The following is a 144,179-nucleotide window of genomic DNA, read 5'->3' on the forward strand; positions in this document are numbered from 1 at the left end:
TCTCCGTCCGTTCCCGGAGCGGACTTGGCGCCGTCCCTGGCTCCTGGAACCTGTGAGGTGCCTTGTAGGGAGTGAGCACCGACCTGTGGAACACCGGATGCATTCTGGAACCCTCCGGCAGCGCCAGTCGGAAGGCTACCGGGTTGATCTGCGCTTCGACTTGGTACGGACCGATCTGCTTGTGCCCCAACTTCTTCTTGGCAAGTGACCTGGTCGGCACTGCGTGGGCTGCCAACCAGACCCAATCTCCCACTTGGATCACTTCGCCAACCCGCCTGTGCTTGTCAGCTTGCACCTTGTAGGCGTGCTTAGCTAGCTCCAGCTGCCGTCTGAGTTGATCGTGGACCGCCTGCAGCTCTGACGCGAACGCGTCCGCCGTCTGTGGTTCTCCTTCCCCCACTCTCTCCAGTCCCGGGAAGGTTCCGGGATTCCTCCCATTGTTGGCAAAGAACGGCGTCACTCCTGTGGACACGTGCTTCGTGTTGTTGTAAGCGAACTCGGCTAGCGGCAGGTAATCCACCCACGTCGCAGGCTGTTGATTGGCATAGCATCTCAGGTACTGCTGCATGATGGCATTGACCCTCTCTGCTTGCCCGTTGGTCTGCGGGTGTCTTGCTGATGCCAGATTGACCTTGACATTTAGAAAACCCATCAGCTTCTGCCAGAAAGACGAGATGAACTGGCGTCCGCGGTCGGACAGGATAGACCGTGGCAGGCCATGCACTTTGAACACGTGATCTATGAACAGTTTGGCGGTTTGTTCCGCCGTGGCCACCTTCGCACACGGAATGAAATGTGCCATCTTGGTGAACAAGTCCACCACCACTAGCACAGCTGTCTTGCCTCTCGAGCTGGGTAAATCCGTCACAAAGTCCAGGGCCACCCTCTCCCACGGTTCAAACGGTGTTTGCAGCGGTTCTAACAGTCCCGCCGGTGGTCTGTGTACCGGCTTGGCCCTCTGGCAGGTGTCGCACCTCGCGACGTAGTCCGCGACCTCCCCTCTCAGCCTGGGCCACCAGAAGTCTCTCGCGACTAATTCCATCGTTTTCTCTGTGCCAAAGTGACCGGCCGTGGGTGCGTCGTGCAACTGTTGCAGTACCTTGGCGCGAAGGTCGTCTCCTGGTACATAGACAGCCCCTTTGCGTAGGAGCAAGCCGTCCCGCACCTGGAACTCGTCCGTGGTAGCCGTGCCTCTGAGCAGTTCCGCCATCTTGTCTTGCGCGAATGAGTCGTCCCGCAATGCACGTCGCACCGCATCCAGGTCTACTGTAGCTGAGGCACACGCCCACGCCGTCGGTGCGAAGATGTGCATGGCCGCCGCTGGCGTCACCTCTTCTAGGTATTGCGGTTTTCGGGACAGTGCATCCGCCATGATGTTGGTGTCGCCTGGGACGTACTCTATTCGGAAATTGAAGTCAGCAAAGAACTCCGCCCAACGTATCTGCCTCTGGTTCAGGAACTGAGCCGTGCGCCAGTGCTCCAGATTCTTGTGGTCCGTGCAGACCTGCACCGTGTGCTTGGCGCCGATTAGGAAGTGCCTCCACGCCTTGAAAGCTGCATGAATGGCCAGCAACTCCCTGTCCCAGATGGTGTAGTTCTGCTCCGACTTGCTGAGCTTTCTGGAGTAGAACGCTCCCGGCCGCCACACCCCCTGCGGGTCTCGCTGCAGCAGGACAGCTCCCACGGCTCTGTCTGACGCGTCTGTCTCTACCCTCAACGGTTTACTGGGGTCGATATGCAGCAGTTGCTTCTCCGATGCGAAGAGATGCTTGAGCGCTTGAAAGGACTGTTCCGCCTGCTCCGTCCAGATGAATTTCTTTTTGTTGGAGCTGAGCGTGTCCGTAATTGCTGCCGTCTGCATCGCGAACCCCTTGATAAACTTGCGATAGAAGTTGGCGAAGCCGACAAACCGCTGGACCTCCTTCCGGTTGCGCGGGCTCTTCCAATCCAATACCGCACGAACCTTGGTGCTGTCCATGGCTATCCCCTTGTCCGACAACTTGTATCCCAGGAAATCCACCTCCGTCGTGTCGAACTGGCACTTCTCCAGCTTGGCGTACAGTCTATGTTGTTGCAACCTGCTGAGCACCTCCCTCACGTCTCGGTCGTGAGCTTGCTGCGAGTCAGAGAAAATCAGGATGTCATCCAGGAAGCAGACGCATGTCTTGTAGAGGAGTCCCTCCAACACGTGATGCATAAAAGCTTGAAAACAGTGAGAGCCATTTTGTAATCCAAAGGGCATAACTCTGTATTCGTAGGTGCCCAGCGGTGTGAACATGGCCGTCTTCCACTCATCGCCCTCCCGCATGCGGATGAGATTGTACGCCCCTCGCAGGTCCAACTTGGTGAACACGCGTCCCTTGCGCACCGTCGCGAGGAGGTCGTCAATCCTGGGCATGGGGTAATCAGACGGTTTGGTCATCTGGTTCAAAAGGCGGTAGTCCACAACGAGTCTTTTTTGGGGCGTGTCTTTCTTTTTCACGAAGAAAACGGGACTGCCCCCCACTGCCTTGGACTCTCTGATGAAGCCACGCTCCAGATTATGCTCGATGAACTGTTTGAGTTCCTGCATTTCATCTTCAGACATGGAGTATAGCCGCCCCTTCGGCAGCGTCGCCCCCGGTAGGAGGTCAATCTTGCAGTCATATGGCCGGTGAGGGGGTAGCTTGTCCGCCTCCTTCTCGCAGAAGACCTCCAAAAAGCTCGCGTATTTGTGGGGGACCGCTTGCAACGTTCCCAACTGCAGTTGTGATTCCTCCTCCTCTCCCTCCCGTCGGGGCAGGATGCAGTGTTCTGCGCAATAAGAGGAGCCGAAGATCAGTTGTCTCTGGTACCAAGCCAGTGTCGGACTGTGCCTGTCCAGCCAACTCATGCCCAACACAATGGGCGTGTCCGACAGTTGGGTGACATTAAAACTGATGACTTCCCTGTGGTTGCCAAGGCGCATCACCATCGGTGGCGTCTGCTTCACCACCTGCCCCCCTAGCAACTCTCTGCCATCCACTGTGACGACTTGCAGGGGCAGAGTGGCAGGCAATAGCTGTATAGCGTGCTGCTCCACAAAGCTCTGCGCTATAAAGTCTGCGTTGCTTCCAGAATCCACAGAAAGCGGCACTCCGATAGTGACGCCGTCGGGTAGCTGGAGAGATGCTGTGAGCTGCACTACTGGTTTGGGTGGGAGGGGATCCGTGGGTTGCAATATCGCTGGGGACTGCTTCACAGATGCGTCTGGCTGGGCCCCAGTGCCTCCGTCTCCAGCCAGACATCGTCGTTTCCCTGCTGTGGTTCTCCTTGCTGCGTTGCTGCAGTCACCATTGCTGAGGCTGCAGTGTGCTTGTGGAGCCTCCGGGGACACTCCTTCGCCAAATGGCCTGGATCCTCGCAGATGTAACACTTCCTGTTCCCTCTAGGAGGCTTCGCTTTCACTGCTGCCGGTGCTAGGGCTCTGGCTGCTGACTGAGCCCTTGCACCTCCAACCTCCATCGGTTCCCCTCCCCCTCCTGGCGGAGGTGTGGATTGCGCACGCGCTGCTTCCCTCGGAACGAAAGAGAAACTTCTCGCTGCTTCGCGCCCTCCACGTCCTTCATCTCTGCACCATGGACGTTCTTCCAGCCTCACCCCCACAGTCAGCGCCCTTTGGACCACCTCCTGCGTGCTTCGGGGCCTCTCCCCCCTTGCAATTTCATCCTTAACCGCAGAACTTAGACCCTCCCAGAAGAGGTCTCTGACAGGGGGCGAATCCCGATCCCATTCTAAAGCACTGACCAGCGCAAAAAATCGGGCGTGATACTGCCGGACGCTCGCCCTCCCTTGTTTTAGTCCATGAATCTCCCGTCTGGCAAGATCCACATCAATAGTAGACAAAAAACACGCATCCATCGCTTTGATAAAGGCATCTGCATTCTGAAGCGCCGGATCTTTATCCCTCCACAAATTGCGCAGCCAGGCTTTGGCATCCCCATGCAAATGGGACAATATGAACCCCACCTTCTCTTCCTCATCTCTAAAGTCTTTTGCCAGCAGTTGCAGTGCGCACATTACGTCTGCTCTAAAATTAGGGTACTGTTGCAAAGTCCCATCGAAGTGAGCCACAAGCCCTCCTGCTCTCCGTGCCAATCCCACGCCCTCCGGTCTGGGTCCCGGTTGCCCTTGCTTAACAAGCATTTCAAACCTGGCGTGTAGGTCTCTGTAGGCGGCTGTAGTCTCCTCCTCCCGTTTCTTGGAAGCCAATACCTCTGAGGACAACTGGGTCACTGCCTCTTGCAGCGCGGAGATCCTCTGTTCTTCCGTCATCTTGCTAACCTTTGTGAGCTTGCTTACAGACACCCCTCTTCCTCCCCTAGCGGCTTCTGCTCCCGCTGCGAGGTTTCAGGTTTCTGAAGCTTTGAAGAGATGGGTCTTACTGTCAGAGCTGCTACCAGGTCCCAGCTCACATAGGACCACGCCACACAGCGTCCACTTTAAAAGAGTCTTTATTGAGTTACAGGTTTCATTTCCGAACTGCAGCGTGCAGCTCTACACCTTCTGCCCTAGGTCGGCGAAGACCCATCTGAGTCCCCGCCTCTTGCACACCAGCTTAATACCCTAGCCTTGCTCCACCTCCTTCGCCTCTCCCTACGTCTCTGGGTCCTTCTGCCCCCCTGGGACTCCTCCCTTCTACTCTCCTCTGACGCTGACCCCCCTGATCCTTCCGCTTCCTTTCGGCGGGCTTTGGGACCTGGCTCACTCTCCGGGCTGCTTACTGCTCCAGCTTCCGCTGCATTTGAACTTGGCGCGCGCGCCCAACTCTCTACTTTCCTCTTGACCGTTGCCTCGCTCTCTGAGGAGGGCGTGACCACCCCTGACTCGTGCCCTCCCTCCTGCTGACGGCCTCCGGAACCCGATGCCTGGCTGCCTTCCTCCCTGCTGCTCTCAGTCTTGAGCGTGGGTCCCGACTTCCAGCTGCTGCTCTCTGAATCTCCTCTGTTCCCTTCCTCCTGGGGTGTCCCCCCGGATCCCCCCCTTGCTCTGCTCACTGGGGCTCCCTTTTGGGAGTCCTCTGACTCACTGCTTAGGCTTGGAGATCTCGGGTCGTCATCATCACTCATTCTCCCTTCGGCTTCCTCCCCCTCGCTCTCTGTTTCCACCCTTCTCTGCGTCTCTGCTTCTGAACCCCTGACAATTGCCTATAAAGCAATCATAATGAGATGTAGAGAAATCCATCTCTCTCTCTCTCTCTCTCCTTAATGGATTTAATCAAGATCTGCAGTTGAGTGAGATCAGCTTTGGCAGAAGCCTACTCAGGTGCAGACGTCTATTGTTCCCTCAAACTATGTAACAGGAGTTCTCCTGTAGGCTAAGCTCAAATAACTTCGGCCTTTCTTTTCCAGCTCTTTAAAGAGCCAGCCATATACCTTCCTAGTCACAATATTGCACCAAGTGTATACAAAGAGAAGCAAAATGAGAATCAGCCTGGCGTTTTCTTTGAGAGAAGTAAGTCTGTAGTCCCAGCCCTATCAGCGTGATCTTTGCACAAAAGATCCTGCAAAGACAAGCAGCTGCTACCCTGTGAAGCGCAGAGTCACACATTCATTGATGAAAGTAACATGCCCAGAAGCACCTGCTTGACTTCAGTCCAACGCTCATGGTCATGTGCCAGAGAGGTATAGTGCAAAAACACTCTGCTAGAGTGCTGTAACACTATATTACAACAATGCTATTTAAAAAAGAAAGAAAAACCTTTCCAATCAGTGCCCTGTTTAATAGTGTGGGATCCCCCAAGCAGAGTGAAAGGTACATTATAGTATTATAATGATTGTGTTTCAATCCCAGTTTGTCATCTTGGAATCCCTGAAATACAATTCTGCTGTGTATGTTTTTTGTGTGGGTTTTTTTAAATGCATATGAGTTTCACATTGAATTGTGACCCACTCCAGAATTGCTTTTTTGCAATGAAGAATTAAATAGGTAAAGGTAAAGGGTTAAAGGGACCCCTGACCTTTAGGTCCAGTCATGACCGACTCTGGGGTTGCGGCACTCATCTCGCTTTATTGGCCAGGGGAGCCGGCGTACAGCTTCCGAGTCATGTGGCCAGCATGACTAAGCCGCTTCTAGCAAACCAGAGAAGCGCTCGGAAACGCCGTTTACCTTCCCGCCGGAGTGGTACCTATTTATCTACTTGCACTTTGAGGTGCTTTCGAACTGCTAGGTTGACAGGAGCAGGGACTTAGCAACGGGAGCTCACCCCATCGCGGGGATTCGAACCGCTGACCTTCTGATCGGCACGCCCTAGGCTCTGTGGTTTAACCCACAGCGCCACCTGCGTCCCTGAAGAATTGCATAGAAGTGTTTAAAATAAATGAATAAGTTTCGAGTGAAGGATTCCCACTTTAATATTTACAATAACGGTATTGTACATTTCACATACTGTGGTCACTTACAACTTAAGTTCCACATAAGCACACCTTTTCCTTGTATTTAAGTCCCAGTCCTCTTCCTTTTTCAAACTGGGGGCAGCTTCCTCTCCCCACCCTGATTCTGCCTCCACTAATGCCTTGGAATGAGTAAGTAGCTTAACCACAATTCAGACATACATAATGGCCTTGTCATCTAGGCTGAGCCTCCTAGTCCTCTGGGTTGGGATGAAATATCCTCATCCCTTCCCTTGCCCCATGTTTGGGCCCTGATTTTCTGTTCATTGTGAGGCCGCTGCCCTGGAAGGCCCCATGAGGTCTAGGTGAGGGTGCAAACCAATTACGGACCAGGAAACATACATGTATCAAAAACCAGCCACAACTTTACTGGCTAGCAGAACCAGGTGGGGCTGGGGCTGGCAAGACATTGGGTGAGGATCTGTTGACCAAAGGGCTTCCGATATAAAATGTGCCCTCAGCCTCCCACACCTGCTGGGACTTATCCAGAATCAAGGACGCAGCATGGAGCAAAACCTTACAAGTGGGACCACTGGTAACTTGAGGTGGCTATTGACTTATCCAGCCCACCCAAGCTAGTCATTTCTAGCAAGTTGTAACAATGAAGGTAAAACACCAAACAGTTGCTTGCTAACCACCAACCAAGGGCCAGTTGCGGTTGGGAGTAAAATTCCTTTTCAGCCCTGTAAGCCAGCCACTAATAGCCTCAGTAGGAGCCTCTAACCAGCCTTTCCCAAACTTGGGTCCCCATATGTTCTTGAACTACAATTCTCATCATCCTTCACCATTAGCCCTGCTGCCTAGGAATGATGGGAGTTGTAGTCCAACAACATCTGGGGACCCAAGGTTGAGAAAACCAAGGGAGGGAAGGCTGGAAAAATTTGCCTAGGGAAGAGGGAGGAAGGAGGCTGGGCAGGATAGTGGCCACACACCTGTTGCATCACACCACAAGTTGGCTGATGGCTTCAACCGGCTGTAAATGTGTGTTTTATAAAATTATTTCTATGCCACCTTCTACAATACATCTCAAGGCAGTATACATAAAAAACAATAAAATCATAATACGAGAACTAAAATGCAGCTGGTGGCACAAATAGAGCCCAGTTAACAAACCCACCAGACCAAACACTGGAAAAAACCTGAGTACAAAAATTCATTTTTATTGAATCACCAAAATGTCAGTGCTGGCACATATCAGAGCTCAGACAGGAAGTAGTTCTACAAATTTCATATATGTCGTTTCATAATCATGTTTCATATAATCTGCTAACATTTCATTTAAAGCATTTGGAATTGGGATTTTGATTTGCTGCAACTGGTTATACACACTACAGTGTTTACTGATGCACAAACAGCAGAAAAAAATCTACCTTAAAAAAACAAACACAATACCTTTGTTTCTCTGAGCATCTTATGATTTTCAGAAACTGCCTGTGCCCATTTCACTGTTTTTGGTTTTAAGTTCATGGCATGTTGAAAAGGCTTTTTCTTGCCTTTTGAACGTTTACATCCAAAGTGAAATCAAATTGCACATTGACTTACAAGAGCCACTGACAATTTGAACTTCCTTGTGATCGCTTCTATATAAAAATATGTATCTGCTGCACTTTCACTGCCCCAGACAGACATCTGGTTAGTAACCCTCTCCTGACAATGACCTGCAGCAGCTAACATTTTTTTGGCTCAACATCATCACTCTGTACTTTTGCTGAGGTTCAGGAGCTCACGCATGTCAATTTATTGCTTGTTTTTCTTGGGAATGCAAACCCATAATTACATGAATGACAGCATCTTCTAATTTAAGCTGTCTGTACCCACATCCTGTTGTGCATTGGTTATTTACCAATGTGGACATTTGAAACAGAGGCTTATTTCACCAGTCAATGAATGACCAGAATGGGCCATGTTATCACTCCAGCCTTGCAACACGCTACACTGGGTGGTGCAAGCAGATGAGCTGGAATGAAGCCTGAGATACATGGTGCCTGGCTGGGATCCACCACTAATGATATGAGGAGATACTATTGTGCTGATGATCCTTAGACTGACCCTCTGTTGCTTCTGCTGCTGCAGTTTCATGAAGACAAACAGGCACTCATGCTGCCCACTGACGATTTCTCAAAGTCCAAACAACCAAATACTATCCCCTTGGCAAGTTGACTCACCATCTGAAGGTCTGTTGGATCAATCCTGCTTTGTGGCACGAGACTGACCTCCAGTAGGGAGAACCTGTTTATGAAGAAGACGAAAAAGAGTTTGAATTTGATATCCCGCTTTATCACTACCCGAAGGAGTCTCAAAGCGGCTAACAATCTCCTTTCCCTTCCTCCCCCACAACAAACACTCTGTGAGGTGAGTGAGGCTGAGAGACTTCAGAGAAGTGTGACTAGCCCAAGGTCACCCAGCAGCTGCATGTGGAGGAGCGGGGACGCGAACCCGGTTCCCCAGATTACGAGTCTACCGCTCTTAACCACTACACCACACTGGCTCTCTCAGCATTCATACTGATTTCCTTGTGCAAAGCTTATGCAGTGGTTAGACCATGTCCAGTCTTTTTCAAGCATTTGTTTTGATTGATTTACGGAGCAGTTATAAGACAATGGGCATTCAACCTGCCTTCATTCTGATTGGTTTGTGGGGTTATTTACATGTTTTCCTGCTGGTCATTCACCTTTCCTAAACTTTCCCCCCATCTCTTTCCAAACTGCAAAAAGTCATAGAATCACAGAACTGCTTATAATTACCGTATTTTTCGCTCTATAACACACACCTGACCATAACACGCACATAGTTTTTAGAGGAGGAAAACAAGAAAAAAAATATTCTAGACAAAACAGTGGATGTATGATTTTTGTGGTTCATGCTGTGGCCACAGACATGTGATCTGACAGTGAGTTTGGAGTAGCCCAATGCAAAAATCCTGAGGATCCATGTGGATCCGTGCTTTGTAACCACGTTTTAAGTGGGGAGGGAATGAAAATCACTCAAAGGACAAGGAGCACGCGTGGGGTGGGTGGAGAAGGATGCTGCTGATAATGCAGAAGAGGGGCTTAAGGGGAGACGGAACGCGCGTGGGGTGGGTGGAGAAGGATGCTGCTAATAATGAAGAAGAGGGGTATAAGGGGAGAAGGCTCCTCTCCTCTCCCACTTTGCTCCTTTAAAGCAAGCAGGCTCTGCTTTTCTTCCTCCTCCCCGCTCATCCCCAGCTTAGCGAGCTGAAAAACTTTGCTGCTATGTAGCGAGCTGAGTGGGGAGGAGAGAGGGACAGAGAGCCTGCTTGCTTTAAAGGAACCAACTGGACAGGAGCCGCTTACACTCGTGTAAGCGGCTCCTCTCCCGCTTTGCTCCTTTAAAGAAGCAGGCTCTCTGTCCCTCTCTCCTCCCCACTTAGCAGCTCTTCTCCTGCTTTGCTGTTTCAAAGTGAACCACGGAGGAGGGAAGGAAGGGGAACCATGGATCCTCTGCTCACGACTGCAGCAGATCCCCCGCCGCCACCCGTATGCATTCCCTCCATAACACGCACAGACATTTCCCCTTACTTTCTAGGAGGAAAAAAGTGAGTGTTATGGTGCAAAAAATACGGTATTTTATTTGTACCCTGGCCGATCTGACTGGGTTGCCTCAGTTACTCTGGACAGCTTCCAGCATAAAATAATAATAATAATAATAAAACATTAAACATTAAAAACTTCCCTATACAGGGCTGCCTTCAGATGTCTTCTAAAGGTTGTATGGCATTGCTTTGTAAGCGAAGCTTGCAAAATATTTGTGTGTGGGTTTCCTCTGCCCTTTATGCTCACAAAGTCAGTCCAATTCTCCTATGGGTAACCTTGTGGGAATTAGAATTCTTTGCTTTTTAATTCTTTTTAGTCTGCTTCAAAGTAAGGTCGACATTTGCAGATAAAAAGCAAAGAGATTCCATGTAAGAGCCAGGCTAGGAACTTGCCCCCTCCCCCAACACTCCCACCACCAAGTAAATGATAAATATCCTGGCATGCAAAAACACACATCCATGGGAAGAAACTCAGTCATAATTGAAACCTTTGTTTACACATATATGAACTAAAAGATCTGTCCTCGCATTGAAAATTATTCTGGGTCAACTGACTGGCTACCACCACTTGCTAACATCCTGTGACTGAACAAAGACTTGCTCCGAGTTTTGATCCTACTACAGCTACGTAGCTCAGTGGCAACCAAGTTCAGCCAAGCCATCTATCAGAAAGAGCTGGAATGTTCCCTGAGTGAATGCCCCCACATTCTGCCCGCGAAGAAGAAAAGCTGGGTCATTGACTCTTCACAGAAAGACAAGCATTCTCCCACATCAAAAAGGCACCAGCAGGCATCATCATACAGGTCTGCTCTGCGTAATGAGGCAAATTTTCAGCAAGTGTTCCAAAAGACAAATGGTGCTTTTTATCTTCCTCCAAGTTTCTTGCAAGAGGAGTTTACGTTAAAGCCACTTAAACTGTCCGAAGAATAGCCCTCTGGATTACCTGTTTGGCAAATCAAGTGCATTACCCACTCACATGATCTCTGATGGGATCTCAGCTGATTTCCATACATTTGGTCAAGTGAGGCAGCTAATAATAATAATAATAATAATAATAATAATAATAATAATAATAATAAATCTTTTAGGTTGGAAACAATTTGGTTTCTGTTTCAGAAAGGCTGCTTCATTTAGCCATGTTTACTTGATTTAGTTCCATATTTGCATGCAGAACAAAATTTTAATGGGACTTAAGGCTGTTCACCTCCTTCCTAACCTTTGGGGCAGAGGATGGTATCAAAAATATCTAAAGTAAATCAGACAAAGGGATCTTCTAAAAGCTGAAATTCAGTGACAAAAGGCTATTTTATATAGTATCACCTTGTAGTTTGCAAAATACCAAAAACACATAATTTCGATAAAGCAGTCCCCTTTAATGAAACATTAGAAATAACTTCTACAAAACTATGGGGTTTTTGTTTTTTTTAAGAAAACGCCTTTTTAAATCACACTTTTTGGATTAAGAGCGCTTACGTTATGTATTTTAACCATAGCCTGTGCTTTCTTCCTCCCTAATTATATTATATTAGAATTATATTCATTATATTGGGTAATGTTTCTTATAGAGCACTGCTTCACCTCTATCCTATTCTCAGAGATGCACAGCTTTGCATCAATTTCATTGGCCTGGCAGCCATACAGGGCCAACCCTCTCATTAGGCAAAGGGATGTAGCTGCCTCATGCAACTGATGTTGGATGTCACGAAAGGGCAGCAAATGGTTAGCTATTTTTGTATATGGGTCTACTCTGGTTAAAGCTTAGTCGACTACCCTCCATAGTCATTAGATTTGCTGTGCGTATGTGAAAATTGCAACTCTCAGCGTTCCGTCTTCCTTCTGGGGCCTCGCTTTACGAAGCTCCTTGACTCTCAGTGTCAACTAAAAGCTAAAAAAGAATGTGTGCAGACAAAACATAGATTAGATCTGTAGATATATCCCCTCCTTGCTACAAAGAAAGCCCTGTAGACCCTCGCAGTAAATTTTGTAGCGTTACAATGCTTTCGGCCTCCCACAGTATGTCTGAAAGCTGCCTTCTCTCAGACCACACAAACACATATGTGGCCTCTAGTTGTCATGGGAGAAGTATCCCCTTTAGTCTGGGTGACAGCGTGTCAACATCCTCTTTGAAGGCTTGAATAATGTACAATGGGGTTGAGCGGCAGTGTTCCCTCCCCACCCCCTTAAATGGTCCTTTTGCTCATAAAAAGAAGTGTGTTCCTAATGCAGAACTGGCGTACGCAAACACTTGTCCACTCCTATACGCAGGGTAATCGCAGAGCAAGTCAAGCTCAGAGTAGCCACCTTGAAATCATTGGGCATAATCCAATGTTGCTTGAGCAGACGTCCATACACAGTGGGACTTCACCTCTACATCCTTGAAATCTACTCCAGGGGGTCCCCAAAACCTCTGGGGCAGGTCTGATAGTGTATTGAGGGCCCAGGGGAGGTGGGGAGAGGAAGGTAAAGCCCCACTGTGCAAGCAGCAGTCCCGCATTGGTCCTGTGGGTCTTAGGGCAGTTCATAGGAATAGATGACACATGTACACCGCATTCCCCCTGTACTCAGAAGCAACTGGCATTATTTTATAGCTGAATATGAACCTAAATGTGTTTAACATGTCCCTTGAGAATTTCTTACGTCACCCTTGATTATACGCGTTTCTTCATTTCGATTCGCATTTTTGAAAATGCAGAGGGATTTGAAAATCCCCAACTGGTGTAAATCCATTTTATGCATTGGACCTAGAGGATTTACATCACTCAGGTTTGGATGCAACCTGACAAGCGCTGGATACAACCCAGTGGATTTAAGTTATTTGTTATTAACTTCAGTAACGCAACTTACTTAAGTCCATTGCTTTCAATGGGTTGACTCTGAGTACAGTATGCCTTTGCTGGGTACAATCCATGCAGTTTACCAATGTGTCACCTTGTGTGTCCTTTGAAAAGGCGACCCATGCAATAGATCAAAGTTTCCCACTCAGGCACCCTTCAGCTACTATAATCCCTGACTATTGACCATGTTGCCTGGGGCTGATATGAGTTGTTGTAGTTCAGAACATCTGAAAGGTGTTGGGGGAGGCTGGATTGGGAAGTCAGGTATAAATCAATTTTAATGCTTCCAAATTCTCTTCTCTCCCCCCCCCCCCAGTCTTTGCTGCCTTACAATCCTAGAACTGTAGAGTTGGAAGGGACCATGAAGGTCATTTAGGCCAACCCCCTGCAAGGTAGGATTTTTTTGCCCAACTTAGGGCTCAAACTCATAATAAAAACTTGAGCAAATGGGATGTGTGCAAGGCATCTACAATGGCACAAGGCTTCAGCTCCCATACCACATTCCCCACCCCCCTCACAACAATATTAGAAAAGAGAATTATTTCATTTTCGCAAATCTTTCAGGAGAGCTATTGACATTTGGGATATATCCTTTCACACAAACCCAGTGTAAGTGGGGGAAAATAAGTTACTGGAGATCCAGAACAAGAAATATGATTTCTGTTAATGTTTACTGTTGAAAAGTGAGTCCGGTGTGTTCCGTTTTGATCTTGTGAGCTAGAGACTATGCTATTTTGAACTCTGTTTAAAGCATCTTTATTTTAAGGTGGAGTGGAACACAGCTTAATATTGTTTGCTTCTCAAATGTCCATATTTATCTAGAAGCAATTGTAGCTTTTAAAAAATAATAAAAATTGTACATTTGTGTATGGCTTTCACTATTGAGATGATGACTTTTGGATGCAAAGGAATAATAGACGCACGAGTGGATGGATGAGATTATGGAATGAGGCTCAAATACAAATTAGTGTGGTTATGCAGCCCCCCTGTGGTTTCTTCTGTATTGAAGAAACAAAATTTGACTTCATCACCACCAGAGAGCACCAGTGTTCTATTTCAACATCCAAATATTTTCAGCATATTTAAAACATCTAAACTATTCCTCCTATACTGTATCTTTCCTGGGTGGAAGATACTTCAAAAGACTGGTGATAATGACATTCAGCCCAACAGCTGTGTGTGCTCTTTTTTTCAAGAGAAATGAATACAGAATGGGGGGGGAGGACTTATTAAAAGCAAACTTCATTCGCCACTGAATGCTTTCAACAGAGAATGATTTTATCAGCGCCTTCGTCATACTCTTCTAGGCCCCTGCTTAAAAGATTTTGGTTTAGGCAAATCTATCTAGACAGGTGGATGTTGACATATCTTAATCTCTTTTTAGTCTATACTACTAATGTTAATTACCTTTTAAGTTTTAATGACTGTTTGCAGCTTCCAAAGCCTTTCTGACGAATGAGTATAGCTGTGAGGCAGTGGTGGTTTAGGGTCAGAGTTTTACTTCTCCTAGATGGGCTAAATTCCCAGGTGGACAAGCCCCACCCACCCATCATCTCCCTCTACAGCAACTGTGCAGTAACCACCTTCTTGACCAGGCATAGGCAAACTCTGCCCTCCAGATGTTTTGGGACTACAACTCCCATCATCCCTAACTAACAGGACCAGTGGTCAGGGATGATGGGAGTTGTAGTCCCAAAACATCTGGAGGGCAGGGTTTGCCTATGCCTATTCTTGACCATATTTAAGACCCATTGGCTACCTTCACCTGGTTCAACCAGCCTGTTGAAGCCAGTCAGAAGTAAACCTCACTGATCCGGTGAGGGAATGGCAGAAGGAGTTGAGGGTGGGGAGGGTTTGCGCATGGCAGAGTTTAAAAGCTCACAGTGCAAACCTAACTTTGAAGCAAATCTCACTGGGTTCAGTGACATTTACTGCCAGGTAAGCACTTTTAGGATTCCATGGAAACAGAGGAAACAGCTCTTACTTTGAAATAAATCCCACTGAGTTTAATGGAGCTTGCTCCTGAGTAAGGATGGAATAGTATAGCTAAAATACATAAATTGATTCCCTCCCATTAATGATTAGAAATTTTATCAATAAATACTATGATAACTATAATAAACTTATTAAGTGTTTGATGTGTCGTGGGGTGTGTTTTTTCATTGTTGTTTTCTGCTACAGCGTAACAGCACTACCCTCGGGAATAATAAAATGATAGCAGTAATAAGGCTTAAATCCAAGGATGGGTGCTTTTAGCCGTAAATTGCACACTGCAGTAAATCTATAAATCATGGCTGTGATTCTTGCATTGCAGCTTAACAATTCTGTGAGGAGGCAAAACCTAGTTCTTATATCACTTCTTGTAGGATATTCCTTTCAGTTGTTTTTGTTATTTCAGTTGTTGTTGTTCTACAAGAGACTACCGGTCTCTCTAACTAATGGAGAATTGGCATGTTTAATATAAGGAAGGTTTTCTGGGGGGGGCGTTGTGCGCATACCAGACTATTCTCCAGATCTGAATGCAACTGCTAAATTACTTCTGACAGCAATCATAATAAAAGCTAGTGGGAATGGGTTGATATAGGTAATGGTGGACTGCTGAATTAACTAAAGGCCAGAAAATGTTCAAAATGGAAGGGATAGTGATCACTGCATATTTCTGTAAATGTCAGGGTAAGCCATGGCTGTGAAGCAACTAATAGGTTACAACAGAGTTGAGCAGAAATTGGTATTCTCGTCCTTTCTTTCCATTTTAGATATTAAAAAGAGAGGCACATTTTCTTTCCTTCCCTTTTCATTTGTAAGAATACCACATTATGTTAACCTTAAACAGTGTGCCATTAAACTCAAAAGGGCAGCATTAGGCCTCATCTTCACTATACGTTAAAAGCAATAACATACCGCTTTTAACAGCTATGCAAACTGTCATTTGTTAAGGGGTCTGAGAGTTATTAGAAGACCCATTCCCAGAGTTACCTGAGAAGAGGATTTGATGGTTACACCACACAGGGGACTGTAGCTCTGTGAGGGAAACAGGAGTCTCATAGCAATAACCCACTTGCTTTTTCTGTTCCCATAGTCTTTTTAGCACCATCCATGGCTGGTTTGTTGAACATCAGAAGACTGGTTAAAGATGCTTGATACCTCCTCTTTAACTTGCTTGTGAAAGACCTTGTCGCAAGGGACTGAAAAGAAAGACGCTTGCCTATTTACATCTGCTGTTGTGTCATTTGCCAAGGCATTATCGGCTCCAGAAATCACGGCTGTGAACAAAACCGCTGAAGCTGAAAGGCATTGTTGTTTTTAATTAGTAGCAGCCAATTACATCCAACACCTCTGTCGAAAATAAACATCCATTTGATCCTTCCTTTGCCAGCTACCTTTTTAAAACTGCATGGTGGCCTTTGTTCAGAAAACGGTCTATATTTTTTGATATCAAGCAATAGAGAAACAACCCAGGCACCCTCATTCGTAGTGATTATTTCAGAGTCCAACCAGGTTTGGATATTGCTCTAGTCAGCGTTCACAGCAGGCTTTGAACTGCTGAGGTAAATATTACTCCATGCTTCTGGCAAGGAAATGGCCCCCTGCCTACAAGATTTTAGAATGTACATGGTCAACAGTGTCCTAGCAATATCCAACTGGTGTGTGTGTGTGTGTGTGTGTGTGTGTGTGTGTGTTTAAAGCTTTCCCACTTAACTAAGTTTCAAAACTTTTAATCTTTAAAACTTAGACCGGCCACGAAAATTCAGCCAAGGACAGAGGTGCCAGGTTGCTCCCAAAATTTAGGGGGCCTAGCCCCCTTCCAACAAATCTTGAGGGGGCCAAAGACACCTCAGCCTAATAGAGTTGGCGCACCGGGCCAAGGAGCATTCTAGTAAATCCAAAGGCTGAGATGGAAATTCTAGAGACCATCCGCCATGTTTTTAGCAAATTATCCATGGATTTAAACTAGACCAGGAAGCTTCATTGCTGTTCACCATTTACACTGATGACAATTATGCATTCTTGTGACACGTGCATTCTCACAATAGCTTATCCTTTTCACATCAAGGCATGCACGCCACTGCAAGATGTTAACCATTTCACACAAAGTCCTGTATATCATCCCGCCCAGAGTGGCTGGGGATGGACGGCAGAGCAATCCTATAGTGGTGGTGGGAGATTCTATGGCAGAGCTTACTGAAGCTTCTTAAGCCCTGACAGCCCCCCAAAATATACTCCAGAGGGTTTGGGGAGCCACCAGAGGAGATTGGAGGCATGGAGAATACAAGGGGGAGGTGAGGATGGGAAGTAGCATTGCATCTGATGATGTGATGTTGGATCTCACCCTAAATAAATATTATAGAGACAAAAATTGCATGGATATTGTGGAAAAAAGCATTAAGACATGGTGGAAAGTCCTTAGGTGCAATAATGATTTCTAGTACTGGAGCAACCAGACAATTCTACCATGACTTTTGATATAATCAGCGAAGGAGGACACTTATAACACAACATTTCCCTGTACTGAGATCCACCGTGTTTCACTGATAGAATATTTTCTCTTCTAATGAGTGAAAATGAACAGATGTGTTTATCTTTCATGGTTAATTATGGCTTTGTTTGCTGTTTTAACCCCCGACTATTAGACTAATCGATTCAAATTACCACAGTGTTCAGGAACCCATTAGGATACTTTATTGGGGAACAGGATACTAATGGAATGTCATTTCAATATATTGGATCCTTTACTGAAATATTTTTCAGCACGAAACACTGGAAGAACTCATATTTCAAAACACAAACATGACAATCTAATCGCCATCCCTGCATCCCAATTATCTATTTAATTAATTCACAGAAATATTATGATTTATGCAAACGTATAATCTCTGTACACTGTCTGCCACAGCAGGCTAACATTCAAACAGAAATTGAGCTAAGACTGGGACCACTGCCCAGTCAATTTCCTAAGATAAAGTGGAGCAAAAACACTGCCTTCATCATAACATATGTTTATTGCCCAAAACTGAGCAGCTTGAAAAACTGGGAGATGACAGCCCAACGCTTTGAAGGCAATTACAGCTGTGCAAACCCAGAATAAATCAATTAAGGGCCACTGCACATGGAATTATTTGCCACTGAGAGGCCAGTATTCCAAAAGGTCACAGACAAATTCATTACAGAATGTCATATTATCGTTTGTTTCTTAGTGAAAATAATTAAAGCGTTAAACCCTCAGATTCCCAGCCTGAACTCCAGAGTGGGACCAGCAGGTTCATTCTTCTTCCTCCTCCATGAATTTTGTGTAGACGCAAATGTTATTTGGAAAAAAGAAAAGAAAAACCTACTTTTGGCTTGGGTAGTTCAGATGCTAGGCAGCCAATGAGGCAACTGCTTCTGTATTGCATAGGTGGGGGGGAAACACATGCACACATAAAGACACCTATGAATGTGTCTCCTTTGAAATTAAATTAAAAAAATGTTCTGACATATACAGCAACAGGGGGAGGATTAACTTCCAGACTTTTATTTGGAATTGCTGTCTGTTTTTAACTCTTTTCTTTCAATGAAGCATACAGACAACAGCATTGTCAGCCCACTGCATTGTAATGTTTTATGTATTATCTATGGGTAAGGCCAATGGGGATGGGACATGCTTGGTGGGTATGGGATTCTGACAGAGTCCAAGCTGTTAGATAAATTCAGCTCCGGTCCTCCGAGCTGATACGGCTCATCTTGGCTTGAGCCCAGCAGAGTAACACCCAGAGTCCGCAACGAAAGGATGAGGCAGGTATGGCTACAATGCTAAGCTTTATTACTAAGCTATGCAGAGAGCATACAAATACACATCTTGTCTCTGTGAGAAGCAGAGAGCAATTCCAACAAAGAAACAACAGTACAAAGGAAACAGGAAACCAGTAACGTCACATCCCTTCTCCCTTTCCCGTGGGAATCCAACAGTATCTGGACTGTGGAATGAAAACATGCACTGTGACTTGCAGCAGCTGCTCAGTGAGGGAAACAGAAACCAACACAAGCCTCTCCCCACCCCCACCCCGCAGAAGGGTGCCTCGCTTTTCTCATTGTCTTTGTGGGTGCTCGTCCCCCACTATTATATTATCGGGGGTGCCCAAGCACCCACATCCCCCTGGAGTTTGCTCATATGCAACCATATGACAAAGAAGGCATTGCCAAAATGGAAATAACCAATGCTGAACTATTCCATTTCACTACAAATATATGTATACCGAAAAGAATCTGGATATAACATTGTATTCCCACTCCTTTTTATTTGAACATCCGTAACTGAAAACATTTGCAATGCTATGGCTCCTCTTTCTTATCTCGTCCCAACAGTGAAAGCAGAATGAATCATTTGTTTATAATATTTGAGAATCATTGCACTGATTTGCTTTCCTGTCCTTTGCCTGATGCATTCTTAAATCGCAATGTCGCTCAAAAGAACCAATTAGAAGGCAACAATCCCACAAATTGCACTCCGTCACTGTAGCTTAGTTTGTGCAGCCGTAGATTGCTAGTGCTGTCAATCAGCATTCCTAAAGGGTTGTTTGGTTCCATATTGCCCATCGTAGCATGTCTTGAGGTGAATTGCTATTTTCAGAATAAGCCCAAGCGGCTAAGTTTAGTCCTTACGTTTTAAGGTGGGCTGGATGGTGCAAATCCTGAAATGAAAAGGACATTTTCAGAATTTTGAACCAGTACAATGGGGTATCCTGACAGGGGGCGTGTTGGCTGGCAGGGCTGGTGAACATGGGCACATTGCAACTTTAAACAAACAAACAGGTCTTACTTCTGTGTACTTACAGCAAACAATTCAACATGTCCAAAATGGAATGAACTTCAGTTCACGCCCATCCATTTCCAAAATAAATGAGTTCATTTCATGTTCAACTCAAGTTCACCCAAATGAGCTTTGGTAACTGAACATGTGAAAGAGTGGGTGGTTTATGAGGAAGGGGACTGCTGGATTGAGTAGTCTGGGTCTGAGTGCTGAATTCTAAGTTAAAGAATGGCTGAGTCGGCAGGTATCCCCCAAGTGACTGTAAATGTGTGAAGTGCACAGGTGAGTTCCCAGAGATGTGTGCAACAAGCTGGTAGTCAAAGTCCATTTTAAAGATAAAGACCCATAAGAAGGGAGAGTCGGAAGGGGTCTTGAAGTTGCCCATCAACAGTTAGCACCTAGACATCAGACTAAGCAGGCACACAGGTTGCTTGGTTACTGCCTGTCCCACTGTGGTATCGTATTTCCATTAAAATTACGATTATTGTGGGATTAAGGATTATGGGAGTTGTAGTCCAGCAGCATCTGCACAGCCACAGCTTCCCCATCCCTGCCATAAATAAATAAATAAATAAATATTAAGTTGCAGTTGTCTCTTATTATTACTACAGCAAAACCCATCCTCCCAGCTTTCTGAAGAGGTGAGGTCAGTTTTCGTCAAGAGTTCACATCCCTTAAATTATCATGTTACAGTTGTGTGGCTGTTCCTGTTAACCATGTGCAATCATAGCAAATAATAATAATAATAATAATAATAATAATAATAATAATAATAATAATAATAATAAACCTCCTTCTTTGCACTATGCTAATCCACAGAAAATGTGTCTTTTTTGTTTCACCTCCCTTGCTATTTTTAATTTTTAGTAGTTAAGTTTTCTATCAATGCTAATTGCCACACTTGTCACTGTCACATGCTCTAAGAATTTCCAATATTTAGTTATTACTAGCCTGGCTGCTAATAAGATCTGGGCGATAAAATGCTTAAAACACATGTTCATATATGATTAGGTAAAATTTAGTTTTGAATTGTTGTCATTTCAAAATTTCATCTTGGGCTTTCTATCCAAAACCATTTTATTTCTCACATTTATCCATCCCACCATTTATCCTCAAAGCAACTTGATGTTTGCAACATGATGTTTAGACAGAGACATGGAGACTGGTCCAAGGTCACCCAGTGAGTTGTTCTGGCTGGCCAGGCACAAACTGGAACCCAGATATTTTCCAGTGATGGATCCAATTTCTGTAGACAGAAAGTGCCTTTTAATAAAGTTCCATTCTCCTCACTCAAATCCCAGGGGGCGTGGAGGGTTTCCTTGCTTTATTTTAACACACAAAAATATTCACAGAGTTCCATTGTTTTCCTTCCCCCTAATATTTTCCCATTCTAGTACATTGAAATCTCTATGCTGTCATTTCGAACAACGCTTTTAAGAGGGACTTTATGTGCCTCTCTGTGTATTTAATATAATTTATCCCCCTAATTCTGTATCCTAACAATCTGTGGTTATTCCCTTGTTTTCCACTTTGCTATGTGAAACAGTTTATTTTACTCACTCACTCTCTGCTTGTTTTATATGGTTATAAACCATATAAGCACACAATGTTCTATCCAAACCAGGCATCTCTATTTTATCGTTTGCCTGCAAATAGGCTTCTATTATTTTACTTTATGCACACTTAAAGATACAGATCCCCCCCCCACTTAATGTTCCACAGTTCTTTTTTTATATCTCTGCATATTCATTTTACATCAGTTACTATACTATATATGTCTCAGTTGATTTTCAAAAGAGGTCTGAAAGCTACAAAGGTAGTTAAAGAACAAATCCATTAACAGATGCAGGATTATTGCATTAACCATGAAAAAGGGGTAATATAAAATTGTTAATGTGAACAGGGTAGGGATATATATATATATATATATATATATATATGCTTTCGTAGATTTTCACGGGTACAGGAATGCAGGTTTTGGTGTCTACGGGTGTCTTCCCGTGTAAGAGTCGGGGTGTCTGTGCGACGTTTCGACGAGGTCTCACTCGTCATCTTCAGGCTGGTGCTTTCGGCTTCTTGTTACTGGAACAAGAAGCCGAAAGCACCAGCCTGAAGATGACGAGTGAGACCTCGTCGAAACGTCGCACAGACACCCCGACTCTTACACGGGAAGACACCCGAAGACACCAAAACCTGCATATATATATATATATATATATATATATATATATATATATATATCCTGAAATGGAAATGTTACAGGTGCCACAAAATGCCATAATGCAGACACCTTCACCGTCATCTTTTGAGCACCTGCTAATAACTTCTTTGTTTGGTCAAGCTGAACCAGAACATTGGCATGTGTTTTGAACAGGTTTTTAGCTTATTGGTGATTTTAATTGTTTGTGAATGTTCTCAGTCAATGGTTCCCAATTAGCTAAGTACCACAGAACCCCTGTTTTTCAAAAGCCATGCTGCCCCCAACTTTTGAAAATGTGGATATCTCTAGAGTAGTTTTTGTGATGTGTATGGTGCTGCGGACCCCCTGTGGTCAGTGGCGAAGCTGTATGCTCTGGCATCGGGGGGGGTGGAGAGCAGGTGGGGGCATGGCTGGTGTGCGTCCCGGGGGTGTGGCGCACCACCTGTGGGGGTGTGGTGCCCAGCATGGTGGGGGATACGCGGCGCATGTCCGGGCAGCAGCATTGATTGTACCCTCCCCTCCCCGATGGTGCCAGGGGCGGTGCGCTCCTCTCCCCCCCCCCCCGTTCCTCCACCAGTGTCTGTGGTAGTTGTTTTTACTGATAATTTCATTATTCTTTTCGTAAACCACTTTGTGGTTTGTTTATAATCAAGCAGTACATAAATGCTGTAAATAAATCATTGACTCCAGTAGTGGATGGATGGAGGAAATGTATGGACACAATTTAGCTGTTAATATTAGCCATGCGATAATGGTAGTCAATACGACAAGGGTTTTTACTCTGCCCAAGCCACACATGTCTCTGCCACTGAACTCACACCCTCCTGGATCACTTTTGCCTGGTTGTGATGTGTCCACACACTTAAGAGGCCATGGGATGATGGTGATCAACCTGGGACTGTCTTCCTCAAACCAGTCACACCCACGCCCAAAAGACCTGTCTCACTAGGGTCCTAGCACAAAGAAGGTAGCTTAATGGTTTCAGTAATTTTTTTGCAGCTCCTATGGAAGGACAGGAAAAGATCTCATTGGGAGTAAGGTGGACTGGCTGGACAGTAAGCCATCTCCTTCCTCCAGTTTCTGCTTCACCAACTTTCTCATGCAGCTGCTGAAGTTATGGGCAACCCAGAGGAAGCAAGGTGGTGGAAAGGTCAGAGAGCTTGGCTGCCTAGAGAATACTGAGATGGGAGATGTGGTAGAGTATCTGTAGAAACAGGGACACAGGTGGCACTGTGGGTTAAACCACAGAGCCTAGGACTTGTCAATCAGAAGGTCAGTGGTTCGAATCCCCGCAACAGGGTGAGCTTACATTGCTCGGTCCCTGCTCCTGCCAACCTAGCAGTTCAAAAGCACGTCAAAGTGTAAGTAGATAAATAGGTACCGCTCTGGCGTTTCTGTGTGCTGCTCTGGTTTCTCAGAAGTGGCTTAGTCATGTTGGCCACATGACCCGGAAGCTGTACTTGGCTCCCTCGGTCAATAAAGCGAGATGAGTGCCGCAACCCCAGAGTCGGCCTACTGGACCTAATGGTCAGGGGTCCCTTTACTTTTACCTTTATCTGTAGAAACGGTCGTTTAAGTGGCCCAGGAAAGGTGGAAGAGCTTGTTCATTATGTATTCAGAAGTTGTTGGCTGGGCAGGGCAATGGCACTTCCCTGACCTCCTGTCACTGGCACCACTGCAGTTTGCCAGGAAGAGGAAAGCGGAGTTAATAAACAGGGCTGGTCGGTGAGGAAACAGGAGCACACAGATCAAGGATTGTCTTCTCACACTTGTCTCCAACCTTCACAGGTGCCCCGTGCAAGAGAGAATATTGGTGATGAGTCTGTGGAACTCCTGCAGAGGTTCATCCTAGTCCCCCTCTGGAGCCAGCCATGATTCCAAATATATCACACCCAATTCTCAGATCAGTATGCTGCATTTGATGCCTGGCTGCCTCTGAAAGCAGCAGCCCAGGTCTCCTCCTCCCATGGGTCGGTTTCTCTGCCCGCTGCTCAAGTGCAGCTAATGAAATGGGGCAGGAGCAGGGAATGCGATGACACACTGAGTGCTCTTAAAGGAAGCAGAAGAGACACACAGCTGCTGTTTTCAATAGCAGACCTGTGTCCAACGTAACATCTAATCCTGGCTCAGAATGATTGCATTGCTCGCTGTGACATTCCTGTTAACCAGTTCTGTTTCCTTTTCTTTTTCTCCCTATTGACAAATCTTTGTTCACTTTCAAAAGAACCAGCATTTCAGGTCAAGGAAGAAATGTCATTTATCTCACGACCTTGTTCTGCTCTTGCTCCCTCTCCTACAATCATAAGGAAACTGATGTCAAACTGTGAAAGAGCCTTTTCCTTAAATTGTGTTTAGTTCTACATAATCCTGCTTCTACTACTGGGGTCACCTACATTTTTGTCACTTAAAAACTGGGTTTTATTTTACTTTTGTCTCCTTGGACATCAGCATGCATAAGATTGTGTGGGTGCGTTTAGCTTTGCAAAGGGCTGTTCATTCTTTTTGTAAATTCTGGGCTGGCTGTTTTATATTATAATGGATTGTTTCCCAATGCAGTGCAAATTTGAGTCATAAATCTGTAAGATGATGTGTATCAGCTTCCTTGTTCTTCTGGTGGGGGGGAGGAAATGGAGTGCATCTATGAGAGATATCTACTAGCAACTGTGCTACACAGTCAATCAACTAATGAAGTATTTTCCTGAGAAAGCTATTAAGCGAATGACTGCATGACTGGACACAATACTGTGTCAATCCTAGCATCAAAGACAGATGAGAGTTGAAGCTAAGAGGGAAAGTGTAGGTAATCTTCTGCACTGTATTTTGGGTTTTATAGTGAATGTGTTTAAAGAAATCAGTTGCCGTATTTCACCGCATAATCGTCGCCACCACATTTTTCCAGCCCTAAAATTGGTTCCATAGCTTTCATGGCATAATAGTTGCAGAGTATAATTCAATAGCAGGAGGATCCGCAGAGCCGGGCTAGCAGTAGCCTTGATTCAAACCTATTACACTTCTTAGGTGTGTATATATCTTTGGACGTGGGTCTCTTGGACTTGCCAATCAGAAGGTTGGTGGTAGGTAGGTAAGTAGGTAGATTATAGATAGTTAGTTATTGGTGTGTGTTTTTCTTTTTGTAAATCTACCAAATAATAAAATAAAATTGGGATTAATGGGTTTTCTCAGGACGGTGGAGGGTGTGTGTTCTTTGGACCCTCGGTTAAGTGGTGGTGACACTCACCTTTCTTCTGATAGGAAATGTTTTGCGGGGGAGATGGCAAAAATGGAGGGTTAGTTGGGGAGGGGAGTGAGATCCATCTGAGGAATGTTGGGGGGAATATGGGCTGTATGCCTATGAGTGGCTGAACACAACCACTGCTGGTATGTGGCTCCCAGAGGGTTGGCTAACAGGGAATGCGACCCTTGAACCTAGAGATTAGTCACCCTTGCGCTACACCATGGTTGAAGCAAACAAATGGAGATACGAAATGTCCTGGGCGAGGGAGGATGGAGGGACAGGGATGTGTACTAGAACACTGGGGGGAAATCCCTGTTTCCTAACCATGTTCTGCCTGCACTGACTCTGTGGCTATGATGAGCTTGTTGGCATCCGTCTGCCTCGAGAGACAATGAAGTGCACCACGGGGGTCAAACTCTGTTGTTTTTGCTGCATTAGCAGCACCAAAGTGACCTCTCCGGGGACAAAACCTGGGCAGTGTGTGTGGAGGTCCTGGGCTGCCCAGATGACAAGATGCCCCTCCTGGCCTCACTGATGGTGGTCCAAAGGAAAGAAGAGGAATATGTTTGGCACCAGCCTGGCTTCAGGCATTGCTGAAAGAAGGCAGGCAAGGTGCCATAATTGTCTTAGGGACGCCACTCTGGATTTGTGTAGGGTTTCTTTTTTACTCCTTAGCCGTTTCTTCTCCCGAAGATGTCCCACAAGACAGCAGAGGTTTGGGATCAGATATTTCCTTCTCCTGGGTGGGCTGCCTTCCCATCTGCACCCCACTTTCCTCTACAGCACGTGCAGAAACTGCCATTGAACTCACTGTTGGTCTCACCGGAGCCTCACTGAGGGTTTGTGACCCATTGGCTACCCTCAGCTGGTTTATCCAGCCACCAAAAGCCGCTTCCCAGCAGTGGCGTCGCAAGGGAGGGTGGGGGCAGTGCCCCCCGGGTGCCATGTCTGGGGGGTGACAAGAAGGCACCCCGCAGGGACTCGCAGTGGCATGAGCAGCCATCGCGTTGCCACAGATGCATGTGGGGAATCCTCCGCAGCTGCAGCCACGAGCAGAGGATCCCGGAGTTGGCAGTAAACCGCTATGTACAGCGCATGTGCAGCATCGCACGCATGTGCTGTACGTAACGGTGCTGCACGTGCGTTGTACATAGCGGTTTGCCGCCAGCGCTGTATGGACGGCATTGTGATCCCTCTGTTGCTGCTACAGCTGCACGTAGAGGATCCTCTGTTCGCAGCTGTAGTGGCAACAGAGGGATCCTGGAACCGTCCATACGGCGCTGGAGTGGCGGCAGCGGCAAACCAGTATGTATAGTGCATGTGCGGCATTGCTATGTACGGCGCATATGTCATACATAGTGACGCCACATATGTACCCTATGTAGCGACTCCCCACCCCTGTGTCAGGAGTTCAGCCTACACCAGGGGTCTGTAACCTTTAAGACAAAAAGAGCCACTTGGACCCGTTTCTGAAGGGGGAAAAAACTGGGAGCCGCAAAACTCGTCATTATAAAAATAACTTTTTTGTCACTTTTTTATTATTTCTTTGTTTGACCCCTCAGAATTAATCCTCCTCATAGAAATAAATGTTAAATTAACAAGTTACCTTTTTGTGTGTGTGTATGTGTTCTCCACTCCCCTTTCAAAACAGTGACCAGCGTACATGCCCCCTTTCAATGCAGTGACCAGCGTACATGCCCCTTACAATGTGGCGGGCGGGAAGGTGACGTCAGGACGTTGCGTGACTAACGCACGCACCGCCCCCATGCGATGTCACAGCCAGTACAGCGCCTGCCACAGTGGGGAGTGTTGGGGCGCACAATGTGCCTCCTCCTCTCGTTAGTATCCGCCCCGGAGCCGCGCCAAAGGTGTAAAAGAGCCACATGCGGCTCCGGAGCCGCGGGTTGCAGACCCCTGGCCTACACTCAAGTAGGACCCTGGCAGAGACACATGCCCGACTGACATGTTCCCTCCCTCCTGGTCGATCATTCGGGAGCTTCATAAGCTTTCTTCAGCCCGAACATCACAGCGACCGACGCCAACCAACACTGGCACACTTAGGGATCCGCAGAGTTTGCACACCATGCACGTGACAGAACCCCAGCAACTCAGCATTTTGACTAATCTACTTTATTTACATATAAACACAGAGAGAGCACTGCAACATGGCTCCCTCTCTCTCTAGCATCAGACAGCAAAGAGAGAAAGAACAAAGGACAATAGTCCCACTTCACGGAACACAGTAACATAAACATCCTGTCTCCGTCCCTTCCCACTCCGTAGAGTCAAAACATATACCGTCATATGATAGACAAAAACCCCATGACTGCAATCATGGATCAGGAATTCTAACACCCTGCTGTCACAAAGCCTTTGTTTTCCCCTGCTTCCCAGTGTGTGGCTGCTGTTGCATACAGACAGCTTCTAGGAGCCAAAGATGAGAGCTGAGTGCAAGTGGGGACAAAGGTGGACAAACTACCCCAGAAGAAGCCCGACATGTCCGCCACCAGAGGTACTATCTCTACCCTAACACTCAAACCATAGCTTCTTTTTTTCAGGGGCTTTTTGGCTTAGCATTGAAAGAGAGCAGCAGAGTTATGACCTAGGTAATTCCCCCTTAGAAGTGCTGGCTGCCTTCTGGGCTCTATCTAATTGCTAACGAGCCACCACAGGGAAACTAAGGTAATAAGACTCTGTTGCCAGTCACCTTGGCCAGTGGAGCAATTTGAAGTTATAGCTGTGCGAAGATATAAGGGGGTTTTTTTTCAGTGTGTGCTATGAAGCTATTGGATATTGCAAGGACTGCCCTACAGAGAAGACGTGCTTATTCCACAGTGCCTCCCAAACTTTCGAAAAACATGCCCTCCTTGATTCCTTTGAAGACAATAGTAATGACATGGCAAGTCAGAATATTGCTATGATTTTGTTAGATTTGCCAGTTTGGGGCTAATAGCTTAGCAGGTTGCTGTCTGACAGGTGCTAACAAGAGTATGCAAATCCTTCCATTCCTCACTCGCTTAGCTATTATCAGAGTAAGAGGAAATCGAGCTTCTGAAATACCTATAAACTTTGATTGAACTAAATTATTTAAATACTAGAATTTTATAGGCTATTTTTTTTATATAATAATTTTTATTACATTTTTTCCAATTACAGATAAAACAGAAAAAAGAAAGAACATAGAAAATAGAAAAAAATAAAAAACAGAAAATCAAAACCATTTCAGCAACTTATTTCAGATTTCTATCGGACTTCCCCGCATCTCCCGCATAGTGCGTTCTTAACAATAAAATTATCAGCAAATTATACCCTTGTTTCATGTGTTTCTTTGTACTTTCAATTGCAGTTTAAGTTTAAATCCCTTATTTTCCATTTACTCTAAAAATATAGCATATTGTCGTTTTTACCCATTTAAACTTTGATTCTTTCATAAATATTATCCAATTTCATATATAATCCACTCTCGTTGCTGGGGCTAACCTTCCAAGTCATACGGCATCTTAAAGTTCATATAACTTATAATACTTTTGCAAATAGTCCTTAAATTTTTTCCAGTCCTCCTCCATTGCTTCTTCTCCCAAATCTCGGATCCTGGCAGTCATCTCGGCTAGTTCCATGTAGTTCATCAATTGCGTCTGCCAGTCCTCCAGTGTGGGCAAATCTTGAGTCTTCCAATGCTTAGCAATAAGGATTCTTGCTGCTGTGGTAGCATACATGAAGAAAGTTCTATCCTTCTTTAACACCTTCTGGCCGACAATGCCCAGAAGGAAGGCCTCCGGTTTCTTAGGGAAGGTGTACTTAAACACCTTTTTTAACTCGTTATAAATCATTTCCCAGAAGGCCTTCACTCTTGGACAAGTTCACCAAAGGTGAAAGAATGTCCCCTCAGCTTCCTTACACTTCCAACATTTATTATCGGACAAATGGTATATCTTAGCCTAGAATTTTATAGGCTATTTTTAGCCTAGGACTTGTTGAATTTTCTGAGCGGCCTCCTCATGTCTGTAGCAGCAGCGATCAAGGCACCAGTTTAGCCAAATCCATATGTAACCCAAGTATATAATGCAGATATGGTTCAAAGAAGCACTTTGCAGAGGGCGAACCCATCTGCCCATCAAGCTGATCTTAACACAGCCACCCAGGTGCTCTGGTGTGGAATGCAAGACTTCCATTTTGAGTACAGTAGAGCTACTCTAGTACTTCCTGGTTTATACAGAGCAACCCAAAGCAGCAGAGGAGGGGCCAGCTCCTAGGGGCCAAGGAATCTTCAAGAGCCAGTGTGGTGTAGTGGTTAAGAGCGGGAGACTCGTAATCTGGTGAACCGGGTTCGCGTCTCCGCTCCTCCACATGCAGCTGCTGGGTGACCTTGGGCCAGTCACACTTCTCTGAAGTCTCTCAGCCTCACTCACCTCACAGTGTTTGTTATGGGGGAGGAAGGGAAAGGAGATTGTTAGCCGCTTTGAGACTCCTTCGGGTAATGATAAAGCGGGATAACAAATCCAAACTACTCTTCTTCTTCTTCTTCTTCTTCTTCAACACATATACCCTAAAGTTGATGGGCTTTGCCATTCAAATGGTCAGTGTGACCATGTCATGTGATCAATTATGCAGAGCAGGGCTTATCTGGGCCCCACGGTATTTTATTCAAGTTGGCACCCCTGCAAAGCAGGATGGGTAGGGAAGCGATGGAGGAGTGACTACTTCCAAATCCCTGATGTCTTGCGCCAGCCATGATAGGGGAGGAGCGTTTATTTTTGTAACCAGTGCTCCAGAATTCCATGGGTAAAATGTCTCTAAGGGAAATGGAGTGGTTTTTAATCTGGTGGATCCAAGGCTGCGTATGCCCTGTCCCCAAAATGCCCCATTTGGACAAAATGAACTGGACTTCTTGGCAGGTTTTGAATAAACATTCACAAACTTTGTATTGATAACAGCTAGTTAGATAAATTAAGGATCCGTACAATTTTGTAACATGCAGAGAATAACATTTGTTGATAAACCAGAGAGAGAATAGCTGAGGGATGTCGGGGGGGAGGGGGTTACATTTTGGGGAGGGGGAGGGGGAATTAAGGATGATCTGTATTTTGATAAAATGTTTTGTTGAAATTCCTAATAAAAAAAATATTTTTAAAAAACACATTTGGGGCCTCACACTGGCTACCAATTGCCTAACCCCCACCAGAAGTAGAACTGCACCCACAGCCCCATCCACAGGCACGGTCAGGGCTTCTACAATGGACTTGGCTCCTCTGCCCCAACTTAAATCCCACCAAATGCTGCAAAGGATGGACGAAGCTGCATCTAGCTCGTGGGTAGGATAAGGCCCGGGGGCCAGATCTGGCCCAATTGCCTTCTAAATCTGGCCCACCGACGGTCCGGGAATCAGCGTGTTTTTACATGAGTAGAATGTGTGCTTTTATTTAAAATGCATCTCTGGGTTATTTGTGGGGCAGAGGAATTCTTTCATTATTTCTTCAAAATATAGTCCAGCCCCCCACAGGGTCTGAGGGACAGTGGACCGGCCCCCTGCTGAAAAAGTTTGTTGACCCCTGGCTAGCTACAGCTATACATTATTTTCAAGACCTAGTAGAATGCACAGTAATGGTGGATTAGTAGTGGATTTATTCTGCTTTATTCTCCAATGCTTCCCCAAGTTATTGCCATCTGGAGGGGTATAGCACAAGAAAAGCGAGACAAAAAAAAGAAAAGAAAAAAAGACCAGAACATTTGTGGTGTAGAAAGTCATGGGATTTCATCAGGAAGTTATAGGATGTGCACTGATTGGAAATGAAGCAGTAGGACTGCCCCAAAACCTTTGCTGGTGCAAACAGTATTAAAAATGGGGTTTGCTTATGACCACCCCAATAGCATCACGAGCACAAATTATCATGCATGCACAATAAAAAAAGGATGCCTGAAGGATCTCTATATTGAGAAACGCAGTCTGCAAAACAGAGGAATGCAACTATTTGGCTAATACTGAATTCTGTGTTCATATTGGCTAGATATTTGAGGAGAGATGATAGGCAAATCCATTAGCGTCCATGAATCATAATCGAGTGAAGCAGAAGCCCTGCAAGGGAGCACTCAAGAGAAACTTTAATATTGCCTGAAATCAAAATTGAAGCTATTGTGCCCAATCATGGATCATTTATATCAAGGCAAAAAAAAATTAAAAATCTGCATTTTTTGTATTCCTGTTCCTTTCTGCTGGTTTCCCCTGTGAAATACTAATTTATTTTGCAGATAACAGAATTTAGCTCACAGTTCTTCAGCTGAATAGCATATACAGTGATCTGAGATTCAGGCACTAGAGAAAGGACTTGCATCTAAGCTTCATGAAAATACTAGTTAGGACAACTGGAGAGAAGGAGTCAGGTTTTGACAGAAAAAAAGCAGAGTGAAACTATTTGACCAACTGTAATGATTTTTAGACAGCAAAAGTTGCTGACTTACACCTCAGGGTGCTGAAGGAACCAGCAGTGAAAATATCTATTAGCATTTGGAAATCTGTGCAAACAGTACTGTATAAAAATCTCCAGTGAAGGTGAAATAATGAACTTTTTATTTTTTCAAGAAAAAAGATGTGAGGATTTACAAATCAATGCCCACAACTCATTTAGAAAGTAATTTGATTTTTTAAAAGACAAAATCTAATAGCATCTAGAAGAAAAACAGGCAATCACTAGAAACTCAGGGAGGTTTGAAATACAGTTAGGAGATCAGCGCAGAAAGCATTGACTACTCATTTACACATTGATCTTTCTCCAGGACTTATATCTTAAAAGTGTATTGATGACTAGCCCCTGGGCATGGTCTGAAAGTACATGCAACAAGCTGAACTGAAGCTTAAGTCTGGGACAATATTGTTGCATGCCACCCCAATCTCTGAACAGTGCAAGATTCCAGGGGGCTAACCAGGGTTCGGTTTCCTGGGAACGAGGGACAGCAGTGACTGCGGTGTCTTTAGGATATATGGTTTATTTACATACATGTATACAACCTGAGCCTAAGATGGAGGGGCTCACAGCATTAACACCCCAGAAGGTATTGCTTCTCCCATAGACCCAGCCTTGGATTCAAGCAGAAATCAAGCATGCCACCCACACTCAGGTTGCTGCCTGCTTCTAGCCCAGCCCAAACACACACTCTGTAGCTATTGTCCTCACTACCAGCCAGGTGAGAGAGGGAGCACAGAGCCACTTCATTTCTTACACTAAGAACCCATAATCAGGGGCCATTAAAAGTGGAACGATCCATTAGGTTTTAACTCTTGCTGGATCCAAGAATTAGAAAAGACTCACAGTGGCGTAGCGTGGGTTCTCAGCACCCGGGGCAAGGCAAGTAATTTGTGCCCCCTAACCCGTGGATTTTAGCACTCGAGTCTCTTCCGCGCCCCCCCCCAGATGTTGTGCCAGGTGCGGCAGGCGCCCCTGCACCCCCCACGCTACACCACTGCTCCCACCACAAGTCTTCAGGACAGCCATCCGAAGGCTGGCGCGGGGAGAAGGTCTCTCCGCTCCACCGCCAGGCTTCGGAGCAGCCTTCCGAAGCCTGGCGGTGGGGAGGAGAGCCCTCCTCCCGCCGCCAGCCTTCGGAGCAGCCTTCCGAAGCCTGGCGGTGGGGCGGAGAGCCCTCCTCCCGCCGCCAGGCTTCGGAAGGATGCTCCGAAGGCTGGCGGCAGGAGGAGGTCTCTCTGCCCCACCGCCAGGCTTCGGAGGAGGTCCAAGGACAGTGGGGAAGACGCGCTGCGCTTCCCCGCTGTCCCGGAGATTTCCCTATGGACTTTTGTCTTGCGAAGGGCCGGCCAAACGCCCCCCCCAATGTTGCGCCCGGTGCGGCCGGCACCCCTGGCACCCCCCACGCTACGCCACTGAGGACTCAGGCACATGGACATAGCCAGAATTTTTTGTTGGGGGGTGGGGAATAACCTCAGTTTGCTATGTATTTTTATCGAATTTTATTTAGGGGAAGGCAGCTGCCCCCCCCCCTTGGCTACGCCCTTGCTCAGGCATCATTCAGCCTAGCTCCCACCCAAACTTACAACACTATGATGTATATAATCAGCAGTGCAGATTCATGCATCCTATTGATTTCAATTACATACATAATAGGAATAAGGGGAGAGCGCTGATTGAAACATTTCTAATACTGTACTTACTTTTGTCCATATCTAAATCATGCAAAGCTACATATCAGGTCAGAGACTCTGTTTAAAAACAGTGGGTTCAAACTCCCAATACAGTGGTACCTTGGTTCCCAAATGCCTTGGTACTCAGACAACTTGGAACCCAAATCTTATTGGTTTCAGGGGTTATACAGTTTATATCAACAGTAGACAATAAACAGAGAGCGAGTTATCCAAATATTTTGTTAACTCTTTACCTTGGCTGGTGGTCTCCCACAAAGGTCTATTGGAGCTTTATAAAATATCATGGACACTTTGAGTGCAATTTTCAGTTGCATTCTTCTGGAAATCCTGGTATGGCAACAACAGAGTGAATCAATCTTGTAGCCCTGCAGGTTTTGTATGTATTTCACATATGAAAAGTGTTTCTTATCATATATTTGTTATAATATACAGTATGTAATGGTGCATGCATTTTACAAACGTGAAGCATTGCTTATTACATATATGTATATATTAAACTTTCTTCTTCTTCTTTGGCAATCACTCGTAGCCGAGTAAGATTGTCTTCCATAAACATGGTTTTAACAGTGAGTCCATAAGTGACTGTGGAGGCCAATTCTGGATCCACACGTCCTTCCACAGTGGGGACATTGGTTCCCTGGTGGGAGTTGATCGCAGTGTGGATTTGCCAAGCTTGCCTTCCTCTTAGCACGTTAACATACCTATTGTGTGTCCATTGTTAATCATCCTCAGGTGGACCAACTGAAATCAATGGATGAAGTTTCAAGTTTTAAAACACCTGCTGAAAAAGTTTCTATTTCGTCAGGCTGATGCAGTCCATCTTTCCATAACAGTTAGCTGGTTTTAGTTGTTTAGTTCGTTCCCTAATAGTTAGTTGATTAGTTCTGATTTAAACGCTTTCATGTGTGTGTGTGTTTTAACTGTACAATTGATGTGAACCACTCTGATCGTGCTGCAGTATATAAATCTCTTTTTTAATAATAAAACAAACTTGCATCGATTAATTTTAATGTGCCTGTGCCCATTAGGACTTAGTTAACTTATCACCGTGTAATGTAATATCCATTGAACACACCCACAAACACACCCCTCCTGGTTAAAAATCCCACCCTCGTTATCAACACAGGTTAAGTTTATTGAAACTTGGGTTTTACAGCTCTGCGACCAAAGAATAGGACCCTTCGTCTTCCCCCCCCCCCAACTCCCCTTCGGCTTATGGAACTGGCGGCGAGGGAGCGAGCAAATGCGCGCGCTCCTCCTCGGCGCCCCCACAGGCCGGCGGAGGCTGCGCGGGGTTCGCTCTCCTGAAAAGCAGAGGCGCGCGCGCCGGGGCGCAGCCGGGAGGGGAGCAGCCGCCAGCTCGGTCTCCCAGCCGCCGCGCGAGGGACGCTGCGTGTCTGCCCGGTCGCCTGGCCCTGCTCCGAAGTGGCGGGAAGGCGCCGCGGCGGGCGGAAGAGACGCTGCCTGTGGGGTTGCTGCGTTGCTGTTTTTTGGCGCGCGTTTTGGGAAGGCGCCGCTTCCGACGGGGAGACGGGATAAAAGGAGGAGGCTGGTGTCCCCGGGTCGCCCTTGTGCCAGCCTCCCAGAGAAGGAAGGAAGGGACTCTTCGCAGGAAGGCTTCAGGAGGAGCGGCAGGTAACGACACTCTCCTCTTCTTGTTCTCCTTATAACAGGGCAGTCCCAAGCACGGAGTACGAGAGAGAAAGCCCCGCTGGGTTAAGAGGACGCCTACTTCTGAGTAAACGTGTTTATAGGGTTGCACCGCACGCGTGTTGCATGCATCCTGACGATGTCTTGTCTTCTCTGCACCCTCCCTCTCGTTCAACCCTTCACACACACACACGCATCTCAGCTGCATACACAGCTGTCCCTGGTTATTCAGCAGTCCCACAGATGGCTTGTTTTATATTACAGAGCCGTAGCTACGGGGGTGGGGGGCTAGCTGTGTTTTATGCCCCATGTGACGCTTCCAGAGGGGCACCATTGAGGCTCCCAGCTATATATATATATATAATCTATTCTAAACATTCAGATGATGCTCCTTGGGCATACTATACAGTGGTACCTCCGGTTAAGTACTTAATTCGTTCTGGAGGTCCGTTCTTAACCTGAAACTGTTCTTAACCTGAAGACCACTTTAGCTAATGGGGCCTCCTGCTGCTGCCGCGCCGCCGGAGCACAATTTCTGTTCTTATCCTGAATCAAAGTTCTTAACCTGAAGCACTATTTCTGGGTTAGCGGAGTGTGAAGCATATGTAACCTGAAGCGTATGTAACCTGAGGTACCACTGTAAGTCGAGTTTTCCCCACTCCACTTCCCAGTATCCCTTGACCATTCACATTGATCACTGCAGAAGTATCGTTTTCCCCATGGCTTAGAATCTAAACATTCATCTTTCCTTTGGAAGCATCATGCCTTAAGTGTGCAGTGTTTCTACACCATGTCTGGAATATGAGGAGACACAGAATTTGAATGCCTGATTCCGTTGATTGAAATAATTTGACAGAAGAGCATCTTGAGCTTAGCAGATCGCTTGGCACAAGTATTGTGTGGCCCCCATCCTCATATTTGTTGCACCCAACAACAAAAACTCAAGCTGATTCCCACAACACGCATTCTGCCATTTGTTACATGCATGCATGTTTCCCTTGACTCATCAACTGAATATGATTTGGGTGTTTTATAACATGCATTTTAGTGAATTTAGTAATTTTCTTTGCTGCTGTTGTTTTTTTAAGTGTCATCCATTTTGCCCAACAGAGTTGGGTGATATGAAATTTGTGCCCATGGTATTTGAATCATGAATGTAATGGTTAGAAGTAATCACTGGACGTTGCAGCCTTTGAGTAATGACATGTGGGAATTCACCCATACTGCCAGAGCAAGACGGAATCAAATGTCATTGGGGCAGTAGCTGAAATCAGCACTGGTATGTCTGTTCTGAGGCAGTGGCAAAGAGCTCTTGCAGAATTTTTGAATTTAGGGAATGCTATTTTTAAGCACTACTTTTATAAGCATCTGAACATTTTCATATTCATATCTGGAGCATTTTCATATTCTCACAGCTCTCATATATTAGAATGTTAAGATTTATTGCTATGCAAGCATGTCATAAAGATTTAATCCTATCAGGTGATCTGGATATATTTCAATGGTGTTGCTTTGAATGAACTACTTTACATATCCTAATAAGCATCTCTTTCATCTTTTTAGGGCTGAGTCTTCAATCAAATATTTGTTTGCCTGGTTCAAGATGTGAACTGTTCACCCATCCACAATGCTCACAGATTACGATTTAATTCCAGCTCTAGCATTTTCTCGGACAGACTAGGTATATTCAGCTGCAAATATCTTGCATTCAAAAATGCTTTTCCAGCTTTGTCTCATATCCATCACTTCTTTCTAAATCATGTTTTCAAACTCACGTTGCCTATGTCTTATGCGTAGGGCTGAATATCGGGTCGCATACCATGAGCAAAGAGATCATGGTGGGGAGATAGACTTGCCTTGATAAAACTAGCCTAAAATAGTCAAGCCGTGCCAGAAAATAATGTGGGGTCCTATTGAACTCACATCCGCATTCAAACAGTCATGGAGTTAGCATGTGTCCTAGCCTTAATTTAGTTTCGCCACAATGTCTTCTACTGAACATGCTTCAAATAGTAATTTAAAGATTATCTACCATAGGTAGGTGGCACAAACTGGCATGGTTTCTCTTCGTAGGTGATATTTAGCCAGAATATAACCTCAAGCCATTCAAAAGAAAAACAGGAATTGCCCAGAAATTCCTTTTTTCCTAAACTTACTGTTGCATTTTTCAATGCTTCGTAACAATGTATAATCACTCCATTGTTACCTGAATTGCAGGGGAGCAATTATCCTCATATTTTTAGCAATCTACAATGAAACATTTAATTGTATCAGAAAAAGCTGGCTATTCTACAGCACGTAGATGCATTGTCATATTAAAGGCCTGAAACACTCACTGAAAGGCAGTTTTAATCAGCAACAGCAAACTGGTGCATTCTTATTAATTTATCTTTCATATCCATTTTTTGTGAGCACTTCATGAAATCATCAAACTAAGGAAATATGGGTGTAAAATTAACTCTTCTGTTCAAAACAGTGGGATTTACAGTGTGCCTATTCAGAAGTTGAGTTCAGTGGTGCTTGCTCCCAGGTAAGAAGGTATAGGACTGCAGCTTCCAATGCTCTTAATGGTGGTTTCATTGAACATTATCATAGAACAGTTGGATTTAGAACTATGCCCAGTGACAATAAAATCATTCCATATGATTCAAACTTTTAATCCAGTAGAGGTCACTGTAGCTCAAGAGGCAAAAATTCAGCTTATTAAAAAAACAAACCAACCTCAGACTTTATATCTGTTGTACTTATATCAATCTAATATTTCACTTCTGTCACCGTTTATTTTAATCAGGTTATTTAAACTGCAGGGGGGGGTGTCTGCTTCAGAGCCACACCTCCCTGTCATTTCACTCTCCCTCTAGGTTAGGCTGCCAGTGCTGCTTCTGCTAAGGAAATCTGGATGCTAAGGGGCCAATTGCAGGTGGGCACAGCTTTCTATAATGTGCCAGAGGACTTCACCCCAGCTGGTGTGTAGCAGGGACTATTTGTGAATCCCCAACATAGTACATCACTTCTGTAAAATGTAATAATATTTTGTTGTTGTTTAGTCGTGTCCGACTCTTCGTGACCCCATGGACCAGAGCACACCAGGCACTTCTGTCTTCCACTGCCTCCCGCAGTTTGGTCACAGTCATGCTGGTAGCTTCGAGAACATTGTCCAACCATCTCGTTCTCTGTCCTCCCCTTCTCCTTGTGCCCTCCATCTTTCCCATCATCAGGGTCTTTTCCAGGGAGTCTTCTCTTCTCATGAGGTGGCCAAAGTATTGGAGCCTCAGCTTCACGATCTGTCCTTCCAGTGAGCACTCAGGGCTGATTTCCTTAAGAATGGAGTGGTTTGATCTTCTTGCAGTCCATGGGATTCTCAAGAGTCTCCTCCAACACCATAATTCAAAAGCATCAATTCTTCGACGATCAGCCTTCTTTATGGTCCAGCTCTCACTTCCAATAATATTTTAAGTACTGTATATATGTTAAGTTTAACCACTTAATCCTGTCTCCCTGATTATTTACTGGGTTGCAAAAAAATATTAATTTAACATATATGTTAAAGTGGATAAAGGATCAGTGGCAGTGAAAGCAAAGAAGTACCTCAGATTTTCATATTTAATTGGGAATGTGCCAGTCCTCAATTTATGATCTAAAACTGTAAGCAAGAAGCCTCATCTCATCCTACTAGTCTTGTAATTCCAGGCTTCAGCAAAAGAAGCACAGAATATTTTTTTGGGGGGGGGGTTATTAGGGAGAAGTGAGCAATGCTTGGTAGTGTTCGCACGCCAAGTTTATGTTGTCGTTCCCCACTTACACACACACATTTAAACATAAGCAGTTTTCATCATCAAATGTGTAACGTTAATGAAAAACAAAATTTACGGCTACTGTGGAGTAAGATAATGTGCTCCCGAGCTGTTCAGTGTATGGATGAGTGTACAGTGTGCAGAATGGGGAGCGCATGGCTAGTGTCCACTGTATGTAGAGCATTAACCGTTCCAGCCTCTAGGCATGTTACTTCATGCACAGAGAGCCAGCCTGGTTGGAAGCAGCACTCAGATCTCTATTGTGCTGCGTGTGTTCTGGGCAGTGCTATACTCTGAGCAAATTATACTCAGAGTGATGCTGGCGAACCCCATACCAGACAATTGATACTGCTGATCTCCAAGAGAGGCAGTCCATTTTAGCGCTGTGGATATAAAGCCACTGGAAGCTGCCACCAGGAATAATGGAGTGAAGTGTCACCAATATGCGGAAGACACACAGCTCGTGTATGTGTTCTATCTGAATCGGGAGAGGCAGCCCAGATTCTATACAGGCGTTTGTAGACAGTGAAGGACTGGATGTGCCCCAGCAAACAAATCCTGAATCTTGAAAACAATTGTGAAAAGACAGCGGTGTCATGTGTTCAAAGTTCTGGCATTCAGGAGGTGAGAAGGTGGCCTGTTTTGCCTCCTAAAATCTTCTTTTATTTATCAACAAATAAATATTTGTATAGTTCAGAATGTAGCATAGAATCTGAAGCTCCAGCCCTAATGTGCAAGATATTTAACAACACACCCACCTTCAAATTTGCCTCTTTCTCTGCACCAAATCTTAATTTCTGCAAGTAGCTTATTATGGCTGTCACACAGCGTCCCTCCTACTTCCAAGTCTGCATAATGAAACCATGTGCACAGACATTCTCAGAGAGGAATGTTATGCTTGACATAAGGCTGCTGCTAAAAATAATGGCATATCTGTACTGAGTTGTCCTTTTCTTCTATATTTATTTGAGAGATTTTCTGTAACACTCCAGCACTGCCAATCCTGGGTGGGCATTTCCATATTGATTACATCATATAAAAGCTTGGAAATCTAGATAAATTTCAATATGTAAGCTCACTTGCCACATTTTTTGATATAATCCCATAGGCTCCACAAACAGCAGCCAATGACGTGGTGCAAGGGAATGCCTGGTATTACGATGTCATCACACGGGATTACTCATCCTGTATATTACCAGGGGAGAGGCAAGAAATGAACATGGGGGGTCCCATTTTAGGTTGCAGCCATATGTTGTATATAAGGCAGTTCTTTCTGCCTTTGCGGATTCCCAGACTTTGAAACACTCTCCTCCCAAGGATAGGGAAAAAAGCATGCATATTTTTATCGAAGCAAGCAAGAGATAGACAGGGGGTTCTTAGAGGTTCCTGTACAGTCATACCTCAGGTTGTGAATGTGATCCGTGCGGGAGGCACGTTTGCAACCCGCAGCATTTGCAGCCTGAAGCGTCGCATCTGCGCATGCGTGTGACGCAATTCGGCACTTCTGCGCATGCGTGTGACATCATTTTGCACTTCTGCGCATGTGTGAGCGCCAAAACCCGGAAGTAACCCATTCCAGTACTTCCGGGTTCGGTGCTGTCCGCAACCTGAAAATGAGTAACCCGCAGCGTTCATAACCCGAGGTAATGACTGTAGTTAACTGCTAGATTCCCTTCAGTGTAGTGCTAATGGATCTGCTCATGTTCTATCTACATGTCCACATGTATGTTTATGGAAGTACAGTACCACTTTGGGAGTCTTTAATCTGGGCGCAGTTCATGCCACAGAGGCTCTTGTGTTATGCTGCTCCTAATTTAATATTGCCAACACAAGTCTTGTTGATATGGGGAAAATAGCAAGAGCCACGCACATTATTCTACTTGAATACTGTATTTACATCAAATTTTGGGCCATAAGTAAAATGGCTTTGTGGCTTAAAGTGCCAAGACAAAAATGCAAAATAGCAAGATGATTAGTTTTTACCCAAAATCCACATTGCCTGGACCTTAAGCTTAGTTACTGATGTAGAGATACAAATAGATGGAGAGGAGAGATTTGCCTTTAAGGGGCTGGGAGGGCACTGGGGAACAGAAAGGGCTGCAGTGGAGGCTTAAATGCATAAGAAGAATATGCTCCAGTGCAAATAACTGGAATTGGGATAACACAGTGGTTGAAAAACAGTGAGGCTGGGGAAATGAGAGATAGAGGTCAGAAAGAGATGGTAATAATAACTTACCTGAAGGAAGAGGGTGCAGAGATAAGTTATTTCCTGGGTTTCAGCATGCAGGTGCACAGTCATGACTTGAGTCTTGATAAAAATTTATCTGGTGATTTGAGTCTTTCAAAGAGTCAGCCAGCTGCCTCTGTTTTCTGAAACTTTTGGTTCAGTTGTGGATGGGGTGGCCAATAAAGGTGGATGAGGTGGCCAATAAAGGCCAATAAAGCCAGATCTGTCCCCCAGTGTTTCTGGACAAGGACATAGCTATTTTCTTTTATCCACTGGAGGAATTCACCCTGCTTTCTATAAATGCTTCTAACAATGCTCCAAAAACAAAATAAATTCTGGCTTATGCATCTCACAAGGATCCTGAATAAACCCAAAGAAAGCAGCAAACATGACTAAGAGAAGGAAATGGGAAAGATGGGGAAAGGATCTAGCTAAAGCTGAAGAGAAGTTCAGCTCCTTGGGGAAAAGAGAAGCATGGAGAAGCCTAGCAAGCCTTATACTCATGAAACCCAAGAGGTTGGGGATTTGAGGAATGCCCAGTTATAGGCGAGGGACTTCCTGTCAGGCATCTGCTCTAATGCAAAGGGTGATCTTGTTAAGGACAGGGCTAAACAAAGGACACAGGTCTATCTGCTGGCATCACAATACAGTGGTACCTCGGGTTACAGACGCTTCAGGTTACAGACTCCGCCAGTGGCGTAGCGTGGGGGGTGCATGGGGGGCCGGCCGGACCGGGCGCAACATCTGGGGGTTAGGGTTAGGGGGCGCAAATTACTTGCCCCGGGTGCTGACAACCCACGCTACGCCACTGGACTCCGCTAACCCAGAAATAGTACCTCAGGTTAAGAACTTTGCTTCAGGGTGAGAACAGAAATGGTGCGGTGGCGGTGGGAGGCCCCATTAGCTAAAGTGGTACCTCAAGTTAAGAACAGTTTCAGGTTAAGAACGGACCTTCAGAACAAATTTAGTTCTTAACCCGAGGTACCACTGTACAGTTTTCCCACTGCAGAATTTCTGCATGGTCATGAAAAAATTCCTGGGCCACTTGCAGCATCCTTCTCAAGTGACTACTCAGGAAAGAGTGGAATGCAAAAAGGGTGTTTAATCTAATTACCAGCTCGCTGGAGGAAACAATTAGAGAAAACTAATGGCCAAATAAGAGTGTATACTTGCATTAGATATAGCAAAAAATCTGGAGATGCGCCTAGCCACCATATGCATGATGACACACCTATTTTAACCTAGCATTTGACACCTGGACTTGTCCTGTTCTTCTGAATAATAATAATAATAATGCTTGCAACTATGTTGTCCGTGTGACTGCTCGCTCCCATGCACCGCTTGCTGCTCTGAGTTGTGATCACACCAATATAGCTTTGTTACTTTGCAATTGCACTGCACTCACTGCTCATAGCAAAGCTAGAATAGACACACAATTTCAGGGCACCTGCAGGGTTCCAGCTGATCTGAGCTTCTCAGTAACAGTGAGATGAACAGAAGTCAAAGAAACCTGTGTAAATTCCCCTGCAAATAATAATTATTTTAAGTTTTTCACCCCTCGTTGAAGCACTAGTGCAGCACTAGCTAGTTTGTCATAGATTAAAATTAGCCTTGCCTGTGTTGCCAGTGAAAGGCAGTGGAATGTGATATCTGGCCAACCATGTAAACAAGCCCAGCCACGCCTCGAATATCTTCCACTCTAGATTCAAGTGGAGAAAATCATTCTATAAGGCAGAGAGAGTCTGACCCTAGTTAGTTCAGCAAATCGTACTGCTTTAAAATCTTCTAAGGTAAGTCTTTTACATATGCTTGGATCTATAAATGTTATGAACCGTAACTAAATTGTATGTGTCCTTTTCTTGTTACACTGCTTGCACTTCTGTTAATCTTCGCTTTGGGCCTGTTATCTTAACTTCAAGCACCAAACGTTTAATGTTTTGTATATCATTACTGATTTAAACATTGGTAGAGCTTCAGCTTAGCAAAGCAAGCTTTCTTCATTGCATTCAATTGCATAACAGATTAGCAATATATTATTATTTTTTTTAAATGTTACTCTTTTCTTTTGGGGACAGTCTGATTTACACAGGATGAATGGCCTCTGCACTCTCCAAGAAAACTCTTGGCTTATTTTGCCTGATAGTTTTCTGTCTCCCCTGCCACCTCCTCCCCACCCCTAAAACAAATGGCTGCAACTACATGGAGAATTTTCTTACTGAGAAAAATATTATCATTTTTATTTAATAACAGAATTTCACTCGTTCTTGTCACATATGGATGTGAATATAAAATCTTGTGCTTCGGTTATATGCTCTTTTAATCCAGTGGTATTATATACACATATATATCAGTAAGGCTCATTCTGTTGTATGTGATGCATCAGCCACAGTTGAGCTCCACTGATCTAAACTGTTTCCACAAATGACATACAAATTCTCCCAGGCATTTAAGCAAGGAGCCTTTTGTATTCATGCGGGATTTTTGTGACTCTGGAGGTGGGGCTAAACATGCTTCTGCAGCCAGACAGGATCATGTTCTCCCTTAGTTCAGTACAGTGGTACCTTGGGTTACATACGCTTCAGGTTACATACGCTTCAGGTTACAGACTCTACTAACCCAGAAATAGTACCTCGGGTTAAGAACTTTGCTTCAGGATGAGAACAGAAATCGTGCTCTGGCGGCGCAACGGCAGCAGGAGGCCCCATTAGCTAAAGTGGTGCTTCAGGTTAGGAACAGTTTCGGGTTAAGAACGGACCTCCGGAACGAATTAAGTACTTAACCCGAGGTACCACTGTAATTCCTGAATAGTATGGTCAAGATTCAGCTTCAGTTTACTTCTCTGCATGCTAGCTTTTGTGCATTGAGCTATTTGCAGGAGATCGGGTGAGCACAGACCCGGGCTCTTTGGTAGGGTTAAGCTTATTACATTATGTCCAGCAGTTGGACAATGGAACGTCTCTCTCCATTTGCTTCCCCCCAAATCTGCGCCAGAGGGTTCCCCAACCCTGTGGAGCAGATTTTGAGGAGGGCTGCAAGGGCCTGGAGAGGAGGAGGAGGAAGTTCCATTGCACAAGCAAAAGTTTTGCACCACTGTATCAGTAAGCTAAGTCCTAGAATTGTGCTCTAGAAAATGAAAAAATCCTGACAAATTAAAGTACTTAATCTTTACTTAGGGTGCAATTCTTTATTTTTGGTAATGTTTGTCTTCCCGGCTTTTAAATAATTAAAATAGCCCTATCTTGCTTAAACAGAGAACAGCATGCTCCAGTAATATATTGTAGTTTGTAGCCTCTTATTTCAAAGTAGCCTGTGAGAGGCATTTAATAATCACATCCCACTCTTTTGTGGAACACTGATAAAGGTAGAAATGCATTTCCAATGTAGTGAAACGCCGTGAGACATTATTAATGCAGTGTCACTGCAAAACTGATATTTAGCAAACTCCTCACCCCCATATGCTTAACTGGAATTTATTGTTGATTAGTCGGTAACAGTGCAATCATATAATGCCTATTCCTAAGGATGCCTACTCAGAATTAAGTCACATCGAGTTCAATGGGGCCTGCTCGCAGATAAACAAGTATAGGATTGCAAACTCAGGTGCGCTCCGTGGCACGGAGTGCCTTCCATCAGCTTCAGCTGGTGGCCCAGCTGTGCCCCATTTGGCCAGGGATAGTGTAAATACTGTTCATCTATGCTCTGGTAAACTGTAGGTTAGATTTCTGCAATGTGTTGTACATAGGGCTGCCTCTGAAGATGGTTTGGAAGCTTCAGCTGGTGGAGAATTCAGCAGCCAGGTTGCTCACCAAGACCAAACAAGATCTGATGTGCATCCCCTGTTGTCTCTCTCTCTCCCCCCCCACCCTTTGCTAAAAGGAGCCACAGGTAGAAAGGGGCTTTGGATTGGGGCAGTGGCACAATGAAATCCTTTGCAAAAGCATGCCTCTGCCAGGATATAAGAGCTTTTTTCGGAGAAGGGGCATGTCCCAAGTGCTTATGAATATCTCCACAGTTATGGCTGGGGGTAGGCCCTGAAATTGGGCATTCTGTAGGTGGAGCAGGGTTGGGACAGAGGACTTGGTGGATCCATGACCCCTTTATTCCTTGAAGAAGAAGTCTCAGGATCAGACCTTCCCTCTGTGGCAGCCTGAAGCTGGTATAACAGTTCTCCGCATTATTGGAATGGAAGAGAAGAAAAGGAAAAAGAGATGCACGGCAACCCGCAAACCCCTGCTATGCTAACCTCCTGCTCTGACTAGCCAGGAGCCAGCAGGGCTTTGAAAGCGGCTATTTACCGCTTCGTCCCCCTCCACATCCCACTTAGGATTGCACTCGTACTCACTTTGTTGCTGAGCCTCATAAATATTTACTAGAAATTCAAATATGGGTTTGGAAGACTCAGCGCTTGTTTGCTGATGAGTTTCTCTCGGGGGAAATTCACACAAGGATTACATCCAGTCCATATTGATTGAGTTCTGTAGTGGTGAAAAGTTGTTTCTTCTTCTTCTGAGTGACACCACAAATAACATTGTGGTGGTGATGTTAACTGATTGCAACACTCCTTGCGCTAAATCCTTAGCTCGGGAGCCTTGGAAAGCCCTTTCATGTCTCGCGCGATCCCTGCGGTGAGCAGTCTGCAGCTGTTTTCAGCTTACGTATATTAACACAAGGAGTTGCTTGTCTGTATTTAGGGCTTCTCAAGGCTCCTACTGTAGATGACAATAGGTTAGTTTGCATGATATGTGCCTGCCTGTCTGACAGCCCTGATGCATGGATGGGAGTGAGCAGACACATCTCTCCACCCACCCACCTAGCGTGTTGTTCCCTTCTTATGCACACTGGGACGGATTGCCCTGCTTCTATCTATACAAACATAGGGGGGGGGACATCCCCACAATCCATGCACTTTGTACGTGCATAGCTAGAAACTGAACTGGTGCCACAAGTACAGATGGAGATGGTGCACCAGAGGGATCAGAAACAGCTGTGGGCACTTGATCCCCTCCAAAAGGTGGGCCATTATGCAAAGTGGCTAGGGCTCCAAAGCCTGGCTTTCTTTTAGATGACTGAAAAGAGTAGCATCTCAACGAGTACTATGAAACAGCATGGTTGTGCGTAAATATTTCACATTAAATTGGCAGTGTTCTGAAAGCAAATATTCTTCTTCCTTTATTGTTGTGCTAGCAGCAGAGGCAGTGCAAACTTACACTGCTAACTTTTAACAGCAGGTAGTACACAGTAGGAATCATCTTTATGTTGTAAAATTGGTTGGTGATTGTTATTTGAATAGTTGGGCATGAGACTGAGAGCGTGGGGAAAGCTGGGATTTCTGTACCTTCTATATGGGTGGGTTTTTTTGTAAACTGTTCAGAGGTTCTCTTGCAATCCAGTGGTATACAGTGGTACCTTGGGTTACATACACTTCAGGTTACAGACTCCGCTAACCCAGAAATAGTACCTCGGGTTAAGAACTTTGCTTCAGGATGAGAACAGCAATCGTGCTCTGGTGGCGCGGCAGCAACAGGAGGCCCCATTAGCTAAAGTGGTGCTTCAGGTTAAGAACAGTTTCAGGTTAAGATCGGACCTCCGGAACAAATTAAGTACTTAACCTGAGGTACCACTGTATACATTTTCTAAAAAAAAATACAAGGTGTGACCAGAAAATTCGGTGAATGGTCACAGAAATCGGACAGTGAGAAATATTCGAACTTACATACCTTACAGGCCTTCAAAGTAGGCCCTCTCTGATACAACGCACTGTTGACAACGTTCATAGAACTGTTGGAAACTTCTGGAGAAGTCCTCTCTTCATACTGCTTTCAGTTCCCTCATCACAGCAGCTTGGACGTGTGAAAAGTTGGAAAATCTTTGTCTTTTCAGTGCAGATTTCAATTTTGGAAAAAGAAAGAAATCCGGTGGGGCCAGTTCGGGAGAATATGGAGGATGGGACAACTCAGTAACCTCAGTAACGATTGCACATGGAATATGCAATTCTTCCGCCATCATTCGTACAGACAAATGCCAATCCTGCATCAATAACTCACAAACTCTGTTGACATTTGAAATCTATATAAAAAATTGTCCAGTAGCAATTTTTTTATATATTTCGGCTGCGTCAGACCAACATGGCTACCTACCTGAATCTGTTGACATTTGCCGCCATTCTGCTCATTGACGGTCTGCCAGACCAAGGGTCATTTTTGATGGTTTGCCGCCCTTCACGGAAATGCTTAAACCACTCATACACTGTCTTATGAGTTACAGCTTCGGCTCCGTACACAATTGTGAGCATTTCGTGGGTTTCCAATGCCGATTGTATGTTCAAATATTTCTCACTGTCCGATTTCTGCGACCATTCACCAAACTTTCCGGTCACACCTTGTAAACAAAGTAAATGTGATGGAATCACTTTGCTGACTTGCTCATCTTTCCTTCTCTCCAGCATCCTATTTGTGTTTTTTAGAAAGAAAGAACAATTCAAGCTCTCCTTATTCAGTTCTGAAGTGCTGTCAAATGTACATTCAAATGGAGTTTTCATTTAAGCGAGAGAAGAAGTGAGAGGAACATGGGCTGAGATAAGTCAGCACTAGATCTTGTTCGGTGGGTAGTCTCATCATATGGTTGGCACTGGACTTGGTTGCATATGATAGGAGTACTTCTTGTTGCTCTTTTCCTTTTAAAGAGAGAGTGAAGTTCTTGCCTAGATTCCTGACTGCTGGGTCCTTTTATGCTTTCCATGCCGGTTGTGATGGCTGAATGGCTACAGGTTAATGAACGAACAGTAATCTACAGGTTAATGAATGGAAAACGAAAGGGAGAATCTTCTTAATGAGCAATGAAAAGAAGCTGGAAGTAGTGGTTTTCTTTATTAGCCACCAAATTGAATTACCTCTTCCTCCCCCTGCCCCCAAAACTTTTGAACATTTGCTTTAAAAAGCCTATTTCCTTGCTCTCTGGACACACTGTAAGTAGTGAAGTTCTACTCTTGTCAATTCAAACTGTGTAGCAGCTGCTGTGGCTATTATTAACCAGCAATGTGCCTGGCTATTTTCTCAGTGTGTCATTAAATAAACACGTTGTCAAGTCTACTGACTTCGCAGACTCTAGAAATTTACTTTTAATCATTAGTTGTTCAATTTCCAAGTTTTAAACTACGCAAACTTAGCTTCCTTGGGGAGTTTTAAGCGGAGGTTGGATGGCCATCTGCCATTCATGATCTGGTTGAGATTCCTGCATTGCTGGGGATTGGACTTGATGACCCTCAATGGGTCCCTTCCAACTCTACAATTCTATGAGTCTCGTTCATTTTGAATATAATCCAAGAAAGCCCATGCTTTCAAAGCATGTGGGTTAAGCAAAATTCATGCTGGAATGTAAATGTCTAAAGATAGGAGTTCTACATGCCTCTAGACTGCCATTAATTTTCAACCCAGTTTTTTATAGCGGCATGGTTGTAAAATAAAGGTTCAGCCATAGGAGTTGTTGAATCTTTGAGCTAACAATAGTTGTTGCAGCCATATTCTTCTACCATTCCTATTCACTTTAAATAGGATGTGCATGATAGCATCAATATATCCATAAATAAAACCCAAACCCTATAAATTACATATTTCTTAACGTATAAAGAATCACAGAAGGAATTCATCTTTTATGGATTGCATCCATCTAAGTTCTACTAAGAGTACAGTGGTACCTCGGGTTAAGTACTTAATTCATTCCGGAGGCCCGTTCTTAACCTGAAACTGTTCTTAACCTGAAACTGTTCTTAACCTGAAACACCACTTTAGCTAATGGGGCCTCCTGCTGCCGCCACACTGCCGGAGCACGATTTCTGTTCTCATCCTGAAGCAAAGTTCTTAACCCTAGGTACTATTTCTGGGTTAGCGGAGTCTGTAACCTGAAGCATATGTAACCTGACACGTATGTAACCCGAGGTACACTGTAAAGTTAAAGGTAAAAGGACCCCTGACCGTTAGGTCCAGTCATGGACGACTCTGGGGTTGCAGCGCTCATCTCGCTTTACTGGCCGAGGGAGCAGGCGTACAGCTTCCGGGTCATGTGGCCAGCATGACTAAGCCACTTCTGGCAAACCAGAGCAGCGCATGGAAACTAAGAATAGGCAAATTGATATTAGTGGGTCCAAATCAGTCATAATTCATTAATTTCAATTGGTCTCCTAGTGAACCAGATATGTATCTCTCCCCACCCCACAGGTCAGCTTCTGACAGGGAATGAGGTCACCCACCTGTCAGTCATCTGACATCATGATATCAGGAGACTGAAAGTTGGGCGTTCCCTCCTTCATGTAAACATTGACCTGAGGGGTAGGAACGTGCTGACAAAACAGCACCCAACAGGATTGACCACCACTCCGCTATCCACCCAGCTAATGGGCAGGTATGTGTGGTTTGGCATTCCAGCCCAAATTTGACCTCCTGGTGGGCCAATATTGGCCCCTGGGTCAGAGGTTCCCACACCTGCCTTCAGCTGTCAGCATTTCGGGCAGGGCCAGCCCACCCATTAGGCAGATTGAGTAAGCAGCAGGGAGAGACTAGAGGCCAGAGCTGTGTACCTCATGCAACCTGCTATGTACCCCTAAAAGCTAGCCTGCTTCCCTCAAGTGTGGTGGAGAATGTTGTCCCATTGCCATTGCTGAAGTAAGGTTCAGCTGTCAGCCTGGTCAGCTTCTGTACACAGTATAGGGCTGTGTCATCTTGTCCTTTGCCTCAGGTCACAAAATTTATTGGATCAGCCCCGAGTTTGAACAGTACAGAGTTGAGGATATGTGCAATTTAGATCTAGACTCTCTTATTCAAACCATAGGCAATAGCTCATAATCTAGAAAAAAGACCAAAGGCCGTCATTTCTAAAATTTACAGCCAGCAGTTAAAGCATTTTACCAGGGGACGGGGGACGGGACGGACAAAGCAAGCATAATTTTAGAGCTGTTAAGGAAATCTTAATCATGTCATTCTAGATTATTCCATCAATTAACTTTTTGTATTTTTTAATGATGCTTGCATTGTCATAGCAGACATCATCTCAGAAGAGGTATTTTCTCCTAAAAGGCAGAGTGCTTCTTTTAAAAGATGCTTGCCATCTGCAAATAATGTTGTGGGTTTTTCCTTCTTAATTGCTTTCCAGTTCATTAGGGGCAATTTTTAAAATCAATTAATGTAGCTAAGTAACTGGTTATGCATTGCAGTCCAAAACATTTTAATGATTTTCTAATGATTATTTTTCTTCTCTAGCAGATGGTACGTGAACAGTATACTACAACAACACCAGGTACTAACCTACAGAGACCAGAAACACAATATGTCTACAACATTGGCATCTACGGTTGGAGGAAGCGCTGCCTTTATCTCTTCGTCCTCCTCCTAATCATCATCCTAGTTGTAGATCTTGCTCTGACCATTTGGATTCTTAAAGTGATGTGGTTTTCTCCAGTAAGAGTCCTTCATCATCTTTTTTTGCATGTGTAACTATTGTCTTAATAAACTGCACTTTTAAACTGATTATTTCATGGCAAACCAAATTGTACATAATGCAATTGATGTCCCTAAGGTAATAAAGCGACTTCTGATCCGTTAAGGGTGCTAACAAAAGAAGTATTGAAGATTTTCTCATTTCCACAGAAATGTCTGTTTCCTCCCCACAAAAAAGAAATTAGGGGGTCGAACTTATTTTTCATGGCTTCAGAATGTCTGGAAAGTTTACATCTCTACTGAACACCACTATAAGGAAGTGCCTATTGTGGTTGTTCCCACACCCCCACACCCCTGATGCTGTCTTGTGATAATGTTGTCATAATCTTTCCCCTCTTTTCTCATCTGGTCAGGGTTCCTCTTGTGCATTTTTATCCACTGTTTGAAGAAGGTGGGCATGATACTCTGGTGAGAATTTTAAAATCACTTGAGTAAGAAATGCAGTGCATCTAAAAGCTTGGAGTCTTTTGTCGTTACAGATTGGAATGGGATACCTTTATGTTCAAAGCGAAGGACTTCGGCTAGAACGGGAGTCAGAATTTTTATATCCTTTATATGCCAAAGAAGTTCACTCTAGAAAGGTAAGCAAGTCTGCAATATTCTGCTTGCACACACATTCGGGCTTAAACCCCACTAAGTTGAGCGAGGCTTTCTAAGTAAATACGCTTAGATTTGGGCTGTAAGTCAGGTCATCAACAGGTCGTCTGAAAATTCGCAATGGGTACATGTCATAAATTATCATCTACAAGACTTATGTAGGTTAAAGTCAGCAATGCATTGTGGGTCTAGAGAGGGAGCTGTTGTCAGTCTGGATTCATTTTTCAATACACCCAGTCACATCAGAAGGTGCTGAAACCAGAGACAAGGTCAAGAGTGACCCTGTCTTGGACCATAGGATGAAGGAAGTGATAGCTCATTATTGTGTTTGGCTTTTCTAAGAGGCTGTGTACATTTAAAGTGCACCCCCTCAAAGAATCCTGGGATCCGTAGTTTGTTAAGGGCTCTAGGAATTGTTGTTCTGTGAGAAGTAAACTACACTTTCTATGATTCTTGGGGGCGGGGGGTGTCAGAAGTGAAGGACTGGGGAAATGGAGGAAAATAAAAAGAGACAGGTATCATAGGAGCCAACTCCTAGGGAGCATTGACCCCCCCCCAACAATAAAATATTTGAGGACGCTGGGCTCCTGCAAAGTTGATGAGCATTCCCATTCAAATGGTGTGTCATGTGATTGATTATGTGGGGCGGGGCTTACCCGGGCCCCCACAATATTTTATTCAAGTTGGCACTCCTGACAGGTATATTCAGGAATGGTTTGAATGCTTTTGAACAGGGCTGAGGCAAGCAGGGCCTGCTCAGTTACCCATGAGTAAGAAGTTACTCATTTACCAAGGCTATCGTAGGCTACTTGAGAGCATTGGAGGTATTAAGATGTTTAGCTTTTCCTGTGGTGAATATCTGAAAGTTTTCTAAATTTGCATGTCTTTCCCCTCACCCCTTACACTAGGACTCATCTCTGCTTTTGCAATCCACTCATAACGTGACTCTAAATGCACGCAATCCTGATGGGAACGTCACAGGCAGATTAAGTGTGGGTAGGTTTAAGCTACGTTTCTTCAGTTTGCATTTTGAAGGTTTTGAATATGCACATTCATTGTGGTGATCCCATGTCTATCCAGAGGCCATACAAATGGTCTTGGATAGTCAACTCAAGTAGGGCTGCTGTCCAAAAGGAGCAGGAGTGAGAGAGCACCAAATGCAATTGAATAGCCACATCCAGATATAAGGGGTAGAGCATGAGGTTTCCCACACCCCTTACAAAATGGGAGGGGGGATTCATGAACTGACATAAATTCTTTCCTGGTTGGGGTGTATTGGCATCCAACATCAGGCCTCTGTCTTCCCCCTTGGAAGGAGATCTGACGCTTCCTATCAGGGAACACAAAACTGCAGGACCTGCAAATACTGGAAAAGAAAACCTGAGCTGATTGCTTTAATCTTTGTCTCCTCCTTTGCAGATCTTCCCCAAGCTGTTTAGCCCTAGAGAGGATACCAGTGTCCAATTTGTACAACAATTTACGTGATAAGCATGCTACACTGATGTGGATTAGATATGGACTAGTTAGAAATTAAGCATGCAGTTTTATACACAGGGAATAGGAAAAATTGAACACAGTGGGATTTTCTTCTGAGAAAAGATGCATAGGATCATATGCAACCTGTAATTCTAAGGGGTGATTCATGTGCACATTTTTGCATAGTGTGTTCCATCTAGCTCAACCCCAAAGTATTTTTCCTTTTTATTTGATTAGGAAAATTCTACTTTTTCTCCTAATGAAAGCTGGGAACTGGGACCATAATCTACAGTGCAATCTTATACATCTCTATTCAGACATAAGTCCCACTGTGTTTAGTAGGGCTTATACCCAGGTAAGAAGGAATAGGATTGCAGTCCCAATGCCCTAAACTTTATAAACATATTGTTATAGATCTATGTCTGTTCAATGTTTAGATTTAATAAATGTTAGAATTTAATTAGAATTGGTACATTATAACCGGGAAGAGTGGTAGACCCAATTATAAGCCTCTGTTATTAGCATATATGAAAACTAATTAAGTCAGGCAGATATCTTAAATTGTGACCCTTCCTTAATCTTGGGGTATCAACATGAATCGGGTGTTTATTGAACTCAGCCTAATTTATTTTGGGGTAATGAGCTGTTAGCAAGTCAAAGGATGAGAGTGCAAATCCCATTTGCAAATGGGTTGGCTTCCTCCCTCCCTGAACACAGGATTTCATTTAAAAGACAATACCAGTGTTCTTGCGGTAGGAATGCTGTGGACCCCTGCATTGTAGGCTTCAAGTTACATATGTGTGTAAATAACCATATATCATAAAGACACCACAGTCTCTGTTGTGCCTTATTGTTCCACAGGAAACAGATCCTGGGTTAAAGTGCTCCTGGTACCCCTGGAATTTATAACACCTGCTCAGAGATAGAGGTGGTGTGTCACAATATATTGTATCATTGGCAGCTCATAAATGCAACTTAAGAAAAAGCAAATGATAATGGTTCTGTTAAAAATACTAATAATGCTTGTGTGCTTCTTAGGTCCGGACATAGTACAATTTGATGGTCAGGAATTTCAGATCAAGTCCATGAATCTGGATGGAAAGCCTCTGTTTACAGTGGATGAAGATGAAGTTGCAATTGGTACAGACAGACTTCGAGTCACAGGTTTGCATGCAAGTGTAAGGAACAGCTCAAAAACATCCTTTAAGAAGACATTCTTCTAAAAGCAAAACAAGCTCACAGCTGCAGAAAATAGTCATTCATTGACCATAGGTTTCACTTTCTATCTTATTTTGTTTACTGCTGGCCCCAACTTTAGTTGATGGAGACAAAATATCATCTTCAAAATTTCACCCACACTGTTAAATGAAAGCACTTATTTCAGTTTTATTAATTTGTTGGTAGAATAAAGATGACAGTCTCTTAATTAAATTTCAATAAGCTGACGCTCATAGGAAAATGATGCAAGTTGACTAACAATCTTGTTCTAGCAAAAACAAGAAAGAGTATTGTGGCAGCTAACAAATAGCACAAGCTTTTCTGGATGAGAGTCCATCAGATGCATGTAGTTTCAGGTGTATATATACAAAGGGAGGGGAGGCAGGAGGAACGGTAAGCACTGAGGTCAGAGGAAAATGAAATGCAAAAAAATGTAAACAGTAACCATTTAACTAGAGGTAGAATCAACGTGAAATAAGCAAAATGATTGTATTAGCATATATCCTTATGACATAAACACCACATCATCCTATGTTAACAACCCACCCTCAGGCCACATCAGCTTCAACATAACATGACATCCGTGTAAGATCCTAACATCTCACAATCCTGCAGACGAGTTTTTGATTGCTTGGAACTTTCCCTCAATGCAACACAGAATGGGATTTCCCCATCCTCCTCCTTATCTCTGCAGCATCCCCCCACAAAGATAAACTACCTGGCGGTTGGAGGTCCCTTGGAAATTGTTTATGGGTTATGTTGTGGGGCTGCAAATAAAGAGGGAGTTGTTCCCCTTGCACTTTTCGCAGATGGGCCATAGCTTTGCATGCAAAAGGTCTCAAGTTCAGTCACTTGGGTCTGTAAAAATGGTATAAGATAACTTCCTCTGTTGCTCATATACTCAGAAGCTCCACATACGGTCAAGGAACCAGTAGGTAGAAGCTTCCAACACATGTTTAGGTAGGTAAAGGAAAAGAATCCCTGGATGGTTAAGTCCAGTCAAAGGTGACTATGGGGTGCGGCGCTCATCTTGCTTCAGGCCGAGGGAGCCGGCGTTTGTCCACAGACAGTTTTTTGGGTCATGTGGCCAGCATAACTAAACCCCTTCTGGCACACAGAGGACCGTGACTGAAGCCAGAGCGCACAGAAACACTTTTTACCTGTATACCAAATCTACATAGGACAAAGGATCATAGGATCATCACAATTTACAACCTGTAAACACTTTGAACAGACATGTGAAGCAAGTATCAGAGGTTTCCAAGACCATATGCAGTCTGAAAATGCCTTCCCTTAAGGCTTGAATTTGTACACACATTCCACGAAGGGCAGTGAACCTGGTGTTTTGTGAGACCATTATGAGGATCTCCTACCGTAGTTTGTTTTCCCCCTTGTAACGGGAAAGGGGAGCTGTCTCTTCCCTCTGACACCTAACAGCCACAACTGGTTTGTTTCCTCTCTTCCAGGGCCAGAAGGAGCTCTTTGTGAACATTCTATAGAAACACCACTCATTAAAGGTGTTAGAGGTCTTGACAACGCTAAAGAGCTGAGGTAAGGATTTGTCTCAAAAGCAAATTATGTACAGTGGTGCCCCGCAAGACGAATGCCTCGCAAGACGGAAAACTCGCTAGACGAAAGAGTTTTCCGTTTTGGAGGTGCTTCGCAAAACGAATTTCCTATGGGCTTGCTTCGCAAGACGACAATGTCTTGCAAGTTCCTGCGGGGTTTTTTTCCTTCCCCCCCTTTTTCTAAGCCGCTAAGCCGCTTAGCAGCTGATCCGATCAGCAGATAAGCCGCTAAAAGCGCTAATCTGCTAATCTGTCAATGGGCTTGCTTCGCAAGACGAAAAAACCGCTAGACGAAGAGAATCACAGAACGGATTATTTTCGTCTTGCAAGGCACCACTGTATTATGTATTATCAGGCCCTGCATGGCCATATACACAGTATGTTAAAATGACAAATAAAAAGAATTGATCTGTATAGATGTATTAACTACAGCTTCATGTAACAGAGGGGGAATCTGATGTGATAGCTCTGTCCATGGAATGGAATTAGTTTTATGCGAGAGCCACAAACATGACCATATTAAGCTGCTCTTCCAGAGTTAAAATCGGGATTTCTCTGAAGCTAGCAACCCAAGTACCTAAAGGAGCAATTCCCTGAATATCAGCCATCACTGGCCCTACATTCTTCTTGGAGTCAACTCTGGGTTCTCCCCAGTTAGTGTTGTCCCAAAAAGGCCTTTTCAGTGGCTGTTTCCTATCCATGAGGGATGACAGACACTGGTTTAGAATTGAGACAGTTGCTTTGGATTTAGGTAGGAAAGAGAAATAGTACTGGATGTCATCAGCATCCAAACCCAGAAACTCTGGACAACTCTCCCGGTAAAGGTACCCCTGCCCATACGGGCCAGTCTTGACAGACTCTAGGGTTGTGCGCTCATCTCACTCTAGAGGCCAGGAGCTGGCGCCGTCCGCAGACACTTCCGGGTCACATGGCCAGTGTGACACCGCTGCTCTGGCGAGCCGGCACCAGAGCAGCACACGGAACGCCGTTTACCTTCCCGCTATAAAGCGGTACCTATTTATCTACTTGCACTTAAGGGTGCTTTCGAACTGCTAGGTGGGCAGGAGCAGGGACCGAAAGACAGGAGCTCACCCCGCCGCAGGGATTCGAACCGCCGACCATACGATCGGCAAGTCCTAGGCACTGTGGTTTAACCCACAGCGCCACCCGCGTCCCAGTGGTTTCATGTAAATGTTCATTAGCACAGGAGACAGAACAGAATCCCAAGGGACCCCGCAGGCCAATTACCCAAGTGTCAAGCAGGAGTCGTTCCCCACCTCCAGCACCACTTTCTGGGTTCATCCTTCCAGGAAGGATCAGACCCACTCTGTAAAACAGTGCCTCCAAGTCCTGTCTTAGCAAGATGGCCCAGAAGGATACTATGGTTGATTGCATCAAAAGCCACAGAGATGTTCAACAGCACCAACAAGGACACCCAATCCAAATCCTGGTGTAAGTCATCCACCAAGGCAAACCAAAGCCATCTTTGTTCCACAACCAGGCCTGAGGGCAGCTTGAAATGGATCTAGATCAGGCATAGGCAAACTCGGCCCTCCAGATGTTTTGAGACTACAATTCCCATCATCTCTGACCATTGGTCCTGTTAGCTAGGGATGATGGGAGTTGTAGTCCCAAAACATCTGGAGGGCCGAGTTTGCCTATGCCTGATCTAGATAATACATCTCCTCCAGAAACCCCTGGAGCTGAGATGCCTGCTTAAAGGTGCATAATGCACTTCTTCAGCAAAAACATGTTGTCTCAAAAAGTAGAAGCTGTAAAACAATTTCAAAGCATGGAAAGTAAGCTCATGTAAGAGCTGCCCAGTTTGAAGAGGCCTGAAATGCAAACCAACTTCTTAGACACCCACCCACAGGCTGGTCATGCTAGCCAGAAACACAATGGAATGTGTGTCTCAGAGCTGCAGGCTGCCCACACAATGTCCAGATCCAGATCTGAACTGGGCTGGGCTGTTACATAAATTCCCTATGGCAAGAAGCAGCAGCTTGAAGAAGCAAGTTTGCTTCTGTCCTTCTCAATTGCCGTGTCTGCCCTGCAGTTTTGTTTGCTGGTGAGGAAATGCACCCGGTTACATTCCACCACATGTTTAGGCAAATGGCTTTTGGTAGCTACCAGAATCCAACTACTCACCACATCTAGAGAAGGATTTTTCTCATGTTTAAAGCAGCAGAGATTCTGGGGTTTCCCTCCTCCCCCTTTCTCTTTCCAGGGGTGGCTTGGCTCACTTGCATGAGCCACCTCAAGCTGTTTGCCTTATAAATTAGGTTCCAGGTTCCAGAAGTAGTAGCTGTGCTAAGACTCTCAAAGAAAGGCTCTCAAAGAAATGAACAAGGTGAATGGGGGCACAGGTACAATGATGAAAATTTAGTGCGAAACAAAACAAATACACTGGTTATAATGAAAGAGACAAAAATTAGAGGAAAGGATGTCAAATGTTTTGACTAGATAAGGGGTCAGCAAACTTTTTCAGCAGGGGGACAGTCCACTGTCCCTCGGACCTTGTGGGGGGCTGGACTATATTTTGGGGGGAAAATATGAACAAATTCCTATGCCCTACAAATAACCCAGAGATGCATTTTAAATGAAAGGGCACACTCTACTCATGTAAAAACATGCTGATTCCCGGACCGTCTGCGGGCCGGATTTAGAAGGCGATTGGGCCGGATCTGGCCCCTGGGCCTTAGTTTGAGTACCCGTGGACTAGATGAATCACAGAACAATTTTGCCTACAGGCATAGCTTTTGCCCTAAAAAACCAGAAGCAGAGTGCCAAACAAAATAAGTTTATTTCTTGCCTTTCTTCCAGTATGGGGCTCAGTGTGACATACGTAACAGTCTTCCAAACACTCTCCCATCGTGGTACTGACCAAACACATGCATTTTTAGTTTTGCTGCTTCCTTTGCTTTCGGGCTACATTCCAGTACTAGTGGTGCCTCTATTTGGCTGGATTGTGAATACTTGTTTGCATTCAGAAGTGATGCACTTCCTATTGATTCCTGCATTGCAGAAAGTTGGGCTAGTTGACCCTTTGTGTCCCTTCCAGCTCCACAATTCTATGACTCTAAGTTGACGTCAAAGTGACTGCTGTCCTTTGCTGCCACCTTGTGGCACTACAGTGGTACCTCGGGTTAAGTACTTAATTCATTCCGGAGGTCCGTTCTTAAACTGAAACTGTTCTTAACCTGAAGCCCCACTTTAGCTAATGGGGCCTCCTGTTGCCGCTGTGCTGCCAGAGCACAATTTCTGTTCTCATCCTGAAGCAAAGTATTTAACCTGAAGCACTATTTCTGGGTTAGCAGAGTCTGTAACCTGAAGCGTATGTAACCCGAGGTACTACTGTACTGGTTTTCAAGGCTCTTGTGTATCATAATTTGTTTCTTGGCTTCACTTGAGTTTAAGGTTTACAAAGTGAGAATTAATTTTGTGGCTTCTCTTTACAGAAGTTTTAATTCTCAAAGCTTATTCAATCTGTACAATGTGTTTTACAGCGGAACCAGCACTCCCCCTATCCAATTCCTGACATAAGTCATCCACCGGCAACCAAAGCCAAATAGATGCACCTTGAGCACCAGTTTTGGCTCCTAGGCCTGAGGTTTGCTAGCCCTCATTTGAGGGAGTAGCTTCTTTAGTCTGTCTGTCTGTAAGGGAGCTCCCTGAAAGACACTGTGTGCCTCCATCTCTCACAGCTTCTCCAGGGTTAGCTGCCTTGGCCTTAATGGAACAAGCTCATTGCAGCAAGCCCACACTTTTGCTGCAATACTGCAAAACTTCAGGGGACTCCCACCCACTCATTGCCTTTCCACTTTTCTATCCTTGCATTGCTTCATGTCAAACATAATGTATTGGATTAATGTGGTGTGGGAAATAGGCTTTTGTCTGGAACTTCAGTAAGCTGATTTGAACCTTTTAAAGATGGTTGTATGTTCACTCCCCTAAGCTCTGTTCCTTATTGTCAAACCCTTTTTTACCTTGTGAACATACTCAGTAGTGCGGGGCAATCTGCTCACAGAGGAACAACTTTCTAAATATATCCAGGTAGCTAGCTACTCTACAGAGCCTGTGACCCAGGTCGTTGAGTTATGCTACTCAAGTTTAGCTTCTTAAAAAAGGCATGTCACACACACACACACACACACACACACACACACACACTGCTACAGTCCTAGGACTATTCAGGCAGTAGAGATGATTCGGCTGCCATAACTACACCAGGAATCTGACACCAGCCACCACCACCACATCATGGGACATTGTCTTGCTGGCTAACAGTAACTTCTAGGAAGAATCAACTGCCAGCCTAGAATTCTAAACTCTCACTTGGAAGTCAATACCATTAAATCAGTATCCCTTGCACTAAAATAGCCGTCATCAACATCTCTTTTTAACTTAGGCTTTTGGATAATGTGAAGCTATTGTGGCCTGTTGCTGGTTGTTTCATCTGCTGCATTCTGTTTGAAATTTATATTTGAAGTTTATATTTAAAATTGTGTTTGAAGTTTATATTTAAAATTGCCTTATGGTAATTGATTTTACAATACGGTGTTGACCTGTTTGGCATCATGTTGTTGTTGTTATATTATGATGGACAGGCTTATAAATTATAAATAAATGCAATAAATAAAACCACAATTTATTAAGATGCTAAGATCTTCCTTCTGGTTTCTTTCAGGCTTGAATCGCCAACTCGGTCTCTCACCATGGATGCTCCACGAGGGATTAATATTAAAGCTGAAAGTGGGACTATTACGGCTCTTTCTCATCTGGATATCAAGTTGCAGAGCAGCGATAGCATGGTGAGATTTTAATTATTTCTTAATCTACCATCAACAAATGATCCATTTACAATTGGTATTCAGAGCGACAGCATTGACATTTCAGACATTGGGCTGTCTTCCTACCAGTTTCCTGCTGGTTTTAGTTTCAGCAAAATATGAGAACTATGCTGGCCCTAAGTAGTTGGTGATTTTCACAAAGAGCCAACTAATCCCTTGCAGTGCCTGTGACTCCATTTTATCTAAATGTATAGTCACGATATATTGATGGTGAAATTACCAATCGACACATTCAGAACTATCTAATATTCCATTCAGCTGTTATCAAGTTCCCATTTTTAAATATGAACATTTTCATTTGTTTCATTTCCCGGCAATCATAGAGCATTTTGCACTCTGTTATCTTGCCCTCCATGAAGGAGCTTGCTGCTGTGGGAATAAAGTCCACTGACACAAAGCCCTATTGAAATTTGTCTTTTGCATTGAGGTCTCAGCCATGTTTCACGTCTGGGCTGTTTGTTAAGGTGCCAGCAACCACAAAAAAATTAAGTGTTTCCCCAACTTTGGGGAATCGCCAATCATAGATTCAAATGTTCTGTTTAAATTTGCAATGTGGCTGTAGTAGAAATTAGTTTTAAAAGGGAAGCTCTGATGTACATTTAATCACCACAATTGAGTCAACGTTTAATTTACTGGGCCCAGCACATGTCAACAGTTCTGTGTAGGGCTGGCTCCAGTGAGCTCTCAGGTCCACAAAACTTGCACCGTAATAAATTAACCTTTAAGGTGCCACCACACTTTTTGTTCCTAAGTTACTGCTACACAAACAAATCCATTTGTGTCTGTCTTTCTTCCATGCAGCTTATGCTTAATGCTGGACTGCGGCTGCCCAAATTGCCTCAAGGAACAAGCGGAGATTCTGAGATATCCTTTGGGCTCTATGAAGTCTGTGTTTGCACAGATGGAAAGTTGTACTTGGCAGTGGCTGATGTCGTTTCCACTTGCCTGTATTATAGTCAGGCTTGCGAGATGAGCAGCTAACGCCCCATGCTGCGTGCTGCCAGCCTGCTGCTATTTTCAGGTGGGATTCAGTCACATATAGGCAAGCTCAGGTTTTGCAGTTAAAGTTGATCTGCTGCCCTTCCACACATACCCATTTCCCCAAAACTATCAGACTTCTTGTGACAAGGAAAGCAATGGGAAAATGCATTGGAAAGTGTGAGATAACGCTTGCCGTAGCTTCGTATAATATCCCCGCAAACAAATCAGAATGAATGTCAATAAACAGCTTGTCTGGACTACTTTCTTTGGCTGTTTTTAGTCAGGTTTTGTAGTAGCGTCTAGAGTCACTGATGCTACTACACAGCACAGAAATGCAACTTAACATTTACATTTAAAATCGAAATGCATCAAATTGAGTTCAGCATAGAACTAAGGAGAACATTCCTCCAACCTTCCAGAGCAGATGTGGGGCAGTGCAGGTCACACAGGAGAGAGTGACAAAGTCCCATTGGAACAGCATTAATGCAATGCAAATGTTTAGCTGAACACCACCCAAAATATATGGAAGCAGGTATACCAAAAGTGTGCAGGGGGAGCTCTACAGCAGAAATAGAGAACCCCAGGCCCAAGAAACAAATACAGTGCCCCAGGCACTTTTTCTGGCCCCACTCCATGTTCTTGAGATCTTTTGCCTGGCTGAAATGTGTCCTTGAACTGTGATCATGCCTTTTGCTTGTCTGTCTGGATGGAGGGATGTATGGATGGCTGAAATGTAATCTACTATACAAAGGCCTGGACGGAGAGGAGTGGGTGGGTGGATGCAGAGACCACTGTCGCATGCATAGTGGAATGTACTGTAGCTTACTATGCAAAGGATGGGAGTCAGGCCCATTGTTCTGCCCCGTTTCGCCTCTGACCCCATCCACCACTGGCATGCAACCCTTGGAAGACTGCCCACAAAGCAATATGGCTCTCAGATTGAAAAAGGTTCTCTAACCCTGTTGTAAATGCAGAAAGGGAAAGGCAGAGGAGCTGGGCAGTTCTTCCCTGCACAATTCCCCTTCTCTGTTATGGTACTCCATATGGTATGGCCATCTGAGGTCCCCTGCTCTGGCTTGCTTCATGGACCACAAAGGAAGAGAAGGTTAGCCCTGAGTACTCTTTCTATCCGTTAGTCCCCAAAAATAACTTCTACTCATCCTTGTGAGGCAGTGCTCTCCGCAGCATATAAAATGAAACACAGTCAAAATGGATTTATCACAGCACACATGGAATAAGTTTCTTTCATACTTCAGATTTTGCATCGACCCTGGATTTGTGAACTTTAGAGGTTAATAAACATGCATTTTTAATACTGCTGGTTTTTTATATTAAAAAAACACAAAGTAAATTTACTATGAACGTCCTATGATGAAATTATTTGTTTTTGTTTTTTTTTTAAAGATGTGGGCAGAAAAATATGAATATACTGGAATAGTTAGTTTGAGATCATGATAGCATTAGAATGAAATAGCCTCTGCGTGAAAAGGTAAATCTGCAATGGTTCGCCAAAAGCAATTGGGGTAGTAAATCAATGAATACACATTTTATCATCACAAAAAGAGCAGCAGGGATGGGAGAAAGGCCTGGTTGATTCACCAAAGTGAGTTCTCCCCCTCTGCTAAAGGTCCTGGTGAAAGAAGTCTCAAATAAATATACATAAATATTCAACACACCAATTTGAAGAATCTTCAAGTTTATTATTAAAATCATTTTATGGCACTTAACAACAGAAATAATCATACGGCTTTGCAACCAGAAGGTTCAAAGCCTAGATTTTCTTGAGATATTTTCTACACTGAAAGCCCTTTTATTATTTACACATTTTCTTGAAGAGCTTCTGTCAACTATTTTGTCCTTCTGTATTGCAATAATTTTGGTTGTAATTTATCTAACCTCATCTTACCCCTATTTTATTTTACATTCTTTACATAAAATTATAGTTTCAGTGTACTAATCAAGTAAATAATTGTGACAGTTAGGTAATAATGGAACATAAATACTATCCACAGCAGCTTTATTTTACATGTTGTCATTATTTTCTTTACAAATACTGAATAATTTACATGGCATTATCAAAAGTATTACAATTTATAAAAGAAAAATTATGAACTAAAAATCAGACATCTCATGTGCCACAGTGTGAGACAAAATCAAAAAGCGTAACATTGCAGCACCATTTAATATGTAATAAAAAATTATCCCACTGTATACCAAAATATTTTATGACATTATACTATTTCCAGGGATGGCTCATGAGAAAAATATATAAACAAAACAAAAAGCTGAAGTAAGACTACTTAAAAAAAAAAAGTTTTGGTGTGCAGTTTCCGTTTCAAAAACCCTAAAGAAAATCAAGTATTTTACTAGGTAATGCACATGCAATTCTCATTCAACAAAAGATGTAACAATGTCAAAAACACATAAAGTAGGTTATAAGAAAATAAGTCTTGTGTTTAAGTCATCAAACATTAAGGAATAAAATACTGTGCTGTGTCAAAGGTCCCTTGGCAACCTCTGATGTAATGTTTGATGTAAAACTGCAGCAAATCTATAAATCAGATCCTGCAGATCGTATTACTGTGAGTGAAATGAATGTCCATAGCAAACAAATGAATACAGAATGCTTCAAAGTGACTTTTCTCCAAACATTTCAATTTCATAAAAGAGAGTAACATACTCAGTCTTATATTAGTACACTGAAAAATGACACCACCTCATACCATAAAACTGAATGGATGCAATCTGGGGATACATACATATATATCTCTGCACATACAAACCGATTTTACCGACATAGTCCTAGGCTTTGGTTACATAAAGTGCAGTTCAGCCCTGTGAATTTTACCGTTGTACTGTGTACATAACTATATTTTACAGCTCAGTCTCCCTGCAAATCTTTAAATACATGTTCTACAGTTTTGCTAATAAGAAGCTGTTGCTTAAAACAAGATTATGTAACATTTAAATCCTGTGTACCTTGGGCTGAACAAGATGTTCACTACCAGATCCAGGGATGTCATCAAACTGTTGCAAAGCAGCAGTGGGAAAGCACAGTTTACAATGGAGAAATGTCCGAGAGCAAGGAGCCAATTAATCCTTCTGCCTATCACTTTCCCTTTGCAACATGCCCTCATGTTCCCCAGTCAGGTCCCAGGCGCTCATTTGCTTTGTTATAGGAGAAAATGGGAGGTCACAAGAAACAAGTATTGGGCCAAGGAAGGATTAAAAACTCCTCTCCCATCAAACACTTTTCTACTGTAAATCATGCCATTCTCTGGCTGCTTTTGCAGCAAAGCATGTTCAGTGATAGTCGAGTTTCCCAAATCCAGGTTTGCCATGGAACATCTAATTTGGCCCTCATTGCCACAGAAATATATGCATTTTATTTATAAGCTGCTAGGAACTGCATAGCTTCCAAAGTACAGTAACTGCATAAGTCACATTTTATTCCATCACATTAGTATATAGCTTTTGCTAGCAAAAGTGAATTCAGATCTTACCGCATCTGTGACCGTGATTTCCTCCCCCCACCCCCACTGCGTAAGAGGATGACTCCCACCCCTGTCACACAAAGCTGTATGGTTGCCTGCATGACACATCAAACAGTAGCATGCCACCAAAAAACGATAGCTTGGAGAAAACTGGCTGGAAACATGGCATGTCTATATGAAACCACCATGTCTTTAACCTCATACCTTTTGCTGTATAAAATTTTCAAGTTTTATTATAATACATGCTGTACACTCCATCACTCTCATAGCAACTTCAGAAGTGAACCTGTCATTTGGAATCTGTGGAAAAGGAAGGAGGTCTGGATAGCGAGTTTTTAAGCTATCGACTCCATATGCTTCCAGTGTGTGAACATCGTTTGTAAGGCCTTCAAGCTGTTGGCTATATTCCTCAATCTTTTGTGCCAGTGCAGTGGGTTTCACATCTTTATCAGACTTGCCCCTTACGGCATAATCGGCAGCAATCAAAGCAAGCTTGGTAGACAGGTAACATTTAAAGCAAACCCATTCATTGGCATTTTTATGAAGGTCATTTCTTGCTGCTGAAAAGTTTGCTCTAGCTTGCCGTAACCACCTACGAGCCTCAACGGGATTTCCAACTGACTTGAATGTAGGTGGCATAAAAAACCGCTGGGAATATGAAGGACCTGTAGAAGATGGACATTTTTCTTTAGACTGTTGTCTTTCAGATTTGTGACTCGTTGCTTCCTGGTTCCATGAAGTATAAAACCTTTGAAATGAAAATTTGTCTGATTGAAATCGAGAAGCTGATGATGAAAATGTTCTTCTGGATGCCCTATCTGCATTTTGGTCAATAAAAGCCTGCTTTTCTAATCTGTTGATCTCATTTTGTAAATGCTTGAAAACTTCATTGGCAATATCAAGGTTCTCTGCATTTTTGTCTGGATGCCACTTAAGATACAGCCTTCTTATGATCTTTTTCCTTTCAGATTCTGGAAGCTTCCAAGCTTGTTCCATCACAGATGTAACTTCCCTCAAAATCTCTGATAAAGAATTTGCTTTAGCCTTTTTGGGAGAATGATGTTTAGATGAAGAGGAGGAGGAGGAGGGAGATTTGTGACTCTCTCTTCCGGGAAAATGAGGAGGAATTGTTCTTGGCCCATGCGGTAGAAATTCTGTGGGACTTGTTGGAGTAGATGGTGCACTGCCCCTGCTCTGAGAACTTTCATCAGGCCTTGAGAACTTGTACAAATCAAGAGAGCTCACTATCTTGTACTCGCTGTATCCAATGTCAATCTGATAAATCTTGCCCAGGAAACTGGAATTTTCATCATCTTCCCTTTCTACTTCTTGCACAATGATAGCATATGTATAGGTGGGATGGTACGACCCATAGATATCACCACCTTCAGCATCGACAAGATAGCCAACGTATTCACCAGGATAGAAAACATTCATTGGATCCATAAGAAGAGTATAGTGGATTTCAGTTGGTATAGGAGTGCCAGGCATAGGTAGTTCAAGCTTTGATGGTTCTGAAGAGTCATACTTCACACCTAAACTGTCAAGCTTCTCACTAATTCTATAAATATCATTGCAACCCAACATAGCAATTAAATAGGATGTATCAGAAATCAGATTATCAGTTGCAGATTTCAGGGTCATTGCTAATGCTAGAAGGAAATTGATGTCTTTGCTATCTGAGTGCTGTATATAGAGCAATATTACTGCATTTCCATATCTCTTTAAAAAGGCGAATGTTTCACTTCTGCTGTGAGGAATAGGAGCAAAACCTTTCACTCTCAGTGTTGTTTGCAACTTCTCAAAACAAGAAACTTTCAAGCCTTCTCTCAAGGTTTTGCAAAGTTTTATGGCTTTCTCTTCATTGGCTAAGAATGCATTGTCATTTTCGTGTTTCATAATTCTAATTAGTCCCGTGATGAACTGTTCAGAAGACAGCAGTAACTGGAGCCTGCCTTGGAGAGAACAAAGTGCTCCAAACTGACAAATTTTGGGTGACTCTTCATCCAACTGCTCCTCAAGGATACTGCTGAGGAGACGGGGTCGCAGCTTCTGGGGAAACAGCATTATCAGTTTGGTATGAAAACCATGGTCTTTTCCTAAGTAACACTGGCTAAGATCAACAAGCATTTGAACACCAATGTTTCCTTGTATTCTACTTTTGTAATGTGGTGCATCATCAAAAACTAAGATGCTTGATTTTACCAATCTACCATCTTGGCTTGGAAGATAAAGAGCCAGGTCTCGCACATTTTCAAGCTCATTTCTAACCTTAACAGAATCATTTTGAAGGCTTTTAAACAGGCCAGAAACAACTCGTTTAACAGTACGCATTTCATTAGGATCAAGCTGTTTTCCTTCAGAGTTCTTGAATATGCGACTCAGAACCTCAACATACTGCTTTGTTGAAATAACATCTTCAGTGCCTAAGTGTTTAAATAGTTGGTGGAAGGTGCCAAGTTCTAATGGAAGTTTGTACAAGTAAGGTTTGAAGTCAGATTCATACTCAAGATTTATTACGACTTCCTCAGGCTTCAACAGCTTCCAACCTTCTTCAACCATTACAAAAGCAACCCCTCGAAGCTGAAACCGGAATTCTCTCTTGTCTGTACTAAGAAATTCATAGATGCTCCTTAGGACTTTAACCCTTGTTTTTACCATATCTTCATCCAAAGTTGTTATATTACATATATTTCTGCAGTTATTTATAACTTTGTCTAGAGGTGGATCCAAGTTCACATTAAGCATAGTCAAAACCTGCTCAAGTTGTTCCTGTGGACCAAGACTGCTTCCTTCTTGTTCTTTGATACTCAAAGGCGTAGCTTTTTCTGGAAGGATAGGACACGAAGTCCAAAGGAGCTGCAAAACGTCACTCTGTTTGAATTTTGGGTTTACTTGGGCTCCACTGAACTTTATAAGAGGGAGTGTTCCATTAACCTCTTGATACTGTGGATGGAATCTTACAATTTCTGCCGGAGCACGTTCTGGACACAAGAATGCTATTAAAGACAATTCTTTAAGGAAGTTTCCAGATAGCAAATCAGTTCTTTCTTGAAATATGTGATGGAGGAGGACATCCACTGTATTCTGCAGTGTATCCTTAGTCCAGTTTTCAGTGTTGGCTCTCATACTGATCTCTTTAGCAAACTGCAGTAACTGCTGCTGGGATATTACATATTTTAGTCCCATATTTCGGAGAAATGCTACCCATGATGCAAGGAATGCAGCACGGTTTTTTGGTTTTGTGAGCTGCTCCAGTTTCTTAAAGAAGTCTTGGGGTATAAACAGCTTTTCGGGAAGCATAACTTCAAAAACTCTTACGGTCCTATCATAAAAATGCTTTGCAGGTTTTAATCTATTGCATGCATCGTGAATTATCAAAAAGCTCTCTAGCTTCTCAAACAGCTGTTCCTTTATTTCTAAAGATTCTTCAATGCTAGAGAGCCTGTTCTTTAAGTAAATCAGATGTTCTAGTTTTGCGTCATAAGACAGACTTTCAATCTTTGGTAAAAGATGCTTCAAATAAACTTCAAGGTCATCTACTGGAACACACCCAAGTACAGTGTACAGGTCTTTTAAATGGATTTTCTCTTCCAGAAAGGCAGCTGAAGATGACTGTGTCCATCTATCCACTTCAACAGAGGGGATAGTTCTTGTGAGTACATAACATGCTCCACATTTTGAAATGCTGATGTATCGTCCACTGATAGATTTGTAGCACGGAAGGGACCTCAAAATTTTAATGTCGTCCTCAGATGTCAAATGACTTAGGTTGCAGTTGAAGTACATCAGGAGGGCCTCAAAATCATTCTCGGCTAATTTTTCAGTCTTAAATGTTGATGTCTGAACCATGTAATGTATGGCTTTTAAAATGCTTGAAGGGTTGTCTATATTTGCTGTGTGTCCTGACAAAAGGGGCACTAGAGCATTGTCCTTGGAGCAAATTTTGTTCAAAGCAAGTTGAATACAACCAGTTTTCATCAAAGCATGAAAAACTTTATCAGTCTGAGAATTTGGGAACAGAGCTATATGCATAAGACTGAGCGGAAGCAGGACATCACAATCTGGTACAACAAGCTGATTAGAGGATACGGTAAATTTTGTACCTGGAAGCAATGCCCAGTCCTTCAAAGTATCAACAACAGCATCAAATGTTGGTTTTGCATCTTCCTGGTCATCTTTCACATTTACAGATTCACCAATAAAATGCCACGTGTTCTTCAGCCATGATTCACTTGCAAAATTCTCCTTCCATCTCACACAACCTCTGGTTTTGTATTCTCTTGGCAAGACAGAAGGCAACAAATCAGCAAAGCTGGTAATATCAAAGACTTTTGCTACATTGCATTTCAGTAAGATATTGCTGTACCGCAAGTACAGTGTGTTCATAAACAGATCTTTACGAGATGGAATCAGTTCATGATAGGTAGTTAAGAATTTTGGACGCTTTGAATCAAAAATTTGCAGTACACTATCAAGTGTAATGAGCAGAGGTAATCCTTCAATGAGGATTTCATTTTCTTCTGTGTCTTTAAAACAGTAGTCAACAAGAAGTTTTAAACTGTGGAAAAGCTTTAAATTTGTCTGCTGAAGTCGACAAGGCAGCTTTCCAATGTGGCAATTAGAATCCGGAGAGGAAAATGTCATCAAAAATGATCGGACATCAGCTGAAGTCACATAGCTCACTGGAATATCTGCATCCACAAGACAGTGATAAAGATTTGCAGTTTCATCACAGCTATAGATCAAGTTGAAGCCAATTTCTAAAAGGAGATGTTTGAGTCTATACACATTTTCTGCTACTGTTTTGCGTGTTGTAATGTTGTACTCTACATTTTTGAGGTGTTGCAACTCATCTTGTAACAAATTGTCAAAGAATGGCCTAGCTTTGTTTGAGGTAGACATATTAACCCATGTAATGATAATTGCAGAATGCAAATCAGAGCCATCGACATTTGGAGCTCGCACAACAGGTAGGAGACGTTTGGATTCCTCATGAATGCAGCTATAAACTGCTTTCACTAAGCAATACCAATCAGGCTGCAGGTCAAGTCTGTTAACGGGGAAGAAGGACAGAAACTTTTTCAAAGTGTCTTTCACTGTATGCATAGATGTGTTGTGTAGCACAGACACTGTTGGATCGGTACCTTGAAAGTAACGTTTCTTCAGCTGAATCAAAAGTTCTACATAGGCCGGTGCAATCAATGCTGTCATTAAACTATTATTCCAGTCACTTCGTACTCCAACTCCGTTATCATCACGCCACAGATTTCGCCTGGCAGAATCCAGGGCAAAGTGTCCATTCACATGAAATGGTAACCCAGTTTCTAAGGACAGGGGTAAGAAACAAAATGCCCTATGAGGTTTTTTGTAGTTGTGAGTAATACATGCAGCAACTCCCCCTCGGGGGAAGAGAGTAATGTCCTCATTCTTATGAGCTGATACAACACTCTTGGATACCTTTTCAATGTTGGAAAAACCTGACCTGTTGCAAATTAACCAGGCTGTGAGGTTACCTTCAGAGTCTTCAGTATCCATAGTGTAAGTGATTTGTTGCACAGGTATCTTGCTAAGCTCTTTCTTCTTAGTGACACTGTCAATTACAGAAGCATGGAATTGCTTTCGTTTCAGTCTATCGCCATCAGTTACTTTTCCTGTTACAGAATACAACACATTAAGTGCTCCTGTTGTTTTCTCTATTTCACAAATAGAAATTTTTTCCATGTGGTTCAAAAACATCAAGAGTTCTGCTCCATCTGTACGCAGCTTATCTAGAAGATTTTGCACCATTCTGTCTGAGCATGGCACTGGGGAGATTTCGGACGTTTTTGCCATTTCTGTATTTCGAAGTGGAAATCTAAACATGGTGCAGTTTTCTAGTTTAAAGTGATCTCCTAAATAGAGATCCAAGACATCTGAGAACTGTGTTCTGAAATCAGCATCCAGGTCCCTAAACATGCGTCCTGGACTAATTGATGTTGCACCTGGTGCATATCTGGCATGAGGATCAAAGATACAAAGAATATCATTACCAGAAATGAAAGAAGGACAGTCAGTTATGTGATACACGGAATTGAAGCCTATACCATACTGGCCAGTTTTACATGGATTGCCTTCTTTAGTGCCTTTTCCAAGATTCTGAATTCCTCTAATGTCATCTTCAGTAAAAGGCTGATTGTTGAAGACGCACAGTGCAGGCCCTTGAAGTGGAGACCATTTTTCATCAAATATTCTATCAACTGGATGCTGTCTAGGATCAAACACAAAGCAAACTTCTGTAGCTTTTGCATCATCTGCATTCTGAAGGAGCTCTTTCAGCATTTCTTTTTCTGATGGATATGCATTAAGAATACTTTTAATTCTGCTTGTCAGTTTTTCTTTCTGCCCAAATTCAGTCCCAAGGGTAGTAAAACAAATGTTTGATGCATACCTTTCTAAGGCTTTATGTCGCTTGGGTACTGCTCCAAGCTTTACTGCTACTTCTCTAGGGATGTCGGCATGACAGTACTTTACAGTTGTATCTTTCACTTTGATCCAAGGGCAGTCATTGTAACACAAAGTATTAGCATGTAGAAGGGCAAGGTGAGTATCCGGTAACAATATCTCGCCATACTGTTTTTCACAAAATTCTTGCTTCTTTTCTCTAATGAGGCCCCATATTCCTTCACTGATGATTCTCCTAGAAAGCTGGAAATTTTCTTCAGTCAGTGGTTTAGCTCCTCTTTCCTCATTGATTAACTCAAGAACCAGAGCAAAATCTTCTACAGTAAAAGCATGACGCACGCCTACGCTTTCAAATAGCTCACGAAAGCTGTTTCTGTATTTATTAGCCAGTTGATGGAGATACGGCGCTGCCTCAAAGTTAAGATGAAAAGACACCTTTGTGGGGTCAACATAGCCATTTTCAACAAGAATGAAACTGCAGTTTTTCAGCTCTTCAATTATGATTGCTTTTGTTGCTCCATTTTGGAGCAGGGCATCATGGAGATATTTATAGCAAGCATTGGTGATGTTTTCTTGGTACAAGGTAATCCCATCAAAGGACTTTGCAACTTCTTTCAGCTGGTTTATAACCATAGTAACAGTTGGTTTCTTAAGCAAGCCTAAAAAATCTTTGACTGCCAGAGAAATGTTCCCACAACCTTTAAAGGAATGGGAATTTTCATTCAGGATTGGTTTTAACAGACAAACTATATCTTGATAATCAGCAGTGAAAAGGTCTATCGCTGAAAACATTGTCTCAGGGCCAAAATCAGTACCCTTCCAGTGCAAAGAGAAGCCTGCTGGTTTTGTGAGAAATGGCAAAAATGGTATTGTTTGGAACTTTGCAGCAAATTCTTTAGCTCTAGGATCTCTGCATTTAATTTTTTCATCTATGAGACTTAACAGAATACTGCTTCTGAGACAAGCTGAAGCATGATCAGTCTTGTTGATTTCTGCTACAGATTCGGCACGTTCAACCAAGTCTTCCCAACAAATATCGTCTTTAGCCATACCTAGCTGAACTAATTTGACCAAAATCACGGGATTAAGGTAATCTTGACTGGTGCCATAGGGAAATCTTCCATCTTCTTTATCGTACAACTTTGCAACTCGACCTTCAGGGTGGATCAGTCTTGAAGGTTCCACCAGAGGGTGCTCAGTCAAAGAACAGGGAATACACGGTGTAACACAGAGAATTTCTGAGAACTCGCTAACCTTTTCACTCAGAACATAGTGCATTAAAGGATCACGAAGCTCTGCCTCAATCTCTTGGATATTTGGGAAAAAGACTTCAGAAAAGAATTGCCTCTCTGAAAAAGTATTATCTAGTAACACCTGTTTACACCCTGCTTCTTCAAAGCCTGCTTTGACCCAAGATGGAAGGTCTACAGCACAGAGATTTTTTGAGCCAGTTTTTTTAAGGTACTTTAGAAAAATATTAAAAGCTGCAGGTCCTATGTCTGGACGTTTCAAGAGTGAATCATCTAAGAATCTCACATTCTTCATAGACACCCAAGATGAACCATCAGAGAACACTCTGATCCCTTCTTTGCCTTTTGTGTGAGCTATTTCTTCATAAAACCCCTGACATATGACCGAAAAATCATCATGCACTAAGTCAGGATCAGGCCATACTGCATAGTAATTGTAGTCATTTAGCTCCCCACAAACTACCATGTTGCGTAGAACCACAAGAGCTTCTAAGTAAGCTTTTACTATAACATGCCGCATAAATACTGTGTTCCACCTTCCTTTTGTGTCAGTTTTCCATATCTCTTTTCTGTTTGATGTAACAGCAAAAGAGCCATTAATGTGAACAGGCAGACCTGTTTTGATTCGAAGAGGTAAATAGCAGAACACTTCTCCTAAGTTGCTACAATTGGGTTTCACAGTCCATTTGTGATCCTGTGCTTCAGATAGCATAACCCCAACTGATCCACATGGGACAAGTCCTAGCCTTCTTCCACTTTCCTGTAATGAGAATTTTAAGGCCTCCCCAGTATCCATGCAAGAACATATAAGCCATGTTGTAGAGTCTACTGTTTTTTGTGGAAGTTCATCAGCAGGCCTTTTTGTCTGTCCAGATTTAGCCATTTCAAAGAAAGAAACTGTGTCATCTTCTGGGCCTCTAAAAACTGGAGAATGCAAGTCAGCAATCCGCCTGAACACATGATGAAATTCTTCCACTGTTATCTGTAATATGCACGATGACTTGGGTGATTCAGTAGGAAGCTTTTTTGTGCTACTGTTGCAAGTTTTCATGAGTTTGGCAGCTTCCTTGAGAACACTTGTAACAGGGGAAGTTATTGCTTTGGACAAACACAGATTTTTTTTAATAGTCACAGTCTCTTGAGCTACACCAGGGTTGGTTTCCTCTGACTTCAAATACTTCAAAACCATGGAGTTTACACACTGAGTAAAAATTATCAGTCTATGTCCACAAATGCTAAACTCATCCACAAGAGAATAGATGTCTGCAGTATTGTAGCAAGTACTGCTGACTTCACTCACTTTAGCCTCCTGTTGTGTTCTAAAAGAAAGCCTGAAAAGTGTCCCTTTGTAACTGTAAGGAGCCTCCACCGTCAACGGGAGCTGACAACCAAACACACCAATAAATGGCTTGAACTGATTAGGAAACTTTCTAAGTCTTTTCTGTTGCTTACTCCAATTAATCTTGATCCCAGGATTAGACTTGTCCCTTATATGTTTACTGAGATGATTGATGTTGGGATCAAACATAATCATAAACTCTCTGCTCATGATGATCGGAATATCCGTGATATGGTACACAGAATTAAACCCCAAGCCAAATTTTCCAACTTTGTCAACTTCTGCTCTTTTAAGAGACTCACCCAATCGAGTTATATTTAGAAAGTCAGAGTCAGAAAATTCAGAATTGTTGAAAGACCAGAGAGCTGGCCCATGACAAGCTGCCATTCCTGGATCCAAAAGATTTTCTCTTATGTCATTATTTCTCCTCATGTCAATCAAAAAATTGCACTCCGTTGCATTAGCATCATCTGCATTTTGAAGCAGCTCTTTGAAGATATCAGATACAGAAGGGTATTCTTCCAAAATGTTTTTAATTCTTACAGTGAGAGGTTCCCTTTGACCCGACTGCTCAAATCCCATGTTTTCTGGATTTATCAATCTGGTACTAAGACATGGCACATTCAACCATTCTGCAGTTTTCATGGGTATATCTTCATGAACCAAAATTATTGGCTCAACAGCATCATCTAGCAAATCATTTAAGTCTTCAACCTTGATATCACAGTAGCAGCATTCATGGATTGGTTTCATTGTAAGCCTGTAAGGTTTTTTGCTACAATATACAGGAACAGGTGTATTTAAACTAGCTGGAATTTGACAGCTGTACAGCCACCTTATAATATTCAACATAATAGAAAGATTTTGCTTGCTCTCTTCTTCTGTAAGAGATTGTTCACTTTTGAGGTATATTTTCTGAATGACCATGGAAACATGGTCTGGTGTCAGCTGCTCAATTGACCCACAGCATTTGAACAACTGGTGGAATTTAGCCATTGTTTTTGGCACATTATGTAGATACGGCTGAAGATCAAGATCATGTGCTGACTTTATCACTGCTTGAGAAAACGAACAAAAGGTTTTACCAGTCCAGACCCAGGGAAATTTCAAGGCTTTAAATGATTCTTTTCCTTCATCTAAGTGATCATTCATGAAGCCATAAATCTCAAGCAAAATGTGCTGAAATTGATAATAATCTTCATCACTAAATTTTTTAGAACTGTGCCAGTCTACGACTACTTTGAAATGTTTTAGCACTGATTTTATGTTAGGTTTGATTGAGATCCCCAGTGCTTTTTCAACATTTAGTCGGACACCTTCCACAAGAGGAACAGAGGAACCTACTAAGGTAGCCTGAGATAAGTCACACATTTCAGGTGGCGAGCACAAATTGCAATGATCACCTTTCCAAATTAAGGAACTTGGGTAATTTGGAGGTCTTTCCTTGCATGCTGGAATCCATTTGATTTTTTTCAACATTGCTTTTGTTTCAGGTGTATGAAGTAATGGATAATTTTTGTTCAAAATCGTTAACAAAGTTCTGGCTTTCCTTCTAAGTGCATCTTGATTTGTACTAGCACAGTCCTTCAAGCTTTCAATTTTTTGAGCTACGCTCAAAATGTCTTTCTCTTCCAAGTTGCTTTCACTTTTTAGGCCTATTAATCTCAAAGAATGAAGAGTATCAGCAGATGTTTTAAAAACATTAGGGGGAAAGCAATGTTCCTCCTCCCCATAGAACATATTTTGTAGTACTTCTACTTCGGGATCAAAAAGTTCACTAGCTGACACCATTTTTCCTTCAGAAATTTGAATGAATTTTAATGGCGTCAGCCAATCCAGCACTTCTGCATTTTCATTTTTTAGGAAAGTTAGATTTTCCAGAATCCATAGCATAACTTTTGTTGCTTCATCGTTACTATAAAAGTCACTCTGAATATCTTTTAAAATAAACTTCATGCAATCTGTGCTCTTTAGCTGGTCTGCTTTTAGTATGTTTACTAAACGAATGGTAGCTTCGTCACTGCTGTCAACTAGTGAAACAGAGAGTTTTATATCAGGTGGAAGTTTGGCAGTGTGATGCAGTACCTTACAGCCTTTCAATGCAGTAAAAGTAATTTCTTCATCAAGTGATTGTTTAATTCTCCTAAATATGATTAGCTCATTAATTATTAATTTTTCTTTTTCCGTAGTATCAGTTAAACTAGCAAGGAAGTTTCTAAGAGCATTTTTGTATGATACAGGGAATGATGCAACCTTATTGGTCAGTTTCTGTATGGAAAGTTTTTCCACTATTTGCAAAACTACACTTGGCAATGGGGCATGTATATATTTTTTTAAAAGTGGATGTTGTATAGATGAGTCTAGTTTCTTAAGCACAATCCCACCAAGTTGTTCAATGATGTCGGGTAAAAATTCTGGAAGCTGAGTTTCAGATCCATCTTCTAGAATAATTGGTGATGGAGTCCTTAATCTAATAAGTTCCATGACTTCTTCATCCCCATCTAGTACTGTTTTTGGGATAAGTGGCATGTCATCAAACATTGACAAATCTTCAGAGAAATGTATATACAGGTTCTTCCATACCATTTTAAGCCACAAAACAGATGGGTGCTTTTTATCTTCAGAAAGTGGAAACCATTGTACCACGATGTCTTTACCAGGCCATAAAGAATTCGTAACTTCCTTGATGAGCCGTGCAAATCGTTCAGGGTTGAGAAGCTGCAGCTGAGTGCATGCTCTTCCTGAAATAAAAAATAAAAGGTGTTAAACTGAGTGACATTTAGTAAGATTTTTGTTAAAACCATAAATTGCCAGTAAAAAAGAAAAGGGCACCAGTTATTTTAGAGTTGTTCTCTAATAGATCTTCTGCTTGCTAGGAAACCGTCACACTTGGCCTTGCTGAAGGCTTGCTATGATCCACAAAGGGCCATGGGATAGTGTGCAAAGTATTTTAACAACAAGCCATGACTTTTTCTGATCAAAAAGGTTACTTGCCCTTTTGAGGCACACCTTTACTACAGCCATGGAAAGAGGCAGCTGCTGGTACTTACCCTGACACCCTACCGACTAATTACATTATCTTCGGATGGCAGACAATAGGAGTCTACCACTTCATCATTGTTTCCTTTCTTAGTACACAGCATGTGTGGTACTGTTCTACATTAGTCCTGCACACTGGCGCAGCTCACGTCTAATGTTAAGCCAAACCATGGCTTAGCAGGAATGAACAAGCATGGACTTCTGAAGTAAGGATTATGGCTGCTGCACTCCTAAATCTGTACAGAGCAGCCATTTAACCCAGTGTGTTAAGCCAGAAAAAAGGGTGGTGTTACTTGAACCATATTTTAAAGGCTTGTTTCCCATCTACCAGGCTCAGGTTGGCTCAGCCAGCAGAAACCCCACTACTATAGTTGGGATCTAGTATAAGTATACTGTCCTTTCAATGATCACTATAAGTAAAACTTGTATTTAATATTCCACAACACTCTGTGTTCTTGTGTATAGCAGTGGATCTGCTTATATTTGTCTCTGAAATACTTCTCTAAGCATTCCCATCACCATTTACCAATATGACTTTGCTTTTTTACACTGCCAGCACATATAGTAGAAATCAAATTAATTCCAGACAAATCCAGCATTTTCCCTCTCTTGATTTACTGGTCATTTTACTTTTTGATAAAGTCTAGTACCATTGAGTTGCCATTTTAAAATAGTTTTCTTTACAGATCACAGCAACTGAGAAATTGGAGCCCTTTTGAAACAGAAATTGCCACAGCTCTCTTGGATGTCACTATTTATATATTTATTTTATTTCACCATACAATTGTTAACTGTTCAATAGATCATTCAATAGATCTTTGAGAAACACCCTGATTTATTTGATTTTAGCACTGTTTCAAATTTATTCCAATCCATGCTGATTTCCTGGTGAAAATTAAAAAGAAAAAAGACACCAGTGCTATTTGCTCTGTTAGGAAAACCTTACTTGTACACAGACTGTACACAAAAGGTTGTCCTTAATGGGGCAAAAAACAGCTGGGGTGGGGCACTTTTCATTGGGAAAATGCTACAAGGAAAAATGATTTTTAAAAGCGCTTCCCAACACAGTGGTACCAATCCATATTAGATCCCCTGCTATTTGAAAAACCTAAAAAGGTAGTTCAATCACAGAACTATTATCATGTATAATATTGCACTCTGTTAACAAGAACCTAAAGTATAGACTGACGGTTGGTCCAGATCAGCACAAGAAACACACACAAAATGCAGACAATACTAGACAAATCCAACATTTCTACCTCTTAAATCAAGACTGAAATTAATACTGTATTACAGGTTGCAATTTGAAAAGGTCTCTCAATGTACACCAGAATAATACTACTTTTCCACCTAATGGATCAGTGGAATTTCTTCTCCTGTTTTTACAAAAAAATTCACAGAAGTATAATTGTTTTCAATATCCACCATGCAACTACCATTCCAATCATGCAAAGACAGATATGCAAACAACTCATCTTTGCAGAAAATCATTTGACTCATTTTATCACTACACACCTGCATGCTATTTTGCATTCTTTATGCAATCTAAAAGGAAGATCTGTAGAGAGGAAATGACTTTTCTACAGAAGATTTGTTTCTTCTACATTTTAACTGTAGAAGTGAACCACCTTTTCAAAGTATTTTTCCACCACTTCCTTTTGTCCTAACCACTATTTTAGTGTCTTTGCATAGATGCATGGAAAAACAATGAAAGGAAAACAAAATGGAAATTGTAAAATATCTACATCTTTACTATCTACAACTCTGCTTATGGGTGAGTTTTAAATGTAAAAATATTGGAAGTTGCCATAAGATAAATTATGGCAGGGGCAAACAGACTTCAGGCTTATGAGATCTGTTTTACTAGAACCCCAAGATCCACCAAACAGAGGAAGGTGCAAATTAGTCGTGGAGGTGGAGCAGCATACTCAGAATTAAGGAACATACTAAACTCAGGAATTTGTACGCATTACCAGAACTGAGCTCACAATCCTGTCACACACAAAGTATCCCTCCCTCCCCCACATTTCTTTATCTCAACAGCCTAATTTAGAAAGGGGGGGGGTAGCCTGATTGCCATTTTAAACAACTGCAAGTCAGAATCCTTGTTGATCCACTGCAAATCACTCAGAGATATGTGGGTAGATCCCATTGCGTGCCCAGGCGGAAACCCCCCCCGACCCCAGGAGCCACTCGGGTGGAATGAATGACTCGTAATGTGTTATGGGATTAAAATTGACCACAACTTTATTTAAACATTCAGGTGTAAGAAGACTTTGGCTTAGGCATTGGGCATTTATCCCTCCCAGTCCCCAGCCAGGGATCTGAGGCACATCAGGGTTATTATATCTGTCTGGGGAGTGGGCTGGCTCTGGAACACGTATGTTTACGCAGACAGCCTGCCCCTTATTTCACTGTAACACGGGGGTGCACTGATAGCCTTTCAATGTATGGCCAGTGACTCCCCTCAACACAACCCCTTTAACGGGGAACCCTGGGGATGGGGGGGGAGCCTTTTGCTACAGGGAAGGCGAAACCTGCCAATGCAGGGAAAATTCCTTCTGGGTCCTTTAACAGCAACCATGGTAAGACCGTAGCAGTGCCCGCATACCTGTAAAGAAGTGAACCTGCAATAAAGAGTATAAACAAAGGGAGGGTAGGGCAGATGAAGCTCTTGAGCTGACTGAGTGACCAAATAAGCTTTGCCCACTTACGTACACAAAGAGCAGACTGGAGTGAAGACTACTCCTTCTTGGTTTGCTCTCTCTTGGCTCTGCCTCCGCCCGTCGCAATTGGGATCATTTTGAACTGAGGTTTGGTGGGAACCTCAAAGGGCTGTGACGAGTTGAGGTGGACCAGGAGCGCTCTGCCGGGAGTCTCGGAGGATTGGGGATGCTGGACGTGGGCACGCAAAGGGTGCCCTCTGGTTAAGGGGGAGAGCGGTTACTCTTCTGCTCTCCCCTGCGCTAAGAGTTTGTAATAAAGGTAACCCTAGATCTTATAATTTCTTACACTACTGAGACCACCTGAGGGGTTTGAATGGAATCTCCTGCTACAACTTGTTAGGATTATAACATGATTCAGCCATGATAAATTGGCACGTCCTATGCCCTTTTAAAATGGGGGGGGGGGTTGGAGGCAGTGGGTTATTAGGTTGTTTTTATTTTGATTATATATTTTGTGGTTTTGTGCTTTTATATTTTGATTTTGTTTTGTGAACTGCCCTGAGACCTCCGGTTATTGGAGGCATATAAATTCTATTATTCTTTTTTTTTTTTTATAAAATTTTTATTGGTTTTACAAAAGTTTTTATAACAAACAAACATAAAAAAAACAGACAAACAAACAAATATAATTTCATAATGTCCTTTCATAGACTTCTTTCCTCGGACTTCCCCATACCTCCCCTTTCTGCATCCTCATGTCCAAATTTTATAGCAACTTATAAATGTTTTTTCCCGTCCTAATTCATCATAGTCCTTTCTTAATCTAATCTTATATTACTGCAACCCTTTCTCTCTATGAAATCTCGACATTCTAAACTTCATCAAGTTTATAATAGTCCTTAAGATAAATCTTAAATTTCTTCCAGTCTTCTTCCGCAGTCTCCTTTCCCTGGTCACGAATTCTGCTCGTCATTTCCGCCAATGTCATATAGTCAATCACTTTCATCTGCCATTCTTCCACGGTGGGTAAATCTTGTGTCTTCCAATACTTTGCGATCAGTATTCTTGCTGCTGTTGTTGCATACATAAAGAAAGTTCTATCCTTATAAATTCTATTATTCTTATTCTTATTATTAATACCATGATTCCTCTTGAAGTGTTAAACTAGCATAAACTTGCACTGTCACATGTGCCACTTTATATTCATTCTGCACGCATAAGAAATTGTTATTTTTACCATTGCTAAATTTTGGAGATCTTTGAATCATAGAACTGTAGATCCTAACTTAATGGAATATTGGTATATTTGTTCTGGAAGGTAATTCTCATGAAAAAACCTGATAGACAAGTAATGTGAGCAAAGAACCAACAAAAAGTCAGATTTTCTGCAACTTGGTTCAATTTTATTTAGTATGAACTTCAAAAAAAACATGGATACAGACCACCTACTTCTCACAGGGACTTATGAGACTATGTTTTTATTTATTATTTGTATTGTATTTGTATTTGTTTGGCAAGATGTAGCACTCTTGAAGGCAGGAAGATGTTGATTGTTCATTCTGAAAACAATAAAAATTGTTTAAAAAATAAATTAATATTGTAGTGTGGCAGCACCTACATTTTGGAACTCCCCGTGTACTGGGATCAGGCAGAAATCTTTGTCGTACTCTTTTCTTTTTTTTTTTTGCAGTTAGATTTTTATTCAGTTTTTCATTTACTTATATTGGTTACAACATAATTACATATTTACACTTTTTGAGCCTCCACCAGCACCTCCCACAATCATCCATTGTTCTTATTTCCTCGCATTTTCCTATATAGTATTGCTAGTTTACCATTAGTTTACACCTCTCTATTCCTATCTTGCAATATTCCTTACCGTATTACAAAGTCTCTTTGAACCCCACTAGCGTTGTTTGTTGATCACATATAGTTTCCAGATATGCCGCAAACTTCCCCCAGTCCTCGGTGAATTTTTGATCTTTTTGATATCTTATTCTTCCAGTCAATTTGTCTAATTCCGCGTAATCTATAAGTTTCATCCTCCAGTCGCTCAGAGTCGGCATTTCCTCCTGTCTCCACCTCTGGGCCATCAGTATTCTTGCCGCTGTCGCAGCATATTGGAACAATTTATAGTCCCGTCTTTTTATCTCTCTTCCTGTTATACCTAGTAGGAAGGACTCTGGCTTCTTAACAAACGAATATTTAAAGATCTTTTTCAATTCACAATAAATCGATTCCCAGAAGCCCCTCACCTTCCTACAATCCCACCACATATGGAAGAGAGATCCCTCTTTTTCTTTGCATTTCCAGCACTTGTTACATGTCTTATACATTTTTGACAACTTTGCCGGTGTGATATACCACCTGTACACCATCTTCATTATATTTTCTTTCAGTGCTGTACATGCAGTGAATTTCATATTTTCGTTCCATACCTTTTCCCAATCCTCTAGTTGTATGCTGTGACCAAGATCTCTGGCCCACTTAATCATGACCGACTTGATTTCCTCGTCCTTTGTTTGCCATTCTAAAAGTATTTTGTACATTTTCGAAATTATCTTAACATCATTGTCAATTATATCTAATTGAAATTTAGACGCTTTTTCCATATATCCCCTTTCTTTTAGATCCTTGTTAAACATTGCATTTGCCTGGAAATAGTGTAACCAATCATAGACCTGATCCTTCACTTGTTCATATGGCTTAAATTTCCATTTCTCCCCCTCTTTCACTACCAATTCACCATAAGTTATCCAATTTGATCTCATATTCGTTTTTTTTACCGACATTACCTCTAGTGGAGACAACCAATGCGGAGTTTTAAATTCCAGAATATTTTTGTACCTGTCCCAAACCTCTATTATAGAGCCCCTGATAACATGATTAGTGAAACTTTGGTGGATTTTCTTCTTCTCCCGCCATAAATAGGCGTGCCATCCCGATCTATTATCATGGCCCTCTAGATCTAACAATTTATTATTATTTAATTTTATCCACTCCTTTAGCCAGCAAAGACAGGACGCCTCGTAATAGAGTTTTAGATCTGGCAGGGCAAAACCGCCTCTTTCTTTGGCGTCTGTCAACAGCTTAAATTGTATCCTTGGCTTCTTGCCCTGCCAGATATATCTCGAGAGCGTTCTTTGCCACTCTTTAAATACACTTATTCCCCTGATTATAGGGATCATCTGGAACAGAAATATCATCTTTGGGAGCACACACATTTTGACCGCTGATATTCTGCCCCAGAAGGACAGTTTCATTCTACCCCAGGTTTCTAAATCTTTCTTTATTCCGTTCCACACCTGAGTATAATTATTCTGATATAAATCAATATTTTTGGGGGTCAACCATATTCCCAAATACTTTACTTTTTTGGCCACATCAATTCCTGATTCTCATTGCAACTCATCCACCAGAGTCAGATCAGTATTCTTAGCCATTAGTTTTGTTTTTTTCTTATTTAGAGTAAATCCCGCCACTTTGCCAAACTCTTCTATTTCCTTCAATACCTCATTTAAGCTGTTTTTTGGTTCTTCAATCGTTATTACTATGTCATCCGCAAAGGCTTTGATCTTGTATTCATTTTTGCCGACTGTAACCCCCTTTATTTTGTCGTTGTTCCTTACTGAACCCAGAAGGACTTCCAGGACTGTTATAAATAGTAACGGCGAGAGAGGACACCCCTGTCTGGTACCTTTCGATATCTTGAACTCTTCTGTATATACATTATTCACAATCAATTTAGCTCTTTGTTCCGAATAAATTGCCCTTATTCCGTTGTAAAATTCATTCCCCACTTCCATCATTTCTAAATTTTTTAACATAAATTCCCACGATACATTATCGAAAGCCTTCTCTGCGTCCACAAACATTAATAAGGCTTGCTTCTCAGTCCTTACAGACAGATATTCCAAAATATTAATTATGTTCCTAACATTATCTCTCATCTGCCTGCCCGGAAGGAAGCCTGCCTGATCTACATGTATTATTTCTTGTAATATCTTCTTTAATCTCTTTGCTAATATTCCAGCAAAAATCTTGTAGTCTGTGTTTAACAGAGATATTGGCCTATAATTCTTTACTTGTGTCAAATCAGAGTCTTGCTTTGGAATGAGTGTAATAAAGGCCTCTCTCCACGTTCCGGGGATATCCTGTTGTTGTAGTATGTTATTCATGACTTCCTTTATTGGTACTATTAGGGCGTGCCTCAGTTCTTTGTAGTAGCTAGATGTTAGACCATCTGGTCCTGGTGCCTTCCCTTTCTTCAGTTCTTTTATTATTTCTATTATTTCCTCATTTACTATTGGGGCGTTCAGTCGGTCTTTCTTATCTGTCGGGATCTTTTTCACACCTTTTTCCTTTAAAAATCTTTCTATTTTCTTCGTATTATTCTTTTCTCTGTTGTTATATAAATGTTTATAGAAATCCAAAAATCCTTTCCTAATGGCTTTGGGATTCTCAACTTCTTCTCCCTCTAAGATAATTTTATTAATTGTGTTTTGTTCTTTCCTTTTCTTAATTTGCCACGCAAGCCATTTGCCGGATTTATTAGCGAATTCAAAGTTTTTCTGTCGAAGCCTTTTGATGTTCCATTCCACCTCTTTGTTAATAATCATTGCAAATTGTGCCTGCAGGACTTTAATATTCTATTTTTGAGCTGTTTGGGTTCTTAATTAATTTTACTTCATTATCCATTATTTGTTTTAAGATCTCCTTCTTCCCTTTCTCCCTGTTCTTATTCTTAATCGCATTCTGTTGAATAAAGAATCCTCTTATAACTGCTTTGCTTGCATCCCAAACTATGCTCGTTTTTGTGCCTTTATTCATGTTATCTGTAAAGTAGTCTATCAATTTTTTCTTAGCCTCCTGAACAAGCTTCTGATCAGCTAAGAGATAATCATTAAGTCGCCATCTGAATGATCTTTCTTCATATCCTTTAACCTCCATTTTTATTGGGCTGTGGTCTGATATTGTTTTTGGTTGTATCTCAATCTGTCGAATTCTTGGAGTTAGCTCACTGGAAACCCAGATTTGATCAATTCTTGATAAAGACTTGTTTGGTTCCGAATAAAACGTAAATTGCTTCTCCAGCGGATGTCGAAGTCTCCATATATCAATTAAGTTAAAGTTTTTTATCATAGTAAAGAAAGTCTTAGGCAATTTTCCTTCTCTACTTACGTCTTTTTCTCTAAATCTATCGATTTCCAACGAGACCACCCCATTCATATCCCCCATAAGTATCATTTTTTGGTCCATGTATTCAAACAATTTCTCTTCCAAGTTTTTATAAAAATCAGTTTTATTCCCATTAGGTGCATATATCCCAACAATTATTATTTTTTCTCCTTGCCATTTAATCTGTATTACAATTATTCTACCTTCTTCATCTTTGAAAATTTGTTGCGCCTCAATGTTCTTTTTTACATATAATACAACCCCTCTCTTTTTCCCTTTATCAGAGGACACAAATTCGTTTCCTAATCTATTGTTAATCAAAATTTTCCTGTGCTTCCTTGCCACGTGTGTTTCTTGGAGGCAGATAATATCAAGATTTTTCTTTTTTAGGCATTGTTCAATTTTGTTTCGTTTTTTCTTGTCATTCATTCCATTAATATTCCAATTCCACAATTTTAGCGCCATCTTTTTCCAAATTAAGTTATTTATCTAATTGGTTTATCTAATTGATTTATCTAATTGATTATAGTCCGGCTTCTTCCTGTTCCTCTCCCTCCTCCTCCTCTTCCTCCTCCTCCTCCTCCTCCGGTTCTCTGTCTTCCCTTTCCTTTTCCGCCCAATACCTCCTCTCCAGTGGATCGACTCCTCCTACTGCTCCTCTTTCTTCTTCCTCCTCCACCATCAACTCCTTATATCGCCTCTGAAATTTACTTGTTTCCTCCGGGTTGATAAGTCTATGTTTCTTGCTTTTGTAGGTAAATGAGATCCCTTGAGGGAACTCCCATTTGAATTCAATCTTGTTTTTCTTGAGAATTTGGACCAATGGCTTATATGGGTCTCTTCGTTTCAACAGTCTTACTGGAATATCTTTGAAAATGATTATGTAATTCCCATCAATATTTAGCCTTTTTTCTCTATTTTTTTGTAGGATTAGGCTTCTCATATCTTTGTCTTTAAAGGTAATCAGACAATCTCCCGGCGTTTTCTTTATTCTAGTTGTTCTTGTTCTTATTCTGAATGCGTTTTGAACCGATCTTTCTACTTCTTCTTTTTGTATTGCCAACCATCGTGCTATTTCTATTATCAGTTTCTCTCTGATGTTTTCACCTTGTATTTCAGGGACTGCTCTCAACCTAAGATTCACCTCCCGTTGCCTCAATTCATTCATCGCGATTGCGTCCCATAATTCTTCTTGTGTTTTATTGACTTCCGATAATCCTACTTTTAGTTTTTCTTCCTCCCGTTTCACTTCCTTCATTTCTGCTCTTGTTTTTTTCATTCCTTCTTCCAGAGATTGTGTTCTTTTGGAAATATCTTTAATTTGACCTCTTAGCTCTTTTACAGTTTCCTCTATCTTTTGGTCCATTTTCCCAATTCTCGTATCCACCTGTTCTATTCTTGTATTCACATGCTCCAATTTATCCTCCATATTCTTTTCACTCTGTCTAATTTCAGCAAACATTTTCAAAATTTCTGTCTTGAAATCTGCATCTGGTTTAGATCCCCTCCTATCTCCTGGTGTCCCGCCCTCTGCACCCTTCTTAGGCACGTGAGACATCCTTCCAGTATAACCTTTAACGGCGGTTAGCACCCCCCTAGTATTATTCAATTTTATGTCAGTTCCCACCTTATTCACTTACAACCTTCGTAATATAGTTCCCAGTCCCAAATCCAATTGGAGAGTCCGTATAAGTTCTTTTAAAGTAGTTGTAAAACCTGGTTTAGTTCGGACTCCCAACCGGGGAGTCAAATGGAGCACAGATGGCAAGTGAAGTACTAATTGCGTCCAAAAAGTTTCACAGAGAGAAGGGGAAGAGGGAGAAAAGAGGGGGCGAAAAAAGCAGAGAAAGAGAACGGAACAGAAACAAAAAATCTTCTTACCACCAATTAGGCTAGTCCCTTTAGATATCGTAGTTTTTCCAATTATAGTCCAGTTATGCCGTAAAGGATTTCAGATGGGTATATATAAATAATAAGAAGGAAAGAAAAGAGGGGGGGAAAAAAAGGATTCCAGATTCAAAATTCAAGTCCTCTTTCCCCAGTCCAAAATTGAAGGAGCAAAAACAAAAGGGAAAAGAAAAAGAAAAAAAATAAAGATATGTATATATATAATAACCTTCTACCCCAGTTGGGCTATTCCTTGTAAAGTTTATAAAGTAGTTGTAAAATTATTCAGTCCAGTTCAGTCTTTAAACAAAGGAGTCAGATAAAACACATATGATGATTGAGACTGATTGAGAAGAAAAATATAACCTAGCTGTAGTTACTCTTCTGGCCACTGGGTGTCCTGGATTCCTGAAGTTAACTGGGTAGACTACCAAAAAGGGGGGGAAAGGAAAAAAACCGTGGTATAGTGAAAATGAGGGTTTCAGCTGCCTGTCCAATTCCTCAATTCTCTGATGCCATTTAGAGACCAGTACTTTGAATTAAATCCAAATGGGTTACATAAGAGGCACCCAAACAAAGATTTTTGCAGAGCAAGGCAAAGACAGGAACAGAAATAGCCCGAAAAACTGACCGTGTAATGGAGTCAAAAGCACTTCCTCTATTACGCAGCCTTTTTGTTGAGAAGAAAAAAAAAGGAGTTGCAATTATTCTTTTCAGCTTCCTCTTTCAGAATTCCAAAAAGGACCTTAGAATTCCAGCTCTTGACCCTCCGTTCCCCCCTTTTAGCTTAAGTTCTTCTTTCTCAATCAAAGAGTTAGTTTGTATCAGATAGTTTGTAGCAGCTTTGAGGGGGGAAAGAAACTGTAGCCGCTAGCGGCGACACGCTTTCACTTTCGGCAACTTTGCTTCCCCAATGCGTACAAATTGATTGGAGATAGTGCTAGTCTCGTAAGTAAATATAATCCACCGGTGCTTTCCTTAATTCCCCTGGTTTGTCCTGGAATTGTTTTAAGCCCGGGTTCCTTAGTTTCGAGAATTGTGAGCTCCCCCGGCAAGCTCGGGGCTTCGTTTTCCGGAGTTAGCTATGGCTTCCCCTTAGCCCGCTTCTCCTCCCCGCCGCTCTCTTCGCTCCGTGGAGTTACCTGGCGGCCGGGTGGTCTGCGTTTTGGCTCTCCGCGGGAGCCTGAGTGTCTGTACACCCTCCAGACACTACTTCGGGGGGTCACTGCGCCCAAAGACCCCCTTAATCCTCCGAAAAACCCGGGATTCTCCGCCTGGAAGCGATGGCGTCGCTCACAACCGGAAGCCTTTGTCGTACTCTTTTCAGCACCCGCTTAAAACATTTTTGTTCAGGTAAGCCTATCCAGACAAATAGAGCACTTCCATGTATTTCAATCTCTTTAGCTTACTGTAATTTTTAATTATCGTTTGAACATTTTAAATACATGTTTCAAATTTTAAGTTTAATTCTTTTTGTAAATAAGAGGTGTGGCATATGACTTTTATGAAATAATTGTCTAGAAAACTTGAAGGGCATAGGAAGCGAGATAGGAACTTTTTTGCTTTTTATTTGGATGTCCTGTTTATTGCTGTCTTTCTCTTTTATGAATTAATTGCAATATAATTTTTAATTAAGATACATGACCTATTGCATCAGCTCAACTTATACATACAATCTTTACAAAGCTTTTATAAATCTATGTTCCTAGTAGAACACTTTACTAATTCAAAGTTGCTCATAATGAAAACTGTTGTGTATAAAACTAAGTATGAACCACATATTGGATAGCATTCACAAGTTTCTTCAGTTTCCTGAGAAATATTCTTCTTATAACCTTACAGAAATTATTTTTCAAATATCTCTTTAAGCAGTATTAGTAGAAGTAATTAAAATCTGAAAAAACACAAGGGAACCAGGGCTGTAACCATTACCATTCTGGAACATGAGTCAAGCAGAACAACCAGTAATCAAACGCACACAAATGCTAGACTTTTGTTCAGCAGTTACTCAGACAACAGTCCTACCTGAAAATCCCCAGAGAAGCTGTTGGGCTAAAATATAATGAAATGCATTTTAAGGAGGAAATAAAGATGATAATAATAATGACACATGACAACTATGATGTGTGCGAGAGCAAACTGTAACTGCAGTGATTTGTCCATTCTTTTATATAAGGAAATGGCTGCTTTGGTCGGATAAAAGGGATTCTTCCATACGCACATTAACCATTTTCTTTCAAATAACCAGAATGAAAATTTTCCTATTATACTAAAGGAATGAGTGACCTTTTGTATATAGCAACAACTGTCGAAATCTCTGTTGCAGTTCTACTTTTATTCAGCATGTTGCATCATTACTGTATCAATGCATCTGTTATTTCTTTTGGAAGTTTTTTGTGCAAAGCTAGGCATAAATAAAGACAGTTCTCGTCAGAGTTTGCTACACAGAACACAAGAAAAATAAGGGTAGCACTCACTAGGATGTGGCTATTTTTCAATATTTTAATCTCAATATTGCATACTGAAGATCCGTACAAGTTGACATAAAGTGAGCCAGTTCTTCCCAGCAAAAGTTTTAAATCTGAAGAATGTCTCACACATGATTTTTTTTGTCTATGTTGATCAACATGAACAACAGCACATACTAACTGTAGTATACAATGGATATATTTTTTCCAAGAAGGATATTTGCTTCTAAATTTTCATTTCTTCTGATTCAGTAATAAGCCTGACTCTCATGGATACATAAAATGATTATGGATCATTAAAAAAAAAATTGAATTACAGTGGAGCTTCGGGTTACGTTGCCTCCGACTTACATCACCCTCAGCTTGTGACCAGCACAAACCCGGAAGTACTGGAACAGGTTACTTCTGGGTTTGCGCCGTTCGCGTACGCGCAGAAGTGCTAAATCGTGCCGCGTGCGTGAGCAGACGCGACTCTTTGGGTTGCATCATTTTCGGGTTGCGGCGAGGCCTCTGGAACGGATCCCCACCATAACCTGAGGTTCCACTGTATTTCATTCCTTTTGCCTTTACTTATGTCCACTCTTAAGTGTTTTGTGTCCTGATTAGCTTACAGTATATGCATTTTAGTGGGCTGTACTTGTGTCATGATAAGCCATATAAACATATTTTACCTCTGCTTTTGGCAGCATCTTTCAAAGCAGCCAGAACTTGTGGCTTCAGATCATCAGCAAGTAATCTTCCTTCAAGACCTGGGAAGAGGGACCTAGTATGTCATTAAAAAGAGAGTGTTGATCATCCATATAACTTGTGTCATTTTCCAAAGGCACAAATACTGTAAATGTAGTAATATTATTCATTATTTTTTTAGTGAATAATAAGTTCTTATCCTCTCCATGTTCCCTCCCAAGCAAATGATTACGGTATACCTCAGCCAAGATTGTGCAGCAAGACAGCCCCACTGTGGCCACACACTTCACAAAAAACACCATTGTGTCACACCTCTCCTAGGAGGAATAGCAACTCTTGGAGAGGGGAAGCAATTGCTATTGAGAGTGCAGCATGGGGATGGGGTGGGGGGAGACAATTAAAACCCTTCCCTCGTATACCACAGTCAATCCCTGGCCACCAGCCATAGACAAGTGGAATGCATTCATGATTTTCTAGTATTGTCTAGTGGATAGGCAAGTACATTACAAGATGCTTACTAAGCATGCATGGGAATATGGTCATAAAGATGTGCTGCATCTGAGTATGTGGCCAAATGCCAAACCACAGCCTCCATTCCCAGCTCACAAAAGGAAGACATGCACAGTTCTGTGACTCCACTGTACAGAACTGTATATGTTATACTCTGTGAACTATACAGAGTAACATTTAAATAAAAAACTTACACCATTATAAAATATGCTATAAAATGCATGTTATACCTTGGGAAACTTTCTGAAGTTATGTAAATTGCATCCTGATCTGATGTAGATGAAGAGAATGAAATAAAATTCCCATTTTGTAATGGTAAAAGCTCCAGTCCAATAAGCTCACTGTAGTTTCCATCACTAAGCACAAAATCTAAGACATGAAGCTTTTCATCAGCTGGTCCCTTGTGTCCAGATTGCCTTAATACTTGCCGCACTGTACCAGGAGTCACTTTTTTCACAGGTTTTGTACTAGAAACAATCAGGTCAACTGCATTAGCAATATTGTCTGGTACCTTAGCAACCTCTTTCCCCGAGTCCTGGAGGTAGTTTAGCACAGCTTGGGTGTATTCCAAACTCTCATCCATTTCTGAAAAATATACCTCCTCAACCTTTATCCAGTTATCAGTGATGGAGTAAATAACTTCATTCTGGAACAATTCATTCAAAAGAGGTTCTATAATTGGCTGCCAGTGAACTTTTGTTTTGTTTTTTTGTGGCCATAATCTATAAATTCTCTCAGCTGACAGTGGGAAATCTGAATTCTTTTCTGTTTCCATTCGTTTAATTGCTTCCAATACGAGGGTTGCATAGGCTTTGGGGACCACATTGGCCACAAGCAGCTCATTCCACAGGGCTGCTGGATCTCGCCATTGATCCAGCTCTCGCCATTTGATACTTCTTCTGTTATCTGTAAGGCCAAAAAAGCCACTCACGTGAACTGGAAGTCCTGTCTTACTTTCCTCGCCAGGAGGTAATGGAAGAAAACAAAATGCTCTTCCCGAAAACTGCGCTGCTGCTCCTTTTCCCTCTCCATCACTTGATAAAGACATTGCTATGCCAATAGTCGGAATATACTTCAAGTCATCAGCCAAAGAGTCCAATTCATTGCATATTCCTCGTCCTCCAACACTGTTACATACCAACCACGATGTCTTCTGTGCATCTTTAACACACTCATCTTCTAAAACTATGTTTATGTGGTATGTCACACATGTTATACTATTACTCGGAACACCTTTACAATATTGGCTTATTGCATTTCCCAGAATCTTGATAGAGTTGGGTCTTTCGTGCTTCAGAGCTTTATTCTCACTGGCAGTGACTCTAAAAATTAGTCGCTCGGTCCCATCAGCTTCCCTAACGTGTAATGAGACATCTTGCACACTTTTAAGGAAGAGGAGTACTGTATCTGCATCCGCTCTGAAGGATTCAAATAATTCAAGAACCTTTTCTTTGTTGTACAGATTGCTACTTAACTGGGAAGGTTGCTGGCGAAGAGGGAAACGAAAGAATGTACCAGGGAAATGACCAGTATTGAAGGTTTCCTTAGTGCTTCCAAACACACCAACGAAAGGCTTAAACTGGTCTATCAACTCATTAATTTCTTTGATGTCATCCTTTAGATTCCAACATTGACCTGATTCATGGGGTCCAAAAAGTGTTTGATGAGGGTCCAGCATTCCAATTTGGTCACCACTGAATATACTAGGAACATCTACAAAATAGAAGCAAAAAAGTATGAACAGCTTGTTTACAAGTCTACAACAACAACAAAAGCCTTAAAATCCCTTCAATTATTACATATACAACAATCTAACACATACATTAAATTAAGCAGGAAAAGAAGAAACCACTACTAAAAAGAGGAAAATTAAACACCACAGAACCCCCAGTCTTCCTCCAATGCTCAGGAGACAAAAATTCTACAAAGCACCCAATAAATGTTTTAAATGAAACTACTTTTGTCAGACTTTTCTTCCCTTTATACAAGCTCAATCTTAGAATAAACAAATTTTAAACTTGGAGCAAGCCTTAAGTGAATGCACAGATGGTGTTCACCCCCCCCCCATGCAACATTAAGTCTGCAGCATAAAAAATGCATTGTAACTACCTGTAATGTGATAAACTGAATTAAAACCAATTCCAAATCTTCCAACTTTAAGAGGATCATCTTTCTTTCTGCTTCTTGCTATCTCCTGAATTCCATGCCAGTCTTCGGGGGTAAAAACTGCATTGTTGAATACATAAAGTGCAGGACCTAAAGGGGGTGGGGGAGACATGGTAAATGTAAAAATATAGGCTGATTTGGAAACAGCATAGATATTTAGATATTTATAATTAAATTACTGAGTACTATAAAGAATACGGATACAAACGGAAACTGACTTTAACCCCAACTGATTCTATAATTTTGGATTAGTTTTACATATTTTAAAGATCCAAACACTTGTTTCTAACTCATTTTCATGATAAACCTAACTAGCAACAGCACAGATCGATTAAATGGTAGTTTAAGCCTAGAGTCAATTATCTTGAGCCACAAACTGATACAACTGGATTACTAACCAAATAGCTCTTTTTGAAAGCCAAATGTAAAATGTAAGCCTAGCTGCAATGTTCTAGAGTTAGCTATGCTCCTCAGTATATCACTACACCACAATAAAACTAATAATTCAGGAAGAAAATTAGATATGGAAAAGATAACTTACCCTGATATTGTGCCATGTCTTTAGACCACAGAGACTCTGTCCCATACTGAGTCTCATCATATAGAAACTTAACTTCTGTGGCACCAGCATCTTCTGCATTTTGAATCAATTCCTGAAAACAAAACAAATATCGAGAGCTATGTAATAACATGCAATAATTAACAAATGGGATTAAATAACATCAGCAGATATCCTACTCGACTACTGTATTCACCTCTGCTTGTGATGGAGTGATTAGATGCAATATAGACTAAGATACAACACAGCGGAAGATGGTGGCATTAATATCTCATTCAAGTTCCAAATGTTTCAATTACTTTTTGTTAAAGGCATTATTCCCATGCTGGTCAAGCATACTTAAGGGCAATATATAGTTAACATATATTTTTTGTGTAAATTATCAGCATTTCAAATTCTGAGATTCTTATCTTATGTGGAACCTATATAGTGACACCTCCTTAAACTACCATATACAGTGGTACCTCGGGTTAAGAACTTAATTCATTCCAGAGGTCCGTTCTTAACCTGAAACTGTTCTTAACCTGAGGTACCACTTTAGCTAATGGGGCCTCCCGCTGCTGCTGCCGCATGATTTCTGTTCTCATCCTGAAGCAAAGTTCTTAACCTGAGGTACTATTTCTGGGTTAGCAGAGTCTGTAACCTGAAGCGTCTGTAACCCGAGGTACCACTGTATATACAAATATAAAATTTGTCAACAAAACTATAAGCACAGTTCAAATACAACAAAAAGCAATGGTTTTTCAATAAGAACCTAAGCAAAAGCAAGCCTCAGGCTTCCAAGTATCCCATTCTTCTTACCCTGTTCTTCACTTAAGAGGGGGAGACATTGCAAGCTCCAGCTTCTGTCAATAAATCATGGTCTAATATCTTGGTTGGCACACATACACAAAACTAACCCCATGGTTTGGACAAACCATAGTTTCCCATGAACAGTTGACTCATGGTGTACTGTAAAATAACAAACGGAAGTTTCTAATTTCCTTCTGTCATTAAACCAGGAGGAAAAACAGAACCAATAATGTTATTCAGTACCCCAGTTCCATATTTAAAAATGTGCAAAGCACTGTTCGTTAACATATTTATAGCAAGGTATTGTTTTTCTTACTTTAAAATGTTTTCCTTACTTTAATTTCCTTGAATTCCTTATTTTAAAATATGTTGTTACACTGTACCTTAAGAATCTGTCCTCCTTCTGGATATCTTCTTAAAATATCTTTAAGGAAATCAACAAGCGGTGGAGTTGTTTGTCCAAAACGACCTAGAAATGCAGAAGAAGCAAAATGTCATGTACTTGTTTTAGGGAGAAAAGACACATAATTGTTACTCTTCACGACTGCAATTATTAGTTTCAGGTTTGTATTGCAGATTGTTAATTCACAGATTACAGGCTAGGAATGTAACACTATAAACTGATGAAAAGGATAAAATTGCTGAAAATATTTGAAAGAAAAATGTATGTCTTAAATCATTCACACTATAAGATAAATTGACTCATACAGGAATGTACACTGCAATTTTTTCCTTTAGATAGAAATCTGTTTTTGTAATTTGTTTTAAAAATGAATATATGCAGAGATGAAAAATAGTAAAAAAGAGGAGAAATGAGAGATGCAAGGGTAAAGGGAAGATTTATTGTAATTTACTATACCTCCTCCTTTTAGGCCCTTTGACAAAAGATTTAGAAATACATGATTCTGAGAAGTCTGAAGGTCCCCAACCTCAACACAGTCTGACAACTGAAAGGGAAAGTTTTTTTTTTAATGTTGTGCATTCTTGAATATGCAATGTATCAAAAGTATATAAACTGCTTCAACCTGTGAAGACAACCAGTCAACAAATGACCACATGTGCCGCCATAAATATTTATCAGGATATATTTATCAGGCATGGGAAATTTCTGGCCTCTGGATCAAATTGGGCCCAGTAAGGGTCCTAATTTGGCCTATGGGGCTATCTTCCCACATATTACGTAGAAAAAGAAAAGCTTTCTTCTTCAGCAGTGTAAGTTGTGTCAATAAAATATATAATTGTATCTATTTATATGAAATACAGTTGCATATAATTTGAATCAGAGCAGATCCTCATTATGTAAACATCATCTACACTTTTAAAAAAATTCAAAGACATGCTTTCTTGAAGAACCAGCTCCAAAGCATCAGTTCGAAAAAACTGGGCCCTCAATCAATACACCTTAAGATTTGAATAACTCTCCCCCAGCCATCACAAGTTTTCTGGAGATACCTGGCTATATCTAACACTATGCAAGCAGCATTACATCTTCTTCCTCTTCTCTCCCCATGCCCACCCCCACCCAAGTCTGCTCCAGAAGATACCCCAACCTTCTGGAGCAGATTTTGAGGGTGCACAGAGGGCTACACAGGAGATCAGTTCCATTAGGCACACAGAAGTCTACTGCACACATGAAGCAGCATCACTGGACACCACCCACTCATTTCCCTGCTCATTGTAAAGACCTACTTATTGCACTGGAAGAGCAGGAGACCAGACCCACCAGCACAAACTATCCTAACAAATGACTTGATGTCCAGGTCTCTTAAGACTATGCGAGGAAGGTTCATAGCTCAATGGCACAGCATCTGCTATGTATGCAAATGTTTAATTCTCAGCATGCCCAAGTAGGGCTGGGAATGTCCCCTATCTGAAACCCTGGGGCATTTCTGCTAGTCAGTGTGAACAATATTGAGCAACATGGACCAGTGGTCTGATTCAGTACAAAACAGCTTTTCCTATGTTCCTAGCCAATATGATATATTAATATGAAACACAAGGAGGAAGGTTGGGCTCAAGTTTTTAGGAGATTATATGTTGAAATCAGTAACAACCATAATTAAAACATACTCCTTACTAATACAACAATTTATAATTTAGCTAGTCTGTCAATTAATGCTTTCCTGTATTTCTCAGAAGGAAAGTAACAATTTCAAAACTACTTCAAAAAGGGTATCTGGAAGCTTTCCAGAAGACTAAGGAAGCTTACCTCTCTTCCCTTGTGGTAGAGACACTGCTCAGCTACAGGAAAACCTGTCTCTGGATAAATTAACTCTTTTATGGATGCCACAGACACTGAAGAAGGCACCTCAAACGTCCTGCAGCCCACATAGTCATGAAGCACAGTCACTGTGGCTGTCCTACACCAAAAAATAAAGGATAGGGCATCTTATTTGAATGAATGGAGAAAGGAAACAGCAATACAAAGCCAAGCAGAGCTAGACATCCTTTCTTATTAGAACATTATTAGAACCTCTTATGTTCATAGGTTTATCACCTATGAACTACTCAAACCATCCAAGGTAGCGGCCCTCATCACATGCTGTAGTAATTAAAGTACTCTATGCACTGTGTGAATAAGCATCTCTTTCTACCTGTCATAAACCTATTTTCAATCAATTTCCCTGAATGACTCTAATATTATCAGAAAGGGGTTACAAATTCTGCTCCTTAAATTACAGTGGTGCCTCGCAAGACGAAAATAATTCGTTCCGCGAGTCTTTTCGTCTTGCGAAGCACGGTCAGTCGCAACTGCGCCTCTTCAAGCGGCTTTTCGTCTTGCGAAGCAAGCCCATAGGGAAATTCATCTAGCGAAGCAACGCAAAACCGAAAAACCCTTTCGTCTAGCGAGTTTTTCGTCTTGCGAGGCATTCGTCTTGCGGGGCACCACTGTATGAATGTTCAGAAGCCTACAGCCACTGAACTCCATAGCTGTTTACCAAAGCACCAAAAGGGTTTGTTTTTATTTGCAGGAAAGATGCCCCAACCCTTGATCACTTTAGCAGCTGTTTTTGTACCTTCTTCAGTTTAATTAATACCTTTTTGAAACAGAGCACAGATGCTGTATTCTAACAGTGGTACATCATGGTTATATGTTACAGATTGCCTTCAACTAACCTTTCCTACAAGTAGAGTAGAAATTAATGGCCATTATTAACTTAGGTATATTAATTTCAATGGGACTACTCTAAGTAAAAGTCAGTTGATGAAAACCTATATAATTATGATAGCTATCGTCTTTAAGTTTCCTTCTTAAGAATTACTTTATCTGGCCCTTACACTACCACAATACACCCGGGGCAAAATCTGGTCTTTCAAATTTCAGCAGTGCCCTGTGCAAGGCCAAAATTTGGCGCCACCCTACTTCTCACCTCTTGTTCTGCTCTATTCACTACATTATACAGTGGTACCTCAGGTTAAGTACTTAATTCGTTCCGGAGGTCCGTTCTTAACCTGAAACTGTTCTTAACCTGAAGCACCACTTTAGCTAATTTAAGCTAACTTTCTGTTCTCATCCTGAAGCAAAGTTCTTAACCCGAGGTACTATTTCTGGGTTAGCGGAGTCTGTAACCTGAAGCGTATGTAACCCGAGGTACCACTGTAGTTGTGATGCCCTGTGATGCCCCTTATGCTCAGCACCCAGTGGGGGGGGGGGACCTGTCCTGCTGCCCAACCAAGAATGGGATACTCAGCAAGTCCTGCGTCAGGCTAGAAGTTTAACACACTTATAGCAGCAGAAGCATTCTTGGTTCACTGCCCATAACGTCAGCTGCACGAAGCAGACACGGAAAGTGAGGGGTGTAAGGTGTGTGTGGATGCTCACACCTCTGCACGGGATAAACAAGGCAGAAAGGGAGGCAGGCAGGCACACCATCGACATTCACCATCCATCGCGTCTGCGGCCCGTGAAAGCTCATGACACAAACCAAGCTGCAAGACTGCAAGGCACCACGCGGGACCCGTGTGTGTGGTGTGTGCTTCCCGCCCCCATTGCACGACACGTGTAGCCCAATCCTAGGTCCCACTCCTTCCTGAGCAAAAAGAGGGTCAGGAAGAGCCTCGAGGGGGCGGAGAGGAGCCAGTCGACCCCCCGACCCACCCCTTTCTCCCTCACCCCGAGGCGCACAGCCCGCGCGCCGCCCGGCCTCACTCACATGCCCGGCCGCCTCCTCCGCGCCAGCCAGGCCCACTCGGTCCGTGACAGGCAGCTCGAAGCGGCGCCGCTCGCGCCCGCCAGATTAGAAAAAGACCGTTAGCCGCGACGCCTGCCAGGCCCCTCTCTCTCTCTCTCTCTCTCTCTCTCAGCCCGCCTCCTCCTCCTCCTGGCGACGCCGGTTCCGCACATGGGGAAGGGGTGGGGACTTGCCCTGAGGAGGACGGGCAGCAACCGTCGGCGGAGGGAGGCGCGATGCGATTCTCCGCCGCAGGGGAGGGACGAAGGAAGGGAGGAGGGAAAAGCTGGCGGGTGCCGCCGCCGCCGCTGAGGAGGGTCGAGCGGGAAGCCGGCGTGGAAGGAAGGGGCGGGGAGGGCAAGCGCAGGATGAGAGCGAAAGCCCCGTCCCCGCAGACGCTTCGTTCAAAACAATAGTAACCGTGGCGAGAAATCTCCTCACGAAGCGCTCGCCCTGCGGCGCGGCGTGCGCAGAGGACCCACGCCCTCGTCCCCAGTGAACAAAGGCGGGAAATGCGCGCGCAGACGCTGCTAGGAGCGTAGGGAGCTGCCGCATACAGAGCACAGGCCTTTGGTCCGTGTAGCCCCGTGTTGCCGACCCTGGCTGGCAGTAGCACTCCAGCGTTTCGAGGCAAGAGGTCTCTCCCGACCCACTAGGGCGATGCCGAGCGAGGGTTGAGCCAGAGACCTGAATGCTAAGGTGATGCTCTTCCCTTCCAGAACCCTCCTTACTGCAGGCTCCCCTCTTCTCAGAAAGTGGCTTCCGCCTCTGCTCTGTCAGACAAATGCTCCTGTCGCCACAGGGAGCTTCTTAATTGCAGCAGGAACATTTTTTTAAAGCCTGCTTTTCACGAGGGTGTACAGTACATGGAAATTGCCCTGCTAGCAACTTTCCCCAGGACTACTACCACTGACAAAAGGACAGTATTTCTTTTTTCAGTTCAGTATCTAGACATCTTTGCAGATATACCGTAATTTGGTGGTGGGAGTAGTGTGCAAGTTTCAAAACCTTGAGCATGTTTACTCAGAAGTAAATATGAGAAAGGGCCACAACTCAGGGGCAGAGCATCTGCTTTGAATGCAGAAGAGCCCAGGTTCAATCCTGGCCATCTCCAAATAGGGCTGGGAGAGACCCCAGTCTTAAATCCTGGAGAGGTGCTGCCTGTCAGTGTGGACAATATTAAGCTAGATGGCCCAGTCTTTTGACTCGGTATGAGGGCTCAAAGGCAGCTTCCTATGTTCGTGAATAAGCCCCAGTATCAACCTGCATCCTTAGCAAGTGCTGCCCTAGAAAGAGCACAATTCTGAAACAATTCAGACAAGGGGCAGCAATATCTTTGTACATATATGAGCCATTTTAAGTTAACTTTAATGTGCTTTTTTGCACTCTTGTGCATATACCCCCATATAGAAACACATTATCATGAATTATGAACTGTTAATACCACTTTTGAAACTAAAAACATGTCAGAGGGTAGGGGCACTGATCCTTACTGGAGCAAATGGTACATTAATTTTCACTCTCTTCAAAAATCACATCCTTGGTCAGGCTCTTGACTGCAGCATATCACATCACATTAATTAATTCCCACCACTTGATTCCATACTTAAAACCACTCTTTCTGAGCAAGCATGCACAATTTTATTCCATTCATATAACTGCAAAATAAATACATAATCCTTTCACTCATGCTTTTGAAAAATGTTAGGCATTCTTAATCCAAAATACAGGATTTTATTTTGAAAATACAATTAGGTCTTCCAAAGAACATTTAAAATTTGAAATACTGATACATCATTTCTATGTTTGCAAACTTAAAAACACCTTTTTTTACTAACATTCCCTTTTTGACCTAAGAAAGAGTAATTTCAATGGCCAATCTTTTCTAGTGTATCCCCACCCAAAAAAAAATAGACTGTAATATTAAAAACAAGTTGTGGATGTTTTTACCTTCTCACAAATAATAGTTTAAGCCTTTTTTTAAATCTAAGTGAAACCCCAAGGGAATTAAAGTAAGTAGAATGTGATTTCCTGAGCTGGAATTTGTCCAAGTCACTGAATGGAACAAAGAAACTAATTCATATGAATTGCCATGGGATTTAACATGAACACAAGTGACCAAGCATCTGAGTGTTGTCTTGAATAAAAGCAGTTGTAAAGCTCATGCTTTATAGAAAGCTTTATAAAGTGGTTATCAGTCAGATCAATTAATAGGCAGTCTTTATAAGGGTGTAAAATGGACTAAGAAAACTGCTGAATACAATGCCAGGGGATACATTCTGGGATACTATACTGATGATACTGTTTTATGCACATCAGACCCAGTTAATGCTGAAAGGTTATTGAGTATAGAATTGGAGACCCTTTTTAATGTCTCTGGACTTAAGGTAAATTTTCAAAAATCAAAAGTAACATTCTTCCATATTCCCCCACAACTTAAGGAAACCTTATCCAAAATACCTTTTACTTATGGTCACCTAAGCAGTACACATTACTATACATAATATCTGTAAAAATTGTAATAATTTTGGTATACAGGCGGCAACCATTTTGTGTGAGGGTTCTATTCCTGACCACTGCGCATGTCAGTGGAGCACACATAAGCCCATTCCGCTTCCATTCTCTCCTCTTCTGGGTTCAAAAGGAGCCGTACATCGGCAGTCATGTGTCAACATGACACGTGCAAAGTGGTTACCATCTGTGTATACACTTCAACACAACTTTGTTAAAGTATTCAGAAACGTTTTTCCGAGTGCTTATTGGTTTTTGGTTTTTGTTTTATGTAATTGTTGCATGTCATATGCTCTAATGTAAACAAAGATAACTCAATGAAACAATGTTAAGCAGTTTAAAGATGCAAATGAATAAAAAATAGGTTACAAAAATCAAACAAACTGCTGAATAGATCAATCAGCTCTACACTGCATTTTATATTTTTAGTATCATGTTTGTAATGGACAGCATTCTACACTTGGATCCATGTTCAGCAAAGAACAGCAAATCTCTCCAACTACCAAGCTACCCAATCAGAGGAAAATGAGTAAGTAACCACGGGTTCTTTTCTTAGCACACCCACTGATTTCCTGTGCCATACTAAGAATGCCATGATTTTCTGTGCAAAGTCCTTGATTAAAGCAGGAATCATGTGCACAGTGTCTTGTGAATCCCCCTTTCTCCTCTCACCTATTAGCTCTGATAAGGTTGAGATGGAATTGAGAGGATAGGTGGGGGAGAGGGAGTACTTGAACGGATGGGGGCTTCTGTTCCCGCCTCCCTATCTGGCAGATTTTAGAGTTGACAGCTCAGATTTTCTTTACACAATGCAGGAGTACCACACATGCCCTTCAAGTGGTGGATACAAAGATTTTTCTCCCTGTTGCATTATTTTGCAGTGTTAACAGAGTAGGTCCAGAAGAGGCAGCCATAGATCCCTCTTGCTGGGAACTATTTAAAGTCTCAGCAATTCGGAAAACTTGTAAACAGATCAATATTTTAGTTCAAAAGTAAGATACTTGATAGCCCATCATAGGAATTATTGCTTGTATTCAGACATTTTGGAGTACTTAGAAGAGTTTATAAAGAACAGAATATGAAACAAAGTATGTGTGTTCTTGCTGTTGAGAAAATGCCAAGTACAAGAAGTACACATACCCAGGGCTGAAGTAATATACATAAATGCAACAGGGATGGATGAAAGAATTCTCCCACCCCTCCCAATAACTATTTCAAATGCAAAGGTACCCTAATTTATAGATATTCATTTAATGACCTGCTCCTTTAAGACTTAAAAGTGTGCTGGTCACTGTTGTGGAAATTAAACATCTTGAATCACTAGCTTGAATCACGACCCAGAACTGTGGGAGTGGAGTCCTCTGCAATTTTGTGGGCTTTATCATAAAACCAAGAGCCCAATGACCTTTTGTTGGCGTTAGCAAATTCTTAATGACTAGGGGGTTTTGTACTTATTTAGATCAACCATGTACTGCAATAATCTGCAACTGTATCTTAATTATTACTGGACATGTCTGCAAATAAGCATATTGGAAAGATCCGGGGGCTGAATAAATGTGAGCATTAGGAAATAAATTGGAGGTTACTAATGCAACGAAACATCTACTGCAGTAAGAGACCTACAACTGCAGCTGCTTCTGCAGTGCTGGCAGGAAAATGCCAATGACTCAGCAACCACATTTAAATGTGAAACAATGTCCTGCTATTATGGAACTTTTTTGTACTACAATAAACAGTGCATACATTTCAGTCATTTACCGGTATATCTAAGTTCTCTAATGGCTTTTAATGCCACTATTTTTAAATTTCATACTCATAGCAGCAGAAGACTTTCATGATGATTTAAGTTACTATTTGAATCTCAAAGTACCTACAGGCTGTGATAGAAGTGGCTACGTGCATCCTCTAGATTCAGAGGCACCAAACGCCAATAGCCATTGGTAGCAGGAGAGGGGAAGGACCATAGCTCAGTAGAGAGCATCTGCCTGGTATGCTCAAAGCCCCAAATTCAAACTCTGGAAAGCCACTGGAAGCCACTGGAGACAGGACTGAGCTGCATGGGCCAGTGGTTTAACACAGTGTAAGGCAGTTTCTAGCCTTCCCATCCTCTTGCCTATACAGTGGTACCTCGGGTTAAGTACTTAATTCGTTCCGGAAACTGTTCTTAACCTGAAGCACCACTTTAGCTAATGGGGCCTCCTGCTGCTGCCGCGCTGCCGGAGCACGATTTCTGTTCTCATCCTGAAGCAAAGTTTTTAACCCAAGGTACTATTTCTGGGTTAGCACAGTCTGTAACCTGAAGCGTATGTAACCCAAGGTACCACTTTATGTCTTGTTTGTGGGGCTGCTGTATTTGTTATTGACCTCATGTAAGCCACTCTGGGAGCCTTTTCAGCTGAAGAGCACGGTAAAAATACTTTAAATAAATAATCACTCAGAACATTTGCTGTCAATGCAAGCAATCTTGGCAGTCCCTAGATGCATGCTCAACTCACATAGCATGTCAACCCTACCCGGCATATGTAGGTCAGCGTGCACATTCATCATCAACAATAAAACAGCAATATAAACTTCTACTCCTTAGAACATTGTTTGAAAAATAGAATTGCCCTGGAGAAGACAGGATTTGGTTATCCACAATTTGGATCAGAAATCCGGGGGGAGGGGGGGATTCATGGAGACCCTTTGGCCTCCAGATCATAGAATCATAGAATTGTAGAGTTGGAAAGGATCCCAAGAGTCGTCTAGTCCAACCCCCTGCAATATAGGAATCCCAGCTAAAGCATTAGAGTCACACCTCGGGTTACGAACGCTGCGGGTTGCGCGTTTTCAGGTTGTGGACCACGCCGAACCCAGAAGTGCCGGAACAGGTTACTTCCGGGTTTTGGCACTCGCGCATGCACAGAAGCGCAAAATGACGTCATGCACAGACGTGCCAAATCGCATCACACGCGTGCGCAGACGCAGCGCTTCAGGCTGCGAACGCTGTGGGTTGCGACCGTGCCTCCCGCACAGATCACATTCGCAACCAGAGGTATGATTGTATATATGTCAGACTACACTCTCATCATTGCTGACCATTGGCCATGCTGGCTGGGGCTGACAGCATTTGGAGTCCAATAACATACAGAGAGGACCACAGGTTCCTCATCTCTGCTCTAGATTCCAGAGAAGGCAGAAGAAATCTAGTGCCCTTCATTTCTAGTACATTCACAGGACACTATAACTTTATTTATTCTGACTTGTAGTTGAAGCTTGTTTACCAGTGTAACTCTTTCAATGCAATTGTCATACCACAATAAAATGTCAAGTTGCAGAAAATAGCCTACACTTAAGCACACACAGCAACGAGCTACTAGAATACAAACAAAATTATGAAAAACATCAAAACAACTACTGCACTACCTCCCAAAACAATTTTAGAGGTTAACAGATTGGCTTGCATTTTGTTCTGGGTAAATAATATATCTCAACAACAGCTTACATTAGAATGCTTAATTTATAAAACATCCCCATGGTTTTGTCTCTGAGATCAAGTGGCATGAAGGTCTTCCGAATGTGAAGTATTAATAGAAGACTTTTCCTTTGCATAGGAGGTTATCCACCTAAGCTGCTCTGACTGGCAACAACTCTCCAGGCTCTCAGACACAGGTTTCTCACATTACCTGCTAAGTCATTTAACTAGAGGTGCTGCCTGGGCATTGAACTTTGAAACTGCCTGCATGCAGTACTGTATATGTGCTCTACCACTGAGCTACAGTACCTACAGTTTGGGGGTCTTCCAACAGCTTTTGAAATCAGCTTTTTTGAAAGAGCCAATGTCATCAGCTTTGGGGCTACTCTTGTATGTGAAGCCAATGGATATTTTTATTTGACTTAATGCTTATCTAAAATTTGATGTATGTTAATAAACTCTTAATTGTTGATCATTCTTTTGTTGTAATGTTACAGTGATAGTATACTTTTTATTACATTGCATTCTTATACTGTAACAGACTATTTTTTTGTTTTTTAATGTGAACTGCTTTTAGCACAGATGTATTTGTGGAAAATGTGATATATAAATAAATTGACACTGAAATCAAACCCGAGTGCAGAAATGACAGCTGAAGTCTCATTCAGAACTGAAACGCTTTTACATGTTTGACGTGGGATTAGTATAAGAATTCATGGTTTCCCTAGTCAGGTATTCATTCGTGTGTGTTTTTTTAAAAAAGTTGTCTTGGGGCTTGAGCCAATATCTGGTTTAATATCTCACAGTGGCTATTAATTTATTATTGCAGCTAGCATTTTCACAGCTGCCCAAACCTACTACCCTGGTGCAGATTCTTCACGGCCGGGTGTCATGGACATGCCTGTGATCTAATAGAACTATCAATAGATCTGTTGAATCACAAAAATGCAATGCATCAATTCCAGGACTGAACCTCTGAAGATTCAGAAAACAGCATGTGGGCCTGAAGCAGGAGGAGGGCCTTCCATTGGCTGGGAGAAAAGATCTTTCTACAGTTCCCAATTCCTCCCCCTTGCTCCAACATCTGTGCCCCATGAATTCCAGCCTCTGTGGCCAGCTTCTATTTCAGTCCATGACCAAGGACTAAACCATGCTATGGGGGAGATCCTCAATTAGACCATTTGTTGTTGTTTTTAAATGACAGGCAACCATGTCAGTTTGATCAGAGAAGCTGTGCTGTGCTGGGGGAGGTGTTTGACCCTTTTCCCCAGGCACACCCCCTCCTCCCTGCTACTCTTTGCTCCAGGAGGAGAAAAGTAGGTTAAGCACAACAATTCTTTTCAAAGTGGCAGACTACTACACCTCTGTTTTATTAACAAAGAAAATGCTGGGAGATATGCCCACAGAAGTCCGGTGCAATATGCAGTTTGGTCCCAAGAAGAACAAAACATCCAAGGTATACATATCCTTTCTCTGACCTTGTGACAGTAACAAAACATTCACATTGTTTTATGTATTGCAATTTCTACTATTCATTCTGAATTCCAGATACAGTGGTATCTCGGGTTACATACACTACAGGTTACATACTCTTCAGGTTACAGACTCCGCTAACAGACATCGTGCTCCGGCGGTGTGGCAGCAGCGGGAGACCCCATTAGCTAAAGTGGTGCTTCAGGTTAAGAACAGTTTGAGGTTAAGAACAGACCTCCAGAACGAATTAAGTTCTTAACCCGAGGTACCACTGTATACCCTGTTTTCTGGTTGTCAGTTTAGAAGGTGGGTGAGCAGCACATGGATCTAAAGCTTTTATCATTGAAAGCCTTCCAAATACAGCCATAAAACTAGTTAAGTAGTCCCCCACTAAATATTTAAATAAGATAAAACAAGCACTTTAACGTTATATCAATCTTTTATAAAACTAAGGAGCTAGCTAATGCTTTCCAAAGGTTGTGCTCGCCCAAGGTCAGCTATTCCCCCCCCACTGCCCCCCACCCACATATTGATTTATCCATTTTCGTTACATGCGTTAAATTCAGGGGGGGGGGGTACTGTGATCAGCAGTGTGAAAGGGATGGAGCTATTTATGATGCAAAAATAACAGCAGCAGTAATGATATCATTTCTGATGCATGTTATGTGAAAACGAAATGTGTCATCCCATCGGTGGTATGAAAACAATTGAATATTTGGAGTGAAACAGAAACCATGGATTAACATTCAGCTGTCTCCTCAAATTTGAGAATCCTTAAATCGGGGGGGGGGGGGTATTTATAATGTATTAAGCTCTTGGGCAAGGCAATTAAATCCTTGCTGGCAGTGGTGGGGGTGGGTGGGTTGTGCAGTAGAATTGGGCCAATCACAGCAAAACAGACTAGAGACAGGGGCTTGAAATCAATGGTGTTTTAAATTTGATTAATGTCATCACAGAAGTGGTTGCCTGGAAATGTTTGCAGGTTCTTTTACTGCCCTCTTTCTGATAGCCAACCTCAAGTTGAAATATTTGCACGGGCCTTTTTGATTAAGTTAAAAAAAGTGCTGTGCAGCAACACTGGTCAAGGAGCAGTGCTCACACTACACCAGCAATGCTGGTGTAAACGTAATAAGCATTGGGAGAAATAATAGCACAACCCTAGAGTGAAGTCAAGGAAGGCCATCTCTGTTTGTCAGGCTGCAACAAGTAAAAAGGTAAAGGGACCCCTGACCATTAGGTCCAGTCGTGACGGACTCTGGGGTTGCGGCGCTCATCTCGCTTTATTGGCCGGGGGAGCTGGCGTACAGCTTCCGGGTCATGTGGCCAGCATGACTAAGCTGCTTCTGGCAAACCAGAGCAGCACACAGAAATGCCGTTTACCTTCCCGCCGGAGCAGTACCTATTTATCTACTTGCACTTTGAGGTGCTTTCGAACTGCTAGGTTGACAGGAGCAGGGACCGAGCAACGAGAGCTCACCCCGTCGCGGGGATTCGAACCACCAACCTTCTGATTGGCAAGTCCTAGGCTCTGTGGTTTAACCCACAGTGCCCCCGCGTCCCTTTTTGCTGCAACAAGTAGGCAGGGCCTAATTTGAGCACCACAATTGGGACTGAAATTAATCTTGTAGAAATCGAAGCACTTCTTCCAAAATGGCCATTTGACAAGAAAGCACCCCTTTTTTGAAGAGTTGGTATCCCAGATTACACAAACTTTTGAAACAACCCTGTGGGGGCTAACTAGGAAACCCTGGGAGGCTGAGTTGCCTGTAGTTCTGCAGTCTCCATACCAACAATCACTTGATTTCTTACCTGCCCTTCATCACTGAGATCTATCCCAGCCTGCACCTGTATTGCAACAGTTTTTAGATGCTTTATCACTTGTGTGTTTGTCACCTTGGGCTTCTTTGGCATATCCTTTGGGCAGGATATAATAATAATAATAATAATAATAATAATAATAATAATAATAGTCCCAGAGCAGGATATATAAATATATAAATACCATATTAAAACCTGTTTAAACAATTTACTGCCAAGAGAATAAGATTAGAACTGCCTCATGATTAGACCTGTTGAAACCAATGAGAAATTATTAATGGATTCAACCCTGCATGCTTAGAACTAATAGCCCAGCTGTGAGTGCTTAGAACAGTTATACCAACTATGCATCAATATGTAAAAAATGTGACATTTATACTAGTTTTTTAGGCTAACATGCAATGTTTAGGATTGTGATGTAGATTCATTGTCTTTTTAGGGAGGCATACATTCTGATCAATACTCAAGCAAGATATGGAAGCTAAAACCCACTGGATAGCTCAGTTGGCTTTAGCATGGTGCTGATAACACCAAGGTTGCAGGTTCGATCCCCATATGGGACAGCTGCATATTCCTGCATTGCAGGGGGTTGGACTAGATGATCCTGAGGGTCCCTTCCAACTCTACAGTTCTATGATTCTATGATTTCACTGAGGATTGATTACTTGCAAGCTACACAAGAACCTTAAAGAATTGTGGGAAATGTAGTCTGGAGAAGGTGCTGCTGAAGCTTATAAGTTCTCACAAAACTATAGTTCCTAGGATTTGGGGGGGGGGGCGGCAGGGAGATGACCAGGAAGGGCCATAGCCCAGTGGTAGAGCATCTGCTTTGCATACAGAAGGCCCAGATTCTGTCCCAGGTGTCTCCAAGTAGGGCTTGAAGTATCTCCTATCTAAAACCCAGAGGAACCACTTCTAGTCTTGGCCTGACTCAGGTAGCTTCCTATGTTCCTATGCCTCTTAACCCAATCTAGGGGAGCTTCCAGACCTGTTGTTTACTGAGCATTCATCCTGATATGTCAACACAGAGGTTGTATGAAACTGACAGCTAATGGTACACTTTCCATGGCCATTTTTGTCACTTTTCTTATCGGAATTTTTGCAGCTAGAAAAGTGATGGTATAATCACACTGGAAAGTGTGGGATAGCAATCAAATAGCCAAGAAGCAGCCCGTTTGGAAACACTTATTTAGGGCTGCACAATATATCAATAAATTGTCCGAAACCAGTTTGAAGTCTATATCATGATCTTGCTTCATAATTTTTGACCTGGCAATATATCGTAAATCATGATGTGTTTGTGTGTGTGCTATGCAAAAATCACAATGTGCGCAGCCAGCCAATGCTTTTCTCGATTCCTGCAGCCCCTGTTATCTCTGCTGGCTCATCTCTTCCCTGCCTCATGCAGCAGGCAGCGAATCACAAGAGCAGGCACCAGCAAAAATCACGGAGCAGGAAAAACCGTGATACCAGCCAATGCCTCTACATAGCTCAATTCCTTATTTCAGACATCGTGATATATCAGTATATTGCAATGTTTAGATGATGATATATCACAATGTTGAAAATCAGATATTGCCCAGCCCTACTCATATTGCAGCTGTACCTTGAGAGCAGAGGGTTCATACATTTACTCACTCACATATACTCCCAAACCACGGATTTGCCCTGGTTTACAATCCTGGGTTGCAGGGCAAGTGCAAAACCATAGTTGGGTGTTTTGAGTGTAATGGGAAATTGTAATTTCTCACAAACAAGGAAGTAACCAACTAAGCAAAGTGCAAAAGGTCGGGAAGAGGGATAAAAGGGGAAAGTGCCAGTGCAGAAGCACAGGCCCAAGGTTTGTCTCCATGGTACCAAACCATAGTTTGACGTTACGTGCAAACCAATCCTGTGTGTTTGTGTGTGTGTGTTCACATCTGCCCCATTTTCTTCCCATGGAAAACAAGGAGGAAGATTTGATAATGCTCACAAGTCTACTTTTATCGGGAAGTTTTACATTAGTTATTTACCTGAGGCTGTCATTGTCCTTCATGCTTTCTGTGGCCATGATATCTTCCCACTAGGAATACAAAGCAGACATAGATGCAGCTGTTTCCTTTTTTCCTTCTGTGACTGTACATCAGTCTCTCATCTCAAAAAAAAGAGAGCTTTGACTGATCATGTGGAACATTTCACTAATTTCTTAAGCCTTTCGACCCAAAATCGCGCTGTAGTTTCCCCTTGTCGCTCCTTCTTCAGCTTCCTTCAAATCTTTCTCTGTGAGTAACTCTTCAGAGGGCTTGGCTTTCTTGCATTCATCTACAGATTAAGCAGAGTGGTGCTGTGCCAGGAGCATTATATGGATTTGTTCCACAGCTTGAAGGAACGTCACATCATTCTCTCTCTTACAGTAGGTGAACTTTATCTCTTGCTGAAAGTAAGTGAGAATGTGGAAGCTGTTACTTTCTTATTTTCTGGGATCCAAATATTTGCACTCGAGTATGCCCTGTTTCCTCCTCTGGATTCGCTAATGGCCATGTCTTAACATTAGATCTGTGCTCCTGATGGATAAAAAAGAAAACGAGTATGTCAGAAGATTGGCATGAAATGCAGATTGAAACTACCTCTGAAGGGTATGGAAATGTCATTTCCTCTGAAGACATCACTGCAGTTTCTGGCTATTATGAGTCATGCTTCTAATTATAAATTCCTCCGCGCAGTATTGTGCTTGTAAGCAGAGGGAGAGCAAGAAAAAAGTTAAGGACTTTTCTTTACCTTTTACGGTGCAATCGCAGGAAAAATGCAAGTATCCACTTTCTGTAGAAGACATTATGTATTAGTTAAAAGCTAGAGATCTACTTTCTTCTTGTCCCAGGTGATATACTATTTAACCCTTGCTAACATTCTGTTGCATGGGGGAAAGAAGGAATATTTTTTACTTACAGGGAGAAAAACTGCTTGTGGGTATATGGTCTGATCTGATCACAGAAGAATGTAAAAAATGGGGTCTTCCGATTGGTGCTTTGTAACATATTCACTTAGGAGTGAGAATCAGGAAGGCAAAGTTGCTCACTCTATTTATTCAGGGTGCTAAAAACAAAAAGGGATTGTGAAGCACTCAAATGGGAGCTTTAAGGGGGGCTAAGTGAGCTTCTTATAGGTATTTAGTTATAGGGGCAGGGATGCCTTTAGTCTCATCCAAGAGGGCCATTCATACGTTGTTCGGTCCAATTGATTTAAGTGGAAATTACATTAACATCAGCATGTTTAAGAATATAGCTTTACCTGGGAAAATGCAATATGTTCAAAACCTTTCCATTCAAATATAAAGATTTCACATTACAAGCATTAACCAAACATTAATTCAGGACATTTTTCTTAAGCTAATTTTTGGACAACCATACCTGATAAAAAAAAATCTGTGTAATTCTCCTCAATATGCCACATGCACACACACATTTTATTGTTCGCCCTATGTTTATTTTTGTTTTCATGCACACACAGAAACTTTTGCACAGAATAACCCAGTGCCACAGAAATGCAGGGTTGACTCAAATTCAGCAGTAGCAATCTTATTAGAGTCAGCAAGAATTAGATAAGAGGATTAGATAACAAGTGTCAGAAATGACATGAAGCAAATCTGATATTTACTAAGCAGTGTAATCAAACTATATACTATTCAGCCCACTGTTGAGTGATCTCTCTTCCACAATCAAAGCATCTCAGTTCCATTATTCAGTGCCATCAGTTGCAAGTACAGTGGTGCCTCGCAAGACGAAATTAATTCGTTCCGCAAGTCTCTTCGTCTTGCGAGTTTTTTGTCTTGCGAAGCATGGTTTCCCATAGGAATGCATTGAAAATCAATTAATGCGTTCCTATGGAGACTGCCTTCAGACCAGGTCCGGGGACAGTCTGTCCCCGGACCTCTTCTGAAGGCAGGCCGGGGGGAGAACGGCAAGCTCCAGGGAAAGAGGTGAAGGGGCAGCGCTCCTTCGCCTCTTTCCTCGAACCTCTTCTGTAGGCAGGCGGGGGGAGAACGGCTTTTCTTCCCACCGCCAGCCTTCAGAAGGCTGTTCTGAAGGCTGGGGGTGGGAAGAAAAACCCTTCTCCCCCCACCGGACTTCAAAAGAGCTGCGGGAAGTCCGGCGGGGGGCCAAGGGATTCCCTCACCACCGCCCGCCATTAGAAGCGCTCGGGGAAAGCAGCGAAGCGCGCTGCTTTCCCCGAGCGCTTCTAAAGGCGGGCGGCTGGGAGGGAATCCCTTGGACCCCCGCCGGACTTCAAAAGAGCTTCGGGAAGTCCGGCGGGGGGCCAAGGGATTCCCTTGAAGTCCGGCTGTCCCAGAGATTTCCCTATGGGCTTTCGTCTTGCGAAGCAAGCCCATAGGGAAATTCGTTTTGCGAAGCGCCTCCAAAACGGAAAACCCTTTCGTCTAGCGGGTTTTCCGTCTTGCGAGGCATTCGTCTTGCGGGGTACCACTGTAGTTCAATACACTCAATGCAGCCAGTTCACCCAGAGTTGGTATGGATATAAGGCTAGACCACCAGGCTTGGACACTTCCCTCCCTCTTACCCTTATTTATTTTATTTATTAAATTTATATCCCACCCTTCCTTCCAAATGAGCCCTTGCATACAGTATTGCAGTGCTTCCGTACCGTACCCTTTTGAAGCAAACCACACTTCCCCTAGTTTCTGATCCTGGTTTTTAGTGGTAAACATTGTTTGCTGGTTCAGATGAAAGAGCAAATTATGACTGGCTTTAAACTGAGGAGGATTGTTCCAGCTGAAGAGGCTGGAAGGAGAAGAGGGAGCATGTAAGCCCAATAATCTAATCAGGTCCATAGTGGCTGGGGCAACCCAGTCAAATGGGCAGCATATAACTAATAAATGGTCATGATCATGATGTAAGCCAAGGTTGAGGCTGGGAGACATGTAGCTCCCTCAGGGATTGCAGAGATAAAAAGTATGCTCCCAGTGGTCTTATCAGAAAGGGAGTTTATCACTTGAGAATGAAATGGGCAGTGAGAAAGGAGACCATGTGTGCTACCTCAGTTCCTTGGCGGAATGGTGGAATTAAAAACATATATGCTGGATTAAAAGAGGGGATGGTATAGCAAACTGATGGGGCTGGCAATGTTCTAACATGCGCTTTCCCAAGCCTGAGCAGACCAGGCCTATTTAAGGGACTTGTTGCCTGGAGACAATTTTGCCCAAAGGTTTGATATATACACACTACCTTCAAAAGACTCTTGGGATAAAGAAAAACCCCACTGGATTGGTCTGAAAAGGGGGAAATGGTGCTGCCGAAACATCAATGCTCTTTATTTAAAGATAATTGCCTTGACTGCTATTATTCTAAGCAGAAATCACTCATTTTCAGAAACTTTGGATGAAACTACATTGCTCATTAAAACATGTGCCAGCACCCCTGGGTCATACCAAAGAAACTTCAGACATACGGAGCTGCCAACCGTAATGAGTATTCCATTCATTCATGGGCCGGGGAATCGCATCTCACTGTCTCTCCCTCATAATGATCTGGCTGCCAGCCAACCAGCCTTTAGCCCCACTGAAACCCTATTCTTGCATCCAAGACAGCTGACCCAATAATGAGAAGCCAAAAAAAGAAAAGAAGGAAGGAAAGAGGTTATAATGAAATGAAATATAGAATATGAAACATAATTGCTTACAGCAATTTTTCTCTAGATGAATCTGTTTAAAACAAAGAAAAATGATCAAGGAAGAATTGTTCAGATGACAGGAGGAACCAATAAAACATGAGAGGTTTTGCCATGGAATCAAATTGCCTTCCCATCCATAGAAGACAAAAATATGGAATCTGTTCTTCGTGTTTGAGTTCGGTATTAGGTCTGTATTAGGCTTGAATCCAAGTAAGCTTCTGAGCATCCTCTGAACTGAGTTCCACTTATAGGGCAGCAGAAAGGGGAGGTAACTTTCACTGAATTCCCCACTCAGTCCCTTTTAGCCTCTGATAATCTGCTGTGAATTACTGTGAGGATCAGCATGACAAATGCGGCTAGGGACTTAGGGGGCAGGAAGAATTGGCAAAAATTGCCTTTCCTCCTGATGGCAGGATCCTGTCCGTCAGCACTCACTCTGTTGGTGAGTTCCTCCCTCCTACAAAAGCACAATGAGCTTGATAGCATACATCCAAATATACGTTTGCATTTATGCACACCTCCATTGTTTTGCTTCAGCATGGTAGAATAAAAGGGAACTCTGAGAAGGTATTGCAGCCAAGTCCTCAGAACATGAAACAGCTGGCTTTCATTTCTGCGAAAACAAAGTAGCAGGCGGAGTTGGTGGTTTATGAATGTAATAGCACATTTTCACTATTAAAACTATTTTTTAAAAGGCTTTGCTGGTAATGGTGTCATCAGGGCAGGGCTTTGGAGCAGAAGTCCAGAGCCTCACTCAGCAGAATGAACAGAGCAGCCCTCAAGCATAGCAGTGCTGGTCTGCCACATTTCAAAGTATGTAAAGGAAAAGTAATGCAGATTATCATCTGAAGAGGGGATCAGAGTGTAAAATTACCTAACTATACCATTATACTATGAAGGAGAAATGAGACAATAGCCAGGATGGTGGACCACATGAGTCATCCGTCTAGACCAGTTGTAGAAAGATCATTAGTGAGGCTCGCTTTTCTTAACTGTCAGAAACTAGAAATGGGAAGATTCATTACTTTTATATTGTAATTTTCTGTAGTGGGTCACATGGGAAATTGCATGTGTGCACCTACACTATTTCCACTTTGGGGGGCTTGCTCAGTTGCCAGATGAAATATATTGCAAGATGTGGTCCTAAAATATTCAAACTGCCATGAAGAAACAGAGTCACACCACAGTTCAAGATGCCCGGTTGCAAGCTGCAAATATTTTGTAAGCATTACCATAGGCTTGTAATCAAAAAACTAAGTAGAACTCAGGAAAGAATTCATTATTAATAAACCACAGGTCTTTTCAGCCAAACGGGGTCCAGAAAATTCCCAGCTGTATACCATTTGCTGACATAAGAAGAATGGCATGAAAGCCCACTCCCCAAAAAAACACGACCACATGTAGCTACATGGTGTACATATTTAGCCAGGAAATTTAGCTGAGTGACTCTCGCCTTTTGATGTATGAATTCCACATGGCATCTGAAACTTGTACTATGCTGAAAATGTGTCTCTAGCAATATTGGAGATTAGGGCCACAACTTTGCTGCATGCCACAGATGCATTTTTAAAAGAGACACAACCACCCCTCAAAGATTAGAATGTTCAATTGCTTGTCTTGTGCGATTAAACACCATTCCAAGAATGGCAGGTCGCATGTGCTGAAAGCCGATATTAATGACAGCAACTGAATCTTTGTGGGATTTTTAAAGAAAAGTCTTAAAAGGAACTCTGGGTGTACAATTGGGCCATATTTTTGAAGGTTTTCTTTTCCCCAGAAAAATATTTTTAGTTCTGCATTGTGTGCTGTTGATATTTGAGCAGAGCTGAAATTTCTCAGAATACATTTTTAATAATAAATTGTCTTTGATTTTTCTCTCCGTTACCCTAAAAAAAGGCCACTTCTCAGAATTTTCTTTAAATATACAACAACATTTTTTAATGGGCGGTGACTTGATATTTCATACACAGAATACTGCAAAACTATGCTAGGTTCCATCCATTGCGATCCTGAAGTTAAATCTTGTGCTAATATTTGATTAAGTATGGATCCTTTATTCTTTTTTTCAAAAGTATTTTCTTGCACTACAGAATTTTAACCCTAGGAATTTCAGTATTCCAAATCAACTCCTCAATATGCTATTGAATCTAGTTCAGCTTTGACATTGTCAAGAGATAGAAAGATAGAAATTAACAGAATCCAAAACACAACTACAGTTTTCAGTAAGATCCTCATTTTTACTGCAGCTATCCACCCCATTCAGGAAAGCTGCACATCTTCAGACAAAGTGTTCCAGGACTAGTTCCAACCTTTTAATCAACAATTTAGAATAATTTGTAATAAGGGATCATAACCTCTGAACAGGCCTATAGATAGCTTTGTATAACCGTTTCATTAGACCTTTTAAATGTGGAAATAATAATAAAATCAAAAATCTGGACACACTTTACCCTTCAGGCCAAGGGGTGTGTACATGTAACTGTTATGGGTGTTGAATTAAAACAGTAGGCAGACACAGGGCAAATGTAGAGCTGGGGGGGGGGGACAGTCTAGACAGTGCTTTAATTAGAAAAGGTAAAAAAAGTTAAAGGACCCCTGGACGATTAAGTCCAGTCAAATTCAACTATGGGGTGCAGAACTGGGGCATTTGTCCCCAGACAGCTTTTCTGGGTCATGTGGCCAGCATGACGAAACCGCTTCTGGCACATGAAACACTGTGACGAGTGCCAGAGCACACAGAAATGTCGTTTACCTTCCCACCACAGTGATACCTATTTATCTATTCACGCTGGTATGCTTTCGAACTGCTAGGTTGGCAGGAGCTGGGACAAAGCAACGGGAGCTCACCCCATCACAGGGATTCAAACTGCCAAACTTAGAATTGGCAAGCCCAAGAGGTTCAGTGGTTTAGGCCACAGCGCCACCCATGTACCATTAGTTTGTGCTAGAAAGGAATGTCTTCTACATTTATATTTTTTCATGGGTTAGGAAGGAAGGGGGAAATATACAGTACAGCAGTATTTCAGATATACAGAGTATTTTCTTGCATTTTATGGTTTGGACACAGCAGAAATGAAGAATTCAACTAGATTATATTTTCTAGCACTAAGTACTGTTCATAATTACATCACCACCATCTACAATTTCTTTGTTGCATTTACTTGTAGATTTAGATGATCAATCAACACAGCTAATAACTTGGTGCAGCTAACATCCCTCATATCCTTATTCTGTTTCAGCTTTGGCCAAGGGTGAGATACCCAGTGTTTTTGACACCATCCAGAATTTATGCATTCATGAATACAGGTTACAACAGGGATCCCCAACATTTTCAGGCTTGAGGGTATTTTTTTATTTTTTTTAGAAATCTAAGACACTGTTGTGGGCACTACAGCATACCCACTTTCCAGAGGAAAAACTGCTCAGACCTCCCCCCACCCCCAAAAACAGGGAGACCCTACACACCCCTAAACATATAAAACAAGACAACTCCCTCAACCCCCCCACCAAAGAAAAATAAAAAATAAACCAACCATCCATTTGCCTTTTTAAAAAATAACCAGTTTGGGAATCCTAGTCCAAGTAGCATTGTATACAAAATCAAATTGGTTCAGCACCAACAACAATACCAATAGAATTGTATTTTAAAATGTTGCCTCAGGATACTGTGATCTTGGACGTTATGGTGTGTACACACTGATGCAAGCAAGAAATGGGCGATTTAAATCCAAAATGGGAGCTTCTACCACTCTGGAATATCCTAAGACTATGCAAATAATGAACCCATGGTCCCCCTTACAGCCTAGTCATTTAAGACAAACTGGATACAATCTGGCTCTTCTTCCTGCACCAGCTCCAGATCCTAGAAATACCAGAACCAGCAACAGACAACATTATGTGGGCCTGTTGTGTCTTGTGCCCCACTGGGGGCCTCATTCTCACAGATGCACTAGCCAGCTGCTCCCTCCTAAGGTTACCAGTTCATAGCTCTCTTGCTCACCTTTCAGTGAACTCCGAACCATCAGTTCCAATGAGCTGCTACTACTCATCCATGGGCAACTCAAGCTTACCTTTCCAACTCAATTAGGACGTTGAAACAAGTTTGTCTGTTGTTGTTTTTTTGGACACAATAGATGTTTTGGGATGGTGAAAGCTGCAACCGACAAAATAATTAGAAAAGGGCTAACTTGTCATTATTAACCACTTGGGAAATCACCCAATAGCTTTCGGAACACATGAAGGAATATATTTGTTTTCTTGTGTGTATTTGCGGTTCATTTTGAGCCACTCTATGCATCCATAACTGAATGTGCAAGCATACATTTAACATGAGAAGATAAAGTTAGAAACATCAGACAAGTTCATTCATTTTGCCTGCAGTTCAGTGTGGAAGAATCTGGGTTTTGGTGGCAGCAACTGAAATGATATACAGGCTATGGCTGGCTATAAAGAAGAGATCCCAGCTTTCTAGGTTGCTTCCCCAGTAGAGCCATGCAGCATTACTGAGCCACTGCTTTTCTGTAATTAGCTAGAAGTTGAATTAAAGCAATGGTCCCAGGACTCAGCTACATTAGTCAAAAAAATTAGTTTTAAATGTGTTATAAACATGCAACACCAGGTGGTGTTGTAGAGCAGAAAACTTTTCTATGTGATTTTACATGGGTTTTTTTCCCCTTTTGTTAAAACAATTTAATTTATGACTTTTTATAGCGGTTTTCTCCTGTGTGTAGATCCACCCCCAAAAAACCATAAATATCAAGCTATATTATTCAGTCCTTCCTACAACCAGCTTCCTTCTATAATGTTTACTCATAAAGTATATTGCATTTAGCAAAGATCCTTTTCAATATTAACTTAAAAAATCCTGTTTCCGGGTTCTGCACATTCTAGTGCTTCCTATGAATCATGGCTGGGAGATTACTGGTGAATACCATTAAATTCCGCCCCTTCTCTGTAAAATGACTTCATTGTCAGTTTCTGTTCCCATTGGTGGAGGTGGAGGGTAAGACTGTAATTATTGGTTTCTTTGCAGTTTTTGCTTTGCAGTTTTGTAGTGAAGTAGTTTTATTTCATTTTAAAAGAAAAATTGGGGGGGGACATGAGGAAATAAGCTGTTAAAGCTTTCACTACAGCCAATAATCTGGAGGAACAGAAACTGACAATGGATAGGGGGGCAGTTAAGAGTCTGGCCATTCTCCAATAAGCCAACAGTAGGCGATAAAAAACACTTTTAACAGAAACTGAAAAACCAATAAAGTTTTATTAAAAGCACCAGAGTCCCAAAATACTTTTTCTGCTCATATCATAGAGGCTGCAGCTTTCATTTCAGGAAACAAAAAATCACCACAAGCCAAGTATTTAAAAGTATGGAAGAGCACCATTAGATTTATTCTCCACAAGACATTAGTGACAGTTCCAGAGAAAAAGAGTCTCAAAGCGGCTAACATTCTCCTTTCCCTTCCTCCCTCACAACAAACACTCTGTGAGGTGAGTGGGGCTGAGAGACTTCAGAGAATTGTGACTAGGCCAAGGTCACCCAGCAGCTGCATGTGGAGGAGTGGGGATGCGAACCTGGTTCACCAGATTATGAGTCTACCCCTCTTAACTACTACACCACACTGGCCGAACCGAACCGAACTCCATTCACCTCCCTTTGGGAACGTCTGTTGGGCAGCAGCATTATTAGAGCATTAAAAATAAACTCCTGGGAACAATCTGAAGACAAATCTCCAGCATTCAACAAATTACAGTGCGTATCTCCTTGTGTTTTTCAGCAACTGAATAAATAATTGACTGATAATTGTTTGTGTGTCCATCAAGTTCTGTAAACTTGTTATCCAAAAAGGTCTGCTTTAAAAGAGTTAAGAATTTGACCCTTATTTCTATATTTGGGGAATCATTTTTCTCTCTGAAATCTCTCTCTCTTTCTTTTTGTGTGGGGGTGTGTGTACAGAGAAAGAGTGTGTGCAGCTAAGCCAGTAACCTAAATATGCAATCACAAAGAGGGCAGTTCTGCGTCTATTAATTTGATTCTTAAACAGATTGGCAGCAATCCGGAGCCCTTGGCAGGCAGGCATTTCACATTCTCTTGAGACAGAAACACTCCGAGTGGCTTTGGGTGTCACATGCTAGATGTACCAAGTGTTTGCTTTTGTCATAGGAGAGAGTGAGGAAAACAAATTCAGAACTTTGCACATAGGGCTGAATTGAAATCACTCCTCAATATACAGGTGCAAAAACAGAGGATCATCATTTTTCAAAAATGCACCATCCAGCTCAGTATTGTTGACACTGGCTGGCAGCATCTCTCCAGGTTTTCATAAAGGGGACATTCCCAGCCCTACCAGGAGGTGCCTAATATTAACTACCTAATATACATGTTTTCAATGCAATTTTCCCAAGTGTATGCATTTTTGCAAAGCAACATTCCTCAATACAGTCATACCTCGGGTTACGAACGCTGCGGGTTGCGCGTTTTCGGGTTGCGGACTGCGCTGAACCCAGAAGTACCAGAACGGGTTACTTCCGGGTTTCGGCGCTCACGCATGCGCAGAACCACAAAATGACGTCACATGCATGTGCAGAAGTGCCGAATCGTGTCACGCACATGCGCAGAAGCGGTGCTGTGGGTTGCGAACGCTGTGGCTTACGAACGTACCTCCCACACGGATCACATTCGCAACCCGAGGTATGACTGTACAATGCATTTTTACATGTAATTTTCACTAATCTATGCACGCTTTATCCTAGTATAGGTATTTTTGTACACATTCCTTGCCCGAAGAACTACATTGCAAAATTTGGAAACTGTGAAATAGCTAAGTTCACCTTAAAATTTACATATAACATTGCAAATTTACATTTAAAATTTATGTATGCAAAGTTTCAGTACTAAGAGTGATGAATGGGGATTCAGAGAGTCTGAGATGAGGGGATGCTCCCCTTGTTGAATGGTTCCTGGGACATTCAGTGTCCCAGCCCAGTGAAACACACAGATAGACATTATTTCCCGGCACTTCCACTCATTAAAAATAAAACGTCGTCTTTGCCATGCCTTGCACAACTCTCTGGCACTGCATAACTTGTCTGAGCTTACTTTCTGCTAAACACTGGAATGGTTCCAGATGCGTTGCCACATTAGTCTGCCACAGCAAACACAAAGAAGGCTCCCATGAAATTTTAAAGATGTAACAGATTTGCTGTGGCATAGTCCCCAATCAATGTCCTGACCTATTACAATATCACACAGGGCACTTTTCACTTATAATCTGCAGTGGGAGCTAAATAGCTCAGGGCAAAACCACAGCAAAGACCTCAGCTCTTCCAAAGGAGGGAATAGAGGAAGAATGAGTAGCAGGACAGGAGCAGTAGATAACTCTGGTTTTTGAAAACGTACTCTGTAAAAGAAGGTCTACAATAATCTTATATATCCGGGGTGGGGGTGGGGGTGGGGGGGAGAGAAGCGCGGTTAAGGTTTTTGATATAGACATATATTGGAAATAGCCACGGAAAGATCAAATTAGGAAATGGAGAAGCTGACCAGGACCATATTTTATTTAGCAGGGTGGTGGGAACAGGACTTTCCTGTGCACTTCCCAGCCAACAGGCCTGGTATGGGGTGTTTATGCAGAATCCTAGAATGAGGAAACTGCAGTCCGTGGGTAGAAAATACTCCTCTCCAGTGCACTGTGCAGAGGATCATCTGGCTCTTCAGGTCATGTAGTTCTGGTGTCCATTGAGACTAGTAGGACAGAAGGTTGGGAGACCAACAGTAGGGGGAGCCAGAGCCAATGTCAGGCAGAGCCACCAAGCTCTAGTTCTGTCCCCATTCTCCTCCGTCCTGAATTCTGCAAGGGCGACAGAGACTAAGGAAGAGGATGCTGACAGCTGTGAGAATGCAGGCAGGTGGAGGCTAGCTGAGGGCAGACTGAAGATGGTGGAGCAGTGCCCCATTTGCCCCAATGGGTGCAGCTCCTATCAATCCTGAGCATTGGTCATGCTAGCTGGGGTTGATGGGAACTGGGGCCCAGTAACGTCCGGAGGGCTAGAGGTTTCCAATTTAAAACATACCTGTCATACTTCTACAGAAGTTGCATCCTCCCCTGCCCCCCAAGGGACTTTTCAGTCATTTTTCAGAGAAGCGTAAACAACCACCACACTATTCACCCAAGCTTTTTACTGACTGTTTCTGGTTCTGTCTTATGTTGGAGATCTATATGTTTTATGCCCTTAAACTGTGCTGCTGCTACTTACATTATTGTTATGAGTTTGGGGTTGCCAGGCACCCATAATTCCTAGATCTAGGAAGTGTTAGAATTTTACTCAAGGCCTGGAGTGTTAAACTGGGTGACAGACACTGAACCCCTGGATTCAGGAAGTGTTAAAATAGAAACCAGGGTAGTTTCCTGATGAGGTAATCACATGAGGTGAAGAGCCATTAAAGAAACAAAGGAAATGTGATCATCCATTAAGAAAGCTAAGGAGAGGGGGTTCTATGCCAGACGGCAAATGGGTGGGACCCCACCTTGAGCTCCTAGATATAGGACAAAACCCTGAGTTTAGAGTTGAGAGTTGGCTGTGATGTGACCTTGGGGAAAATTGGTTGTGGGATGGAAAAGGCAGAGAGAGCACAATGTTTGGTTTCTGTTTGAATCCAAGGTTGTGGCTATGAAAGAAAGAAGACCCTCTTAGGGTGTTAATGCTGCGAACCCCTCCATCATAGGTTCAGGTTGTATATCCATGGAATCTCACACCACTCAGAGGTTGGGGTGGCGAGCAACATAACGTTTAAAGGTATTTACGTTTTCAATCTGTACAACACTCTGTAAATCAGGCATAGGCAAATTCCAGCCCTCCATACGTTTGGGACTACAATTCCCATTATTCCTAGCTAACAGGATCAGTGGTCAGAGATGATGGGAATTGTAGTCCCAAACATCTGGAGGGCCGGAGTTTGCCTATGCCTGCTGTAAATCCTAGGATCAAAAAACAAGAGAATAAATCAAAAATTAATCCTCACAGAAATGCTGTGAGGTGGGTTAGTGACAGGCCTAAGTTCAGCCGGCAAATTTTGCGGCTGGGCAAATTTGAACTAGGAACTCCCTGACCGATGGCCAACCTTGCTGCTAGTATTCATCATAGTGCTTTCCAGATGTTGAAACACCACTCCCATCATCTCTCACCAATGGTTATGCTGATGGGAGCAGAAGTCCAGCAACACCCAGAGGGCACCACATGAGCAACCCCTGCACTATAATGGCATACTGGATCTCTCACATCAGGGATGGGCTATTAGCTTTCCTTAGAGGCTGCCTGGGATGAGGCTCAGGTTAGGCAACTGCTAGTAGCAGAATCTACACGCATCAGATAGCTTGAAAAATGTGCATTGCCAGTAGGTGAACACTTCCCTGTATAGGGAAGATTTTAATGTGTGGTGTGTTGCTGTGGTTTTATATTTGTTGGAGGCTGCCCAGAGTGGCTGAGACAAGCCAGTTGGGTGGGCTACTAATAATTAATTTTGTCGGCCTCATCATCATACTAGAATCACAGGTTTCCCCTGTGATTATTGTTTGCTCATTGTCATTGTAGAATAGTGCCCAATATCCTTATGATAAATAAATAAAATAGCTGAAGACTGATGTTCTGCTGAGTTCCCTAGAGCTATAACTGGAGGCGGGTGCAAGTCAGCAATAAACACCTGGTGTCAGTGAAGTTAACTCTTTATTCAAAGAAAACAAAACAGTGCAGGCCTGATGATCACAGCAACTCTTCCTGGTAGGTCTTGCCCCAATGAACCAGTTGTGAGGGATGAAGGTCCCTGCCTTCCCATTGCTCTCTGAGGCTTCTCCCCCGGTCCTTCTCCAGCAGCCTAAGGCTCCTTTGTCTTCTCTCTTTGCTCCGCCCTTTTCATTCCTCTCCCTGTTATGGGATACCAGGGAGGAGGGGAACTGCATGCAGCAGTGGCTTCTTCAGCAGCCCAGTGGCAGGTGTGCCAACGCTGCCTGGGGCAGGTGTGCGGAGGGCTCCCACAAGAGAGGCAGGGACGCCTTTCTGGGTGCCATAGTCCAGGGGAGGAGAGGGGCAGGGAAGCTGCTGCCCACTCTCCTCCTGCTCTCCACCACCAGGTCAGGCCTGCTCTGGTGGCGGAGCTGCTGTGGCTCAGCGCAAGGCATGCCGCGGCCAAGTTGGGTGGGTAGCAGCATTGCCGCCCATTGTCCTGCTCTCCTTCCCTAGGTCAGACATGACCCAGGGGCAGAGCTGCAGCCAGGTACAAGCACCCAGTCAAGGCTTAGCTCCTTCTTGCTTGCAGCCAGGCTCTGATGAAGGAGCCTGCTGTGGGGGCACCTGTTTGCGCCCCCTCACAAAATTGTGCCCGGGGCCACAGACACCCCCACGCTATGCCTCTGCAGCAGCCTGCCTCTATTCTGCCTCTTGACCCCTCTCTGCTTCTGCCTCTGATTCTGAACTGCTCTCTGCCCAGCCTCTTCCTGCTCACTAAACTCTGTTACCTCTTCAGCTTCCGACACCTCCTCCTCCCACTCTGCTATCTCTTCTCGTTCTGACCACTCATCGTCATCCCACTGCCCTGGCTCTGAGCCTTCCTCCTCTGGGGGTTCCCCAGCTGGTGTCTTCTACCACTCCTCCGCATCCAGCCAGTCTATGACATGCAGTATGTTAAAGGAAATTGTTTGGGGCTATGTGTTGTGGAACAGGATGAACGCATTGGAATAGGGCCACCTTCCATCACCCTCTGAGACACCTGATCCCCCAGGAATCTGCATAAAGACCTATTAGACCTATTTAGGACAATGCTGGAGGGAGCAGCCTCATCCTACTCTGTCTCAAATTAATAACAATTTTCAGTGGGATTTGGGTAGGGTTCCTAGTAAGCCTTTAAAAATCTTATAGAGGAAAGAAAGACAGGAAAAATAGGATACCATCCTTTGTTTCCTTCCTCAATAAGTAACTAAGGATACAGCTGGGCCAATGGGAATCCATTCGACATGCTATGGGGAAGGAATGGTCAGCTGCAATTAGAATACTCTTTACAGAACAATTGTCTCCATATGCAGCAGAAAGCCTATCCTTTTTTCACCTGTTACTAAGAATACATAATTTCATGCCTGTAGACAAAAGAAAATCCATAGCTGAAAGACAGCTGCCAAAACACATGGCATACTGCGAGGTTTCCGTACGAGGAAAGGTTAATCTCCAAAATACAATTGCTAGCTTTTTCAAAATTTAAAAAATTGAAACAAAAAACTCAGGAACTCTAGTCACATCAGTCATGCTTGACATCTGTTTTGAAAAGATTTATGAAGAAAATCTGCCAAGATTCACAATGTCACTGCTAAGAAAAATGACTTCTTATTAAAACCAGGGAGAGGAGGAGAGAGAGAAATGTTCATTGTTACAGTCAGTTGTGTAAGGAGTATATCAAGACTCTAGGAAGGTGCCCATTGTCATTTCAAACAAAGGCTGCATGATGAACCATCAGCCTCTGAGCTGCTGCCCATGGCCCCAATCCATGAAACACTACTGCTATGTGTCCCCTATAAGCCCCATTAAAGTTAATAGAGGTTGCACTGGAGTATTGCCTGATGGGCTGTGTCTGCCTCATATTTTCACAAAAATCTATTTACAAGTCTATGACAATCTTAACATTTTCCTGATTCGGAGTTCAGTAAAGACAAAAGCAAGTCAATAAATCCCCATATTCCACCCACCCTTGAGCACCCTGCACCTTACAAGTCATGAAAAGAAAGAGAGCGAGAAACCTTCCTGGATTTACAGGCAAAACAGTGGAGCCCTTGCTTGAAGTAATAAGCAGTTCCCTTTGCATTAAGGACAATGCAAGCAGCTTGGTGGTGCATCCTATAAAATCTCACCCAAGCAACTGCAGTGACTGAGCAGTTTTCTACCAAGTCAGTACTTACATCAGCAGTGGAACAGGCAGCATCAGCACTAGCCGGCTACAATGTTTTACTGTTTCTCTAGAAAGGCCATCCACATACCGACCAGAGGGTTATATCATTTCTTCCACGGACGGTTTGCGTTTGACTGCAACTTGAGAAGAAAGGATGCCGTTTGTGAAATCAGCTGTTTTCCCAGAGCCATGCGTGAAGGCGGCTGCTGCTTTAGCCTATCTAAAGTAGATCAATGCAGCAAAGGCTCTGGCTCCCCCTTCCTTCCTCTCTCCCCCCACCTCCTGGGTTTTTTTTTTTTAAGGGCTATAGTATCACTAATCTTGCACCTCTATACAGATCACAGTCAACCAGAGTATCTGTTACTTTAAAGTTGCAAGGGCAAGATGTCACCAGAACAATAAAGGTTTAAATTTAGTCACTAGATTATTATACAGTAAAAGAAAGGCTTCTTCTCCTTTCTGTATTTAAAAAATGACATATGGAAATTATTTTGCACCAACTGTGCTTTTTGTTTGTGTCTTTCTCTTTTTCCAGCATAATCGTTTTTATATACATTAACAACAGTTTAGCTCTGTTCCAGCATTACAGTATCATATCTCATGTTATGTTTGCTTCATGTTACGTTTTTTCAGGTTGCGTCCCGCAGTGACCCGGAAGTACTGGAATGGGTTACTGGTTACTTCCGGGTTTCACCGCTCACGCATGCACACAAGCGCCAAATCGCACCACACACCTGCGCAGATACGGCACTTCAGGTTGCAGGCTTTTCATATTGCGAACGGGCCTCCGAAACGGATCCTGTTCGCAACCAGAGGTACCACTGTCTTCCTTTGGAATTCAAACAGAGGAGTTAGGAACTTCCTTCAGCCTGAGGGGCATGTTCCTTTATAGGCAACCTTCTGAAGGAAAACACGGAGCAGGGCAGGTGAGGGGTGTGGCCTGGGACAACATCTTAGCTTGTGAATAGTCTCAAGGGCTGTACTCAGAGGCTGGAGAAGCTGTTTTTGACCCCCAGGCTGAAGGTTCTCCAGCCCCACTCTAGAATCATGGAAGGGACCCTGAGGGTCATCTAGTCCAACCCCCTGCAATGTAGGAATCTCAGCTGAAACAGCCAGGACAGATGGCCATCCAACCTCTGCTTAGAAACCTCCAAGGAAGAAGGAGAAGGTATAGCTCAAAACAAGGGTTTTGTCACTGGAACGTGCTGGTCAGAAATCAGACAGTTAAAGATACTGTCGGAGGTCTTGAGTCTGGGAGGAGAAAGAGAGAAATAGAGCTGTTTATATATTGTGTGTTAACCTCCTCAGTGGGACTTAAGAGCGACAGTTTTACGAGACTATGATGGAAAGAGTGATGTTATCTATGAAGAAGACGATATATGGAAACCATCTCGATTTGAGGATTGGAAGAACGGAAAATTCACACAGGACTATTATTACTATTGGTGTTTATCGGCTTAAGGAGACTATCAGAAGAGATCATAAAGAAAAAAAGAGAAAATATATGAACAAGATGTGATGTGGAAACAGCAAGATAAGATGGGATAGAACTATGAACTTTGTTTGGACTGATTTGGACTGATTGGGACATTAACACAGCAGCAAGAAGATGATCAGAATCCCCCTTCGGATCTTGAAATATGGGTCCCCTCAACAAAATTTAAAATTCGGCTTTGTAATTCGGAATTTATGTGATATGATTTAATTTGATGTGATTGGCCAGTTAATAAAATATATTTTTTAAAAAATTTTTTGAAGATACTGTAGAGTTAGCAAAATCACGATCTCTACAGACTTGGTTGAATGTCAGGCCTAATGAACGGAGCAACTCATTCCTCCATGAAAATCAGTTGCTGAGACTGTAAGTCCCAGCCACTAAGCCCGTCTAAGTTCCCTTCTCTCCAGGGGTTTTCCCAAGCAATCAGAGACTGTGCCTGTGTGCAGCCAAACTTTCCTCCACCCCTTTATGTGTTTTCAGATTCTGGGAGACCAGCGGGGAGGCGAGCTTGTCACAGCAAGTGGGGAAGATACTCATGACTCGTCACCAGCCTGATTCATCTCTGCCTCTTGGCTTATTGCAAATCTTGTAACCATAGTTTCCCAGTTGGGAAGTGATGGAAAACTATGGCTAATAGAAATCTTCTTAGGGTTAATTGTGGCACACCGGGAACATGGAAGGGGCTGCAGGTGTGGGCACAAGGCGCATATCTCAGCAAATTAGGTCATGATATGATGATCCAAACATAGCCTGTGTGAGGTTGCCCTTTAGGCAGTCTGGAAACTTCAGCCAATCTAGAATGCTCATTTGCTGTCCAAGGCCCTCACAAGAAGCATATTTTGATTATTGTGTGACAACTCCACTGCCTTCAAGAAGCTGCTGCTGCCATTCAATATAGACAATACTGAGATATATTGAATCATTGGTTCAATATATTGAGACCATTGGCTCATGTAAGGAAGCTTCCTACGTTGACAATGCATAGTTACCAGTACAGCTGTCAAAAATCAAATAGTGAAAGTCTTACTGCTTAGATACTGTGTGAACATTCTATTACAAGCTGTCCAGAGACTGGGTGGCATGTAAATTTCATAATTTCCCCACTAAAATCTGCTGTCAGTAATAATTACACAAGGAGATGGCCCGGTCTACATCTTGGGATCTATCTTGGCATAACCATGTTGGTTGGGGCTGGTGGCAGCTGTTGTCCAACAATATCTGGGCAGCACCAGCCTAGGAAAATATATCCTAGGAGGGTCTACTGCTGGAGCACAATACATGCCTAGATGGACCTTTAGTTCTCTCTAGTGATGATCTTATGTTTTGCATCCTCAGTTCTTTCCTCCTATGTAAGACTGAAACTCAATCCAGATAAGGCTAAGGCACTGTTAGTGGGTGGTTCCCTGGACCAGATGGGTGGGAGATTGCTGGCTATTGATGGGGTTACACTTCTTATGAAGGAGCAGGTTCATTGCTTTGGGGTACTTCGGGATTCTTTGCTGTCACTTGAGGCTCAGGTGGCAGTGGCCTGAAGTGCCTTCCATCAGCTTCGGCTGGTGGACCAGCTACGCCCCTATCCGGACAGGGATAGCCTAACTACTGTTGTCTATGCTCTGGTAACCTCAAGGTTAGATTACTGCAATGCATTATATGAAGGGCTGCCTCTGAAGGCGGTTTGGAAAATTCAGCTAGTGCAGAATTCAGTGGCCAGGTTGCTCACCAGAGGAAGACGGTTTGAGCATATCACACCGATCCTGGTCCAACTGCACTGGCTACCAATTAGTTTCTGGGCCCAATTCAAACTGCTGGATTTGACCTATAAAGCCTTAAAAGAATCAGGACCACAATACCTCAAGGACCACCTCTTTCCATATGAACCTACCCAGACCCTGAGATCATCTTCTGAGGCCCTTCTTTGTGTGCCTCCTCCTCGAGAGGTCCAGAGGGTGGCAACATGAGAACGGGCCTTTTCTGCAGTGGCTCCCTGTCTGTGGAATGCTCTCCCCAGGGAAGTTCGCCTGGGGCCTTCATTACATACCCTTAGGCGCCAGGCAAAAACGTTCCTTTTTAACCAGGTCTTTGGTTGATTTGATTGACAACCTATGCCCTTTTAAAATATGGATTCTTGGGGGGGGGGGTTATTGGGCTGTTATTTTTATTTTGATTATATATTTTGTGGTTTTATATTTTGATGTTATTCTGTGAATCACCCTGATACCTCCAGGTATAGGGCAACATATTATTATTATTATTATTATTATTATTATTATTATTATTCATCATCATCATCATCATCATGGAAGGGAATTGCATAATGAATTAAAAATGTCCAATCTTGCCCGCAACTGTTTGCTACAGTGTATTGTTGGGGATGATATCAATTCTACCATACATGCCAACTCCTAGGGGCCAAGGCAGTTTAGGGGCCCCCCAATTGTTTTTTTTTTTAAGGGGGCCAGCCCCACCCAATGTTCAGAGGGCATTCAGCAGCACTCCCTGGCTCTTCACGATGTCAGGAAGTTGCGTTGGGTCCCCTCAATCAACTTGCGAATTCTACCTCTAACAATGCAATCCTAAAGAGAGAAGGGAGGAAGAAAGACCCAAAGGTGGATGAATCACCACAATCAGGTTTATGCCAACAGGGTGAAAATAAGGGTGAGGAGGTACTCAGTCCTTTCATATCCCTCCCCCTGCTTTTTTTAGTTAGCAATTTCTCTCCCGTTGGAAAGAATGGGTCAGAAATTCACTCCAGGCATAAATTCCTTCCATGTTTGGTGGGCTGTAGAAGGACTGGGAAGGCTATGGGTCCTTCAAGTCCATTGCCTTGAGCTGACCTTTCTGCTCCACTGCATGCCCAGCTTTCTGCCCTACCAAGGTGAGAGGTCTCTGCTGCAGAGGTTTCCATGGCAGTGGGGAGGAAGCAGATCTTCCTCTCGGAGGTCAGACCTATCTCTCCACTCTCAGGGAGGGAGATCTCGGGTTTCCTGTGGCCCCTGCATTACCCTCTCAGGGACCATAAGGTTACAGGATAAGAATGATAGCAACAGTGGTGCGCACACAGTATTAAACTGCAAAGCTGTAATTTGAAATATAGACATGATTTTCTCCCAACTATAGAAAAGCACTCATGGTTATTTTAGAGATTGAAATTATGTATTTACTTTAGTTCTCCTGTCTAGCTACTTAAGAAAGGGAAAATGTTTTGCAGTCTTTAGCAGGGAAAGCTCCTGAGCCCTCAAAAATAATGTATTTGTATCTTTATTCCAAAATCTGCAACACAATGGGGGGAAACCAACTCACAGCATTATTTTTCTCTTGCAAATTCTACTGATGTCCTTGCAGTGCTAACCCTTCGCAGCTGATGTGAGAACGAAATCTCCAAATGCTGCTGCCTGGCTTTTGTCCACTAGAGGTCTGTGTAGGATTGCAGAAAATTAAGCTGAGTTTGCTGGGATGGAGTCTAATAAACAGCCTTACAGTACCATTAGTGTCTTAGATGAAAACAATCAAGCGTTTACATAAAACTGAAAAACGAAACAGCCTTTTTGGTGCGCAGATATTCTGCTGTCAAAAGCTAAGTTGTGTAATGATGGCTATTAATCTTCATTCACTGAACGAAGTCATTTGAACCCACAGGAAGAAACAAAAACTGTACTAATTTTCCCTTTTTTAAAAAAAGAAGTCCACAGAAGCTGCCTTGCAGAGTTATCACAGGCAAATCGACATGTGAGATTTTTATGCAGTGACTGCCAGTGTTTAAAAGTTAAGTCATACATTTGATAGCATTTTGGCTTGTCCCCAAATGCCTCTGAGCCAGGGTGCAATGTTTGCAACAATTCAAATATGATAAAGGGAGAGAGGTGAAGAGAAATAAGTGCCAACATTAAAGAACATACACGTAGCCCAGATAGAGAGAAAAAAGGGCATAGATTTGAATAAAATTTCCATCTTCATATGTATAGCTACAAAATTTAGAAATCACGACTGATATTTATATAGAAAGACCAGACTATGACTAGGGGACCTGTGTGCCTGCTTACACTACTATCAGGTGCTAATGGTTGTTCTCTCCTTTTCTTCCTCCTTATGTTTAAAGGAACTGTAATCCAGACTTGGACCAGACAACCCTTCAAATAGAGGAATGTCCTCTGTAAAGTAAAGCCGGTGGCTAACCTAGACCATGTAACTTTATGGAACCGATGCTTTTGACATTAGTAATTGTTTTTACTGAAAGATTGCGTTTTTGGTTTGTATACCGCCTTGTATAAAAAGGTAAAGGTAAAGGTACCCCTGACCGTTAGGTCTAGTCGCGGACGACTCTGGGGTTGCGCGCTCATCTGTTTGGCCCTAACTATGAATATCTTCTGGAAAAGATAAGACTTTTATTTTTGATGTAATTTAGCATTTTTTGGATGAGGATCTATGCATTTTTTCTCCAAAGTAAGTTCAATAATGCAAAATAGGGCTTACTCCCTAGTTTAGTATTGTTTAAAGTAGTATTCTACCACTTTCCTGCATCGGGAAGTCTTTAATGTTTGATGCTTTGTTGTGTTGGAACCTGTGTTGGAGTGGCTGGGGCAACCAAGCCAGATGGGTGGGATATAAATAATAAAATTATTATTATTATTATTATTATTATTATTATTATTATTATTATTAACAGCCAAAGCTTGCCCCAAAGAATCCCAGAAAATAAAGTTTGTTAAGGGTGCTGAAAGTTGTTTAGGAGACCACTATCCTCCTCACAGAGTTAGGATTATCAGAGTAGTTGAATAGTCAATCCCTCTTCCTCAGGATGGCTGAAGCAAAAACATTTCGCCACATAAATAAAAAAATGCATCTTCATCTCAAAGGCTGGTGGCAGCTAAGAATTGAAAGCTAATAGGAAAAATACTGAAGTACTATGCTGAAGCAGACATACACATATTTCAAGGATCAGAAGGCATGTAAGTTTAAGCCAGAGTTAGATTAATAGTATAGTAATCACAATAATACAAATCAGAGATGCGGAACTTATTTCAGCTCAAGGTCATATTCCCTCATGAGCATCCTTCAGGCAGCACGTGCCAGTGGTTGGTGGGGCGAGAGAGAAAAGTGGGTGGAGCAACAGATGTGATTTTCATTATGGCATAAATTATATACTGTACTCTGTGAATGTGCCTGCCAACCATGCAAACAAATGCAGTACTACCTTCTTCACTGGATCAGCAAGGTATAAACAATAGGAGACCTCTCCACAAAATGTCCTGTGTGATCCACAGTCAGCAGCAGAAATCCTGCATTAGGGAGTGGAAGAAATATATTTTAAAAGACCAAGAATCAAAACAAAAACAAAGCATGTTAATGACAGGCTTGTAGCCATCACTATGGAGCTATTAGTTGTTGAGCAGGGAGGCAGAACTCAGGAGGAGACCATATGGCTCAGAATGGAGAGCGCAATCTGTTGTTTCAGCTATAAATGTCTTTGAATGCTAGCACATGGCTGTGTTTGAAGGCTTGGCCACTGTAATATAATATTTTTGGGCAACACTGATCCCCAGGAAACCCTTTGTGTAAAATTAGCCATCTGATATTCATAAAAGCACAGAATGGATAAATTTTTTAAAATGATAATTAAAAACCAATTATTTTTAAAACTGGTAATAAAAATAGTGCAAGCACAAAAGGCTGAGCTGCTAAGAGGGAGCAAATGGAAACACTTTTATGGTGTGTAAAGAAGATTAAAATTAATTCGCTACTGAATCTAGAAATAGCCGTTGATTTAAATTATAGGCAATCACATATAACCTACAATTTAGAAATATGTTTCAATAACCACAATAATAAATTAATAATGATGCAAAGAATCAAAACTTAAGTCCTGTGTGAGTAAATTTCTTGCACTGCAATAAAGGCAATTGCTGCATTGTATTACAATTTGCATTCCATAGAATTCAAATTGGAGTACAATATAAGAAATAAAGGAAGCAGTGAAAATACATTTAAAAATCAATATGAATATTTAATATGAACATAATGCAGACCACCTGAATAAAGTTTGCAAACCACTAGTGATTTCATAGTTTGGGAATCCCAGAACTAGATCCCTCTTCATAAGTCACAAGCACTTTTCCCCAGCTTACATAGCTGATCAGAGATGTGAATCATGGGCAGGAAAGCACAGCAAGTGATAAGGCCAGTTCACATGGTATGTTTTAAGAAAAATATGGCTGTGTGTGTGTGCGTGCCTGGACTCACCATGATTCCAATGGCAAATATATCATGTAGATATATGGACTCAGCTACATTAGTAGAAAAAGTGATTTGAATGCATTATAAACAAGAAACACCAGATGGCGCCAGAGAGCAGGAAACATTTATACATATTTTCCATAGGGTTTTCTTCTAGTTTCTGACTTATTCATAGCATTTTTTTTCCTTTGTGTAGATCCACCCACAGTTTTGCTGGTAAGAACTAGGAAAGGAGATGTATCACAAAGGAGACATCTGATTGACTAGCAGGGAAAGGAGGAAACAAGACAAACTCAGCTGGAATGGGATTGGCGAGGGACTTTAAGTTCTAGTATACTTACGTTTTCCAGATTACCCCTACCTATATTCTTGTTGAACGCTTAGGTATTACAATATTCAGAGGTGCCTCATCTTTCATTACCAGGTGCCAGGAGCAACCTATTGAGGATGACTCTTTCTTGTAAGTTTCCTAGGAGCATTGGGCTCTGTGGCCTGTTTGAAATAGAGTGCTAGCTTAGATGCACCTTTGGTTGGCCAGATTCAACAAGGCAATCCTTACAATGCCATGTACAGAGCAACTGCTGTGCCATACTGGGCAATGGTAGTTGTTACTAGTACAGTTACCGTATTTACTCGAATGTAACGAACAACTTTTTTGGCCAAATTACGTGGCAAAAATTAGGGTGCGGATTAAATTCAATAGTGCATTTACATTCACCAGCAAATACTTTTTTGGTTTCAAGGCTTTGAAACTTGAGGTGCACATTAGATTCAATGGCACATTAGATTCATGTAAATACGGTATATCAACAAGCACGGCTGAACCAGGCAACCTCCTTGTTGATTCAGTACTTAGGGTTACTGTTCAGAGGAAAATACATAGGAGCCTCTACTCTAAATCCCACCCTTTCTCTTTCTTCTGGAAAAGAACATGACTGTTTTAAGTTGGAGTAACCTTGATGGCAACAACACCCTCTCTGGCCTAAAAGTGAATATTGAAGAGGTTGAGCGAACAAGCGACAGCATATGCTCAGTGGGGTGGGCTGTTTGAATTTTATTACCTTGGCAGAGATCCAAATTTCCATTGACTGCAATGCGGTAACCTTACCCATTCCAAGGCATAGCAGAGAGCCTGTCCCATAAATGGCTTAAGAACATTTTCAAACACATTTCAGACTTCCTCTTCAACGTTTTGAAAGATAAGGGAGTAATGTCACTCGAAATCTCACACTGAGCCTTCAGCTATGTTTAGAATAGTACTGCAGCAAAGCTTAGAAGACTGTGTTATTCCTGCTATTGTGAGTGGTTACTTTACTTATCTTGTATAACTTTGAACTTCGGCGGCGAGGAATTAAGAGTGCTCAGCTCTTGCCTCAGAAGGCTAAATTAATTCAGAATTGTCTTCACTCCATTTCACAACCTTTTGTCCAGAGTAGTCTACATTTTAAAAGATCTCTACCCAACGATATATCTGGCAATGTTTGCAGTGAGTTGAATCCTATAGACCCTCAGTTGGTGCCGCTGTAGTAAACGATTGTGTACTAAATGTAGCACTAGGTTAAAACACAGCTGTCAACTTTTCCCTTTTCTTGCGAGGAGTCCTATTCAGAATAAGGGAATTTCCCTTAAAAAAGGGAAAACGTTGGCAGCTATGGGTTAAAACCAGTGTACTTATTGTGTTGGTTGGTTGTTGTCTGTTACAGAAGATTGTTGTGCAATGGATTGCACAACAAAACCAACAGCTTCACAACAAGCTTTTGCTAGCAGCGGTGGAACAAGCTGATCGGGCGCCTGGGGCTGCGCATGTGCCCTGTGCCCAGGGGTGGGGCCAGAATGCAATAGAAATCATAATTTATTCCCCGCCCATCTGGCTGGGCCTCCCCAGTCAGGGCAGGACACTCCGCAGGGCCTCTGAGGAATCTGCCTGCCTTCTCCCACTCAGCTGCCCTACAGCTGAGGGGGAGGCAGCGGGCAGACCATTTGGGGCAGCGTGAAGCTTGTGGGCACCCAAGCCACCGCTTCAATCCCAGGAGAGACGCCGGGCTCGGGTGCACTGCAGGCTCCGCAGTGAGTGCCGCATGGCATTTTGTCACCCCCCTCAGTGGTGACACCCGCAGCAGCCCGCCCCCCACCGCCCCCCTTCCTCCGTCCCTGTCTGCTAGTGCAACAATTGCATTCAATTTCTCTGCTGCACAAGCTTTAAACAATGGCATCCACTAGCAAAAGGGCTTTTGCTCTGGCAGACATAGAATGTTGGATACAGACCATTATCAGTTAGTCTTTAAGGTGGCATAAGATCCTTTTTTATTTATAATACTATGTGTTATTCAAATGCTACTTCAGAACAAGCAGTTCCTCCAATAAATGCACTATTATTATTATATCAGGAAACCTCCAAAGTAGGTGATTTATTAATAGCTAGAAGTCTGTTTCAATTTTAACCAATGAAATATATGCAATGACAAACCTAGTCTTAATTGCAATGTAATTTGAGGTGGGGCGAATTTTTGACACTAAATCTTTCATGTTATGAACCTTTTTTTGGCAAGGCAAGTTAATGCTGAAGGAAAAAGAGAATGTACACTGATCTATTTCTTTTGGTAATTTCCCAACATCTGGACACCTGTTTTTAATTTACAAAATTGGATTAGGTTCAGATCATCCTAAAGGCAAACACACACACACACACACACACAGTATCTAGCTATAATAAATTTACTAAATAATATATGCACAACTTCAGATATTTTCTATAAACAATAGGTAAAAAAGTAGGTCACCACTAGTAAGAAGATTAACAAACTTGACCTGTTGCTATTCTAAAATGTGAAATGAAATTTATTCCATCGTTGTTTTCAATAGCATTGAGGTTGCACACACACCTCACATTTAAAGCACATTTAAAGCAGATTGGCCCCTCAAAGTATCCTGGAAACTGTACTTTCTTAAATGTGCTAAGAACTGTCCTTCTGTGATGGGTCAACTATAGCTCTCAGGATGGAGGGGAATTTTTCATCCTTATAAATAGTATAGAGTTGTAGAACTTACATTGAGAAGGACTCAATTTGAATCAGGGGTCTGGAATATCTGGAACATATGAAGAACAGTTTCTCTGATTAAGTGTAAAGTGAATTTCCCTTGTGATTAAATACCTGGTGTTAATAACTTACATTGACTTTATTTATATGATTTCAGCTTTACATGGATCACCAAGTGATCCCTCTATCTACTGTATTTTTCGCTCTATAACACGCACCCGACTATAACACGCACATAGTTTTTAGAGGAGGAAAACAAGAAAAAAATAATTCTAAACGAAACAGTGGATGTATGATTTTTGTGGTTCATGCTGGGGCCACTGACATGTGATCTGACGGTGAGTTTGGGGTAGCCCAATGCAAAAATCCTGAGGATCCATGTGGATCCGTGCTTTGTAACCACGTTTTAAGTGGGGAGGGAAGGAAAAGCACTCAAGGGACAAGGAACACGCGTGGGGTGGGTGGAGAAGGATGCCGTTAATAATGCTGAAGAGGGGTATAAGAGGAGAAGGCTCCTCTCCTCTCCCGCTTTGCTCCTTTAAAGCAAGCAGGCTCTCTGTCCCTCTCTCCTCTCCACTCAGCGGCTCTTCTCCCGCTTTGCTATTTCAAAGCGAGCGACGAAGGAGGGAAGGAAGGGGAACCATGGATCCTCTGCTCACGACTGCAGCAGATCCCCCTGCCATCAGTAGGCATTCGCTCCATAACACGCACAGACTTTCCCCCTTACTTTCTAGAAGGAAAAAAGTGAGTGTTGTGGTGCAAAAAATACAGTACATCTGAGGGAGGGAGGGAGGAAGGGATGAGACAGGAGAGACCCTTGTCTGCCAGACTCTGGAGGCTCTCATGGGAACCTAGATCCATTTAAATCTGGTTTCAAGCCTGGCTATGGGACAGAGACAGCTTTGGTCTCCTTGCTGGTTGACATATGCTAGGAACTGGTAAAGCAGAGTGTGTTCATGTTGGTTCTGCTGGACCTCTCAGCAGCTTTTGATACCATTGACCAAGGTATCCTTCTGGGCTGCCTTGCTGGGATAGAATCGGAGTCCTAGAGCACACCCAATCTGTGAGCCTGTGTATTCAGGGAGAGTGTTACCCCATCCAGGACAAGATGAATCACTTTTCCCTGTTCTGCCTTCCAACAGACCAAGAGCACCTCTGGATTGAGTTTCAATTTGTTCACCCTTATCCTCTCCATGAATGATAACAGAGACCAGTTTAAAACCAAACCAACTTCCTTGGATTTAGGTGGAAAGGAGAAATAGAGTTGAGTGTTATCAGCATACTGGTGACACCAAACCCAGAAACTCTGGACAGCTATGATGTGCCCAGAGCAGATTCAAAATTCTTATTTCTTTGTAAGGCATGTAAAAATTCATCCTAAGGCCCATAGAATTTTTGTTGTGATTGTTGTTCCTTACCCACCCTTCACCATGATATCCCAGAGCTAGTTACAACAATTCAAAGAAGTGTGAACTAGAATGAGAAGAGGCTGCTGTTCCATAGTCTTCCGTACAGACTGCTATGTATTACCAAATAATATGCTCTCTTAGCAGTTGCCCTGGGAAGGTAGTGGAAAAATGTTGGTCGTACAGTCCAATAGAAGATCCCTTCTTCATCTCAAGGCATCTTAGGTAGCAATCCTGTACATCAGTTGGGATTTTGCTATTGACTTTCAAAGGAAGAAGACTGCATCCATAGGAAAATATATTATCTTAGTGTTGGGTATAAAAAAAAAAACTTTGAGCAAAATAACTCTTGGCAAATTCTGGACGTCTAGAAGAGCTCTTTAGCTATGAATGTGCTTAGAGGAGAGGCATTGGAGAGCAATATACTTCCTAGTTTTAGTAACATTGTCCTTACATTTGCCAGACCTCCAGGGCTCACCTGGAGTCTCCAAGCTTGCCTGCCCCTCTCCAGGAGCCCAGTGAAGGGATTGTCTCTCCAGGAGGGCAAGAGGGTGTTTAAAAACAACAACACAAGATTGTGCATGCAGCTTGCAAGAGCTGGCTGCAAATTATTGCATGGTCTTTCACAAGTACTTTCCTCACCTCCCTTCTCATCTCTCCCAATTAACCTCTATTTCTGCAAATTATTGCATAGACACTCCATGGCGTCTGCCCACCTCCCTCTCCTTGGCTCAGTGGTGGGAGTAGGAGTAAAAAGAGGAGTACAAAGTACTGGGTTGGGGTCAAGAGGTTGGGTTTATGACATGGCACAAAGTGTAGGGCTGCAGAAGCAAGCGATATGTGTGAAAAAATAACAGCAGGAGCTGAGCCTTGCTGCCTCTGCACCCCTGTGGCAACTCTGGCCTTTGGTTTGTCTTGAGCAAGTCCAAGGAGGCAAGAACAAAAAATGGCCAAGGGAGTCTGGAACATTGAGAGACAGGAGGGGAGACTGGAGAGCCTGGACTGGAAGAGGCATTTATTATATATTTTCATTTGAAATGGGGTGGACACTAGATGGATCATTTGGGTGAGCAGATGGGGTAGGGGCTGCCCTGGAGACAGAAGGAAACAAAATTCTAGTTTGGGAAGTTCCTAATTCCATTCCAGCTTTTTCCCCCTTCCACCTCCACGGCAACCCTCTCACACCTGCCCCCCTCCAAAAGAAGTAGTCCAGTTGGGAACCTTAGGAAATAGCTTAATATGTAGAAAAGAAAGTGGTGAACGTGGGGCAGGAAGTGTGCTTAAGAAAAAATGAGTTTTACAAGCTAAAATCTGGATTGAGGACAGAGTTATATCGATTCACTAAAGGAGCTTCTGCTAGCCCAGTGTTGGGGACTGAACCTGTGACCTATAGCCAATTACATGCCAGCAAAACTCTTCAATCCAACAGGGAAAGAAAACAGTGTTAGTGCTAGTGGTTCCTAATTCATAGTCTCAATTTTTTCATAGATGACGAGAGGAATATGATTGTCATACGAATATGAAAAGAGGGAGGGGTGTGCCACTTACAAGCTACAGAAACAAAGGAGGTAAGCCACAGAAGGTTCAGATGACATTGACAATGACATGATGTTAGCCACACACACCCCTGACCATCACCAGGGGCCACCCCTAAATCTCAGGTTTGGGGCCTAAAATCTCAGGGTGTGGGATGCTCCTGACTTGGCACCCCGATTGTCCCAAATATGTTTACTGTTGTTTTGTTTCTGCAAAGACATCCAGACTCATAGTTTTGTCAAGAAAGGAACACACACATACAGAAACACAAGTTCTCATGGGTAATTTATAAATGTTGGGACCTCATGGTCTACAAGTTAGTATTGTAGCCATAATACGTGAAGATACTGTCACTGAACCAGAGCTCACAACCCTGGGAAAGTGTGGAAAAATCAGACAGCAGATTATGCACAATAACTTTTGAGGCATTGTTTATTTATTTATTTATTGGCCCACCCACTCCAAATATCATTTTCAGTGGAGTTATTTCTGGGACTCTGTTTCTTGCTCACATATTCACAGTCAGTGTTCTTGTTTAGTCTCTCCTAAAGTTGAGCTTGACGAACTCAAGCAGAAAAGTGCATCTTTCTTTATATCTGATCCCAACACTGTTGTGTATGTTCTTATGTGCCTCTCATCGAAGAAGAGCCCTGCTAGATGGACCAGCCGGCTGGCACAGTCCATAAGGCAGCTTCACATGTTCTTAATCTCGGCTTTTCATGAACACCACATTCAAATACATGGGGTTTTTTTTAACGTTCCTCTCACGTACACTGTTAAGAGTTATTTCACAATACAACATGTTTGATCTTCCCATGTCACTTGAAGTGCTGACTTCTTGGCATTTTGATTTAAGAAGCTTCATAAATAAATTAGACTGGATTTCCCCCGTTCTGTGCCAGCTCTTGAAGCCCTTCCAAGGCAGTGACATGGAGACTTGATCCTGGAGTTATACCTCCGCGAGCATTATTGGTTCAACAACAAGAATTAAAAATGCAGAATTCCAATACAAAACAAGTTGCTACAAATTAATAGCTTGGTAAGGCAACACACTGCCTTCAAGCAAGTAAAACTTTTTCATCCTGAGGGCCACATTTCTGTCATGGACTGACTAGTTAATGCTATTCTAGGCTGCGTCAACAGACGTTTAGTGTCCAGAACAAGGGAAGTAATAGTAGTGCTCTATTCTCCCTTGGTCAGACCACACTTGGAATACTGTGTCCAATTCTGGACACCACAATTTAAGAAGGATGTTGACAAGCTGGAACATGTGCAGAGGAGGGCAACCAAGATAATCAAGGGCCTGGAAACCAAGCCTTATGAGGCTTGGAGGAGCTGGGTCTGTTTAGTCTGGAGAAGAGGAGGCTGAGAGGAGATGATGATAGCCAAATATCTCAAGGCTGTCACATGGAAGATGGAGCAAGCTTGTTTTCTACAGCGCTGGAGGGTAGGACTTGAATCAATGGCTTCAAGTTACAAGAAAGGAGATTCCAACTAAACATTAGGAAGAACTTTTTGACAGTAAGAGCTGTTTGACAGTGGAATGGATTCCCTCAGGAGGTTGTGGGCTCTCCTCCACTGGAGGTTTTTGGGCAGAGGTTAGGTGGCCATCTGCCTTGGATGCTTTTGTTGAGATTCCTACATTGCAAGGGGTTGGACTGAATGACCCTTGATCCCTTCCCACTCTATGATTCTATGAGTGGACACAGAGGAATGGTGGGAGGCACCAGCAGAAGAACCCCCCCCCAAAGGAAGACAGAGAGGAGGAGACTTAGGCAGCCATGAGAAGCTAAGGACCTTCAGTCTGCACAACTGCCTCATAGAGGCAAGACATACCGAGAAGAGTTGCTGTGCTCATTAGGTCTGGCTCCCCTGGGCAGACCTTCTAATAAAGATTTAACTTCACTTTCTCAGTGTGATTTATTGCTGGCTTGTTCCTGACAATTCCATTCTGACAGACTCATGCTAGAGGTGGGCGAGACCAGAGGCAAAATTGAGCAAAACAACCAATGTAAATGTTACCTTTATACAGTAGGCCATTTTCTACACTCACTCACAAACTCCTTACAATCCTCCATCCGGACAAGGGGTCGTTATCGATGTTCAAGGACACATTCCAGATAGGTTTGTAGCCTGGGAAGAGTTTTGAGGGCCAGAGTGAGAGATGGAGGGCCACTATTGGCCCCTAGAACCTGAGGTTTCCCACTCCTACTTTAGAGAAACACTAGTTTGATGGAATCTGTGAAAAGAAGTGATTAAGTAGTCATGTGGTAAACTAGAAAATTCTTCCACAAAATAAGCGATTTTAAGCGTCAAGTCACCAAGAGCAAAGAGAAATATTGATGTGACATGTTCTTTGATAAAACAAATGGTATTATGGTGGGCTCGCATGACTCCCCCTCCCCCAATTCTCCTCATGTAAGATCCATGCAGGACTGGAACGGAAGGCAACGCATCCTCAGATCATGTGCCAGCATGAATCTGGCACACCTGATTGTTTAAATGTTCCTGAAGTTGTTTTGGCCTGAAATCTAAACAACTGTTGGATGTTTTCCATAGTTAAGCTCCCCATGGAATTCATGCCAAGTTGGCTAGGGGGAGGGGAAATAACCTTGGAGAGAAAGTTTTGTGACTCTGCCATTACATAGTATAATGGCAACACCGGTAACTATTAGTCAGCTCTCCTTTCAACTAGGGCTTAAATTATGACCAACTTATAAATTGTTTAAGTATATAGCTTGTCCCATCCTAAAGGCTTTGGGAAGGCAATAAAGGAGAGCGGGAGAACCATAAAATCCCTTAAAGTAGAGAAATGAAGTGTAAGTAGACAGCCTCATTAAAAGGCAGCACCCACACTATGGAGCTCCCTTCTGGTTGCTATTAGATAAGCGTCAACCCGATTAGGGTTTTGACACGTACTGGATACATTTTTATTTAGACAGGCCTTCCTATAATGGTGATCGTAGCCATGCCTAGTGAAAATTTTAAGAAATGTTATCCCACATGCACCAAACATATAGGCAGAAATCCCAGGGATCTATAACCCAGTCACTCCGATTGTAGTTTTTTGCCATCCATTTTCATTTTTACCACCAGGAACAATGTGGTCTTGGCCACCTCACTGCTCACTCCCTAACTCCACATTACTTATGAACAAATTTAATTGCATAGTGGACCCCATTACTTGCACGTAAGAAATAGTTGGCAATATGAAGGGGAAGACAACTTACCTCTGTGGCTAATTCTGCTAGCTTCCATGTTAGTTTATTGGTTTACTTTTAGGCAAGTTTAACTTATGACTAATCAAGCATATGGTGGTGGTCTACTCAGTGTAGACCCATTGAAATTGATGGACATTACTTCATTCTATTAATTCCAATGGGTCTACACTGAGTAGCCTAGCACTGGATACAATCCGTATTTCTTCACAGTTTGCCCCATGTGGAATTTATTATTAAAATGTAGAGCTCCGGGAAAATTCAAAAAGGTAACCTAATCTAAGTTCTTCTTTGGCGATCACTCGTAGCCGAGTAATATTGTCTTCCATAAACATGGTTTTAACAATGAGTCCGTAAGTGAGTGTGGAGGACATTTCTGGATCCACACAGTGAGGACATTGGTTTCCGGGTGGGAGTTGATCACAGTGTGGATTTGCCAAGCGTGCCTTCCTCTTAGCAAGTTTCTTCCTTGTGTCCTGAGTTCGAGTGTCTTCAAAGCCCTTGACACCTTTGGTAAAGGCTGTTCTCCAACTAGAGCGCTCGCAGGCCAGCATTTCCCAGTTGTCAGTGTTTATACTACATTTTTTTAGATTTGCCTTGAGACAGTCTTTAAACCTCTTTTGTTGACCACCAGCATTACGCTTTCCATTTTTAAGTTCAGAATAGAGTAGTTGCTTTGGAAGATGGTCATCAGGCATCCGCACAACATGACCAGTCCAACAAAGTTGATGTTGAAGAATCATTGCTTCAACACTGGTGATCTTTGCTTCTTCCAGTACACTGATATTAGTTTGCCTGTCTTCCCAAGTGATGTGTAAAATTACTATAAGCTTGTGAAACATGGACCACTTATAAATGCCATCTCCAGCTCCTAATCTAAATATCCCCATGGCATACCAATGCCCCTAAGTAAATGTGCTTATTCTCATTACTCTTTGCCACATAATTGTAAATAGCCACTTGGCTCATCAATTGTGGTGACTGAGAATTTGCTTCCAGTTATGGAAGCTTTTATAATTGGCTGGAAAGGAGTTGCTTATTATTATTATTACTTTACTTTCAGGATGTTGATGTACCACAAATGGCAGGTAACACAGATATGTGTGGCCCATTGAGCTAGTAAATTTTGTGTGCACTTGGTAACTTTTGTGGATTAATTGGTGAGGTTGCATTATTAGTTAGGAAATTTGCAGTTCTACATATACTGGAAAACACTGATAGATCACAGAGGTCTTTTTTTATATAATAATTTTTATTGATTTACAACACAGATATACAATTTTATCCAATTTTTAACAAATAAATTCTCTCTTTTTGGACTTCCTTCAGCTTCTCTGATAATCATCCATCTTTGCCTCTTAATTACGCATTCCTTCTCCTTGATATTGTCATTAGTCTTCCCTCCCACTTCTATTGTTTTTTATAACAATACATCTCAAATTTCACAGTGCTTCTTGAAATCCCACTAACGTTGTTTGCACCTCACATGTATTTTTCAGATATTCTACAAATTTTCCCCAGTCTTCGATGAACTTTTGGTCCTTAAGATATCTAATTTTCCCAGTTAACTTGTCCAATTCTGCATAGTCTGTCAACTTCAATCTCCAGTCTTCAATCATCGGCATTTCCTCTTGTTTCCATTTCTGGGCCAATAAAATCCTTGCAGCTGTAACTGCATATTGGAAAAGTTTACAGTCTTTTCTTCTTATCTCGTTTCCTATAATCCCTAAGAGAAAAGCCTCTGGTTTCTTTACAAATGTGTATTTTAACATCTTTTTCAACTCATTATATATCATCTCCCAGAAACTTTTCACTTTCTTGCACTCCCACCACATATGATAAAACGTTCCCTCTTTTTCTTTACATTTCCAACACTTATTACACGTCTTAAACATTTTTGCCAATTTTACTAGTGTTATATACCATCTATAAAACATTTTCATCACATTTTCCTTTAACGCCGTGCATGCAGTAAATTTTAAGTTTTCTTTCCATAGTTTTTCCCAATCATCAAACTATATATTATAACCAAAATCTCTGGCCCATTGTATCATTACCGATTTAACTTCTTCATCTTTTGTATGCCATTCCAACAATATCTTATACATTTTTGACAGAATTTTACAATCATTGTTTATTATATTGATTTGAAATTTAGAATCTTTTTCTGCATAACCACTTTCTTTAAAATCTTTTTTAAACATTTCATTCACCTGAAAATAATGCAACCAATCATAAACATGTTCTTTAACTTGTTCATATGGTTTTAATTTCCATTTTCCTCCTTCTTTAATTATCAATTCACCATATGTAATCCATTTACCTCTCATATTAATTTTCTTTACACTCATTACTTCTAACAGAGATAGCCAGTGTGGAACTCTTGATTCTAATAAGTTTTTATACCTATTCCATATTTCTATTAACGCACTCCGGAAGATGTGGTTCCCAAAGCCTTTGTGAATTTTCTTCTTCCCACACTATAAATACGCGTGCCATCCAAATCTGTTATCATAACCTTCTAAGTCCAGTAACTCTTTATTTTCTAATTTTATCCATTCTTTCAAGCAGCAAAGACATGCTGCTTCGTAATATAACTTCAGGTCTGGCAGGGCAAAGCCTCCTCTTTCCTTCACATCTGTTAGTAACTTCAATTTAATTCTTGGCTTTTTGCCCTGCCAGATATACCTTGAAATCGTTCTTTGCCACTCTTTAAAAATTGTTACCCCCTTTAT

General features: G+C 42.5%; 2 protein-coding genes across 5 annotated transcripts; one reads left to right on the forward strand and one right to left on the reverse strand.

Annotated features, from left to right (window-relative positions):
• Positions 1 to 34,558: 34,558 nt before the first annotated feature.
• On the forward strand, positions 34,559 to 61,280 carry SGCG (sarcoglycan gamma). 3 transcript variants are annotated; one of them, XM_082220340.1, is made up of 9 exons: positions 34,559 to 34,806; positions 36,385 to 36,502; positions 50,097 to 50,291; positions 50,810 to 50,911; positions 51,836 to 51,923; positions 53,442 to 53,567; positions 55,088 to 55,172; positions 59,877 to 60,000; positions 60,841 to 61,280. In XM_082220340.1, the coding sequence occupies exons 3-9, from the start codon at positions 50,097 to 50,099 to the stop codon at positions 61,018 to 61,020; spliced, it is 900 nt and encodes a 299-aa protein (XP_082076466.1). In that variant the 5' UTR covers positions 34,559 to 34,806; positions 36,385 to 36,502; the 3' UTR covers positions 61,021 to 61,280. The 3 variants fall into 3 exon arrangements, with proteins under 3 accessions (XP_082076466.1, XP_082076465.1, XP_082076464.1); XM_082220339.1 differs by lacking the exons at positions 34,559 to 34,806; positions 36,385 to 36,502 and adding an exon at positions 42,476 to 42,632; XM_082220338.1 differs by lacking the exons at positions 34,559 to 34,806; positions 36,385 to 36,502 and adding an exon at positions 42,485 to 42,632 and having other exon boundaries at positions 50,094 to 50,291.
• A 1,421-nt stretch (positions 61,281 to 62,701) lies between these two features.
• SACS (sacsin molecular chaperone) lies at positions 62,702 to 109,055 on the reverse strand. Of its 2 annotated transcripts, XM_082220211.1 has the most exons (10): positions 108,940 to 109,055; positions 95,709 to 95,859; positions 94,359 to 94,446; positions 93,883 to 93,968; positions 92,690 to 92,801; positions 92,092 to 92,238; positions 90,213 to 91,695; positions 89,457 to 89,548; positions 88,343 to 88,369; positions 62,702 to 76,288 (listed from the first exon to the last, which is right to left on the reverse strand). In XM_082220211.1, exons 1-10 carry the CDS (start codon positions 108,975 to 108,977, stop codon positions 64,713 to 64,715), a joined length of 13,800 nt encoding a protein of 4,599 aa, XP_082076337.1. In that variant the 5' UTR covers positions 108,978 to 109,055; the 3' UTR covers positions 62,702 to 64,712. The 2 variants fall into 2 exon arrangements, with proteins under 2 accessions (XP_082076337.1, XP_082076338.1); XM_082220212.1 differs by lacking the exon at positions 88,343 to 88,369.
• Between the last annotated feature and the right edge of the window lie 35,124 nt (positions 109,056 to 144,179).

The sequence above is a fragment of the Podarcis vaucheri genome, assembly GCF_965113315.1.
Source record: "Podarcis vaucheri genome assembly, chromosome: 4".
NCBI lineage: Eukaryota > Metazoa > Chordata > Lepidosauria > Squamata > Lacertidae > Podarcis > Podarcis vaucheri.

Bases quoted from the DNA above. Each gene is read 5' to 3' on its own strand.
- SGCG (XM_082220340.1), top strand. From the start codon at position 50,097: ATGGTACGTGAACAGTATACTACAACAACACCAGGTACTAACCTACAG. The intron at 51,924-53,441 runs GTAGGTTTAAGC...TGTGCTTCTTAG, and splicing joins CACAGGCAGATTAAGTGTGG to GTCCGGACATAGTACAATTT. The intron at 55,173-59,876 runs GTAAGGATTTGT...GGTTTCTTTCAG, and splicing joins GACAACGCTAAAGAGCTGAG to GCTTGAATCGCCAACTCGGT.
- SACS (XM_082220211.1), bottom strand. From the start codon at position 108,977: ATGGCCACAGAAAGCATGAAGGACAATGACAGCCTCAG. The intron at 95,860-108,939 runs GTAAATAACTAA...TTTTTGGTGTAG, and splicing joins AAGGACAATGACAGCCTCAG to GACAGCCACAGTGACTGTGC. The intron at 92,802-93,882 runs GTACAGTGTAAC...TTTTGTTTTCAG, and splicing joins AAGGAGGACAGATTCTTAAG to GAATTGATTCAAAATGCAGA.